General features: G+C 47.9%; 1 protein-coding gene, 1 long non-coding RNA gene and 1 pseudogene across 2 annotated transcripts; 2 read left to right on the top strand and 1 right to left on the bottom strand.

The window, feature by feature from the left end:
• Positions 1 to 23,601: 23,601 nt before the first annotated feature.
• LOC112208418 (forkhead box protein D4-like 1) lies at positions 23,602 to 42,499 on the bottom strand (annotated as a pseudogene).
• Positions 42,500 to 46,399: 3,900 nt separating this feature from the next.
• Positions 46,400 to 82,002, top strand: LOC129138593 (uncharacterized). The gene is made up of 4 exons (XR_008541905.1): positions 46,400 to 46,529; positions 69,107 to 69,329; positions 81,404 to 81,629; positions 81,923 to 82,002. It is a non-coding gene; the product is annotated as an uncharacterized LOC129138593 (long non-coding RNA).
• A 21,878-nt stretch (positions 82,003 to 103,880) lies between these two features.
• On the top strand, positions 103,881 to 109,285 carry LOC129138592 (nascent polypeptide-associated complex subunit alpha, muscle-specific form-like). Its single transcript, XM_063804298.1, has 2 exons — positions 103,881 to 104,089; positions 104,523 to 109,285. Exon 2 carries the CDS (start codon positions 107,299 to 107,301, stop codon positions 108,637 to 108,639), a length of 1,341 nt encoding a protein of 446 aa, XP_063660368.1. The 5' UTR covers positions 103,881 to 104,089; positions 104,523 to 107,298; the 3' UTR covers positions 108,640 to 109,285.
• The last annotated feature ends 2,703 nt before the right edge of the window (positions 109,286 to 111,988 follow it).

Below are 111,988 nucleotides of genomic sequence, written 5' to 3'. Positions count from 1 at the left end.
TCCTCTCCCCCTCTTTCTCCCCTGGCTCTTAGGATGCCCATCTCAGCGGAGCCAGCCACCCCCCGCGAGGCGGGGACTGAGCCAGCCCCTCTTCCCCCCTGGCTCTTAGGACCCCCATCGCAGTGGGGGGATGCACCCCTGGCGAGGCGCGGACTTAGAGCCAGCCGCTCTTCCCCCCCTGGCTCTTGGGACCCCCATCGCAGGGGGGGAGGCACCCCCTCGTGGCGGGGACTGAGAGCCAGCCCCTCTTCCCTCCATTTCTCTTAGGACCCCCATCGCAGGGGGGGAGGCACCCCCCGCGAGGCGGGGACTGAGAGCCAGCCGCTCTTTCCCCCCTGGCTCTTAGGACCCCCATCGCAGGGAGGGGAGGCACCCCCCGCGAGGCGGTGACTGAGAGCCAGCCCTTCTTCCTCGCCCAACTCTGAGGATCCCCATCACACGGGGGAGGCACACCGCGCGAGGCGGGGACTGAGAGCCAGTCCCTCTTGCCCCCCTGGCTTATGACCCCCATCGAGGATTCTAAGACCCTTAGGACCGACCTGGAGGGCTGTGGGTACTAGGTGTCCAAGAAGAAAACTCAGATCTGCCGACGACCGCAGGTAGCTTACTTGGGATTTACTATTCGACAGGTGTCCGAAAGCAGCCCGGGATCCGAAAGAAAGCAGGTCATTTGCAATCTTCCGGAGCCTAAGGGCAGAAGGCTGGTGAGAGAATTCCTAGGAGCTGTGGGGTTTTGTAGACTGCGGAGCCCAACTTTGCAGTATTAGCCACGCCTTTGTATGACGTCACAAAGGGGGCGGGGACCGGGAACATTTGGAATGGGGATTCCAACAACAGCAAGTCTTTCATGACTTAAAGGAAAAACTTCTGAAAGCCCCAGCCCAGGGGCTAGCGGATCTCACAAAGCCTTTTCCACTGTATGCGTCAGAGAAAAGATGGCAGCTGGACTTTAAACCCAAACTGTGGGGCCATGGCTGAGGCCGGTGGCCTACCTCTCTAAACAGCTAGACAGGGTTTCTAAAGGATGGCCCCCCTGTTTGAGGGCCTTGGCAGCAACTGCCCTGCTAGTACAAGAAGCAAATCAGCTGACTCTTGGGAAAAACCAGAACATAAAGGCCCCCCAAGGTGTGGTGACTGAAAGCCAGCCCCTCTTCCCCTCCTGGCTCTTAGGACCCCCATCGCAGGAAGGGGAGGCACTCCCCGAGAGGCGGGCACTGAGAGCCAGCCCCTCATCCCCCCCCCGGCTCTTAGGACCCACATCGCAGGGGGAGGAGGCACCTCCAGTGAGGCGGGGTCTCAGAGCCAGCCCCTCTTCCCCCACTGGCCCTTAGGACCCCCATCGCAGGGGGGGAGGCACCCCCCACGAGGCGGAGACTGAGAGCCAGCCCCTCTAAGCCTTCTGGCTCTTAGGACCCCCATCACGGGGGGGAGGCACCCCCCGCGAGGTGGGTACAGAGAGCCAGCCCCTCTAAGCCTTCTGGCTCTTAGGAACCCCATCACGGGGGGAGGGAGGCACCCCCCGCGAGGCGGGTACAGAGAGCCAGCCCCTCTAAGCCTTCTGGCTCTTAGGAACCCCATCACGGGGGGGGGGGAGGCACCCCCCGCGAGGCGGGTATAGAGAGCCAGCCCCTCTTCTGCTCCTGGCTCTTAGGACCCCCATCACAGGGGGGGAGGCACCCCCCGCAAGGCGGGTACAGTGAGCCAGCCCCTCTTCCCCCACTGGCCCTTAGGAACCCCATCACAGTGGGGGGAGGCACCCCCCGTGAGGCAGGTTCTCAGAGCCAGCCCCTCTTCCCCCACTGGCCCTTAGGACCCCCATCGCAGGGGGGGGGAGGCACCCCCTGCGAGGCGGGGTCTCAGAGGCAGCCCCTCTTCCCCCACTGGCCCTTAGGACCCCCATCGCAGGGGGGGGAGGCACCCCCAGCGAGGCGGGGTCTCAGAGCCAGCCCCTCTTCCCCCACTGGCTCTTAGGACCCCCATCGCAGTGAGGGGAGGCACCCCCAGCGAGGCGGGGTCTCAGAGCCAGCCCCTCTTCCCCCGCTGGCTCTGAGGATCCTCCGTGGACTCACAGCCTCTTTACCATATTGTGAGTAATATCATCTCCCCCTCTGGAGATTACGAACTCTTTCACAGACGGGTGTACACCCTTGGTGTACAGAGGGTGTACACCCGTCTGTATTGGGAGTAATATCATCCTCTTCCTCCCTGAATATGAAGAACAGTATCACAGGGGTGTTTCTGCTCCCTGCGATATCGCGTGTCATATCCTCCTCTCCCACGTTGCAATTAGAAGGAATATCAGTGGGGGCGTGTCCACCTGTAGGGAAAAGAGAGAGAGATCAGACTGTCACTGTGTCCATGTAGAAAGGAAAGACATAAGAGACTCCATTTTGAAAAAGACCTGTCCTTTAAACAATTGCTTTGCTGAGATGTTGTTAATTTGTAGCTTTGCCCTAGCCGCTTGGCCCCAGCCACTTTGACCCAACCTGGAGCTCACAAAAACATGTGTTGTATAAAATCAAAGTTTAAGGGATGTAGGGCTGTGCAGGACGTGCCTTGTTAACAAAATGTTTACCAGCAGTATACTTGGTAAAAGTCATCGCCATTCTCTAGTCTCAATAAACCGGGGACACAATGCACTGTGGAAAGCCGCAGGGACCTCTGCCCTTGAAAGCAGGGTATTGTCCAAGCTTTCTCCCCATGTGATAGTCTGAAATATAGCCTCATGGGATGAGAAAGACCTGACCGTCCCCCAGCCCGACACCCGTAATGGGTCCGTGCTGAGGTGGATTAGTAAAAGAGGAAAGCCTCTTGCAGCTGAGATGGAGGAAGGCCACTATCTCCTGCTGGCCCCTGGGAACTGAATGTCTCGGTGTAAAACCCGATTGTACATTCGTTCAACTCTGAGATAGGAGAAAAGCTGCCCTGTGGCGGGAGGCCAGACATGTTTGCAGTAACACTGCCTTGTTCTTCTTTACTCCACTGAGATGTTTGGGTGGAGAGAAACAAATCTGGCTTACGTGCACGTCCAGTCATAGTACCTTCCCTTGAACCTAATTATGACATGGATTCTTTTGCTCACATGTCTTCTGCTGACTCTCTCCTTATCATCACCCTGCTCTCCTACTACATTCCTTTCTGCTAAAATCATGAAAATCATAATCAATAAAAACTGAGGGAACTCAGAGGCTGGTGCCGGTGCAGGTCCTTGGTGTGCTGAGCGCCGGTCCCCTGGACCCACTGTTGTATCTTTACACTTTCTCTCTGTGTCTTATTTCTTTTCTCAGTCTCTCGTCCCACCCAACTAGAAATACTCACAGGTGTGGAGGGGCAGTCCACCACTTCATCCACCTTCTGTCATATTGAAAGTAACATCATCTTCTTCCCTCCAGGATCGTGGGAATAATATCCCTGGGGGGTTTCCACTTTCTGCCATGTATGTAGTCATATCACCCCCTCCGCCGTGGAATATCATTAAGGAACATCTCACATGGGGCTGTATACTTCCTCCGATATTGGGAGTGACATCAACCTCTCGGTCTCTGAATATGAGGAAGAAAATCACAGGGCGGGTGTACACCTCGTGCTCTACGATGGGGAGTCATATCTGTCTGTTATGGGGAGTAATATCATCCTCTCCCTTTCAGGATACTAATAACAATTTAACAGGCTGGGTGAACACAGCCTGCGATGCTGAAATTATCATCCTCTCCCCCTCTTTCTCCCCTGGCTCTTAGGATGCCCATCTCAGCGGAGCGAGCCACCCCCCGCGAGGCGGGGACTGAGCCAGCCCCTGTTCCCCCCCCCGGCTCTTAGGATCCGTATCGCGAGGGGGGGAGGCACCCCCCGCGCGGCGGGGACTGAAAGCCAGCCCCTCTTCCCCCCATGGCTCTTAGGACCCCCATCTCTGTGGGGGCGATGTACCCCCGGCGCGGCGGGGACTGGGAGCCAACTCCTCTTCCCTGCCTGGCTCTTAAGACCCCCATCGCAGGGTAGCATGGCACTCCCCGCGAGGCGGGGACTGAGATCCAGACCCTCTTACCCCCGAGACTCTTAGGACCCCCATCGCAGGAGGGGGAGGCACCCCCCGCGAGGCGTGTACTGAGAGCCAGCCGCTCTTTTGCCTCTGGCTCTCAGGACCCCCATCGCAGGGGGGCGAGGCACCCCCCGCGAGGAGGGGACTGAGAGCCAGCCGCTCTTTCCCCCCTGGCTCTTAGGAGCCCCATCGCAGGGAGGGGAGGCACCCCCCACAAGCGGGGGACTGAAAAACAGCCCCTCTTCCTCCTGGGCCCTTAGGACCCCCATCGCAGGGGGGGGAGGCACCCCCGGCGAGGCGGGGACTGAGAGCCAACCCCTCTTCCCCCTCTGGCTGTGAGGACCCCCATCGCAGGGGGGGAAGGCACCCCCCGCGAGGCGGGGACTGAGAGCCAGCCCCTCTAAGCCTTCTGGCTCTTAGGACCCCCATCACAGGGCAGGGAGGCACCCCGCGCGAGGCGGGTACAGAAAGCCAGCCCCTCTTCCGCTCCTGGCTCTTAGGACCCCCATCGAAAGTGGGGGAGGCACCCCCCGCGAGGCGGGGACTGAGAGCCAGCCCCTCTTCCCCCCCTGGCTCTTAGGACCCCCATCGCAGGGGGAGGAGGCACCCCCAGTGAGGCGGGGTCTCCAAGCCAGCCCCTCTTCCCCCACTGGCCCTTAGGTCCCCCATCGCAGTGGGGGGAGGCACCCCCAGTGAGGCGTGGTCTCAGAGCCAGCCCCTCTTCCCCCACTGGCCTTTAGGACCCCCGTCGCAGGGGCAGGAGGCACCCCCCGCGAGGCGGTGACTGAGAGCCAGCCCTTCTTCCTCGCCCACCTCTGAGGATCCCCATCACACGGGGGAGGCACACCCTGCGAGGCGGGGACTGAGAGCCAGTCCCTCTTCCTCCCGTGGCTTAGGACCCCCATCGCGGATTGTAAGATCCTTAGGACCGACCTGGAGGGCTGTGGGTATTAGGTGTCCAAGAAGAAAACTCAGATCTGCCGACGACCGCAGGTAGCTTACTTGGGATTTACTATTCGACAGGTGTCCGAAAGCAGCCCGGGATCCGAAAGAAAGCAGGTCATTTGCAATCTACCGGAACCTAAGGGCAGAAGGCTGGTGAGAGAATTCCTAGGAGCTGTGGGGTTTTGTAGACTGCGGAGCCCAACTTTGCAGTATTAGCCACGCCTTTGTATGACATCACAAAGGGGGCGGGGACCGGGAACTTTTGGAATGGGGATTCCAACAACAGCAAGTCTTTCATGACTTAAAGGAAAAACTTCTGAAAGCCCCAGCCGACGGGGTACCCGATCTCACAAAGCCTTTTCCACTGTATGCGTCAGAGAGAAGATGGCAGCTGGACTTTAAACCCAAACTGTGGGGCCCTGGCTGAGACCGGTGGCCTACCTCTCTAAACAGCTAGACAGGGTTTCTAAAGGATGGCCCCCCTTTTTGCGGGCCTTCGCAGCAACTGCCCTGCTAGAACCAGATGCAAATAAGCTTACTCTTGGGCAAAACCAGAACAGAAAGGCCCCCCATGCTGTGGTGACTGAGAGCCAGCCCCGCTTCCCCCCCTGGCTCTTAGGACCCCCATCGCAAGGGTGCGAGGCACTCCCCGCGAGGCGGGGACAGAGAGCCAGCCCCACTTCCCCCCCTTGCTCTTAGGACCCCCATCGCAGCGGGGGGAAGGACCACCCGTGAGGCAGGGACTGAGAGCCAGCCCCTCTTCACCCCCTGGCTTTTAGGACCCCCATTGCAGCACGGGGAGGCATCCCCCGCGAGCCGGGGACTGAGAGCCAGCCCCTCTTCCCCCCCTGGCTATTAGGACACCTATCGCAGGCGGGGAGAGGCACCCCTGGCGAGGTGGGGACTGAGAGCCAGCCCCTCTTCCCTTCCTTGCTCTAAGGACCCCCATCGCAGGGGAGGTAGCCACCCCCCGCGAGGCGGGGAATGAGAGCCTGCCCCTCTTACCCCCCTGGCTCTTTGGATCCCCATCGCCTGGGGGGAAGGCACCCCTGCGAGGCTGGGACTGAGAACCAGCCCCTCATCCCCCACTGGCTCTTAGGACCCCCATCCCGGAGCGGGGAGGCACCCCCGCGAGACAGGGACTGACAGCCAGCTCCTTTCCCCCCCTGGCTCTTAGGACCCCCATCGCAGGGGGAGGAGGCACCCCCTACAAGGCGGGGACTGAGAGGCAGCCCCTCTTCCCCCGTGGCTCTTAGGACCCCCATCGCCGGGACCCCCCTTGATGCGGGGTGTAAGAGCCAGCCCCTCTTCCCCCCCTGGCTCTTAGGACCCCCATCGCAGCGGGGGGAAGGACCACCCGCAAGGCAGTGACTGAGAGCCAGCCCCTCATCCCCCACTGGCTCTTAGGACCCCCATCGCAAGGGGGTGAGACACCCCCCGCGATGCGGGGAGTAATTGCCAGGCCCTCTTCCCTCCCTGGTTTTTAGGATCCGCGGTGGACTCACAGCCTGTTTACGGTATTCGGAGTGATATCATCTCCCCCTCTGGAAATTATAAACTATTTCACAGATGGGGGTACACCCTCGGTGTGCAGAGGGTGTACAGCCGTCTGTTTTGGGAGTAATATCATTGTCTTCCTCCCTGAATATTAAGAACAGTATCATAGCTGTGTTTCTACTGCAGGTGTGATTGGGCGTCACATCCTCCTCTCCCACACTGAAATTAGAACCGATATCAGTGGGGGCGTGCACACCTTCTGTGATATTTAAAGTGACATCATCCTCTTCCATCCAGGATCATGAGAACAATATCCCTGGGGGGGTACACTTTCTGCGATATTGGGAGTAATATCTCCCCCTCCGCCTTGGAATATTATTAAGGACCATCTCACACGGGGGTGTACACTTCCTGCCATATTGGGAGTAATATCGACCTCTCGGCCTCTGAATATTAGGAACAATATCACAGGGTGGGTGTACACCTCCTGCTCTGTTATGGGGAGTAATATCTATCTATTACGGGGAGTAATATCATCCTCTCCCTTTCAGGATGTTAATAACAATATCACAGGGTGGGTGATCACAGCCTGCGATACTGGAATTATTATCATCCTCTCCCCCTCGGGATACCAGGAACAATGTCACAGAAGAGGTGTACACTCCCTGCGATTTTGGAAGTAATATCCTACCTTCTTCCGTGAATATTAGGAGCAATATCACCGGGTGGCTGTACATTCATTGCTATGTTGGGAGTCATGTCATACTCTACTCCCTGGATATTAGGATCAGTGTCACAGGGTGAGTGTACACCTACTGAGATATTAAAACTAATATCATGCTCTCCATCCCTGGATATTAGGAACAATATCTCGGGTAGGTGTACACCCCCTGCGGTATTAGGAGAAATAATATGATTAATTATTAAGCATCAATCTTAATAATATTAATTGTTAAACATCAGTCTTAATAATTATCAATGGTAATATTAATTAATAGTATAACGTTATTAATCATTAATGATTATTTTAAATGTACGATTGCATGATTAAAATTATCTGTATTAATGTCATTTTTCAATATTAGTTATTAATCTTAATATTGTTTTATTACCAACATCACTTATGACTGATTTATGTAACATTGATTAATATCATTATTTTATTATTAATAGTGATATTGTTATTATTAATAGTAATTGTTAATATTTTTAATCCATATTAACTTTTACTATCTCTATTGCAATTATTAATATCGATGATTACTATTAATTAATATATTTATTAATATTAATAATTAATATAACTGTTCCCGATATCTGTGGGGGAGAGGATATTACTCCCGATGTCGCTGAAAGTGTACACCCCTCTATGATGTTTCTCCTAATTGCCAGGGCGTAGAGGATGACATGATTGAAAATATCGCTGCGGGTGTACCTCCGTTCAGTCATCTTGTTCCTAATGTCCTGGGTGGGAGCGGATGATATGACTCCCAATATCGCAGGGGGCGTAGACCTCCCCCGTGATACTGTCCCTAACGTCCAAAGGTGGAGAGGATGATATTTCTTCCAATTTCGCAGGGGGTGTACACCACCCCTATGATATTGATCCTAATATCCAGGGGGCGAGAGGATGATCTTAGTCTCACTATTGCAGGAGGTGTACACTCCCTAGGGATATTGTTCCTAATATTCAGGGATGGAGAGGAAGATCTCACTCCCAATATAGCAGGGAGTGGACACCCCTTCTGTGACATTGTTCCTAATAGCCAGCGGGGCAGAGGAAGATATTACCCCCAATATCGCAGGGGGTGTGCGCCCCCTTGTGACATTGTTCCTTATATCCTGGGAGGGAGAGGATGATACTGGTGGCAACGTCGCAGCGGCTGTACGCACCCACTGTGATATTGTTTCTTATATTCAGGGGGAGAAGATGATATGACTCCCAATATCGCAGGGGTTGTGCACACCTCCTGCGACATTGTTCCTAATAACCCGAAGGGGAGAGCCAAATATTACTGTCAATATCGCAGGGGGTGTACACCTCTTTGGTAATATTGTTCTTAATATCCATGATGGGAGAGGATGATATTACTCCCAATATCGTAAGAAGTGTACAGCCGCCTGTGATATAGTTCCTAATATCTAGGTGGAGAGAGGATGATATTACTGCCCACATCGCATGAGCTGTAAAACCCCTTCCATATTTTGCCTACAATCCCGAGGGGAGAGGATGATACTACTCCCAATATCGAAGAAGGTGTACACCCCCCTGGGACATTATTCCCAATATCCACGTTGGGAGATGATGACATTATGCCCAGTATCGCAGGGAATGTACACCCACCCCGGGATATTGTTCCTTATATAGAGAGGGGGAGGGGATGACATTACTCCCAATATCTCAGGGGCTGTACACCCCTCCTGTGATATTGTTCTTAATATCCTAGGAAAGAGAGTGTGATACTACACGCAATATCTCAGGGGGTGTACACCCACCTCCTTCAGATATTGTTCTTAATGTACTCCACCTCCCCCGACCAGGGATATTGTTCCTCATATCCAGGGGAAGAGAGGCTAACATTATGCCCAATATCGCAGGGGGTGTACACACCCTCTGTGATGTTGTTCCTAGTATCCAAAGGTAGAGACGATGATATTACTGGCCATATCGCAGAGGGTGTACGCCCTTCTGTGATATTGTTTTTGATATTCAATGGGGGGAGAGGATTACATTAATCCCAACATGGCAGAAGGTGTACAGACCCCGTGATATAGTTCCTAACGTACAGGGAGAAGAGAATAACATTACTCTCAATATCGCAGGGAGCATAACCCCCACGCCCCCCGTATATTGTTCCTAATATGCAGCGGGGTAGAGGCTGATATTACTCCCAATATCGCAGAAGGTGCACACACACCTGTGATATACTTCCTAATATCCAGCGGGAAAAGGCTGATATTACTCTGGATCTCGCAGTGGGTGTACACCCCCAAGCCCCCCGGGGTATTGTTCCTAATATCTAGGTGGGAAGACGGTGATATTGCTGACAATATCGAAGGGGTGTACAACTCTTCTGTGATGTGGCTCCTGATATCCAGGGGGTGAGTGGATGATATTACTCTCAATAAAGTAGGAACTGTACACCACCCTGTGATTTTGTCCTCAATAACCACATGGGGAGAGGTGATATTACTCCCAATATTACAAGGGGTGTACACCTCGTCTGTGATATTTTTTCTTGTATCCAGGAAAGGACAAGATGATATTACGACCAGTATCGAAGACATGTACAGCCCCATGGGATATTGTTCTAAATATACAGCTTGAAAAAGGATCCGATGACTCCCAATATAAGAAGGGGTGCACACCCCGCCTGTGATATGAATCGTAAAATCTAGAAGAAGAGTGAATGACATTGCTTTCAAAAACACACGGGGTGTACACCCCGTCTCTGATGTTGTTCCTATCATGTAAAGGAAGAGATGATGATATTACTCCCAATACCGCAGAAGGTATATACCCCCTGTGATACTGTGCGTCACAACTAGTGGGGGAGAGCATGATATTACTTCAAATATGACAGCGGCTTTACACCCCATCTGTGACATTACTCCTAATTTCCAGTAGCAAAAGTAGGATGTGCCTCCGAATAGGCCTGTGATATTTCCCCGACTATTTAGGGAAACACAGGATGATATGACCCCAAATCCCGCAAGAAGTGTACACCCAGTGTGTGATATGGTCCGTACATGCGGAGGTGCAGAGGATATTAGTTTTCATATCGCAGGCTGTGTACACACACTCTGTGAAGTTGTTCCTAATAGCAGGAAAAAAGAGAATGCTCACAATGGACACAGGTCACATCGCAGGGGGTGAGGCACCTCCCGCGGTATGGGGAGTAAGGGCCACCCCCTTTCCCCCCCAGCTATTTATTATGATCCACATTGCAGGGGTGTGAGGCACCCCCTGAGATATGGGGAGTAAGAGCCACCCCCTTTCCCCCCCCCGGCTATTTATTACGATCCACATGTCAGGGGGGTGAGGCACCCTCCGCAATATGGGGAGTAACAGCCACCCCTTCTCCCCCCCCTCGCTATTATGATCCACCTCGCAGTGGGGTGAGGCACCCCCCGCGATATGGGGAGTAAGAGCCACCTCCTCTCCCCCCCGAGTTATTACGATCCACGGTGGACTCACAGCCTGTTTACTATATTGGGGGTAATATCTCCCCCTCTGGAAATTATGTGCTGTTTGACAGATGGGTGTACACCCTCGGTGTGCAGAGGTTGTACACCCGTCTGTATTGGGAGTAATATCCTCTTCCACCCTGAATATTAAGAACCGTATCACAGCTGTGTTTCTACTCCCTGTGATATTGGGTGTCATATCCTCCTCTCCCACACTGAAATTAGAAACAATATCAGTGAGGGCGTGTACACCTTCTGTCATATTTAAACTAATATCATCCTCTTCTCTCCAGGATCATGGGAACAACATCCCTGGGGGGGTGTACACTTTCTGCGATAAATGTAGTAATATCAACCCCTCTGCCTTGGAATATTATTAAGGACCATCTCACACGGGGGTGTACACTTCCTGCGATATTGAGAGTAATATCGACCTCTCTGCCTCTGAATATTAGGAACAGTATCACACGGTGGGTGTACACCTCCTGCTCTGTTATGGGGAGTAATATCTATCTATTACGGGGAGTAATATCATCCTCTCCCTTTCAGGATATTTATAACAATATCACAGGGTGAGTGAACACAGCCTGCGATACTTTCATTATCATCATCCTCTCCCCCGCGGGATACCAGGAACAATGTCACAGAAGAGGTGTACACTCCCTGCGATATTGGGAGTAATATCCTACGCTTCTTCCGTGAATATTAGGAGCAATATCACCGGGTGGCTGTACATTCATTGCTATGTTGGGAGTCATGTCATACTCTATCCCCTGGATATTAGGATCAGTGTCACAGGGTGAGTGTACACCTACTGAGATATTAAAACTAATATCATGCTCTCCATCCCTGGACATTAGGAACAATATCTCGGGTAGGTGTACACCCCCTGCGGTATTAGGAGAAATAATACGATTAATTATTAAGCATCAATCTTAATAATATTATTGTTAAACATGTCTTAATAATTATCAATGGTAATATTAATTAATAGTATAACGTTATTAATCATTAATGATTATTTTAAATATGTTTATGCATGATTAAAATTAATTATTAGTATTGTCATTTTTCAATATTAGTTATTAATCTTAATTGTTTTATTACCAACATCACGTATTGATTTAATTAAGTAACATTAATTACCGATATCATTATGTTATTATTGTGAGGTTGCTATTAATTATTAATAGTAACCATTAATATTTTTAATCCGTATTAACTTTTACTATCTTTATAGTAATTATTTATATCGATGATTTCTATTAATTGTTATATTTATGAATATTAATACTTAATATAATTGTTCCCGATATCCGAGGGGTAGAGGATGTTACTCCCAATATCACAGAAAGTGTACACCCCTCTATGATGTTATTCCTAATTGCCAGGGAGTAGAGGATGACATTATGAAAAATATCGCGGTGGGTATACATCCCTTCGGTCATCTTTTTTCCTAATATCCTGGGTGGGAGAGGATGATATGACTCCCAATACCGCAGGGGGCGTAGACTTCCCCCGTGATATTGTCCCTATCATCCAAAGGTGGAGAGGATGATATTTCTTCCAGTTTCGCAGGGGATGTACACCACCCCTGTGATATTGATCCTAATATCCAGGGGGCGAGAGGATGATGTTAGTCTCAATATTGCAGGAGGTGTACACTCCCTAGGGATATTGTTCCTAATATCCAGGGACAGAGAGGATGATCTCACTCCCAATATAGCAGGGAGTGGACACCCCTTCTGTGACACTGTTCCTAATAGCCAGCGGGGGAGGGGAAGATATTACCCCCAATATCGCAGGGGGTGTACACCCCTTGTGACATTGTTCCTTATATCCTGTGAGGGAGAGGATGATACCCGTGGCAATGTCGCAGCGGCTGTACACACCCACTGTGATATTGTTCCGAATATCTCGAGGGGGAGAAAATGATATTACTCCCAATATCCCAGGGGGTGTACATCCTCCTGTGACATTGTTCCTTATATTCAGGGGGAGAAGACGATATTACTCCCAATATCACAGGGGTTGTACACACCTCCTGCGATATTGTTCCTAATATCCCGAAGGGGAGAGCCAAATATTACTGTCAGTATCGCAGGGGGTGTACACCTCCTTTGGAATATTGTTCTTAATATCCATGATGGGAGAGGATGATATTACTCCCAATATCGTAACAAGTGTACAGCCGCCTGTGATATAGTTCCTAATATCTAGGTGGAGAGAGGATGATATTACTGCCCATATCGCATGAGTTGTAAAACCCCTTCCATATTTTGCCTACAATCCCGAGGGGAGAGGACGATACTACTCCCAATATCGAAGAAGGTGTACACCCCCCTGTGACATTATTCCCAATATCCACGTTGGGAGATGATGACATTACGCCCAATATCGCAGGGGATGTACACCCTCCCCGGGATATTGTTCCTTATATCGAGAGGGGGGTAGGGTGATATTATTCACAATATCGCAGGGGCTGTACACCCCTCCTGTGATATTGTTCTTAATATCCTAGGAAAGAGAGGATGATACTACACCCAATATCTCACGGGGTGTACACCCACCTCCTTCAGATATTGTTCTTAATGTACTCCACCTCCCCCGACCAGGGATATTGTTCCTCATATCCAGGGGAAGAGAGGCTAACATTATGCCCAATATCGCAGGGGGTGTACACACCCTCTGTGATGTTGTTCCTAGTATCCAAAGGTAGAGACGATGATATTACTGGCCATATCGCAGGGGGTGTACACCCCTCTTGTGATACTGTTCTTAATATTTAGAGAGGGAGACAATGATAGCACTGTCCATATTGCTGGGGTCACAACACCCCCGTGACGTTGTTTTTAATATTCAGTTTGGGAGAGGATGATAATAATTTCAATATAACAGGGGACACCCCCCGCCCCGTGATGTTGTCCCTAACGTCCAAGGGAAGATAAATGATATGACTCACAATATGTCAAGGGGTGTACATCCCCTGTATAATATTCTTCCTAATATCCAGGGGGGATTAGAATGATATTACTCCCAATATCACAGGGGGTGTACGTGACCCCTTTTATATTGTTTCTAATAACTAGGGAGGGAGAAGATGATATTACTCCCAATATTGTAGGGGTGTACACCCCTCCCGTGACATTGTTTTTAATATTTAGGTAGGGAGTGGATGATATTACTCTCAATATCTCAGAGGGTTTACACTCTTCCTGGGATACGGTTTCTAATATTAAGTGGGAGAGAGGATGATATTATTCCCAGTATCGCAGGGGGTGTACATGTCCTGTTATTTTGTTCCTAATATCCAGGTTGGGAGAGGATGATATTACTGCCTATATCGTAGGAGTTGTACACCCCATCAGTGATATTATTCCTCATATTCAGGGGAAAAGAGAATGACATTACTCCCAATAGCGCAGGAGGTGTACACACCCCTTTTGATATTGTTCCTAATACGCAGTGGAGGAGACGATGATATTACTGGCCATATCGCGAGGGGTGTACACCTCCTCTGTGATATTGTTTTTCATATCCAGGGGTTAGAGGATGACGTTACTCCCATGATCGTAGTGGGTGTACACCAATTCTGTGGTATTGTTCTTAATATCCAGGGAGGGAGAGGATGATATTACTGTCACTATCGCAAGGGGTAGACACTCCTTCTTTGATATGGTTCCTAATATCCAGGGGGGAGAGTATATTAATCCCAAAATCGCTGTGGGTATACACCCCTTTTTGATATTGTTCCTAGTATGCCGGGGGAGAGTCTATGATATTACTGCCCATATCTCAGGGTGTGTACACCAGAACTGCTATATTGTTTCTTATTTCCAGCAATGAAGAAGTTGATATTACTCCCAAAATGGAATGGGCTGTAAACCCCCCATAAGATATTGTTCCTAATATCCAGGGGGAAAAGGATGATATTACTTTCAATGTTGCAGCAGGTGTATAATCTGCCTGTTATATTGTTCCTAATATCTGGGGTGGGGGCGGCGGGGTGAGAACGATATTACTCGCAATATCTCAGAGGGTGTACACTGCCCCTGTGATATTGTTCTAAATATCCACTGGGGTAGAAAATTATATTATTCCCAATATCGCAGGTGGTGTAAATGCCCCCCGATATTTTTTCTAATATCCAGGTGAGGTAGGATGATATTACTCCCAATATCACAAGCGGTGTACACACCTTTGATATTTTTCCTACTATTTACTTGTGGAGAGGATGATATTACTCCCAGTATCGAAAGAAGTGTCCAAGCCCCCTGTGATATTGTTCCTAATATCCAGATTAAAAGAGGATGACATTACCCCCAATATCACAGGGGGTTGGCTGTACACTCCGCCTGTGATATTATTTCTAATATCCAGGGGAAGAGAGAATAATATTACTCCCAATATCGCAGGGGCTGTACACACCTTGTGATATCGTTCCTAATATCAATGAGGGGAGGAGATGATATTACCACAAATATCAGAAGAGGTGTACACCTTTCCTGTGATATTGTTCCTAATCTCCATTTTGGGAGAGGATGATATTACTCCCAATATCTGCTGGGGGTATACACCCCTTCTGTGATATTGTTCCTAATATCCAAGTTGGGAGAGGATGATCTTACTCCCAATATCGCTGGGGGTATACACCCCTTCTGTGATATTGTTCCTAACATCCACAGGGGAAGAGATTAATATTACTCCCAATATCCCAGGGGGTACACGTCCCCACTGTTATATTGTACCTAATATCAAGGGGTGGAGAAAATGATATTACTCCCAATAGCGCCGTGTGTATACACCCCTCCTGTGATATTGTCCCTAGTATCCAGGGGCTAAAAATAGATATTACTCCCAATATCCAGGGGATAGAAGTTGATATTAAACCGAATATCACAGTGGGTGTACACAACTCCTATCATATTGTTCCAAATATCCAGGCAGAGAGAGGATAATATTACTCAAAACATTCCTGGGGGTGTACACAGCCCTCTGTGATATTGTTTCTAATATACAGAAAGGGAGAGGATGATATTACTCTCAATAAACAGAAGGGTACAATTCCCATGTCATGTTGTTCTGAATATCTAGGGTGAGAGAGGATGATATTACTCCCAACATTGCAAAAGTTGTAAACACCTTCTGTGATATTGTTCCTAATATCCGGGGGAAAGAGGATGATGTTACTCCCAGGATCGCAGGGGGGTGTACACCCCACTGTGATATTGTTTCTAACATCCAGAGGGGGAGAAGTTGATATTACTTCACACATCGCCGGGGGTGTACACCCCACCTGTGATATTGTACTTAATATTTAGCAGGAGAGAGGGGGGTGATATTACCAATAACGTAGGGGAAAGTCAACCCCCTCTCCCCCGCTGGATATTACGAGCCATATGACAGGGAGGTGTCCACCCCCCACCATATGGAGAGTAATATCACCCTGCTCTCCCCCCACCTCCAGCTTCTTTCTGCTAAGGTCCCCTTGCCCCTCCAGGTGGCTTTCTTGGGCAGGGCATAAAAGAAATTACGTGGTTTTCTTGCTCAGATTTGTTCGCAAGTCCACGAGAAATACTCAAGGAGTCTTGCAAAAATCCGGTGTTACAGCAGCTAAGTCAGCCAGCTAGCCGTGCCCTACAGTTGAGATGGCATGTCATGATTCCCCTCTCTTTTACTTGCTGACTCCTCCTCAGCCTTCCGGACTCTGCTTAGGTGCCTCTTCCTCCAGGTTGTCCGCTCCCGTCCCCACCCTTCCTTACCTGCTCTCCTAATACCATGGGCTGATCCAGCGCAGCATTTGTCACACATCTTACAGCTGACTGCCTCCAGTCTGTATCCGGACTCCACAACCTGAAGGTAAGGGCTGCATCTGCCTTGATCATCATTGTATCCCTTGCTCCTACAACAGCACCTAACACAGAGTAATTCCTCAGTCAACATTTTCTGGATGGGTGAACAAAAAATAAATCTACACATCAAGTGAAAATTAGGCTGAGCAGAAATGAAGCAAGTGATAAAGTACAAGAGAAGCTTCTACCTGTTATTCTAGGCATGCTAATTCTAATTTTAGAATTGCTGTGGTTACTTCATGTTACTCTGCCAGGCTTCAGTGTTAGGCAAGGGCAATTCTCTGTGTAAGCAGGGATAGCTTTCCTCAAAGGTCCTGTTGGTCCTGGGAAGTGATGGTACATGTGACTCATCCCTCAAACCAGAAGGCTAAGCTAAACTAGCAGGAGAGCTGCAGCAGGAACCTTCTGGCAGGAAAGAAACAGCATGCTCTGTGTACCACCCCTGTGTGACCAGAAATAAAGGATGCCCACCATGTGAAGACTGACCAGGACGCAGAGAAAGGACGTCAGGCAAGATCCCGCCCGTGCTTCGGAACATAACATGTCTATTAGCATCATTAAGTACTAGCTGACATGCATAGAGCATTGAGTATGTGCCAGGCACTGTGCTAAGCACTTCACATTCACTATTTCATGGAATCCCCACCATGGCCCTATAAGGCGAAACTTATAAATATCACCATTAGATAGATGGGGAAATTGAGGCTTGGAGAGGTTAAGTTGTTTGCCTGAGGTCACAAAGCTGGTAAGCAGCAGAGCTGGAATCCAAACCAACAGAAATTCCATCTAGATACCCAACTCCTCACTGCCGTCTATCCTTGGAAACTAGACTAGTCTCCAAGGAAACATGAATCTACATTTTCTTTCAACTAATAAGAGCTCTTTCCTTACGGTAATTATTTAAATAGTTTTAATAAAAATTTAAAATCTATTTCAAGATTAAAGTTTCAAAGCCATCAAACATCAAATATATATGAAAATACATTTGTATACATTATAAACAGATATATGACGTGACATGAAGTGCTGGATCCAGTGCATCAGAAAATACACGCAAATATAAAATACCCGACAGCATTATGTAAAACATCAGCTGCTTGCCAAATCGGCATTAAATACTTAAGCACTGTGACCTGTTGCTTAAAGTATTACAAATCCAGCCTTATCTAAAAATCTCTATTTGTCCTAGGAAACTAATACTTTTTAAAAACAATAATTTGGTAATTTTAATAATATTTAGATCTATCTAAACTTAAAGCCTATATATTTACCACCCTTTTACATGCTTACCAGTATTACAGACACAATAAATTTTATCAGGTATTTTTGATAATGTGCTAGGAATTGTTTGAAATATAAAGAAGAATAAGATTTCGTTTTCACCATCTCAGAGATTCCAGATAGTGGTGGACACAGAAACCCGTGAAAATAACTGCAGGATGAAATAGATGAAATTATAGAAGCCCTATGTACCATGGAAAAATGGACATGGACATGGAAATTTTATTTCATATGCATACTCGTTAAAGAAAGAAGAAGCCTAAAAAAAGTTAGCTACCTTTGGTTTTTATTACTTATGTCTTACACTCAAGTGAACTTTTTTCTGTCTAATCTAATATCATTCAAATCCTGAGTCCTTTTAATTAAGTTATCCTAAAATGAATTTTCATGAACACAGAATTTGTGCTATTACTCTATCTGCACCTCATGGATATTACCACATTTTAGATTTTATGTTTTAAAACACAAAACAATATAAAACCTAAAGTTTTAACATAAAATGTCTTTGGATCTTCAACTAAAATACTAAAGATATAAAAAACTTTATTCTCCTCAAGATAAAACTAGATTTAAAATTGTCAATGAAATAGTTGATTGATCATTTATATTTCTATAAATATATGGAAAATAATCTATTTTTTAATTGTAAGACATTACAATTTTAGATTGTATTTGCATTTAGGAAAATTTCACATAATCTTTACCAGATCCATGCTTACTCTGATAAAAATTTGTTTTTTCAATAGTTGATTCTTCAAAATATCTTGACTAATCCTTCTCCCTCTACAAACAATATTATTATTTGCCAATATTCAAAAGTCTGAATAAACGACCTTATCCCTGGGAATATCTTGCCAAAAAACTATTACCTGCAGCTACAAAGTCCAGAATGTCAACTTCTTCAGAACAAACAGTTCAGCTTCTCCCATAAAAAATGCAAGGGAAACAAAAAAAAGAGGATTGAGGAAATCTAAAAGAGATATAATAGCCCATATCAACCAAACACAATACGTAACCCTTATTAGCATTCTAATTCAAACCGATCAACTAAACAAAAAGTTTTTAGACAATTGAAGATATTTAAATATTGCCTGGATAAACCGATGCTATTAATGGATTATTTAGGTGTGATAATGGTATTGTGGTTACATTGATGGGAATCTTCTTTTTTATAAATGGGGTCTTGCTATGTTGCTCAGGGTGGTCTTGAACTCCTGGCCTAAAGTGATCCTCCAACCTCTGCCTCCCAAAGAGCTGGGATTACAGGGAGGAGCCACTGCACCCAGTCTCATTGATGGAATTATTATCTTTTAGAGAAATATTCAAAAATACAATACAATGATAGACTATCTGGGATTTGATTCAAAATAATTCAGTGGGGAGGGGACTGTCAGCAGATAAAGAAGACACAAGGTTGGCCCAGAGGAGAAGTACATACAGGTTAATTATACTAATCTCTTTATAAACATTGTTTGAAATATGACATAATGTATCCTATACAACTGATACCTTGAGTAACACAATAATAGTCCCCTTAATTTTAGGAACTACTGGTCATAAATATGCCCTTACATATAGACATCTCCTCTATACATAGCAAAATCACATTATTTGACAAAAAGGAAATCTCTTAGGCTACGTTTAATCTTATTGTTCTCTTTGCCTGGATTTGGGAATAGAAACTGCTTCACTGGCTAAGTAAATCATAACTGTCCCAAAATATTCTTAATTACTGATTTCAATAAACATATCCCTTTGTTCTAAGAAGAATTAAGAAAATGAAGTTTATGTTCAGGTAAACCTGACAATGTTAAGGTAGTTGAGTAACAGGGAAGTAATGATTGACTGAATTTCATACTGGATTCTCAAATCCTTTTTCTTTTTCTACTCTAATGTTTCCTTTGGATGGGGCGAATTCTAGTATTGTTAGCGATCACCTATGTAACTTTTTTGCAGGTGGTGTATATGGAATCAATGAATGCTTAAAACCAATTAAAAATAATTTCAGTGATTACATGAAAACACAGCTAGAAAAACTAAAGTATTTTTGTAGAGATTACGAGAAGGTTACATTAACAATCAGAATAAGGTTACTATTTAGACTGTAATCAGGTGTCAATGTGGAAAGAAATTTCTGAGCGTTTTTCCGGAAGGCTGGGGAGGAATGAGAATCATGACTCTCCACACTTCCAACAAAACGTGGTGAAGCACTGGTGCAAACTCTCAGAAGCCACCATTTGCTAAATCTCCCCGCCAGCCTTGTCAGTCCTTACCGCCGTTGGATTCCATTATTTTTCTCGTGGTTTCTGCTGTTTCTCTCAATTGTCTAACGACCGTTATTAAGTAAAAATGAATGAAACGGGGCCGTGTGATCTAGGCAGCCTGGAGATGAGATTTTGGAATCATAAGCTACCTTCCAATGTATAAACAGACTTTATTCATTCTGGATACTCAATGTACACAGAATCGGCACTGTAGGATGTGACTGCCCTGCCAGAAGGCATCTGCTCGGGACTTGCTGGCAACCGACAGTCCCCTCTGCTTGCGACCCTCGGCCGGCCGCCGGGGACCCCTAGTCCACCGGTTCCCGGACGTTCTCTCTACTCTCCAGCGGCCACCGCCTCCACTCCCACCCCGATAGTCCCGAGCCTGCCGGCCCGAGGGTTCGCAGAGGGCCAGTCGTTGCGACAGCCCCGCGTCCCGGCCCCCTCGTCTCTTGGACCTTCCCCCCAGGCCAGCGCAGCCCAGCGTCCCGGGCAAGGTTCACGCTACCAGGATCCAGTGCGGGGCGACGAAGTGGAGAGCTGCAGCGAGACTCCGAAGAGAGATTCCGGCTTCGCGGGGCGGCGCGGAGCCCGGAGCTGCCCACCTCCGCCGCCTTGGGAAGGCGGCTGGGATTAGAAGGTGGCTTCGGGCCCGCAGGGAGTCCGGGGGAGGGATTCCCGGTACCGCCGGCACCGACGTTGAGGGGTGCCTGGGTTCTTGGGGACCACGAGAGGAAAAAGAACGAAAATCACACCAGGGAGGAAGGACGCGCGGAACGCCCCCCTGTGAAGCAGGGTGCTCTGGTCAGGCGTGGGCCGGAGCGCGGTCTGGGGGAGTCTGGCGGCGCCGTTGCCCGCACTCGGCAGAGGCTGGCAAGAAACGCACAGCCCAGGGCGTGGGGCGGGGAACGGACCGCGCGACAAGAACACGCACAGCCCAGGGCGTGGGGCGGGGAACTGACCGCGCGACAAGAACACGCACAGCCCAGGGCGTGGGGCGGGGAACGGACCGCGCGACAAGAAAACGCACAGCCCAGGGCGTGGGGCGGGGAACTGACCGCGCGACAAGAACACGCACAGCCCAGGGCGTGGGGCGGGGAACGGACCGCGCGACAAGAAAACGCACAGCCCAGGGCGTGGGGCGGGGAACTGACCGCGCGAGTCTTTCGGCGCGTCTGGGTCTCGGGGAGAGAAAAGCGCTTCCTGGCACCGGGGGCGGTGGCACAGAGGCCAGGAGGAAGAAATCCGGGCCCTGGCCCAGGTCAGGCTTCCACCCCTGCGACCCGCAAGAGGCCCAGGCAGGAAAGGTGGCGCGCGCGAGTGGAGTTAGTGGTTCAGAAAGCAAACCTGGCCAGGTGCTACTGCCTGAGGGTCGTCGGGCGAGTTTCTTCATTTCCCCGAGTTCCTTATTTCTAGTCTGGAAAACGGAGAATTCCATAGTGTCTTCTTCAGGGAGTGCTGGGAGTGCTGAAGGAGGATCCGGTGCCTGGCAGACCAGGAGCAGGGGGGAAACAGTTGGCCGATACTGTTACTATTATCAGCGTTATTAGCGGGCAGGACAGTGTGTGTGTGGGGGGGTCGGGGGTAAGGGGCCTCCCCGCGCCTCCCAGCCCTTCGCGCTCGGCTCCAGCTCTTTGGCTTCCTTCCCTGGGCAGCTCTAGGCTTAGCTCTCAGCCATTTCTCAAGAAGACGATCCCGAGGGTCGAAGACCACCCTTGACCCTTGACCATGGACTCTTCGTGTAACTTGGAAGAGCCGTGATTTTAAAACCCAGCCTCAGGGTTACGGAAGCCCGAGATCTGGGAGGCGTCCGGGACCTCCCTCCCAGAACCGCAGGGACCCGGCCTGGGATCCAGAGTGTGGCCTCTCGCTCTGTGCAGTCAGGAAGGCGGCCAGGTCTGGTCACCGCGCCAAGCACTACGCACCTCTGGGACGCGTCGTTGCGGGGGGGTGGGGGGGCTGGGGCGCCTCCACGACGCCTGGTCTGCCCGGCAAGTGCTTGGTGTCGTTGGTGGGTTCGTAGCTGCGACAGGTAAACGTCCGTTCCGCGAGCCGGGCAAGGCAACCCCTGCGGGTCGCACCCGAAGGCCGGACCTCTCCAAGCCGCCTGGGTGCTTCCAAACAGGTGGACCCGAAGCTCCTGTTTGATCGGAGAATAACGTTTAATTTACTCCGCCACTGAATTGATGGTTTAAATATTCATCTTTGGATATGGTTTAACATTAGGCAAAAATTAGGAGCTTGGAGGCAGTTCCGGGAAGGGGTCTGACCCTCAGTCACCCATGTTTGTAGCTGTGTTGGTCTGCCCTCGGGCAAGAGAAGGAAGATAATTGGGAGGGTGCCAAGAAAGCCTAGAGAAAGTCCCTTCTGGGTTCAGCGGCCGGCTGTAGCCGCTCTCCCAGGACGTTTGTTGACAATAAATGAAGGAAGGTCGGCCTGGAGACGTTTTCGCACAACGGACAGAGGGGAGTTGGAACGTAAACCAGCGAGAACCTGGCATGAAATAGGACCCCTCTATTCTCAGTTTGTTTCCAAACTCTTAGACTGCCCCAGCCCTGCCGGATTTGCTAAAAGTGGTCTATTTTGGACGCTGGTGGTGCTATGGGGCTGACGGCTACCCATGCAAAGAAGAGGGAAGAATTGGAAGCTGGGGTCTGGGCAGCTACCAAAGGTGGGGCTTGGGAACTTTTCAGAACGTCCTGAGAACCGCAGGAGCCAAGAGGAAATCTCCCGTAGGGGATCTCAGGTAGGGCATGCCAAGAAATTCCAAGAGACGGGATGGAGAAGAGAAGCTGGAGAAAAATCGGCCAATTAGACTACTGTAAAAATGTGTGTCTCCATGTTTGTCCTCCCTCCTGAAATAAGAAATTCATAGCTGGGGGTGGGGAGTAGATGGGGGCTGGGGGAAAAACTTTCTCACATTCACAGAGCAGCTTCCCTCAAAGCGGCACGGAATCGGGAACCCCACTCAGGACAGGGGAAAACGGCCAAGTTCCTAGAAATTTGTTTTCTTTGTGGGGAGCAATTCATGATGGGCGTTCTTGTCTGGTTTCCCCCCACTCCGTCCCCTGACGCCGAGTAACACTTAAACCTTTCTAGTTGCAAAGTCTTTTCAGAGTTTTTTTTTTTTTTTTAAGAAATAAGTTTTGAAAATTCTAGTGCTTAAAAAATATATATATATATTTATAGCCTTTTATTTTCCCTGAGTACATGTTGGCCACTACATTCCAAATTGATCTCAAATGGTTTTCCAGCTTGTTGGGGGGTGATGAAAAATAAATGGAGAATATATTTACATGCCCTCCTATTCTTTTCTTTTAGAAGTCTCATAAATAGTAAATTTCCTATTTTAAAAGCCAGGACATTTTCAACCTCAAATATTTGGAATTTTTAAAGGCCATATTAAAATGGATTACTTCTGCTATCTATAATAAATATGAATTGTGAAAATAAATTGTTTGAGGGAAAATAATGTAGGTTTTAAAAAGTTCCATTTAGAAAGGGAAGAATGAGACGTAATAGAAAATAAACGATGTAGTGTAGTGACTTAGCATTTTATTTCGTCTATATAACTAGGCTTAATTTTAACACCTTAATTTTAACATTAAAGATGGCACGTCAGACACACAGATAAGAAATCAATGTTCTGAAATTAATATCCTACTTACATTAAACATCCCTATCAGGAAGACACAGAGAGTAGAAGCATTTTGCACTAGACTTAGGAATAATACTTCCAGTTCCAAGGAAGTGAAGAAGGGGGAACATGTTTGGCATCGGAGGCTGTGTTTTTGTTTGCTTGCTTGTTTTTCTTTTAATGCCAGAACAAAATACCCCACTCACGTTCATAGTACCCCAGGAAATGTGCAAATCGGGAAAGCCATAGAAGCCACAACCGAAGGCAAGAAAAGATGACTTGACGCCCTGCGAAGGTTACGTTCAGGTGGTTTTTAGAGGAACGTAATCCAGCTGTTTCTTTCTAACCATTTTGCAGCGAACAGAAGTTCGTGTTTGCTCTCCAGCGGGATTCAGATGCACACGCCCAGTATGGGCCGCGCAAGGTGGAGTGAGCAGCTGCGGGTCGCTCCCCACTCCCACCTGGCTCTAGGAGGGCCCTGCGGAGTTGGCCAGGGAACTGGGCGTGGGCGATACTAAAAAAACTGGTAAGGTCCCCTCTCCGCCCAAAGGGGCAGCCAGCGATGTCAGCCTAGAGCCCTCTGCCACTGCCTGATACCTCAGCAGCGCCGACGCGGCCGACAGGTGCCCGCCCAGCACCGCGCCCTTGGTGGGAGCGCAGCCGTTGGCGCAGTCCTCCTCCTGATGCTGCTGCTATTGCTGCAAAATTGTCCGAGCAGCGGCGGCGGCGGACACTTGCAGCAAAGGGGCAGCGGTTTGGGGATGCAACAGGCTTGATGGTCGCTGGAGCAGGTGGCAGTAGCTCCACGCGGTCGGGGACAAACTCTGCGCAGCCCCTGTACCCGCTCCCCTGACCCCTTGCATAATACTCTCAATGCTGAAAGAGATGCATCCGCCTCCCGGTGGCGACGCCAGACCCTTGCCCTCCTCCCAAGGCTGAGGACCAAGTGAGGGCTGCAGCACGGGAAGGGTGCCGGGGTCGCCAGGTCCGCGCCTTCTGCTTTCTTCGGTGCCCCGGCATAGACGGGGGCCGAGAGCAGTAGGTAGCGAAGAGGATGCGGGTGCAGCAGAGCTTAAGGGCGTCTCCCGGGGGCGGTGTTGGGGTAGGCCCCCGGGACTGGCTGCGGCGGGCCAGGGGCCCCAAGCAGAGGGCCTGGGCGGGGGTTGTGCAGGGCGGCGTGTGCAGCAGATAGAGGGAAGGGGTGGGGCAGGTGGGCTCCCGGGGTCAGTTGGTGGCGCTTGAAACGCTTCCTACGCCGGAGAAAGCTGCCATTGTCGAACATGTCCTGCGAGGCGGGGTCCAGGCTCCAGTAGTTGCCCTTGCCTGGGTGGCCCGGCTCGCGGGGGATCTTAACGAAGCAGTCGTTCAGCGAGAGGTTGTGGCGGATGCTGTTCTGCCAGGCGGGGAACTTGCGGCGGTAGTAGGGGAAGCGGCCACTAATGAAGGCGCAGATGCCGCTGAGCGTGAGGCGCTTGTGCGGGTTTTGCAGGATGGCCATGGTGATGAGCGCGATGTACGAGTAGGGAGCCTTTGCCGGCTGCCGGGCATCTTCAGAGGCCGCCGCAGACCTTGGGGGTGCCCTGAACTTGGTGCCAAACTCTGAGGGGTCGCTCGGGCCGCCGCCGCCCTCGATGTGCTCTCGGGGAAGCGCAACCCCGCCCCACCGGGCCACCTGCAGCCCCGGCTGGAGCCACTGCTCTAGGAACTGCTGGCTCGCCTCCTCCTCCTCGTCTTCCACCTCGTCTTCATCTTCCTCCTCTCCCAGGACATCGATTTTACCGTCTCCCCCATCGGAGTCTCGGAGGCTGCGCTGCGGTGTGGCAAGTTCATGGAGGAGCAGGTGCTTCAGTCGCAGGGGATGACACACTTCCATGGCCCCCCATGCCAGAAGAGTTTGTAGTCTCCTCTCATCACCTTGAAGAGTACTGGTCAATTATTTTGTAGAATGTCCTTCAAATTGGGTTTGTCTGCTGTTTTCTCCTGATTCAGCTTAGGGAAAACCACCACAGATGATGTGCCACTCACACAGCACCACATCACAGGTACCTGCTGCCAATATGATGCCACCTTTGAGTTCTTGGTTGGGGCTGTGTCTGCCAGGTTTCTCCACTGTAAAGTATTGTTCCCTTTGTAATGAATAGCTATTTGGGGGGAGACTTGGCAGATATTCTATTTCTCCTAATTCTTTCACCTGTTAGATTTCACCTTGCTGCATCTGTCAAGGGACTGTGCTTATAACAATTATCATGGTGATTTTCTATTTCCCTTATTCCTTCTACATTTATTAACTGGAATTTTACAAGGAAGAACTGTTCCTTATCCCTCACTTATGCATTCATTTATGTATTGATATCAGCCTAAATGGATGGCTATTTCTTTTCTTTTTTAGGTTGTAATCCATTACTACTGTTGTCTATCCTGTGGCTCGAACTGCTCCAGCTTTGGCCAATGCAACACTTTTTGACGGACATCTACCCTTCTGATATCTGACAGGCTGCCATCACTCACCTTTCGTTTGCCCTACCCCAACCCTGGAACCAACCCCTTCCCTGAGGAGCCCTTAGGATCCACCATCTCAGGCTGGCTCTGGTCACTGATGCAGGTGTCACTGCTCTAAGGCCCTCTGTCGACAGACTTAGAAAACAGATGTGTTACACTAACTCACACATGCATAGACCCACATTTCTCTCTCTCTGAAAAAACCAACAGCCCTAGTTCATGCTGACACCTCCAACCCTGATCCAGAACCACAGGATAACTCTAGCACCATCCTTCCTTATTTGTAACTTCTTCCTAGAATACGTACAGTTTTGAGATTGCTAACCCATGCCCCTATGAGAAACAAGTGCACTAACCAGAGGTTTTATCTTTAGCCTTACAGCATCCTGTCAAAACACTGTTTTCCAAAGTTACTGATAGGTCAGCTAATTCTACATCCATTTCACTATGGTTATGGCAGCATTCCCTAACCGTTTTGGCACCAAGGACCAATTTCTTAGAAGACAGTTTTTCCACAGACTGGGGCGAGGAGGGGGGATGGTTTCAGGATGAAACTGTGCCACCTCAGATCATCACTCTAACATCATAGTTAGAGTCTCAAAAGGAGTGAGTGAGCAACCTAGATCATTCACATGCACAGTTCACAACAGGGTTCATGCTCCTATGAGAATCTAATGCTGCTGCTGACCTGACAGGAGGCAGAGCTCAGGCAGTAATGCTTGCCTGCCCTCTGCTCACCTCCTGCTCTGTGGCCCAGGTCCTAACAGGCTACGGACAGGTACCGATCCGTGGCCTAGGGGTTGGGGACCCCGGATTATGGGATAAGTTTGTAATACCATTTGATTCATCTGTCACAGTTTGTATCACTTGGGCACTCCCCCCAGTAACACACACACAAACATCTTTGTTGATTTTAGTGAAATTTTGTGGTGCACAGTTCCATGGGTTTTGACAGGTGCACAGTCAAATCTAACACAGTCCCATCACTCCCCAAACTGCCTCTCACTCTCTTTGTAATCAACTCCTTTTCCCCAACTCTTAACCCCTGGCAACCACTGATTTGTTCTTCTTCCTTATGGTTGTGCTTTTTCTAGAGCATCCTTTAAATAGAATCATACAATATGGAGGCCTTTTAGGTTTGGTTTCTTTCACTAAACAAAATGAATTTAAGATTCATCCATGTTGTGGGAATTAATAGTTTGTTCCTTTTGACTTTTGAGTGGTATTCTGCTGTAGAGATGTTACCACAATTTGTTTATTCATTCACCAGTTGAAGGATATCTGATTTTGAGTGTTGGCAATTACTGAATAAAACTCTATTAACAGTCACATGCAGGTTTTGTGTGAGCATGAATTTTCACTTACCTTGGGTAAGCACCTAGGAGTGAGACTGCCAGGTCCTAAGGCAGTGTAACACAGTAAGAAGCTGCCACACTGTTTTCCAGAGTGGCTGTGCCATTCTGCATTCCCAGTAGCAGGGTTGGAGAGCATATTCCTGCCAGCACTTGGCACTGTCCTTGCCAGCACTGGGATGCTTCGTGATTGTTCTTTCATCTTAGCTACTGATGTAGGCCTGTGCTGGTACCTTATGAAGAAGGTGCACAGCCTTCCAAATCACCTAGGCCCACTGTGGCAGTCTCATTCCCCAGAACATACTGTTATATCTCTAGCTGGTCAGCTGCTTGCCCCAAATGGTACTGTGGCCTTAGGCTAGGTGCAGTGTTTACCTTCCGGATTGCTTGCATTTGTTTCCCTAACAATAAATTATGTTGGGCATCACATGCTTATTTTTCTCTGCTTATTTGCATGGGCTTCTCTGCAATCCATGCAAGTTGTTTGGTGAAGTACAGGTTCACCAAAACTATTCCCCAATTTTTTACTGGGTTGTTTTCTTATTGTTGAGTTTTAAGTGTTCTTTATTATTCTGGATACTAACCCTTTGTCAGATATGTGACTTACAAATGTGTTCTCTGAGAGTAGAATTTTAAAATTTTGATAAAATGCAAATTATAGATTTTTTTCTTTTATGGATTGTGCTTTTGGTATCATATCTAAAAACTCTGCCCAAGATCATGCAGACTTTCCTTTGGGTTTCTTCCATAAGTTCTACAGTTTTACATTCTACATTTAGGTATATGATCCATTTTGAGTTCATTTTTGTATAAAATGTGAGCTGTACAGGTTATTTATTTATTTATTTTTGCATATACACTCTAGTTTTCTAGTCCATTTGTTGACAAGATTACACTTTCTCCATGGAATATATTAAGAGGTGCCTTTACACCACTGTCAAAAATAAACCAACCATATCTGTATGGACTTATCTGGGGTCCTCTGTTCTGTTCCACTGACCTGTGTATCTATCTTTTCACCAATACCACATACCACTCTCTTGATTGTGGTGATTTTACATTTTATAGTAAATCTTGTTCTTTTTTCTTTTTCAGATGGAGTTTTGCTCTTGTTGCCCAGGCTAGAGTGCAATGACAGGATCTCTGCTCACCGCAACCTCCACCTCCCAGGTTCAAGTGATTCTCCTGACTCAGCTTCCTGAGTAGCTGGGATTACAGGCACCTGTCACCATGCCCGGCTAATTTTTTTTTTTTTTTTTGTATTTTTAGTAGAGACAGGTTTTCACCATGTTGGCCGGGCTGGTCTTGAACTCCTGACCTCAGGTGATCTGCCCGCCTTGGCCTCCCAAAGTGTTGGGATTACAGGCCTGAGCCACCACGCCCAGCCGTTGCTCTGCCTTTCTAATGATGACTTTAGGTATCAGTTTTTAATATAAAGTTTATCTTTTTTTTCTTTCACAGCTTGTGGTTTTTGTGTGGTAAGCAATCTGCCTACTTTACATTGTGAAAATATTGTTTTCTTCTTAAAACTTTACAGTTTTAGCCTTTTACAGTTCATTCTACAATCCATCTAAAATTAATGCTATGTCCACAGTAAGAGTGAGTAGTAGAGTTTCATTTTTCCTTGCATGTTTATCCAGTTGAAAAAATCTTTCCCTTCCCAATTGAACTATGTTGGTTGAAAAAACTTTGATTTCTCCTGTTGTTGCACTGTGCATCCTAGTGTTTTGTAAATTAACTATTCTTATCTTCTTAGTTTTTTATAAGTGTAAACAGGGGAAATATAATTATAATTTCTTTTAAAAGAGCTCTCTTACTTAATAAAGAAACAGGCTGGGCATGGTGGCTCACGCATGTAATCCCAGCACTTTGGGAGGCTGAGGCGGGTGCATCACCTGAGGTCAGGAGATCAAGACCATTCTGGTCAATATGCCAAAACCCTGTTTCTACTAAAAATACAAAAATTAGCCAGGTGTGGTGGTGGGTGCCTGTAGTCCCAGCTGCTCAGGAGGCTGAGGCAGGAGAATTGCTTGAACCCAGGAGGCACAGGTTGCAGTGAGCCGAGATCACGCCACTGCACTCCAGCCTGGGTGACAGAGCAAGACTCCATCTTGAAAAAAAAGAACAAACGAACGAACAAAAGAAAGGACAGGAAAGGGAAAGGAAAAGAAATAAAATGTCTAATGTTTTTTGCCCACCAAACTAGTTAAAGTAATTACAAAGACAAGGCTGCTGTAAACACCTTGTGCACTGTCCCCAAAACGCAGATGGCATGGGAGCAGACAGCACCTTTAGATGAAGACACACATGCAGCCTACACAAGGCACACAGATGCATTTCAGCCATTATTCCCTCATGATGAAACCCTCCCCTTGTGCAGTGTGTAACCTGAACTGACACACACACATCTTGGGTGAAGTGTGAAGTAATGGGAATCTGTGTACACTACTATTCAGAGTATAAACTGGTGCAAAATTACAGAAGGTAATGCGGCAATACTACAATTTTAAATATATAATTCTATTAGGAACTTAGATTTCATAAATATTCACACAAGTATGCAAAGAGATATTCACAGATGACCCATGCTATACTACCAGAAATAATGAAAAGTGGGAAATAGCCAAAATGATGTCAGTGGAAGCTTGGACAAATAAGTTATGGTATACCTAAACAATGAAATGCCATCATTAAAATGAATGAGGAACTCAATGCACACTGACATGGAACAACTTCCAGGAAATACAAGTGGAGGAAAAGGATGAACATGCAATGCATTAGGAGAACATGCTGACACCACCTCACTGGAAAGGGAAAGAGGTGCATGACCTGTGACACTGTGGTTCTGTTCCTAGGCACAGACCCAAGGACCCTGTGCAAGGCAATGCAGATTTAGATGCTATTTCAGTTAATGGAACTCTACCTTCCAGCTGCTCAGGCCAAAGTCTTAGTCTCACCCCTCGACCCTCTTACTGCACCATACACATTCCATGTGTCAGTTCCACCTGCAGAATACACCCAGGATTTGAGCCCTTCCTCATCCACCACCTCCTTTCTCTCCAAGCCATGATCATTTCCCATGGGCGTTAACCCAAGCCTCTTAAGAACTGGTCCACTTGCTTCTGTCCTGCCTCTTGGAAGTCTGTTCTTAACACAGTAGCCAGAATAATCCTGTTAAAGCATAGGCCTGGACAAATCACTCCTCTGCTCAAAACCCTGACTCCCTACTTCACTCAGAAAAGCCCAAGTCCTTACTATGACAACAGGTACTTCACAGCTGGGACCCAGTCAGGCTGGGATCTTGTCTCCTACCGGCCCCGCTTCTGGGCTCCCCTTATCCATGCTGGAACCCTGCTGTCCCTGAATATGCCAGATGATGTACTCCTGCCTTGAGGTCTTTGCACTTTTTCTTTCCCTGCCGGGGAGGCCCTGCCCTCAGACATCCATTCATCCTGCTCTCATTGCCTAAGGTTTGCTTCCACAGATGGCTTCTTAGAGGCCACTCTCTGTAGATCTTCCTCTAACACCACCCATCCTTAGCATTTCTTATCTCCCACATACTATCACAATTACTACACTGCGGAACTCATCTTGTCCACTGCCTATCTGTTTCACCAGAATGCAAGCTCCATCAGACATGGGTTTTCATGTTTCATTTATTGCTGTATCCTGACACCATAGCACATAGTAAATCCTTAATATATTGTGGACTAAACAGGTGTAACAATATGTGTAATAATAAGACGAGAGACATCTCTAAGTCTGGCTCCTGGGTAGATTTTATCTACCCAACAAAGGAGTAGAGGTAGGACTCCGGCCCATGCCATTTCCAAGGAAACCCTTTCTGGAGGGGTGGGGAAAGCTGTGTCCTTCCCATCAAGAGCAAAGAAAAGCCACTACCACTTATGTAGGAAAAATCCCTATGACTCTACCCCTGGGGGTAATCAACAGGCAAAGGGCAACACACTTACTGTTCCCTGTGAGATAATTAACAAAAATAAGCCTCTGTTCAGAATATCTCAGGTGTTCTGGACAAAAAATAAAGATTCAGGATAAAGTTAATGAAGATGAAAATTTTAAATCAACTTAAGGTTCTGAGAAAAAGTCTGATGGCTCTGGATTTCCTGGTGACACAAGAGATCCGGTTGTTTTGAAAAGATGGAGAAGGAGTATGTAGGGAGCCGAACATCAGAGGAGAGTGAAGGAGTTTGAAATATTGATAACACAAAGAGGAGTAGAGCAGGCCAACCAAGCAAACACAGTGGGGCTGTGGGCCGCATGGGGGCCCTACAGGCACATAGCAGATGACCAAGAAACATCAGTTTACAGAATGAGTGGAAGAATAAATGAGTGAGCAAGTGAAAAGAGCAAATAAATGAGTGGGTGAACAAGGAGGAGCAAGCAATGGGAGAATAAATTCAGAAGAAAGCAAGTGAGTGAATTGATGATGTCCCCACTGTGTTCCCTGGTGTGAATCTTCTTTCTTATATTTCTTAGCTGCTCATGTGTTGGTTCATTTAGGGTTGGGAATATGCCATTTGAGTGTGTTTTTTAAAAAAAGACTGGGATGGAGTTTAGGGTAACGGCAAGAGTGTTACTGAAACAATGGATCATGGAATATAAGCTGGACAAAAGGAGACATGATAAAAAGAAGGTTGATAGGATAGAAAAAATAAGGCAACGGTTGAGGTGGTAGTCAGGAAATCTGGAAGGTGAGAAGATTATGCTTAAGGACTGGGATGCCCGAATTCATGAGTCTGGACCATGGGAGTTGGTGGCTGAGACAGAGAAGAGAAGAGGAGAGGAGAGAAGGAGATCCTAGGAACAAAGAGGACAGTACTAAGGCCAGAGGCTGTGAGTCCCACAGGTGGACACTGAAACCACCAGGCAACAGCAGGGACTGGGGTGGAGAAAATGACCACGATTCTTTGCAGACTCTGACATCTGGTGAGCGTGACTATGCAGGAGGTGACTGTGCAGAAAAGGATCTGAGCTAGAAAAGGGGAACTTCACCCTTCATGTTCTATGCTTCAGGACTGCATGAATTTTCTGTTGTTTTTCATTTACAAAGAGCACATGTTGCTTTATAATTGACAAAACCCACAAATTTGGGGAAGAGATAATATTAAAGTCAGAGAAAAGAGTTTACAATCCAGAGAAAATCATTAATTTAAGAAGCACTAACAAATACTGCTTGAAACAGTGCTGAGTCCGACACTGAAATTAATTTTCTTTTTCTTTCCAGTCACTAAAGAAAGGGTATCAGGAAGGCCATCTGGATTTTTGCTGAAACCTGTAACAATACTCTAAAGATCCTAAGGGGAAAATGCCAATGTGCTAACAAGGATATTTACTTAAATGGATACAGGATGTCTCCTCTCCAAGGTACAGTGGCTTTCGAGCCCAGTACACACTTCAAGGGCTAGAAGGATCCCCTGAATTCTCTATCCCTCATGGTAACCAGAGACTATGTTCACATTCTCATAAGGGAACCAAAAATGTAGCTTCTTCTATCTTGTTTCCTTGGGGGATGCACAATTTAAAAATGCTTTTTATAGAATTCCATTATCTTGGGATATCCTGGGAACTACTAGAGTTGAAGATAATTTTGGTAGAACCTTAAAATACGATGGCCCCCATTGCTAAGCCCACTGAGAACCAAATTACCAAAGTAAGTGTTAAGACATTCAAATTTGAATAGAAAATATAATGTTTTATGAGGTATAAAAAAATGCAATAAAAAAGATTTAGAAAATTCAATGCAAAGAACCCAGAAGCATCTCTGCCAAGACTGAGCTGAATGCGTTGTTTGACTACACACTCCCTTGTCAAATGTCAACTTCATAAAAGACAAGGAACAACTTCTTATATATCCTCAACAGTGCCTATACTTATACTGAAATAACTATAGGCAATTACAGTGCCCATAATAACACTGAAATCCGATGGAAAAAGTTAGAAATTCTTAAAGATATATAGTATCTAGACACTCTTCTTCAATATCTTTCCTTTATAGGAATCACACAATTTCTGTCGTCAAACATAAAACTGAGTGGCAGAAACACTATGCTGGAGAGAAGACCCAGCCAGATTATTTACTTACACCATTTCCCCAGCTGAACCCTCAGAGTCCTTCTCAGGGCCACCCTTTTGGCTAGTCCAATCAATCTGTGACTCAGTCTTTTACTGATCCTGACCCTCTGTCCAGCTGTGCAGACATCACCATAGGCAGCACTCAACATTTCTCACCTGTCTACTGAAACCCTTAACTGGCTGTCCTCTCTTCAATCTGGACCCCAGCTGATCTACCTTCTATTCTGAATCAACAGCCTAATAAAAGGCTTCCTTAGGTCAGGGTTAAGATGAATCCTCTGTCCATCAAACTATGTTTAAACCTCAGTAATATCATGAATGTTGCTTGAAAGAGCAGCTTAATCAAGGATTCAGAGTATGAACTGGCTGGCTTCCCCCAGATCAACCACGTTGAATTGCTTAATTTCTTCCCTATGTTCTCTAAACTTTGAATACTAAAATGAGTTGAAAAGTAAGCAGAAGGATACTAAAGGCCTATTTTCCCGCACGTTCACAAAAAAGAAAATTAACAAAGTTACGTAGAATCTTGATTACCTAAATTATTTTTACTATAGTTCTTTTTCTAAGCTTTGAAAGCCCACCTTAAATCAAAGAATTAGGGTTACTGTGTTTCTCAAAGACATGTGGGGGAAAGAGAAGGTCATTTATATAGTGATTTTAAATGGTGATTACATATGGTCTTATCTTTTTAAAATCAATTTTAGGTTCAAAGTTAAGTGGTTTTTCCTTCCAGAGAAAGGATATATTAAACATCTGCTGCAGTTTCAGGTCACCAACAGCCTCTACCCACAGGTTTGGATTTGCATTTTTGTAGGAACGGACAGAAGTCCGAGGAAGATGAACGAAAGATGAACGAAATGGCAGAGTAGGAAGCCGGGGCAGTCCCAGTACTGCAAAGCAACTAGGTGGGGTAAAAGGTGGTGCTGACTAGTTCTCGCTCACCGTGCCCCACAGAAGGTAGCCAGGGTTGCTGTCATAAAACCTTTTTGTGCAGGGATGCTTGTGTTAGCAGCCATTGATTCAAAGGGGCGGATCTGTAGGTAAGTTTGGGGGAAGGGGAAAGGGAGACAGAAGGGTAGCCAGTTATGCAAAGAAAACATATCTCGACTGTATTCTCTAATTTTATGTGTGCAGTGCAAAAAAAACCAATTCTCAGACATTTAAAATGTGTTTGAGATGATGGGAAAAAGAATACATGAGGGAAAAAAACAAATTCCCACAAATTCCTCACCGCAGATGCAGCAGTAACACTGTACTTCAAGCATTACAGCTTTTTTTAAATTGACATTCTGTAATATATCTCCCCATCCTAAAATCCACATTTAATAGTGGCTATTGGGAGTAAATGTGAGACACCTAACATTTCTAGATACAGCCAACCAACTTTAAATTTTAAAAAAATTGCCATAAAAAATAGTAAAAATGACCTAGAGAATTCATAACTGTATAACATTATGCAATACCAACAGCATAATTACAAGCTTTAAATAAGTTTTACAGCTATCAACATTAAATACATCTTAGTGTGACAGAGAACTGCTACAATATAAGTTTAACAAATATTATGTGTTATCCTCACTGTAACTAAAATAGAAAATTAATTTCTGCTTCAAATACTGCAAAAACCAGTCTCTGGTCTAAAGTTACTAAACTTCTGTCAGAAAAACATATGGCCCATCAAGCACACAGTTGATAATTACACAAATGTAAAATAATATACAATAAATGACTAGACCCATGACATTCTAGAGGAGGCTATCTCAAGACCTTCCTAGCCCTCCAAATTCTCAAACACCACTGTGGTAGACACTGTAGTCATCATACGATAGCCACCTACCCTGGTTCTGTGCTCATGCAGTCTCTGGTTTTTATCTGGACACACGGCTGGGCCACAACCCCCAGCCTCCCTTGCACTAGTGCTCTAGCCAACAAGGTGTGGGCAACGTGATGCATGTAACTTTTGGGCTGTGCCACTGAAACACAGGTTGTATCCCACCAACCCCACCTACCCTTCGGCCTGAGTGCAAATGTGGCAGGTAATACACCGTTTTGGACCATGCAGGTAAGGCTGCACTCTCGGGATGGCAGAGCAACAAGACAGACTGTGCTTGGCCCCTTGACAATGTTACAAGCAAAGTCATCATGCCAACTCAGGCTTTCAAGGGAGAAAAACTGATTTGTCTTGTGTAAGCCACTATTATTACATTTCTGATACATGCCACCAAAACTGTGTATTTTAATTTCCTCAGGTTCCTCAGCTATAATGTGGGATTAATAATAATACCTCTCTCCCAATTATTGTGAGGATTAAATGTTTTAAATTAAAAAAAAAGAAAAAAGCATCTGTGTATGAATATTAGGCAATCTACTAGCCTCATTTTTTAGCTAAATAACTTGTTTCTTCACACCAGCCTTCTGGGTGGGCAAGTCTCAAAAGTTATGGAGCTTTGCAGGGACTTGAAAAATAGGTAAGGCCATACATGCTAAACTGGCAAATGGCATGGTTCTGCTCAGCTGTAACTTACATGCTGTGACTGATGTTACAATGGTTATTCTCTCTTTCAAGTTTCTGACTACAAGATTCACAACTCTTCCAGCCATCTTCTGTCTTAATCCAACTCCATCCAGGAGATCTCCAGTCCTGACCCAAAAATGGCATAGTTCTCCTATGAAAAAGTTAATTTATGTTAAAAAGTATATATAATTCATAAAAGTTTCTTTTCACTTAGAACATTTATTCATTAATTTTAAAGATTAAAGTTCTTAACATTTAAATGTCTGCTCATTAATTAAATGTTGGCTGGACATTGGTGACAGTGACAATAACACAGTACTTTGATTGTACTAAAGTGATAAAATGGGGTAAGTAAACGTGGTTTTACTGGCCTAATACTGCATATCCCACGAAAGGTTTACCAGAGGTGACATTCAAGCTCATACCTGAAAAACAAGCAGGGGTCAGGGAGTGTGGAATAGGGAATATTATCCCAAACAAGTATTCTCTCTTTACCAGAAGTTAGGAGCAACCAAAAATGAAATGTATTCATGTTCAGCAACTCTAAGTAGTTCAGTTTGGTTGAAGCTTACAATAGATGAGAGGGAGTGGGCCAGAATTAAGGATGGAGAAGTCATTTAAGGCTGGATCAAGTCAGAGGAGTTGGATGCTATTCTGAGGGCAATGAGGGGCCAAAAAAGGGAAGTAAGCAGGTAAGTGATTCAATTAGATTTGTGGTTTACAAAGAACTCAGTATCACACTGGGAGAAGGTATGGGGTGAGGATCACCTACAGGAAAGTAGTTGGGACTGGAGGCTTCTGAATGTTGATCTTTAAAAGGTGAGAGTGTACAGTGGCAAAAGAAACAGAAGAGCAGAGACTACAGAAACATTTAGGAAACAGAGTCAAACAGTACTTGAAGACTGGCTGGAAACATGAGGAGGAAATCAAGGAAGTTATCTAGATTTTGTTTTGTAGCCCCTGGTTCTGGGATAAGACATACAGAAGGAACAGCAGGGTTTTATTAGGAAAGGAGAGATAAGGGATATTAATTTCAGCTTTGGACATGCCTGTTCAGTTTGAAATACTAGACTCCAGGTATAAAAATTATGACTTAAAAAATGATGCAACTTCATGATTAACTTCATGAAGCTCACAATTTGATAAGAGTGAGACTTCAAATGCTAGTTCTTCCCATTAACTTGATTTCTGCTCCTCTTGATCAGTGATTTTCAACTACTGCTGTGCATTAACATCACAGGAAGGTTTTTAAACATTCAAGTGCTTAGTCCCATTTTAGTTCAGTTAAATATGAATATTTGGGGGTGAAGGCTAAGTTTAAATAGTTTTTAAAGGTCCACAGGTGATTCTCATACACAGTGAGACTGTGCATGAGGCTAAAAACCACCTCAGATGTTCACACTGCTGATTCAAAATGTCACATCCCAGAAAGGCTCCCTGACTCCCTGTCCAAACAGTGCCGTTATGCTGCCTCAACCCCATCCCTACCAGTCTAAGCCATTATCTAGTGCCTTCATAGTTGTAAGGGCTGTCTGAAATGATTAGCGTGTTTATCATCTGTTTTCCTCCAAGAAAATGCAATGTCTTGTTCAGGTCCGTATTCCATTACCTTGAACAATGCCAGGAAAACAACAGGAGCTCTATAAGTATTTATTTACTGAATGAATAAATATATAGATCCATGGTTCAGAAGAGAGTTGGACTAGAGAGAAAGAGGAAAATCATGAGCATTTAGATACTAATCAAGACCACACAAATAATATCACAGAATATGTCGAGAGGGAAATCAAGAGAGCCAAGAAAAAAACCCTAAGAAACATCACCATTTAAGGGACCAGCAGATATAAGCCAAGAAGAAAAACTGAAAAGGAAGAGCCAAAAAGGTAGAGGGAGAAGTAGGAAGTCAGGAGAAAAATGTATTTCAAGAAAGAAATGATCGACAGAGATGAAAATGTTATAAAAACGCCAAGCATGGCAAGAGTTGAAAATATACGTTGAATTTAGCTACAGAAAGGCAGCTGAATTACTCAAGCAAAAGTGGTTTCTGTAATGTGTTACTTTAATTTCACGTCCCGAACAGACTTGAGTATTTTATAATGTAGAATATTTATATCGTAGAGAATAATGTAGAATATTTACATCATGGAGAATAAATGAGAGATGAACATCTCCAAACACCACCTCCCAACTATATTTAGTATAATTAACAAAAAACAAGTTATTAAATGGGCACTTATACAATCCTAGAAGATACAGGAAAAAAAAGGAAGGAAATTACATAGACTTCAACAATATTCCTGGATCAACCACAAATGCTTAACTCTTGACTGGTGTAGGAAATGTATGATGAAGTAATTATTCTTTACACGAAGAAAATCTCAAACCTTGCTAAACTGACTTATAGTCAGAACATGTCTTTTTCAGTCACATAATGATTAATTTAAATTCTTGCTTTAGAAAATACTTTATTCCTTAAATTTCAGCACAATTTTGATAAACTTTGTCTCACAGAACTGCTTCACAACTACTGAACATCTTAAAATGCAAAACTCAATGCCCATGTTCAGTCGATCTAGAGTTATCTAAAACTGTCTCTAATAGCATAGAGCTGATTTTATGATTTTCAAGAACATTCCCACCAAAGGCAGAAAAGACCATGAAGTAGCAGATGACTGTTTAAGTGGCACCTTGAGTCTCATAAAACACATTCAACAGAAAATGGCTGCTAGGAACATCTCTGATAATTATCAAATTATCTCTCAATATCAACTTGAAACTGTGGATTCAGAAATATATATTTTTAAAAAAAATCAAGTGGATAATCCTGAAAAATACTGCTAACAGATTTTGTTACTGCTAACAAATACAGGATTACTTCAACGACAAACATTTGAGCACCAACTACATGTTATTATGCTAGGTGTTCCTGCCCTCAAAAGTGTGCAATTTAGCTAAGGAACTAAAAAAGAACAATAGCAAAACACACACAAATTCCATACAAGTGTACTATAATAAAGTGTGTTTACATGTAGATATGTGAGTGTGCATGTATACATACATACACATATGTCCACAATCTTGTAACTTGTGGTAAAGAGAGAATAAAGTTAATTTGAGCAGAAAGCAAATCAGCTGGGAAAGCTCTGACGAGAAACTAGGACTTGATCTTGGCCCTAAAGCATGGTTAGATCTTAAATGAATGGAGAGGCAAGGCAAAAAATATCAATCATGGGAATGGTGGGTGCATAAGTATAAAGGTCAAAATGTGTGCCACAGTTTGAGAAAAATAAGCAGAAAAGATTGGATAAAATGGAGAAAGTTTATCAGAGGACTGGTACATAAGCTGGAAAAGTGACTAGAAGCCAGGTCATAGAAGAATATCAAAGAATATCAAAGGTGTTTAGACTTTATTCTGTCAGTAATTAAACGTTTTTCAGCAACAGATCAGTGTGAGCAGTGGTGTTTTGAGAATAATAATTTTCTAGGGCTTGTAGGATAGATCAAATGAAATACATGGAGACAGAAAAAAACAACTAGGCAACAAATATCTTGCCAACAGAACCTTATCTGGATGACTGTCCTATGTACATCCCGGTATCCTCAGCTGACAAAATATTTTAAAACGTGATGACACACAAATATTGTACTTACCTATTTAGACACTATGCCCACTCATCATTTAATACACTTATCTTCTAGTTTCACAAACAATCTTTATAACATTTACATAAAGAGCCTGCCTACTGTTTCCATTAATATAACCAATTCTTTTACAACTACCTAAACTCTACAGTTAATTCATTTTGGCAACTCAGTGAGAAATGAATAGTTTGGTCTGAATTTCTCAGCTGCTAAGTTTGATTTTTTTAAGGGTTGAAAGGAGTGAAATGCAGCCATGGAAATAAAAAAATAGTCCATGCCCAAAGGCTTATTTTCAACACAGAGGAAAAGATTTGTTTCTCTGAAGATGTGTGTGCTTCACAGATTTGTTATGGTATGCTCTTTGGATCACAATGAAGTTTTTCTTAAAGCATAATCTATACAGCTCATGAACTAAAGCACAAACTCTGGATGCAGATGAAAAACAACAACAACAACAAAAAAAGACAAGTTGCAATGTAAAAGGTCTGGGGTCTGGATCTCAAGTTTTCAAAAATACTCCCAAACTGAGGCTTCTGAGTTTGTAAATCAGAAAACAGTGCTACTAAAGTTTTATAGAATGATGACAACCCACGGCTTTTAATGAGAATGTATTTGTTCAGCTAAAAAAATGTGAATTGTTAGAGCTTTGTATGCTTATTTTAATTAAAATTACCTTTATTTTGGGATTTGCAAATACAAAAAAAACTAGAAATTACTCCTGAAAATTATTAAACTTTTAAGAGCAAGCACTCAAAGGGTGTAGCTTGTATAATTTGCAAATTTTAAGCACATTTTATGCCAACTTATTTCAGACAGCCTACAATGATTAACTATTTTAAATCTTCCCTTAATTTCTATTTCATGTGGTAGGACATGTGGGTGGGGTACTTCAGTAGAAAAGGACTTCATGAAGTTCATTTGCTGGTGGAAACTCTTGGCATGAGAGACTCAGAACAAAAAAAAAGTCTTTCCTTCAACAAGCATATTTTTTCTTTACAATAATAATGGCAAACATTTATTAGAGCTTACTATAGGCTATGCATTACTCTAAACAATCTACATATGTTGTCTCATTTAATCCTCATGCTGTCCTCCAAGATAGAAAACATTATTCTTGTTTTACAAGTTTCATTATCTATTTTATAGATGAAGACACTGAGGCAAAAGTTCAGTGGAGCTGGGATTCAAAATGATGGAGTCTCACTCCGGGATCCATGCTCCTAACCACTATGTTTATAATAGCAGTTTCTGAAACCCCTATTAAAACAGATGCCATTAAATTATAAGCCTTTTAACTTTTTTTTTACCGTCTATTACAGATCACTAATATGATTTCAAGTAATGATGAATCTAAATATAAAGGCACTAAAACAAGGAAAACAAGACAGGAAAGAAAACTCTAATCCATTTTAAAAGACCACATGTGTTTCCCTATTTGTTTTGCTTAAAAGTGTGGACAAATTTGATCCAGAAAGGACATTTAAAAAAATGGCACACTGAGGGCTGAGAGTCAGAAATAAGATTTACTGTAAGGACTTGCAGATAATCACAGATTCCTCATGGGAAAGGTAAACATGTAAAGACGAGGAGAAAACAGAATATGAAAGAGTAAACGTCTTTTTTGATTAGGGCTGGATGGTAAGGATTTGGAGGCAGCAAGAGACAGCTTCATAAGGGAAGAAATGGTTCTCTAGATTCTTTAGTCTTTCACAATGAGTTTGAATAGACCCAAGGACAGAGGTGGAATCTAATTGAGAAAAAGGTCAAATTGAGCTTACTGTGAGGAGAAGGATGCAAAATTAGTGTCTGCTGCAAGAAAAATAAGCATGGAAAGAAATTAAGGGAGGAGACAGAGACAGAGACAGAGCCACAGACCAGGAGTAGGAAAAAAAGGTAAGCAGCAGACGGGGCAGAGTGGCCTGGAGGAATGAGGGATCACACCTAGCAGGTGTCCACCGGCGAAGAGGCAAGGGCCGAGCCCGGAGGGCAAACGCCGGCAGGAGTCGTCCCCGAAACACCTTGCCCAGCGAGGCGGACACAAGCTCGGGCCTGCAAGACGGCCCAGGAGGGTGGGGGCGGGAAGGGGTCGCAGAAGGTGGGCAGGGGAAGCGGCTGAGGACACGCGATGCACCTGTGGGCGGCCCCCGTTCCCACCTGACTCGCCCGTAGCTCCCTGAATGAACCCTCCACACCCGCCGGCCGCCCCCAGACCCCACCTGACGCGCCCGCGGCCCATCGTCCCTACCTGACGCGCCCGCGGACCCAGACCTCAGCAGACGCGCACGCGGCAATCCCGTCCCCATCTGACGCGCCGGCGACAACCCCGTCCCCACCTGACGCGCCCGAGACCCCCGGTCCCCACCTGACCCTCCCACAGGCCCCGTCCCCACCTGACGCGCCCGCGACCCCATGTCTTCCCCTGACGCGCCCGCCGTCCCCGGTCTTCACCTGACTCGCCCGTGGCCCATCGTCCCCACCTGACGCGCCCGCGATCCCCAATCTTCACCTAAGGCGCCTGCAGCCCCCAGTCTTCACCTGACGCGCCCGCGTCCCCCAGTGCCCAACGGGCGCGCCTGCCACCTGGGCCGGCACCTGACGGCGACCAGGCGATTATTGCCGGAAGTGGGCCACCGCCTCTCGGCGCGCCTCAGGGAAGCCCCGCCCCTGGCCATGCTGATTGGCCGGCGCGGATTCGCGTGGCAGTGTTGCTGCCCGGTCCTGACGCCCGCAGCGTGCGCCTGCGTAGTAGGCACTGCCCCGCCGTCCGCGCGCGCCCAGAGTGCCGGGCGCGGGGGCGCGGGGGCGCGGGGGCGCGGGGGCGCGGGGGCGCGGGGGCGCGGGGGCGCGGGGGCGCGGGGGCGCGGGGGCGCGGGGGCGCGGGGGCGCGGGGGCGCGGGGGCGCGGGGGCGCGGGGGCGCGGGGGCGCGGTCAGTGCCCGAGATCCCTGCGATCGCTGGGAGATGACGGTGAAGACCTGAGATTTAGGCCTGCGCGGCGGGTGACGACGCCGGTCCGGGTCTTCACGGGAGGACGCTGGCCGGGGCCTTCAGGTGCTCTCGTGGCCTGAGGACGCGCGTCCCTGAGAATGTGCGTGCCCGCGCCGCGCGGGTCCCACAGGAGCCTGGGCAGCCCCCCCCCCCCCCGCATTTCCACCCTGCGGCCGTATTTCCACCCGCTGGGCGCCAAACCCGGAATGCCTGCACTCTAGGGCATCACTGCGCGCTGACACTCAGCATTCAGGCACAAGCACGTTCTCTTTATAAACAGTTTCGAATCTTGTCGGATCTTTCTAGAAGGTTGAAATGCCCTGGAGGAGCAGCGTGAATAGTTTTTTCCAATTAGGAAAAAAGAATGTGGGGCGGCTGGAGGGAGAGAGGCAGGCCGAGAAGGCCAGGTGCGTCCAGGAGCCGCAGCCCCCGTGCCTCAGTTTCCTCCTAGAAACATGGAGGTGGCGGTGCACGCTACAGGATTTCTGTAAGAACAAATGAGTTAACGTGTGCAAAACATTTAAAACAGTGTCTGGTGTGTAGCAAGCAAATATGAGTATTAGTCTTTTCCTTGTTAAAATGTGTGCATCTACATTTGGTGCACATTACAGGAAGTGTATAGTATGGATTCATATTTTGGAAAAGTAATTTTAGAAGTTATTTCTGATGTGCTTATTGTAATAGTGTTTCTTGACCACATGCTTTTAGATAATGTGAAGGCAATGAAGTAGGCAATATTGCTTGCACATCCCCAATTTAAACACCTGTCTGTCCCTCCTTCCCTCTCTCCTTTCTTTTCTTCCTTTCCCTCTCTCTTTATTCCTTCCTTCATTCCCTTCAAGGTTGCGGATTATTCCATTATATAAATGTATCAATTTATTAGAATAGTTTCTATGATGTCTATGATGGGCTTTAGATTGTTTGCAATAGTTTGCCATTATAAATAATGCCCAGTAGCGCTGTGGTTTGATTTAACTTGTGAAGGTATATTTCCAAATAAATCGCTATGATTGGATTGTTGTGTAAACCAAAAAGTGTCTGAGGCAGATCACAACTGATATAGAGGTTTATTTTGCCAAAATTGTGGATTTGCCTGGGGAAAAAGAAACACAGGTTACAGTAGGATTTTTGGCCTGTACTTTTTTCCAAATATTTAAGGGAAAAGCGCCGGTGGGAGGGGAAAGAGGGGAGAGTAGGCTATGAGGCAAGTGGTCACATTTTTGTGAGGCTCTGATTAGAGTACAGCAAATCTACATTTCACATGTGAAAAGAAAGGTATGGGGGAGGGTTATACATCTGTCTCATACTCAGTAGATCTACATTTCACATAAGATAAAGTAAGCTTTTGGGAACAAAAAGAAGGCTGTGTGTGTGTGTGTGTGTGTGTTGCCAATATTAACTTTTCCCTTTGGCATAGTAAGTTTGGAGGCCTGAGATTTTATTTTTCTTTCACTGATGTGTCAAGATTAACTGCATATGGAATACTAGTAGAAATTGCCAAGCCAAGACCGCACCACCACAATAGGGGACATAGTAATATTAAATTTAGCCCAATTGGCCAGCATCCACACAATTCCTAGTGAAAGAATTCCTGGCTGGATGGTAAAGAGGTAAACTAACTGCAGAAACTCACAAAGTAACAAAAGAAGTCCACAGAATAAGAGCAGGAATTCAGAGAGTAACCACAGAGAGCTCCACAGAGTAACAGCAGGAATTCACAGAGTAACAGCAGAACCCACAGTGTAACATCAGAGCCCACAGAGTAACAGCAGAGCCCACAAAGTAACGTCAGAACCCACAGAGTAACAGCAGAGCCCACAGAGTAATGTCAGAACCCACAGAGTAACACAAGAGCCCAGAGAGTAACAGCAGGACACACAGAGAAATAGCAGGAACCCACAGAGTAACATCAGAGTCCATAGAGTAATATCAGAACCCACAGAGTAAAAACAGGACCCACAGTGTAACATCAGAGCCCACAGAGTAACAGCAGGAATTCACAGAGTAACATCAGAACCCATAGTGTAATAGCAGAGCCTACAGAGTAACAGCAGGAACCCACAGAGTAATAGCAGGAACTCAGAGTAACAGCAGAAACCTACAGAACAGGATCAGAAACCCATGGAGTAACAGCAGGAAGCCATGAAGCAGTTCTGTCCAACTTAGGTCAGCATATTCATGGTCTTGGGTCTTCTTTGTGTGTGCTTTCTACCAGGACTGGGCTTAGCTCTGTGCTTGTGAAGAGTAACCCACTCAATGCCCTCTGGAATTTCGCCACTGGAGGAGGAGAAAAACCCCAGAGGGGCGGGGAGAAACGTTTTTCAAAACACATGGTGCAGCTGGAGATTGTGGTGCAGTTGCCCGGGCAGAAGGCTCGGCAGGGGGAAGTAGTGACCAGGAGGGAGGTGCCTCCTTGACCACAAAGATTTTTTGGCAACCAACTTATTGAAAAATCATGTTTTAAAATTTTCTTTAAGTCAAACCCTACAGTATCTAAGGAGCTGGGGAAATTTAAGCCCATTGTTACAGCCACTGTCCAGTCAGAGCTCCTCCTGGCAGGAAGCTGGGAGAGTGCTGGTCACAGTGCACCAGGTGCCCCCTGCCTCACAGGGGCTTAGGGTGGTGGTGAGCACAGGGGCCCCACACTTCTCCAATGCACACCACACAGTCGTCTCCTCTGACCTTCCCAAATGCTGCACAGACAGGTGTATGTAGTTCCTAACTCTCAGGACAATGTAGACTTGGTATACCTTCGGGCACGGGGAATCCCATCCTTCTTCCTGTTCCTGCCGCTCTGAAGCATGTGGCATATGTTTAATGGGGTCTTTACACAATATGGGAAGACCACTTCTGCTTTCTATGCAGTGATAATACTGCAATAAGAAAAAATGAACCAAGCCACCAAAACAAAACAGTACCACCTGATGCGGAACTGGGAGGGAAACACAGCAGTGTCTCAGAGCTAATGCAGCAGCCAGGCACCACGACGGTGTCATGGGTACAAGGAGGAGGTGTCTCAGAGCTAATGCTATGTGCTGACAGCAACCAAGCACCACGACAGTGCCATGGGTACAAGGAGGAGGTGCCTGGTTTTCGGGAGATTGCCATCTGAACAGACCCAAGGTGGCAAATACACAGTGAGAAAATGGGGCCATGAGTGCTGTATTTACCTACAGAATGTTTAGGGGGACTGGGAGCAAAAACAATCCCCTCTTTCAGAAACCAATCCTGGAAGGTGCTGGAAGGTTGTACTAGCTGTGAAAATCAGATGCCAGCAGGCAGCTATCGTGAGGCCAAAGGCAGTACTCAGCTCAGGCAAGCCGGTTTGTTTATTTGTGTCAAATTCCTCAGTCTTGGGTCTCCTTATCTTTTAAATAAGGAGTTAGAATAGAATTTGAGGGCTGTTCACTCAGGCATCCATGGTGGCTGCAGCATAAGGAGTGTGTGGTGTCAGGATGGGAAGGGCAACATGGAGACTGCATGGCCATTGACGTCTGAAAGTCTCTGGTTGCCAAAAAGAATCTATCTACAACAGCATTCATCCTGACAGCAGCCAACAGGCAGCCTAGACCTGGCATGCCACAGCTCCTCTAGGCTCTGAACCCCTCTCAGCTGAGCCTGGTAGATGCCAGCTGACTGGCTGCAGCCCCTGAGTAGAGGTTGGCTGTCCTAGCAATAGAGTAGGGCGGGGGCACAGCAGACATGGGACCATCATCTGGATTCCTAGACGTGCAACTTCAAGTGAGTACATAACCTCCTGAGCCCCAGCTCTCACCTGAAAGCTGAGTTAGGTGCACACACAGGAAGGCAGAGATGGGTCCAGGGCTGGGCTTCTGGTTCCTCTACTCAAACTCTGCTGCTCCCTGCCCCTCTGCCATCCCTGCAAGCTCCTCACTGACCATGCTTGTCTCAAGCGTTCTCTCTTCCTCCTGACCTCCTGGGGACTTCATAAACCCAGTATCTTTTTTAAAAAATCTATTATTTTAGGCTCAGGGCTACATGTACAAGTTTGCTATATAGGTAAACTCATGTCTTGGGGGTTTGTTGTACAGATTATTTCATCACCCAGGTATTAGCCTAGTACCCAATAGATATTCTTTCTGATCCTCTCCCTCCTCCCACCCTCCAGCCTCAAGTAGGCCCCAGTATGTGTTGTTCCCCTCTGTGTGTCCATGTGTTCTCATAATTCAGGATATGAGGATAATGGCCTCCAGTCCCATCTATGTTCCTGCAGAAAACAGGATCTCATTATTTTTTATGGCTGCATAGTATTCCATGGTGTATACGTACCACTTATTTTTTTTGTATCCAGTCTATCATTTTTGGGCAATAGATTGATTCCTTGCCTTTGCTATTATGAACAGAGTAGTGTGGGCTTATAGTCCCAGCTACTCAGGAGGCTGAGGTGGGAGGGTTGCTTGAGCCCATGAGGTGGAGGGTGAAGTGAGCTGCGGATTGCAATGAAAAAACACGTGCATGCATCTTTACCGTAGAACAATTTCTATTCCTCTGTGTATGTACCCAGTAATGGGATTGCTGAGTGGAATGGTAATTCTTTTAGCTCTTTGAGGAATCACGATACTGCTTTCCACAATGGTTGAACTAATTTACGCTCCTATCATCAGCGTATAAGTGTTCCCTTTTCTCTGCAACCTTGCCAGCATCTGTTATTATTTGACTTTTTAGTAATAGCTATTCCGACTGGTGTGAGATGGTATCTCATGATGGTTTCAATTTGCATTTCTCTAATGATCAGTGATATTGAACTTTTTAAAATGTGCTTGTTAGCCACATGTATGTCTTCTTTTGAAAAGCGTATGTTCATGTCCTTTGCTCACTTTTTAATGGGGTTGTTTGTTTTTTTTCTTGTAAATTTAGTTCCCTAAGGATGCTGGATATTAGACCTTTGTCAGATACATACTTTGCAAATATTTTCTCCCATTCCATAGATGATCTGTTTTCTCTGCTGATAGTTTCTTTTGCTGTGCAGAAGCTCTTAACTTTAATCGGATCCCGTATGTCAATTTTTGCTTTTGTTGCTATTGCTTTTGGTGTGTTCTTCATGAAATATTTGCCCTTTCCAGTGTCCAGGATGGTATTGCCTAGGTTGTCTTCCAGGAAATCAGCACCTTATGACTTGTTTCAGTTATTTAAATCTTAGCCCAGCCCTGCTCTCTACTTAAAACAAAACAAAATGAAACAAACAAACAAACAAAAAACTCAGTTCCCCATGGAGACTGAAAGCCCTCTGAAGGCTGAGATGAAAGTCTTATACTTTTTGGAGCCTTGAGTATCTACCTCTAACTGTGGAGAAGGAATGGAAAGAGAGGTGCAACACACGGGCTGCACATCTAGCTGGAAATGTGCAATCCAAAGGGCACGACTTTTGCTGAAACCCCGGGAGGGGGCCAAGGCCGCAAAGTCAGTCAGATGTGGTATCAGTGTTTGCCCATTGTGTTAATGATTATTTCCATGGTGACATGGCTTTTTTGTTTCTCTGTTGCCTTACATGAGATCCAAGCAATGAGATGCACACAGCCCAAGCAGGGATGGCAGAACTCAGACCCGGACCAAACTCCTGGCTGCAATTTGTTCATACAACAGGTGGTGTCTGTCTCTGTTGTCATTTGAGCCTGGAATTCCTACAGCCTTCTCCCTATGTCCACCAAATATGAGGCCACTAGTGGCTGGGTGTCCAGGCAGCAGGACCTCTTAGCACTGGCAGGGCTGGCCCTCAGACAGCCTCTGACTTCACTCACCCTGATCTCCTGTCCACCGTGACTGGAGGGGAGAGGCAGCTCTCTGGGGTCTCCTTCTAAGGGCACTAATCCCATTTACAAGAGCTCCCCTCCGTGACCTCATCACCTCCCAAAGACCCTGCCTCCTAACACCGTCACACGGGGATTAGGATTTCAGCACAGGAATCTTGTGGGGGAACCAAACATTCATACCCTGGCCATGGCCTAGGTAGCCAAGTGCATTATGTCCGGGGTGAGCTGAAAACCCAGCTCTTCCAAAGAGGGGCAGGAGTGTGAGGAAGCCCTTACTTGTAGCATTTGCTAATTTCTGTTATGTATAGACTCCAACCATGGCTAATTTCACACTGCCCATGAGACAACACTGAATGAGGAGCCAGGAAGGGGTGCACTTGGTCCACTCCCCCAAGCCGATTCCAGCCACCTCCAGCACCCCACTGGGCCTATGCATATTGTAAACTATGAGAGCTGTTGGTGTTTTCTGTTCGTTAATGAGTCTTAATTCTAGCACATCTTGAGAAGAATGTTTCTATGTGCCAGATTGTCCAGGAGTGGGAATTTTCCAAGTTTCCAGTTAGGGCCACTGGTTGTACAAATGATGACAACTTGCCACAGATGGTTGGTCACCAGGGTTTCAGCAAAGAAGCTAGTAAACTGAAGATAGTAAAAGTGCATGTTAAACAGCATGGGTTTTTCCAAGCAGTTTTGTCAGCAGAAGTTTATTCCTTTTTGATTGAATTTAAAAATACAGAAAAAATAGAAAGGCAATATTTTCTAATGCAACTGGTCATAGCAAATCATTACGGTGATATGCTGCATGTTCTGGAAAATTAATTTGGGTTATAGAAATAATATGATGAAATGGTTAATGGGCATTCTTCCAATAACTTCTGGGAGCAAAAGAAATTAAAGCCAATTTAACTAGCAGAAATCCTTACTAAGTTAGAAGAGAAAGTGGAATTGAATAAGTGAAGATGTCAACACAAATGATTCTTATCTTTTGGAGAAAGTGCCTGATGCACACATGGAAAAGGTAAAATCAGAAGGTAGAAATTTAGCTTCTCTATTTAGGTGAGAACCTCCGCTCCACCGGGAGGGCTGAAGATGGCAAGATGGAAAGGGGGATGGATTCATGCCAGCTGGGGTCTAAGGGGGATGGATTCATGCCAGCTGGGGTCTGGATCTTCAGAACCAAGTTGGTGAAACAACTTGGCTTGAGGAATAAGTCTGTATAAAGGCCAAGGTTTATTTCGGTATATCCCAGGACCCAAGCTTGCCTGGACAGCCAAGTTCAGTGTCTCTGGCTAGTCGTAAATGAGGGAGGCACTTCCCAGCCTAGTAGCAGCCTCTTCTCTATTTGCTAGCCCACATTTTCCCCTTCCCAGATGTCTTTATCCACCTCCGTGGATAGCTGAAGCAAAGAATAGCAAAAATACCCACACTTCTGCCTGTTTTCCTAAAAATTCTCTATACTTTTACTCCAACATAACCAGGGCACTGATGGTGCAGTCCACATGTGCATAAGTTTGTTGTCTAAACTTCTAGGAGGGAGCCCTGCTGAGCAATTAGAACACAATGTAGGGTCTTCTAAAGATGACCTTAAAGGGATGAATAACAGTTAATACTAATGTCTCCACGTGAATCTAAGAGAATTATCAGTGAATTTACACAACAATTTCAAAAGGCAGAGACATTTGGGCACCAACATTGGGGTTTTTGTCTTCAATTAAACTCCAGATGAGCACTTCCTGGTGTCAGGAGTGGGCTCCATTTTCTAGTCCCACCAAAGCACTGGTGGGGATATTTCCTCCTGAGTCACCAGGTTCTTAATCCAATGCCCCTCCCTCTCATATGGGAAGGCGCTTCACATGTTCTGGGCCATGGTCAATACAGGGCTCCCTGTGTAGCTACCTAGGTGGGACTTGGCAATGTCTGGTGTCTTTCTGCTCTCTGATCCATGAGTAATGCATAGGCAGCTACTGATGAAAATTCCAAAGCTCATTGATGGGAGAAGAGCAACTAACGGGGCCACTAGGCGTGAGTGACTTGGTCAAGCTGCTCAAGTGGTGTTGCAAAGACTGAAGACATTAGCTTAATTTCTGTGCATTGATTCTGCTTCCTCATGTTGTACTGTTCCTGTTTGGGAAGAAAAAAAAGGAAAATTTACTCTTTCTTCCACTTTTCATTTCAGCTAAAAAAAAAATCCTACTTCTTTTCAGGGCAATGTGGATGCTGTAGTCAACTAGTGAGTGCAAAGTCATGCAGAAGGAAGTAGAGGAAAGAAACGTAAGAATATTATTATTTTGAGATTTTTTTGCCCTACTGGGAGCAAATTACACTAATAGAAAAGATTCTGCTAACATTATGAGCCAGACAGCCTTAGAGGTCCATGACAAATGGCAGGTATTTTAAAGAAAGAGCCTGAGAAGAAAATAAATGACATACTTTGTGTAGATGTTTCTCCTTCCACTGAAGGACAACTGTACAGTCTACAATACTTGTTGAGCTATCAAACTTTAAAAGAGCACTTATAAGAAGGAAACACAGATTTACTGTGATTCTGGCTATGATGTGTGAAGTGCCCTCTGGTTTTACCTTTTATTATCCTGAGATGGAAGGAAAATTGCCCAGTAAGACAGTATCTGTGCAGTATCATACAAAAACTGTATCTTTTAAGTTGAAAAGTTGGCATGAGATGAGGCACTTCTCAACCTGAGGACACCTTGACCTGCAGGTGTCTTTTACAGTGTGAGTGGTTCCTCACCTTGTCAAGGCTTTGCTCAAAAGCCACTTCTTATTAGCTCTACCCTTACTATTTCAGTTAGAGCTGCCACTCCGCACACTCAGGGACCCCTCACATGGGCTTATTTCTCCACCTTTTAACATACTGTGTCTTCTACCTATTTATTCTCTCTGTCTCTACCCGCAGGACATAAGCTTCACCAGGGCAGAAATTTTTGTCTCTTTTGTCACTGCTGCATCCAAGGTCCAGGCACATAGCAGACACTAAACAAATACTTGGTGAATAAATGAATGAATGGACAAATTACAGAACACATTTCTCATATAAGCAGTCTTATCTGTGGATGTTATTGTTCTAGGCCAGAAGAGTCTATTCATTACACGGTGTAACTGAAAGAATGCACAAAGAAGGTTGGTAAATGGAGATGTGCAGATTCTGTTGCTGTTTTACTTACTAAAGTTTGACAGTCTCCTTGCTTGTTTAATACAGCTGTAGAACATTAAGATACTGATTTGCTACCATTGTCAGTACTTTGTATGAAGCTTTTCCTATATTAACTAGAGATTCAAAGCAGGGAAGATGACTAATAAGAGAAATGTGGTTATGAACAATATAAGAGGTTGCAGAAAATAAAAAGATACAGGAAAGGAACCTGAAGAAGAGGAAGCCTCACCCCACACATTTATAAAATAGATGGGTCAACTCAAAGGGAGCAAATAAAATATGTCAGCTTGCTATTGATTAAATAGGCTTTGACAAGCCCCTGGGAAGTGTATATAATGTGATTTCTATGAATGAGGAGGCCAAGAACCAAACTATGGAGGATAAAAATGCCTCTCTAAAATTATTGCTTAGAAAGCAGACAGATTTCTTAGTTGCACTCCTATATTAATTAGTATATTATTACATTATTAATTACTATCATTTTGCTGAAACAATATAGTAGGTGGCATATACTATATGCTTAAGATTTATTGCATCAATAAATGGATAAAGATAGAAAAAAACCCAGAAAGTTCAGACAAACATAAGGAAGACACATTTAGAAACCACTCATCATTCCACCACTCAGAAATATCCACTGTTCTTTTTAAGTGAAGCCCTATTTTTAAGCCTCAAATTGTTATAAGGGAAACCACCATCTGTGGAGCTGAAGCCATCATTTGCAGAACTCCAGCACGGCAGATGTGCTGGTGCTGTGTTCCTGTATTTCAGGGTCCTCTGCACCATGCTTCTCCACCTGTGGTCCCCAGCTGCTTGCACTAGAGTCACCTGCAGTATTGTACTATTTATGTCAAATATGGATGCTCAAGCCCCGTCGTGCCTACACAGATTTTCTGGGGTGGGGTCTGGGCATAAACAAGCAGCTTGTTGCCCTAATGCACAGCACAGCCTTCACCCTGGGTCTAGACACACGGCTCCCAAGTCTGCCAGGCTGTGCACCCAGGCTCACCTGCAGAGCTTGCTAAAGCTCTGGAATGTACCTCCACCAGGTGTCGTTCATTTTAATGGTGGTAAAACCTGTGCCCTCCATTATCAAACATCTTTCCAGCTGATCCTGGGTAGACAGGCTTGGAACCCTGCTACAGATCAGTGCATTCCTACCTGACTTTGAAACGCTCAAACTCTTTGTTCCAGTGACTGACTGGGCTTTCAGTTAACATGTAAAGCAAATAAAGTGTTATTGCTCTATTCAAATCAGAGAATCTGGGCAGACTCAGGCTCCCCAAATCTCCACACTAGTCCTGAGGGGCTCTGGGTGAGAGGCGGTCTTGATGGTGGCCTCACGTGGCTGGGCTGAACTGCAGCCTCTGAAGACAGCACCAAGTCATTTTCATGTATTTGACCTCCCACAGGGGACGTAACAGAGGGTCTGGGTGTGGTCAATATATCATAAACATTTGTGGAATGAATACAGCACAGGAGGAGGAAAGCGTAACGTACTCGGATGTCTGCCAACCTCCAGGCGTGGCCCAGCTGGATGCCAATATTCAATTCACCCTTTGCTCCTCCTGTGCTGAATGGCCAGGTACTGTGTGGCCCAGGCGGGTGCCGGTAAGAAGGACAAATGAAATGCTCCTGGCTCTACCATATAAACCCTGTGTGCCTGGAAAACATTGCTTGATGTCCTATTAAGAATGTTGGATTCCAAGAGCAAATAAGCATTTCCCGCAGATGCTATAAATAACAGAACGACCACAATTTCTGAGGTAAAACTAAATATTAACTATTTCTGTATGCTTGACCCAATGTCAGTTTCCAAGAGCACTTTTCATAGTGGGTACAGGGAAGTGATGAAAATATATTAGACAGCATTTTGGTTGAGAAAATAGGGGGTAGGAAGGATTCTTGGCAGAGCTGTGCCCAGAATTCCCTGTGGTCCTGCAGACGCTTGGGTCCTCATTGTGGTTTGCTGTGGCCTCAACATTCCTCTGGCCTTCTCCCAGGAGGAGGTGAGGGAGAGATCAGTGAAGTTGCAAGTACTTACACCACCCAAATTAAGACAGAGAACAGCAACCACGTGACATGTGTATCTGCCAAAGGGGATGGAAAGAGGTCTATGTTACATTGCTGATCCTCCTGTCCCTTCTCAGGGGTGTCAGTCAGAGTCCCACTAGAGAAGAAACAAAGAAACATTCAAGATGGGATCATTTAAGGAGTGTTTAATAAAAGGACAGTGTACAAAATTGTGAGGAGGGTTTAAGAAAACCACAAGGGGTGGTGCAGACACCAGGCTGGTAACAGTGAGGCCTGATCCCCAAGTTGGCACTTGGAGCAGAAACAATGCCAGGGAGACGTCACCAGGGCACAGGAGAGGCCATTGCACATACACAGGTGTGCAAGGCAAGACTCCCTGAGAACCCTCAACAGCAGGTTTATGAATATTACGGGACAATGGCTGCTTCTCCTTGAGGAGGAGTAGAGAAGCAAGCTTGCTTACTGTTTCTTTTTCTTTTCTTTTTTTTTTTTTTTTTGAGACAGGGTTTTACTCCCGCGGCCCACATTGGAGTGGATCGGGGCAATCTCGGCTTACTGCAGCCTTCACCTCTCAGACTCAAGTGATTCTTCTGCCTCAGCCTCCCAAGTAGTCGGGACTGCAGGGATGCACCATCATGCCCAGCTAATTTTTGTAGTTTTTGTGTGGGAGGGCTCTCGCCACGTTGCCCAGGCAGGTCTCGAACTCCTAGGCTCAAGCAATCAGCCCGCCTCCGGCCTCCCAAAGTGCTGGGATTACAGGCGTGAGCCACGGCGCCAGCCTGTTTACTGTTTCTGTGCATGTGAACGTGCGTCCTTTCTGAACTCTCACGGGGTGATGGCTAAATGTGCCACTAAATGATTTAACCCAGGGTTTAGAAGCCAGCCCTCTGACACCTTAACATCAGAAAGGCAGTTCTCCTAGAGTCAGGCCTGAAACAAGCATTCTTCTTGGGAATCACCCGTTATTGCAGAGGGGCCTGTAGACAGGGAACTGTGGTGGTTGGAAGGTGTGCGCACGGCCCTATGATTTAGGACCAGAGTTTCCAGAGCCTGTGCCCTGTGCCATGACCTCACAAAGTGCTGCTGAGTTTGTATCTCCCCTTCCCCCTTAGGTGGGACTGGAAGGCCAGAGGGGGCTGGAGTTGGGGTTTGCTTTTCCCCAAGTAGGTTAGACTGATGAAAAACTTGGGTCTGTTAGACTCTGGTGAAATAATTCCCCCTAAAGCAGCCCTCATGAGAACAGGGTGTATTTCAAAATAATCCTTTTCCCCTGGCTGTAAGTAAGAGGAGATATTTCCTCCCTCCCCTTTTTTTTTTTTTTTTTTTTTTTTTTTGAGACAAGGTCACCCTCTGTCACCCAGGCTGGAGTGCAGTGGCGCGATCTTGGCTCACTGCAACCTCTGCCTTTGGGTTCAAGCGATTCTCCTGCCTCAGCCTCCTGAGTAGCTGGGACTATAGGCGCGCGCCACCACGCCCGGCTAATTTTTTGTATTTTAGTAGAGATGAGGTTTCACCATGTTGCCCAGAGTGGACTCGAACTCCTGAGCTCAGGCAATTGGCCTGCCTCGGCCTCTCAAAGTGAGCTGGGATTCCAGGCGTGAGCCACCGCGCCCGGCCGATTTTTCCTCTCTAATGTGGGAACCTGGTCGAGCTCTCGGAGGTAAAATTCACCAAGCGCAGGTCCCCCATGACTGGGTTCCCCTGGAGTTTTTCTCTCACTTGTCCAGGTGGCATCTCCAGAAATTCATGAGGGGCAGCTCAAGTCCCTGGCACTGGCCCCGCAGAGGTTCTGCTCCTGTCAGCTGAGGTTCTTGGAACCCGCTTGTCTGTGTCTCCAGATTTGGGGGCCGTGCTTTGCCTGGTGACTCAGTTCTCTGACGGGTGAAGAAGAGTTGTTGATTTTCAGTTTGTTCATCCTTTTCCTTCCGTGTGGATGGGAGCTGGACTGGACCCTGGAGCCCGGAGCCGAGAAGTCAGGAAGATGATTCCACAGGAGCTCAGGTGTGTCTGTCGCCTGCACCCATGGTCCCTCCCCGAGAAAGCAGACCCGCGGCCCCTTCGAGTCCCTCCCTCCACGCTGCCCACCCTGCAGCAGGGCCTTCCTCATTCCCCTTCACCAGTGCTCACTGCAGGTAACAGAGGGGCTGGGTGTGGTCATTGTGCTGGACCCTGGAGCATCTGGGCATGCTCATGCTGATCTGGGCATACACCGCTGCAGTGTCCCTGAGAGAAGGAAAATAATCCAATAGAGACAAAATATATGTTTTTTTAAAAAAGAGGATCACGTGAAGGATGTTATCAGCAGCTTCTTAGCAGTGCTCATTTCACCTGCAGAAGCAGCTCTCTGTGTTTTCATTAATTCATTACTGGCTCTGAGATAAGGCTAGGACAGTCTGTATAGCCTGCTTAGAGATTAGGAAAAAACATTTCTTTTGCTGCAAACTCCTTCCTGCTAATCTTCCTTCTGATCTACCGTGGGCAGGGTGCACGGGTGGGAAATGCATGCAGCCATTCCACCCGTGAAGATGAACTAATAGAAATCCAGGCTTCTGAAGAAGGTGCCTCGGGGGCAACAACCCACCTTGCAGCAGGGTTCTTAGTGAATCCCACAACATACAACTGAATTGTGTAGCACAGATTTACAGGCACAATGAGGGTCAATGACAGGGAAGCATGTCGACACCAGCTTAAAAACAATCAGGGGTTTTTGCACAGCAGGACAACACCTGGCTGCTGGGGAGGCTCAGAGTTGGGGTGCTCAAGGGGGTATGGGGCCGTTCTAAATGAGCTCCCATCTTGGAGGCTGCTCTAGAAGCTAAGAACTTGCAGACCTGACTAAGGGCTGTAAACCTCATTTTGGAGTGCAGAGTCCCAGGCTGTGGTCTTGGAACCCCTGGGAACATGTTGAGTTGTCATAAGGGCCCTTCAAGCAACTGTGGTCTGAGACTGACATGTCTCCAGGTGTGGTTTTGGGTCCACCAAGGTGCTTAGATGCTTTTGTGATGAATTAAATACAAATTCAGTAAAATGTTACTAAACAAAGTGCCTTTTTGTCCTTATGCCCTTTCCCAGTAAATATTCTGAGAACAATATCAAGTATGTGTTCGTGAGAAATTTTGAGATAAATGTGTTTCATGCTGGCAGAGTCAGGAGCCACAGCAAAAACAATGTGAAGACGCATTCCGCCAGCTCCTGGGTGGGGAGGTGGTATGGGAGTCAGGCTCTAGCCCACCTGACTTGGCAGCTGGCCCCCAGCAGCCCGCTCAGCCATCGTGCCCCGCTGGGCACTGCCCCGTCATGGTCCTCAGTGTCTTCCCTTGGGACACTGGTGTCTTAGAGATGCTGGGGCACACATGGTGTTCACAGCCTCACATTTCAGGAATCAGAATGTATCTTAGTTACATGGCTTGTCATAGTTTAATTGGAAGTGTTTTTCCTCTCTCGGTTCCATGAACGCAATGGTGTGTCTACAGTCTAGAGCATCTTCGTGTAAGTGGAGCACAGTTGATGCTGCTGGAGTCACTGGAGTGCTGGAGCTCAAAGGGTGGCCCAGTCTCAAAGGGCGCACCAGACCCTGTCCTAGGTCCAGGGACAAATGCTCACAGCTCCCTCAGCCACCCCCACATTGCTACGAGAGGAGGACTGCCTTGTCCCTGTTTTACAAAATAGGAAACTGAGGCACAGGTGGGTGAGGACTGGCCTGCAGGAGAGCCAGGCCTGCTCGCTGCACATCTGCACCGTGAGCCATCTCTACAGAGGGACAGACCGAAGCTGCCCAATTGACCCCCACACACAGTCAGCCGCCGGTCAGCTGCTGCACTGGTGACGTCACTGACAGGGAGAATCTGCTCCCACGGCTGCATCTCCTGCTGTCACCATCTCCTCTAAGCCTCCACTTCACTCAGCTTCATTTAATGGGGGACGTGTTCGTCTGTTCACAAACTCAACAAATGTCAAGTATTTCCTAAGCGTAGGCCCTGGGTTGAAGCCTCAGTGTGGGAATAAACAGGTTCGTGTCCCCATAGGGGTCGTGATCTAATGAGAAGAGAGACCAATCTCATCACTTGGCTAATAAATAACAGGTTCTGAGATAGCTGCTGAGAGCGACAAGTATGGGGGCTATGAGAGTCTGTAAACCCGCTCCGGAGCGACAATTATGGGGGCTATGAGAATCTGCAAACCTGCTCCAGATGGAGAGGCCTGGGCTTTTTGTTCACCTCAAGCGTTGCATGAACTCTGAGGTTGAGAGGCACTTGACAGAAATGGCCGTGCTTACAGGAGCAGGGCAGACAGTGGAGAGAAGCAGAGAATGCGACGATCTTTTCCGTGGGAGCCAGGCAGAAACCAGGGAGCAGAAACGAGATTCACAGCAGGCGGGAAGGCGGCGAACTGCTGCCTTCAGGCAGATGCCCATGGTGACAGCCAGGCAGAAACCAGGGAGCAGAAACAAGATTCACAGCAGGCGGGAAGGCGGCGAACTGCTGCCATCAGGCAGATGCCCATGGTGACAGCCAGGCAGAAACCAGGGAGCAGAAACGAGATTCACAGCAGGCGGGAAGGCAGGGAACTGCTGCCTTCAGGCAGATGCCCATGGTGACAGCCAGGCAGAAACCAGGGAGCAGAAACGAGATTCACAGCAGGCGGGAAGGCGGGGAACTGCTGCCTTCAGGCAGATGCCCATGGTGACAGCCAGGCAGAAACCAGGGAGCAGAAACAAGATTCACAGCAGGCGGGAAGGCGGCGAACTGCTGCCTTCAGGCAGATGCCCATGGTGACAGCCAGGCAGATGCTGGCACGGGACCCACGTGCCCACGGCGCCCTGCTGGGGCTGGTGGAGCAGCCACCCAGAGATGCACAAACCCTGATCCCCAGAGACTGAGTGTGTTGGGCATGGAGGAAAGGACACCCAGCTGCAGGTGGACTCAGGCTCCAAGCAGCGCCCTTGGGTGGGAGTTACCCAGGGTTACCCTTGGGGTCCTCATGTGGGAAGGACGAGGCCATCACTGCTGTGACCATGGAGGGGCCTAGCCAGGACCAAGGGCCTTGGAGCCTCTGGCAGCTGAAAGAGTGAGAAGCAGGTATATCAATTTTATATGATGCCACTTAATCTTTTTAGAAAGAATATACCTACATGAAGTAAGGAGAGAAAGGAGAAGGGGAATTCATGACCAAATCTGTGACCTGGTGGGGCCCAGGCCTCTGGTCCTCTCCCGACCCCGTGGGATGCAGCTGTGGTCGGTACAGCATCCTCTCTTCACAGTGACCATTAGGTAGCAATTTAGGAATTCTTGACCCCAGTGTGAGGTCCACTTCAGTAACAATACCAAATTGTCACGAACACACAAGCTGTCACTTTAAGAGGAGCAACGGTAAACTTGCTCAATGAAAGTGAACTTATTAAGTCATTGACCTCTGGAAAAGAATGATCCGGAGAGGGGTGTGTGTGTGGCTGATCTTCCCGGGCTTTGTGGCACATCACGGGGCCCTTAGGAGGGAGGGGTCAGAAACCTCAGAACAGTGTCTCCATTTCATCGGAATGGCATGAAATGATTCCAGTTAGAAAAGAACGCTGAAGGTCAAATATGATGCAAGGCACTGGATGTATTTGCTAATTAGCATGTTAAAGAATGAGTCAGCTACGGGAGCAGGAGTGATCGCTAACCCGTAATAATAATCTGACTCTAATTGGAGAGCCGCCCTTTGGAAGCAGAGCTTAGAGAAGCAATTTGCAGAACACATCAAAAGAGAGATTTAATCACATGTCTTTCTATTTGAAAATGTTAGCCTGTCGCTGTGTTGACATACAATCATTAGTCTACCAGGTGAAAGATAAGAAGCTCAGCCCGCCCACTAATTCTTTTCAAAACATATTTTCTCTGATTGCTTGTTTTCTAACCAGGACACTGACTGTGTATGTGGCAGTTATCTTCCTGCTGCTAAACCGTTAATTGTTTAAATGTCCTGAGGTGATAACACGGAAAATCAGATGGCTGGGAGCGTCTCAACATAAATTATGCAGACAGATGGAAAACAGAGCCCACATTTTCAGCCTTGAAAGGCAGCTCAGTGCCAGGCGCAGGGCAGAGAGGAGATATGGTGTGACCCAAGCAGGCTCCCTAAGACCCCAGGGTCACAGGCCCCCCCACACCCAAGCTCTCTGTCCCTGGCGCATCTCATGTCCACAGACTCAGCAACGAGCTGGGCAGGGAAGGGAAAGAGCAGATGGACAGAAACAGGCCCAGCCAGGGCAGAGTCCTGCCGCCGATCCCTGCCAGGCCCAACCTTTGTGGGATTCCCAGGAGACCCCCTACCAGAGGTGAAGTTTGGGGCAAACCCGTGTGTCACTCTGCCTGAATGCCCCACCCCATTGACCTACTCTGTGGAGTACTTGTTGCCCCAAAGCCAGGTTCTGCCCCAGTGTTGGGTGCAGATGGGCACCGCAGCTGAGGGGCACTGGGAAGGAGGAATGGAGATGCGGGAGGCGAGAATGCGCCTGAGTCCATAAACAGTTTCCATTGTTCATGATCAGGGTTTCGGCCTGTGACGAGGTGGACAGGAGCGAGAGGCCGCCTCCACCCATTGGTGACCCAGGAAAGCTGAGAAGAGGAGAATGAAGTGAAAGAGGAGGGTAAGAGTGTTGAAGGTGTTCAGGGGAGCAAGCCCAGGTCGATGTGTTCTTTCCACAGCTCACTCCCTCGCCCTGCCTCCTGCCGGGCCTAGGGATGTAGCTGGTTCAGCAGAGCTGCCTCCTTCCCCAGAGGAATGACACCAGCCAGGAACTGCACAGGGCTACGCAGAGACACCAGGAAACAGAGGAACGGCACCAGCCAGGAACCGCACAGGGCTACACAGAGACACCAGGAAACAGAGGAACGACACCAGCCAGGAACCGCACAGGGCTACGCAGAGACACCAGGAAACAGAGGAACGGCACCAGCCAGGAACCGCACAGGGCTACGCAGAGACACCAGGAAAAATCAAACACTTAGGCAGGAAAAAGACGTTAGGCAGATGGAAAGCATACACTGCCCATAAATATCAAGAACACGAAAATGCTGCCAATTATCACTGCTCTTATTCAGCAACACATTGAAATCCCAAGCCATTGCAATACAATTCAAAATTACAAACAAACAAACAAAAAAACCCGAATAACTAGAAGAATAAAAAAGTAAAGCAAAAGATTGACTTTCTTGCAGATGCTATGATTCTATACATATAGAATTCAAGAGAATCTTTGAATAAATTACAGACATCAATACAAGAGTTCGGCAAGAGTGCAGAGAACAAGAGCTGTACTGGGAGTTCTTAGCATTTACTCTGGCAGTCACCAGATGGGGAATAGAACCCTAAATGTGGGCCATTCATGGCCACAGTAAAATCTATGACAGTCAGAGTTGAGCAAAATCCAAAAATATGTGCAAGACCTTCCTGGAGAGAACTACAAACATGTTATTGAAAGGCCCGAAGGAAGAATTTGAGGAGGAGAAGCACCAGTGTTTCGGACAGGAGTATTTGGATAACAGTAAATTCTCCAACATCTTAGCATTCAGTGAACATTCCATCAAGATTCATCAAAATATATGGGGACTTTAACAAACTGATTCCAGAGCACATATGGAAGAATACATGTGAATAAATATCTTCAGAAATGCTCACAGATGACATGGTGTAGTGCCTGTAATTGGTTTTAAAAGAGTCTGGGGGAGGAGGAGAGGCTGGTGGGGGAGCAGAGGCAATGAAATTGGGCCTGATTTGGTGATTTTTTGATGCTGAGGACAGACACATAGGAGCTCACTCTCCTATCCCATCTACTTTTGTTTTTTAACATTTTTAAAAATAACATAACGTTTAAAAGGTTTGAGGAGAAAAAACAGTTAAAACATTTTTTTTGGAAAAAAAAAAAAAGCCAAATTGGAAGAGAAAGCAAATACATACAAAGGTATGGTAATGAAAACAGTGTGGCGTTAATAGGTTGGCAGAAAAGTGCAGAGCTCAGAGACAGACACTCGTGGGAGTCTGTGACCCGATGGAGACAGCTTCCTAAGTTTGGGAACAAGGCACTCAGCACACAGCCCAGGGACTGGGCTTTCATCTGGGGAACAGGGTTCCTGCCTCATTCCACCCTCAAAAGGATACTTTAGATAAATAGAAGCCTAGGTGTGAACAGCCAAAAACTAGTAGAATGAAATAGACCAGATGGATTTTGGGATAACCAGCACTGTGAGAAGAGGAAGGAGCAGAGTCATCAATGCAGGTCAGTGCCCGTCACGTCAGTAACATGCTCAAAAGACAGGTTTATGTCACGGATAAATGCAAATATACGGGTATGTGAAACTTAAAAAACAGTCATATAAAAATACAAACCAAATACCTCAAACTGGCTGCCCCGGGTGGGAGAGGCTGCAACTGTGTTGCTGTAAGGATCCTTCTGCCTTGCCAGAGTCCTTTCCAAAGGACTAGAAACCAACGTGGCAAAATATTTTGTTAATTCTGGTTGTGGGAATATGACTGTTCTATAAAATTATTTGTACTTTTTTTTGTCTTTAAAATGTTTCAAGACTGGGCGCAGTGGCTCACACCTGTAATCCCAGCACTCTGGAAGGCTGAGGCAGGTGGATCACAAGGTCAGGAGATCGAGACCATCCTGGCTAACATGGTGAAACCCCATCTCTACTAAAAATACAAATAATTAGCTGGACGTGGTGGCACACACCTGTAGCCCCAGCTACTCAAGAGGCAGAGGTGGGAGAATCACCTGAACCCGGAAGGCGGAGGTTGCAGTGAGCCGAGATTGTGCCACTACGCTCCAGCCTGGTGACAGACTGAGACTCCATCTCAAAAAACAAACAAACAAACAAAAATCAAAACTGAAAAGGGCAAAGAAGGAAGAAATCCAAAGAAACAACAAAATCGCTCCAAAGTAAGAGTCCAGTTAAGCCCTTCTAGGGAAAAGAACTGAAGGGTGTAAGGGCCCAGGGGCAGGTTGCGGAGTGAGGGAAGAATGCGCTCTGATGGCTCAGGAAATAAATGCAAGAGGAAAACCTTCCAGATGTAAACATGTTAGCTGACAGAGAAGCTCAAACAAGTAGAATAAATTGACGGGAAACAGTCCTTGACGCGTGGAACAGATCTGAGGAAGTCACACAGGATGACACGAAAAATAGCAATGCGACTGCAGTGACCTCAGAGAAGATGGTAGCTGTAGAGATGACGGGAAATAGCATGGGTGCAGTTGGTGCTCTTAAAGAAGACTGAAGAAATAAAAAAAATGAAAGAGCTGAGAACACAAAGCGTCTTTTAAAAAATGAAATATTTGTACCTGTTTATCTTCTGTTCCAAGAAAAAAAGTGATAAAGATCGATATCGTAAAATACCTTGACTTGTAACCAGACCTCAAGGACAAAGGCATCTTTTGGTAGCTCGAGGAAAAGAAAATCTATAAAGGCAGGAGAGGTATGGGCCCTGAAAAAGCTTTCTCTTCAGAAAACTCCAACTTAATGTTTCAACTTCATAACATTTACATTCTCTTTATTTATAATGCTCACATTGGTTGAGTCTTAGTTTCTCTGTTGAAGTGAAATTTTTTTTTTTTTTTGAGACGGAGTTTCGCTCGTTGCCCAGGCTGGAGTGCAATGGCTTGATCTCAGCTCACCGCAACCTCTGCCTCTCGGGTTCAAGCGATTCTCCTGCTTCAGCCTCCCGAGTAGCTGGGACTACAGGCATGGGCCACCATGCCCGGCTAATTTTATATTTTTAGTAGAGACGGGGTTTCTCCATGTTGGTCAGGCTGGTCTCAAACTCCCGCCCTCAGGTGATCCGCCTGTCTTGGCCTCCCAAAGTGCTAGGATTACAGGTGTGAGCCACTGCGCCCAGCCTGTTGAAGTAAATTTTAACTTTGCCACCCGTATTCTTGGCTTATTTCTTTGGTTGATTTTTGTCGTTATTGTTTGGATGGATTTTCCTTGAGTTTTTGATGACTTGAGAAAGATTGTCAGTTGCCTTTTTACTTAAAGGAAAATGTGGCTAGCTAGAAGAGGCCCACATCCGCTTCCCTCGGGACCTCACGGAAGTGGACGTCTCAGGCTCCAGGGACGCTGAGTCCGAGGCTGGCCCGGCTCTCCTCCACACCCCTCTGCTTATTCTTTCTCAAAGGACGTTGATACGTTTGCTTTTCTGCTAAGTTTCACTTTCAGTGTTCTGTTTCAAATGCAAGAATCTGTGTTTATGGTAGATAAACACGTACCATAGGTGGATCATTGGAACCGCAACCTGAACCCAGCATGTGCCATTTTAAAACGTCTTCAATATTTGATAAAATTAACTATGCTTGCGGCCCAATAAACAGTTCTTGAAATTTGAATGCATTTTTATTTAATAACTCACAAGATAAAACTTTCTATAAGCATCAGCCTCATGAATATATTTCCTATGGAAGAGTCTACAGAATTGTTTGGTTTTAATTAGAGAGTTATTTAAAAAACAACAATAGGGGCTGCTTTTGACTTTCAGCAGAACAAGATGATCTTTACCTGAAAACAAGATAAAAATTCCAAAGTCAGGGATATTGTGATTTACAACAGTGATTTGTGTAATCATTTGAGAGCACGCCTAACAGTCTCAGTTAACCCTTCCAGGCCCCCAGAGAAGCTCCCTCCTATACCTCAGCGCTGCTTCCCGGCTGTGGGAGGCTTCCTGGCAATGTCCCCAGGGATCGCTCTCACCAGCCACATGCAGATTCTGCAGGCTGGAAGCACAGCCCCATGCCAAAGGGGATGTCAGGAACACACGCGTGAACACACACTTGATCGGTGAGAAGAAGACCTGAAGGGCTGGGGGGAGCCGTTGTATTTAAAATGCAGGATGCCGCCTGGCTGGGTCATAGGTGAGGGAGGGCGCACCTGACGCCATGTGCTTCTTGGCTGCTGCTCGCGTGGCTTGTGTTGTGTGCATGAGTGTGAGCGCGAGTGTGCATGTGTGTCTGAGAGTGTCAGTGAGAGTGTATGTGCATGTGTGGGACAGCTTGTGAATGCCTGTGAGTGTGTGCATGTGTGAAGCTCTCTGCATGCAACTGTATGTATGCAAATGTGTGTGCATATGTGTGTACTTGTAAGTATGCATGCATTGTGTGTATGCATGTGTGGGTGTGTTTCAGCATGTGTGTCAGTGTGTGTATGGGTGAATATGGGTGTGTATGTGTGTGTGAACATGTGTGTGTATGCGTGTGAGTGTGAATGCATGTGTGATTATGTGCATTGTGAATGTGAACATTGTGCGTGTGTGAACATTGTGCGTATGAGTGTGAATGTGTATATGCGTGTGAGTGTGCATGCATGTGTGTGAGTGTGCATGTGTGTGAGTGTGCATGAGTATGTTTGTGTTTCTCTGTGTGGAAAGGGTAGGGTGTCAATGTGTTCCCCGCAAATCCGTCCACAGCAGTGCTTTGCTCACAGGTGTTTAACTACACTTGTGCCCCCCGTCCCCACCTAGATTTTCATCTTGGGAGGCCAGGGCAGGGCGTTTTCTGTGTTAAACTCTCCCAGAGGCTGGGCTCAAAGAGCAAGGGCCTGGGTTAAACAGCGCTGTGCACAGCTGGGGACCTGCCCTGGCCTCTGGGCACTGGGAAGAGTGGGGTTTTCAGGGTGGAGGCTCCAGCAGCTGTGTCCTGATCCTGCGCACTGTGCAGGAAGTGGCTCACAGCAATGCTGTGGGTGTCCTCAGGACCTGCCTGTGGGCCATGAGGCTGGGTCCAGGCCGGGGTTTGTGTAGACGGTGTGCCTCAGGGTAGGGGCTGGGCTATGCGGCCTCCATGTGTGGGTCCTCAGGGCTGCCCAGGAGGTGCTCATTGTTGGTGTCCTCCAAGCTGAGCCTTGGGAGGGGCGGCAGCTCAGGGAGAAAAATTGTTCTGAGATGACTAATTACAGAAAACTGGCTGGCACAACATCCAGTTCCTGAAGACCCTGTAGGAAAGCAAAATATTTCACTCCAAACTGTATTTTTTTGACCTATGTTGATACGGCCCTGCAAAGCCATCTTTTGTGGGGGAAATTTGCATCTGTAGAGAATCTCCATTAATGCAGCCAGGCCTTCCTTTCTAGTCCTTTCCCGGATCTAAGGGAGATTAAATGAGAGTCTGACACTTTCAAAGTCTGAAAAGAGACATTCACCTTCTATTCTCTCTGAAGACTGTGACCTGGGAGGCTTCATCTGCATAACAAGAACCGTGGTCTCCACAACCCCCTTATCTTAACCCAAGCCTTTCTTTCTAGTGACTTCAAGTCTTCAAAAAATGTTTAGCTCTTTCACCCAATTGTCAATCAGAAAATCTTTGAATCCACCTGTGACCTGTAAGCACCCCAAGTTGGAGATGTCCCACCTCTTTAGGCAGAACCAATTTACACCTTCCACGTATTGATCTATGTCTTTGCCTGTAACGTCTGTCTCCCTAAAATGTATAAAACCGAGCGGTGACCCGACTCCCTGGGCACACTTTCTCAGGACCTCTTGAGACTGTTCCCCGGGCCATGGTCACTCATATTGGCTTAGAAGAAACTTCTTTACATATTTTACAGAGTTTGGGGGGTTTTTCGGTCAACAATAGTATCAATTTGTGAACAGAAAATAAATTTGGGGGCCGGAAGATCACTAAGCTAAAGGGAAAAGTCAAGTTGGGAATTGCTCAGAGCAAACCTGCCTCCCACTCTAGACAATGTCATCTTTCTGCTCACTGAGACAAAAGCATATCTGATTGCTTCCTTTGCAAAGGCTCATCAGAAACTCAAAAGAATACAACCATTTGTCTCTTACGTTCCTGTGACCTGGAAGCCCCCTCCCTGCTTCGAGTTGTCCCCACCTTTCTGGATGGATCCAATGTACATCTTACATATATGAATTGATGTCTCCTGTCTCCCTAAAATGTACAAAACCAAGCTGTGCCCCGACCACCTTGTGCACACGTCGTCAGGACCTCCTGATGCTGGGTCACAGGCACGTGTCCTCAATCTCGGCAAAATCAACTTTCTAAATGGACTGAGACCTGTCTCAGACATTCGAGGTTCACAAATTGCAAGATACTATTTCCTAGAAGATGTTTAGTGAAATAAATATTGACCATTCCTGATATTTTTACTTTATCATTGTGAATCTACTTATTCTGAAATATAGTAAAACATTTTACTACATTTTCCAATCAATAAATTATCAGGTGCACATTGCCTTAGGACATCATATGAGGCTGAATGTGTTAGAAAAATCATAACTGAAAAATTTAAGAAATGAGGCCAGGTGCAGTGGCTCACACCTGTGTAATCCCAGCACTTTGGGAGGCCAAGGTGGGTGGATCATCTGAGGTCAGGAGTTTGAGATGAGCATGGTGAAACCCTGTCTCTACTAAAATTACAAAATAAAAATTAGTTGGGTGTGGTGGTGCATGCCTGTAATCTCAGCTACTCAGGAGGCTGGGGCAGGAGAATTGCTTGAACCCAGGAGGCAGAGGTTGCAGAATCGCACCATTGCACTGCAGCCTGGGTGACAGAGTGAGACTCCATCACACACAGTGGAGTGATCTCGGGTCACTACAACCTCCACCTCCCAGCCGCCTGCCTTGGCGTCCCAAAGTGCCAAGATTGCAGCCTCTGCCGGGCCGCCACCCCGTCTGGGAGGTGAGGAGCGCCTCTGCCCGGCCACCCCGTCTGGGAAGTGAGGAGCCCGTCTGCCTGGCCGCTGTGCAATCTTCCAAGTGTGAAGTGACAGCCTTTCTGCAGGTGTACCCAACAGCTCCGAAGAGACAGCGACCATCGAGAACTGGCCATGATGACGATGGCAGTTTTGTCAAAAACAAAAGGGGGAAATGTGGGGAAAAGAAAGAGAGATCAGATTGTTGCTGTGTCTGTGTAGAAAGAAGTAGACATAGGAGACTCCATTTTGTTCTGTACTAAGAAAAATTCTTCTGCCTTGGGATGCTGTTGATCTATGACCTTACCCCCAACCCGGTGCTCTCTGAAACATGTAATGTGTCCACTCAGAGTTAAATGGATTAAGGGCGGTGCAAGATGTGCTTTGTTAAACAGATGCTTGAAGGCAGCATGCTCCTTAAGAGTCATCACCACTCCCTAATCTCAAGTACCCAGGGACACAAACACTGCAAAAGGCCACAGGGTCCTCTGCCTAGGAAAACCAGAGACTTCTGTTCACTTGTTTGTCTGCTGACCTTCCCTCCACTATTGTCCTATGACCCTGCCACATCCCCCTCTCCAAGAAACACCCAAGAATAATCAATAAATACTAAAAAATAAAAAATAAAAAAATGAGCCATGCACCCTGGTACTGCACCCCCCATCTGGGTGCCTCTGGGGAGGGTCCTCGTGGCACCCTGGTACTGCACCACCCACCTGGGTGTGTCTGGGGAGGGTCCTTGTGGCACCCTGGTACTGCACCACCCACCTGGGTGTGTCTGGGGAGGGTCCTCGTGGCACCCTGGTACTGCACCACCCACCTGGGTGTGTCTGGGGAGGGTCCTCGTGGCACCCTCATACTGCACCCCCCCACCTCGGTGTGTCTGGGGAGGGTCCTCCTGTTTCTTGTTAATGCATATCACACCCTTCATCCCAGGTAAGAAAAGGAAGATGGGGATGCCGAGAGGAGCCCTCTTCTTTTGTTTTATTATGTTTTCAACTCAAATATTCAAGGCCACTGAGACACAGGATCCATTTCCACGCCTAATCTTCCTTCACCAGTCTCTTGTTGAAGCATCTAAGAAGAGCAGGCCTCCCTTCATGCCATGGAGATCGGGAAATGACGGGCTCACTGGCAATTTGGGTGCACAGAAGAATCTGTCAGCCTCAAACACATCTCCTGGGGTCTTTTTTAAATTATGTTTGGCAGGCTTGATTTTGCCCCGCCTTCCTGTGCAGCTTTACTGCAAGGCTATTAACATTTAAATGAAGCACCCAGGTGAGGGTGTTAATTGTTGAGATTCTAGTAGCTGATCTCCTGTCTGGGATTCTTTGAACTTGTTAATCATTGAAATGAGTCCATCTGGGGCTACTGAGAGGTCGCAGGCCTGACACCAACTCTCTGCTCTGACACAGGTTTGGGATGTGTTGGAGAACGAGCTGCACAAGTCTCTGGGCTCCTGTAAAAGGATTGGTTGCAGAAATGTCCTCAGAGTTGTTGGGAGGATTCAATAGAAGATGCATGCAAAGCGCCTGGCTGAATGTCCAGAGCCCTGCAGACACTCAGGAATGAGTAACCATGCAGATTTTCTACACCTTTAGACCAGATATTCTAAGAAACTTCCTGCTATAGATTAACTAGATCCTGATTGTGTTTTTCATTTCCAGGCTTAGAAGAAATAAAGGAAATATCCCAGGAGCAAAAACAAAACACACACATGCTCCTCTCAAGAGTCACTAGCATCCCAGCTGAAAAGTCAGCTCTACACCTATGGGACCTATGGGCCTGTTTCTGAGCTCTGTTCTGTCTCTTTGGTCTGAGTGTCTATCTGAGGCCAATACCACAGTACCAAATGCAGTTGCTTTAGAGGAAGTCTTGAAATCAGATGAGGTAAGCCTTCCAGTTTTGTTCAGCCTGTTGGCTATTTTCTATGAATTTAAGAAGCAGCTGAAAATTGATGTTAATTACAAAAAAAAAAACCTACTGAGATTTTATTGGGATTGCTTTGAACAGATTAATTTAAGGAGAGAGACACCATCCAAATATCCAGTCATCTGGTCCATGAACATGGTTTTCCTCTCTGTTTATTTAGGTCTTTTAAAACTTATCTTAGCAATATTTTCTAGTTTTCATTTTACAAGTCTTAAAAATATTTGTCAAAAATTTCTCAAAATGTTCCATATTTTGATGACTTTATAAATGATATTTAAATGTAAATTCCCAATTGTTCATTGCAAGTTTATAGAAACAGTTGTTCTGCGTATCCTCAGCCTTGGTAACTTCCCTCTTAGTTCTAGGCATTTTTTTGTGTCAATGAAAAGAGTCAAACTCTGTAAAGTATTTGGAGAGATTTATTCTGAGCCAAAAGAGAGTGGCCAATGTCCTGTGACGCAGCCTCAGGAGATGCCGAGAACATGTGCCTCAGGTGGTCGGGGGCAGCTCAGTTTTCTACCTTTTAGGGAGACATGAGGCATCAATCAAACACATGTAAGATGTACGTTGGTTTCATCTCGAAGGGTGGGACAACTCTAAGTAGGGGACTTCCAGGTCATTTAAGATTTAAAGATTTTCTGATTGGCAATTGGTTATTATCAATAGAAGGGAGTGTCTGGGTTATGATAGGGGATTGTAGAGACCAAGGTTTTATCATGCAAATGAAGCCTCCAGGTATAGACTGTAAATGTTTCTTCCCAGACTTAAGAGATCTGTGTTGATATTAATGCTAGTCAGCTTTTCCTGAATTCCAAATGGGAGAGGGAATAACGAGGCTCGTCAACCCCATTCCCATCATGGGCTGAGCTATTTTTTCAGGTTAACTCTGGAATGCCCTCGGCCAAGGGGAGGGGTCTGTTTAGATTGTTGGGGGGCTTAGAATTTATTTTTGGTTTACATGTTATGCAGAATTTTCTACAGATGATGATGCCCTCTGTGAGTAATGATAATCTCACTCTTTTCTTTCCAAACATGATGTGTTTTTTGCTTGTCTGAGTAAGCCGACTAGGATTCCTGGCACCATCGTGAATGGCTCTGGTGAGCACAGGCAGCCCTCTGCTGCTTCCGATCTTAGGTGGGAAACTGCCATATTTCACCACTAATAAAATTTTAAAAGACAATTCTGGCAAAGATCAGAAATGGCAAAGACAGTGGAGGGTGACAGAGGGGTTTGCCTGCAACAGTTCATGTTTTTTATTTTGTTAAAAGAGAGTTACAATTATTACAGAATATTATCGGGTAGAAAACAAATGGTATTTGTCTTATATTATTCTTTCTACTTTGCTTTTTGTTTTTAAAAATATACCAGAGAAATGAAAATAAAGTCAGCCTCTATAAAATTATGAAGAAGAAAGGCAGTATCATAATGATTATGCAGGAACCAAGGACTGGCCTGGAAGATGGGCCCCAAGCTCACAGGGACACCAGCAGGCACTGCTTCTAGACATGGAGCCTCAGTTCCAGAATGTCCCGTGACATGACCAGGAGTAGGGAACCAGCCCTCCCGACCTCCATGTCTTATTTGCCAGGCAGGGGTAACTGCAGGCTGGCCCTGACCAGGATGACCACTGGCTCCCACTGTGCATGCATTTCATGCGTGGCCTGCACTGGACATCGGCTCACCCACGTGCTGGGGTGTCCAGGGTCCAGGGGAAGCTCCAGGACACATTTGAGGATCAGGAGAGCAACCTGCATAGTGCAGGACTCTTGTCAGGGAGACCACGACCCGGGAGCCTTTCCTAGAAGACACAGAGTCCCCACAAATACCTGTGACAAGGGTCTCATCACAGCACTGTCTGAGAGTGCTTGGAGAGAGGGAACCTGCCTGCAGCTGTTCCCAGAGCAGTGGGGCGGGGGACACTCCCCTACTGAAGAAGGCATTTCCTTTTGGCGCCTCCAGTTCCTCCTGCCAGGACGTCAGCACCCAGGCTCTGATGTGGGCTGCTGGGGGCCACTGGCAGCAGCACTGCAGTGTGGACTCGGGGCCACGGCACTGCAATGCTGCCCTGGATTGAATGGGGCGGGGGCTATAGATGTATAATACAAGTTGGATTTTACAGACTTGGTATGTGGCATAGAGTCTCAAATGTCCAAAGATGTGTCGCATTGATTTCAGGGTGAGTGGATAGTTGTTCTGATATACTGAGTTCAGTAAAATACATCGGCAGCAGGAATTTTACCGGTTACTGTTTCGTTTTTGTAAATATGGCTACCACAAAATGTAAGGGCACGCAGGTTCACGCCCTCACCCAGCACTGGCCTCCCCTTCCCAGACAATCAGCCGCATCTTCGCCCGCCAGCATGGCCCCTTGTTCTCAGGGCTCCTGCCCTCATGCTCCTGTGTCCTCCAGTCCCCCTGCCCTCTAGGAAGCCTCGTGGCCGATGGGGCTTTGCTCAACCTGGTCTCGCGCTCACCTCCACCTTTGGCTCTAAGGCTTGTCATCCCTAAATGAGTGCCACCGTCACGGAAGCTTCAGGTCCACAGAGCTGGATGCCCCGGCCAGGCCTGCCAGCCTCATTCCTCGTCCAGAGCACAGTAGCTCCTGCAGGTTCCCCTCCTATTTGACCAAAATAACCCTCCCGATCCCCTAAATTTAAAACTTCAGTGTGGACCCTGCCTGGCGTTCCGGGACCCCAGCCCCTCTGCTTCGCTCTCCACAGCGTTTATCACTCCACCCGTACCAGGCTCCTTACCCGTTTCTCCTATTTCTCTCTCCCTTTAGGAGGGCAAGACTATTGCTCACTGCTATTTCCCCACAGCTAGAACGGTGCTTAGAGGTACGCAGGTGTGCACACCCAGGTGCACACACACAGGAATGCACACAGATACACATATACTCACAAATACACACACATCTTGTATGTGTGAAAATAAGTAAATCAAACATCTTCATATTGTTTCAGTACTTTAATATTTTAGCTCTTTAAAAGATTCCACGTTTACATGGTAGTGTTTCCTATTCAGCATTTTTCCCTTGATCACTCTGTCCTATTCGAAAATATTCTAAAACAATTTCTGAAGCCAAACCATCGAACTCTTCAAGACTAGGTCTCTAAGCAAATATGCCAAACAGACCCGATTCAAAGTCAGGCAAACCACAAGGCTGTCAGCCCAGCATGTTCCGTTGAAAGGCGAGTCTGAAGCAACGTCCCAGACCCCTGAGGTGGGCTCCGTCCCAGCAGCTCCCCTGGGTCTGTGCAGGGCCCCCCACGCCTCCGAGTCGGAGCCAGCTCTCAACTGGCCAAAAAGAAGATGTGATGACTGTGAGAGCCTCTCCAGGTCCTTCGGGTCGGACCTGTCACCTAATTGGGTGAATTACGGCTGAATAGGTGAGGACTGTTTAACTGCCTTCAGGCATCTTTCAGATTGTGTGGTTAGCTAAGCCAGCTGCTGCAAGAAATGGAAACAAACTCATTCCAGGGTTGCCTCTGGAAGACACAGATGCCCACGGCCCTCCAGTCCCCCTGAATCCTCATCTTAAAATAAAATAGGTTGGCCCTTTTTCATTACTAAACTTATTCAAATACAGGTGTCCAGCTTGCACGGAATTACCCTCCATTTTCCATTTTTATGCACTAAATGCATACGCATATTTCTAGACTATTAGTTTCTTCATTTTTTTCTTTACAAAAGAGGACTCTTTCTGCTTTTATTAATTTTGACTATTTTCTCTAATATACTGTAAGATTTAATGCATGTTATTTTCTAATTGCTGTATTTAATCCTGGATTAAAGTAACCTCAAAAAATAATCATCAAGAAGAGATGGAAAGAAGAGGGGAATGAGAAAAAAAATGAACTTTACCTTTCAACAAATTTATAAAAAGATGTGTTTTTTATTCTTTACAAAAACTAAATTATTGTTCATAGGCTGAAGGCTGTTGAATTATGAGAAAGCGTCATTTGAAGAGATGGATGCCTCTGACCCCGCCAGGCTCTGCAGACCTGGAGGCGGCTCCAGATCTGGGGTGTGCGGCAGCATTGTGTGTCCAACAGGTGATTAACTCTGCTGGTGATATGTGTTTTTAGATATGTGTGTCTTTTCTATGAGAGTAAATCATAAAGCCCACAGGATGTGCGAGCAGCCATTCTCGCTGGCCAGGCGGTGTTAGCGCTTGCAACGCACATAGATTATATCCAGGAGGATGCAGTCAATACTTTCTGGGTCCTTTTTAGGTTTTGGGGGCTTTGCAACACGCTTTACACTGCCCCTCATAAACCCGTCCTAACTGTGCGTTCCAGAAAATGTGCAGTTTCTTAAGTTTAGGAAATTTTTTTACCGCTTTTATTTTGAATGCTTGGATTCTTAACTTCTGGTCCCAGTGCAGGTTCATAAACAGACATGGGGACAGAGGTCTGCCTGGCCAGAGCTTAGTTCTGAGGGACACGCTTCGGCCATCCGGAGAGAGGGCCTGCTCCCCAGGCTGAGGAGACAACGGCCACACCGGGGAGCACCATTCCCAGTCAGGGCCTAAAGGGTGGAGCCTGGGAAGAGGGGGCTTGCTCCTCCGCCTGCTCCTGGCAGCACACCCCAGGTCCCCCCGTTACCTAGGGAATGGTGCTGAGCAGGGCAGGTCCCAGGGCGCCATGGAGAGAAGGATGTCAGCCGCAAAGCCCTTGGGCGACCAGGCCCAGAGCCGCCCACTTGGGACAAGCCGCCAGGAGCAAGGGCACAGCTTTCTTCTGGGTCTCGCAGGCCCCTGGCTCTGCACAAATGGTGGGAGGGACCGATCCTACCCTGGAACCGTAGAACCTCGTCCAGCTCTGAGTCAGGAGCCATGGGGGCCATGGCCTCCCGGGCCTGCTGACCTGAGTAAGGGTCCCAGCACCGCTTCCAAGGCCGGGACAAACACCTGCTCCCAGTGGGTCCCGCGTTGTTCCCGCTTGTTATCTAAGAGATGCGGCCAGCCCTTCGGAAGCCCTCCGACCCCGCCCAACCCCCACACTTCTCCGGCCGCTGCTCCTCTTCCCCCATTCAAGCCAGTCTGGCCTCCGGCTCTGTTCAGAGCAAGCCCAGCCTCCTTGTCATGGACTGGAAGGACCCCTGGCTCCAGGCTCCCGTCCTGCTCACACCCAGGAGTGTGGGCCATGCAGTCCCGGAACCTAACTGTGGGTGAATGCTGGCCCTGGCTCCAGGCTCCCGTCCTGCTCACACCCAGGAGTGTGGGCTGTGCACTCCCGGAACCTAACTGGGGCTGGAGCTCGTCCTTGTCTCCTCTGACATCAGCTGGACGCACCATTTCTCTCCAAACCACAAACTCCCCTGAGCTGCCCTTTCTCTGGGAATGCATAGCTGTCGGGAACCCCACGGGCTATCACCTGCCAGGTTGAGGTCTGGCAGGAGTCTTCCTACCTCATGACAAAGCTTCAACCCTCTCCAGCCAGGAGACACTTAACTCTGCTCATTGCCCCTTTGAAGCTTGTGATGTGAACAGACCCACATCCAGTACCATCTCTGCATCAAAAAGCTTTGGTTACGAGTGAGGGAAATCAGCCAAAATGCACTTATGCAAAAAAGGGACAAAATGAACTCTCATTAACTGGACAGTTCAAAAAGGGGAGGCTTCAGGCATGGCTCGATCCAGAGGTCAAACTCCTGCTGGTTGCTCTTGGTCTCCATCTTACTCTCAGTTGGTGTTCAGGGCCATGCATGTTGCCTCCACATTTTGGCAAACATGTACTCTGGGCCCTGGGGGCTGAAGTCATCCACAGCTCTAGTGACTGCACACCTCAGCGACCTCTGCTTCCTCTGAGGTGAGCCTGGCAGGAGCACGTCCACAGGCAGTCACCAGGAATGAAGCCACTCAGGACTGTCACAGAGCCACATCAAGTGTCCAAGCCAAAAAGTCAAAGTGTAAAAAGGAAGAGGGAGCCCCCTCCACCCCTGCCTGAGGTGTTTAAACATGGCGAGCATGGATAACTAAATGCCATTCAATCAAACCTTACTTTCTATTCCTTCTCTGTCATCGAGGGGCGCAGCTCTGAGGGTAGAACATTTAGCATCTCATTAACAATGGCCTTGTGCTGCTGAAAATCCGAGTGGGCAGCCAAAGTTTGCAGAGAAGCTTCGTGTGTGCTCCAGCCCATCGAGTGCTTGTTTACGGAGCAGGTGACAGGATTGAGGCTTCACCCGCTGCCTCCACATGTACAGCCATCGTGCAGGGCTCCTGCCGCGTTCAAAGGCATTACGTTATCTCTCAAGGGAAAGTCATAGTTTTAAAATATAAAATTCTCTTTTATGCAGCAAAATTGCTGTCATACATATTTCAATGGAAAATTAAGTGTTGTAATAAAATATAACAAGGATGATAAAGGCATGTAGTATTTTATGCCATCGAATGCCATTATACCATCCCATACAATAAATTGGTACTGCTCTAAGTAATCTTCAAAACAATTTAGTGCTAAGTAAATAACTACACTTAGCTGTAAGTGGCAATACGGTATGAATTATAATTGTCAAATGACATCAATTGATCAGTCATAAGTCAATGACAGCATATAATTTTTCAGCAATACTTTTTCAACTAGGGAGTAGTCTCTATAAAAAGGACTTGTAATTAATTTCTAAGGAGAGTAAATATTCTTTGGAAAGACTGAGATGTGAGAAAATTACACCCTAACATAACTTAAGGAACAAAAGTTTTGCAGGATGCGTGACAACTATTTTATAGTTTAAGAGGATGGCTTAGCTCATTGCAAAAGAAGAAGAGGGAACAAAGAGTTGGGGGAAGAACCAGCCCCTCTGTCCCCTGTCCCCTCTCCTTCTGTCCCCTGTCCTTCTATCTTGTCTGTGTGTCTGTATATCTGTCTCTCTGTGTCTCCGTCCCTCTGTCCACTTTGTCCTTTATTTTCTCCAAACACCTCCTGTCTTCACAGAGCCATCTACACTCTGTGGCCCATATCTGTCCCTCGAAGCTCCACAGAGGGCCCCATCCCATCCCTGCTGCTGGAGGTCTATTTGGGCCTCCAAATAGTCAAAGGCTGCTCATGTCTCCAAGTGGGCTCAGGTTGTGTTTTCAGGGGCACCTGTTTCTTAAGCTGTATCTAAATATGCTGGTTTCCCAAGGATACATCTCTCGGCTCCACTGAAGCCACAATTCTCCTTGGGAGAAATTATGTATCAGTAACTTCAGCTTCCTTGCACATAGCAATGAAACATACATTAGCATTCCCTTTATTGTAAATAATTTTCTCAGCTAAGGAAACACACTTTATGCTTATTGGAAATTGTCAACTTCATGGCTCACAGACCCCCAGATTTTAATGTGACATGCATCAAAACAGACACACACTATCATCATCATCATCCTTATATTTAAAAAGATCATTTATGTTTAAATGTGGTTCTTCCCTCCAATTCCAGATCTTAGTTAACCACGCCCCCAGTTTTGGAGTCACCCAGGCGAGAATCCCAGTGACCACCTTTCCATTCTCCTTGTCTCCTGGTCATGAGAGCCCTGGATGCTGCCTGCTTTGCCCTCTCCTGCTCCTGCCAGTGGTGGGTACCCCCTTGTGACTGCAGCAGTGCCCATCTGTGACGCTGCAAGGTGTCTGGGGCAGTGCTGTCCACACTGAGGGTCTCCCTCCATCAGTCCTACACCTTGGCAGCAGTCATTTTGTTCAAATACAAGAGCGACCATCACAGTCCTCGGCGACCTCTCTCATCTCAAGTCAATACCAAACTCCCTAAAATGTCAAAATCTGACCCTCCCTACTGCCCCAGGCCCCTGAGTGTCAGGCACTGCCCCCGACCAGTCTGTAAATGACTAGCCCCTCATTAACCCATGGAGGAAGCACAAGTTCCCGGCAAATCCCCATCACACCCTTGCGTCCAAAAGAGACACGGCAGAGAATTGCCACCCGATGTTCAGTATCTATCATTGGCTACCCTTGAGTCCAGAAGAGACACGGTGGAGAATCACCACTGGATGTTCAGTATGTCATTGGCTGCCAAAATATAATGGAGCTTAGAACTCAGGCTGCAGGCTCTGTATTTCATTCTTTTTTTTTTAAATTTTATTATGATTATACTTTAAGTTTTAGGGTACATGTGCACAACGTGCAGGTTTGTTACATATGTATACATGTGCCATGCTGGTATGCTGCACCCATTAACTCGTCATTTAGCATTAGGTATATCTCCTAATGCTATCCCTCCCCGCTCCCCCAACCCCACAACAGGCCCCGGTGTGTGATGTTCCCCTTCCTGTGTCCATGTGTTCTCGTCGTTCATTCTTTGTTCCAGATTCATATTCATAACACAGTTTATTGAAGCTTATTCATTATTCTTCTCTATGTTATGATTCCAATAATAGTGACTACCTGCAAATTTCTGTTAAATTATAGGCTTGTTAAGATGTAATTCACAGACCACGATCGTCATCACTTTCAACTATACACTTCAACATTTTTAGTGTATTCATAGAGATGTCCAACCATCACTGCTATATAATTTTACAACATTTAAATCATCCTAAAATGAACCTTGGACTCAATAGCAGTCATTCCCCTTCCTCCCTCTCCCCCAAGCCCTGGCGACCACAAATCTACTTTCTGCCTCTGTGGATTTGCTGATTATAGACATTTCATGCAAATGGAATCTTAACATTTCATGTAAATAGAATCTTTGGTTTATTTCATTTAAAGTGATGTTTTGATGGTGCAACTATTTTACAACATTTTTTCATTTCTTTTTATTGCTGATAATAATCTGTTGTATGAATATACCACATTTTGGTTCTCCATTTATCAGTTGTTGAACATTTGATGTGTTTCCTTTTTTTGGTATTATGATCAATACCAAATGTTGCTATGAACATTTGTGTACCAGCTTTTGTGTGTGAATATTACCACAGTTCTCCTGAGTATACATTCAGGAATGAAATAGCTGAATTATATGGTAACTCTGTTGCAGTTTTGAGGATCTGCCAAACTGTTTTCCAAAGTGGCTGCATTTTCCATTTCCATTAGCAATGATTGAAGCTTCTGATATTTTCACCTCTCTCTCTCTCTCTCTCTCTCGTGTCAATGTAGTTGTTGTGAAGTGATGTTTTATTGTGGTTTAATTTGCATTTTCCTAATTAATAATTTTGAGCATTTTCAAAGGCTTATGGGTCATCTGTATATCTTTTTAGGAGAACTATCTAGTTTTTGTTCATTTAATTTGCTTGTATTTCTTTTTATCACTGGTTATTAGCATTCTTTATATATTTTTATACCAATGCTTTATCAGATTTGTGATTTGCAAATATTTTCTCCCATTCTGTGTGTTGTCTTTACACATACTTGAGGGTGTCTTTTGAAACTGCAAAATAATCTTTAAATTTATTTTGAATATTTACATAATTGTGATAAAGTCCAAATTATCTGATGTGTCTTTTGTTGCTTGTGCTTTTGGTGTCAGTTCTAATAAATCATCGCCAAATCCAAGGTCACATAGAATGTACTCCTATGTTTTCTGCTAAAAGTTTTATAGTTTTAACCTTACTTTTAGACCTATGATTCATTTTGAATTAAAATTGTATATGGTGTGAAGTAGAAATCAAATTACATTCTTTTGCAGGTGGATATCCAGTTGTCCTAGTACCATTTGTTGTAAAGACCATTCTTTCCTCCTTGAATTACATTGGCACACTTGTCAAAAATCAATTGGCCATAAATATAAGGGCTTATTTCTAGACTTTCAGTTCAATTTCATTGATGTATGTATCTATCTTTATGCCTCTGTCATACTGTTTTTACTACTGTAGCTTGGCCGTGCCACTTTGAAATCATGAAGCACGAATCCAACAACTTTGTTTAAAATTTTCTTTAAGATTGTTTTTGGTGTTTGTAGCTCCTTATATTTCCATATGAATTTTAGGATTAACTAGTCAATTTCTAGAAGTAAAGCAGCTGAATTGAAATTTTTGAAAGGGATTTTGTTGAATCTGCAGATCAATCTGACCTTAACAGTGTTAAGTTTTCCAATCCATAAGCATAAAATATCATTCTATGTATCTAATTTTTTAAACAGTGTTTTGTAGTTTACAGTAACAAGTCATAACTTTTTTGTTATATTTCTTCCTATTTGATTCATCGATGCTATTGTAAATGAAATTGTTTTAATTTGATTTTTGAATTTTTTATTGCCATCATATAGGTCTACAATTGATTTTTGTATATTGTTCATGTACCCAGCAACATTTCTGAAGTCATTTATTCATTAAAATTGTGTGTGTGTTTCTAGAGATTTCCATATACAAGTTCATGTCATCCATAATAGAGTTTGACTTCTTTTTTTTTTTTAATTATACTTTAAGTTTTAGGGTACATGTGCACAATGTGCAGGTTTGTTACATATGTATACATGTGCCATGTTGGTGTGCTGCACCCATTAACTCGTCGTTTAGCATTAGGTATATCTCCTAATGCTATAAAGACACATGCACACGTATGTTTATTGTGGCACTATTCACAATAGCAAAGACTTGGAACCAACCCAAACATCCAACAATGATAGACTGGATTAAGAAAATGCGGCACATATACACCATGGAATACTATGCGGCCATAAAAAATGATGAGTTCATGTCCTTTGCAGGGACATGGATGCAGCTGGAAACCATCATTCTCAGCAAACTATCGCAGGAGTTTGACTTCTTTCTTCCAATCCGGATGACTTGCATTTCATTGCCTTGCCTGATTGCCTCACAGGAACATCGATGACAATGTTCAATAGAAGTTGAGAGTGTGAACGTCCTTGTACTGTTCCTGATCTTAAGAGGAAAGCATTTGGTCTTTCAAATTTAAGTGTGCTGTGGGCTTTTCTTAGAAGGATTTTATCAGATTGAGGAAGTTTCCTTCTATGTTTAGCTCATTCATCTTTTATCCTTAAAAAGATGTTGGATTTTGTCAAATGAATTTTTTTGCATCTTTTGAGATCATTATGGTTTTTAAAATTCTTTTAATACAGTGTATTTCTTTCATTTGTTTCCTTATGTTAAATCAACTGTGCATTCCTGAAGTTAATCCCAGTCATTCATGGTGTATAATTCCTTCTTATATACTGCTGGATTCAATTTGCTAATATTTTTGCCAATATTTGTATCTCTGTTCATAAGGGATATCGATTATTATCTTGTGAGTTCTCTGTGCAGTTTTGGTACCAGGGTAATCCTGGGACTATGGAATGAATGAGTTGAGAATATTCTCTCTTCTTCTGTTTTGGTTTTGGCCTTTTGACATGTTTTGAGTGACTGGTATTAATTCTTCTTTAAATATTTAGTAGAATTCATGCATGAAGCTATCTGGGGCTGGCCTTTTCTTTGTGGAAAGTTTATTGATTACTAATCCAATCTCTTTGCTGTTATTGCTCTATTTAGATTTTCTATTTCTTTTGGAGATTTTCCAGAAATTTGTCAACTTCTTTTAGTTTATCTAATTTTTAGCATACAATTATTTATTATATTTGCTTATAATCCTTCTCATTTCCTAAGGTCAGTAGTAATGCCCTTTATTTCATTGCTGATTTTAGTAATTTTAATCTTTATTATTCCTCGGTCAGCCTATCTAAAGGTTTGTTAAATTTGCTGAGGTTTTCAAAAACTAACTTTTGGTTTCAAGAATTGTTGCTACTGTTGTTTAATTCTCTATTTAATTTACCCCCCATTGTATCTTTATTTCCTTCCTTGTGTCTGCTGCACATGAGTTGTGTTTATTCTTCTCATTTCTTAAGATTGAAGATTACGTTATTGACTTGAAATATTTCTTTTTAAATACAGGCATTTTTACCTTTAAATTTTCTCCTAAGTACTATTTCCCATAAATTTTAGTATCTTGTGTTTGCCTTTTAATTAGTATTCAGTTATTTTATAATTTTATTAAATTGTGTTCTTGAATTCTTTGGTTATTTGCATTGTTTCACCTGTTTTTGAATTTCCCAAGTTCCTTCCTGGTATTGATTCCTCCTATCATTCCGTTTTGTTCAGGGAGCATAACTTTCGCATCTCAGTCCTTCTCCATTTCCTGAGGCTTCTTCAGGCTCTGGTATGTGGTCCACCCTGGAGAATGTCTCGCTCTCCTCTCGAGAGGAACGTGGCTGCGGCTGTGCGTGGACCGTTTGGCAGAGGCTCATATGCTGGATCCACTGGTTGGTTCACGGGGTTCATTCCTGTCTGTTGATCTTCTACCTAGTGGCTCCATCACTCATTCAAGGTGGAACCAGTGAAGTCACCAACGTTCACTGTCAGATTGTCTATTTCTCCCTTTAATTCTGTCGTTTTTTACGTTGTGTATTTTGGGGCTCTGGTGTTAGGTGATGTGTGTCCATATATTTCTCCCTTTAATTCTGTCCGTTTTTACTTTGCATACTTTGGGCTCTGGTGTTGGGTGATATGTGTCCATATTTGTTATGTCTTGGGAGAGATTGACTTTTTGTTTTTATAAAATGTCCTTTTGGTGTCTCAAACAACGACTTTTGGCTTAAAGTCTATTTTGTCTGCATTCAGCCACCCGATGTCCCTTTTGATTATTGTTTACACGGTTCGTCTTTTTCCACCTTTCCCCGTTGGACTCTGACGCGTCTCTGCTGTGGGAAGCCCATCGCCGCCCCGGCGTCTCTCTCTGCTGTGGGAAGCCCATCGCGGCCCCCGCGTCTCTCTCTGCTGTGGGAAGCCCGTCGCGGCCCCGGCGTCTCTCTCTGCTGTGGGAAGCCCGTCGCCGCCCTGGCGTCTCTGCTGTGGGAAGCCCGTCGCGGCCCCGGCGTCTCTCTCTGCTGTGGGAAGCCCGTCGCGGCCCCGGCGTCTCTCTCTGCTGTGGGAAGCCCGTCGGGGCCCCGGCGTCTCTCTCTGCTGTGGGAAGCCCGTCGCGGCCCCGGCGTCTCTCTCTGCTGTGGGAAGCCCGTCGCGGCCCCGGCGTCTCTCTCTGCTGTGGGAAGCCCGTCGCGGCCCCGGCGTCTCTCTCTGCTGTGGGAAGCCCGTCGCGGCCCCGGCGTCTCTCTCTGCTGTGGGAAGCCCGTCGCGGCCCCGGCGTCTCTCTCTGCTGTGGGAAGCCCGTCGCCGCCCCGGCGTCTCTCTCTGCTGTGGGAAGCCCGTCGCCGCCCCGGCGTCTCTCTCTGCTGTGGGAAGCCCGTCGCCGCCCCGGCGTCTCTCTCTGCTGTGGGAAGCCCGTCGCCGCCCCGGCGTCTCTCTCTGCTGTGGGAAGCCCGTCGCCGCCCCGGCGTCTCTCTCTGCTGTGGGAAGCCCGTCGCCGCCCTGGCGTCTCTGCTGTGGGAAGCCCGTCGCCGCCCCGGCGTCTCTCTCTGCTGTGGGAAGCCCGTCGCGGCCCCGGCGTCTCTCTCTGCTGTGGGAAGCCCGTCGCGGCCCCGGCGTCTCTCTCTGCTGTGGGAAGCCCGTCGCGGCCCCGGCGTCTCTCTCTGCTGTGGGAAGCCCGTCGCGGCCCCGGCGTCTCTCTCTGCTGTGGGAAGCCCGTCGCGGCCCCGGCGTCTCTCTCTGCTGTGGGAAGCCCGTCGCGGCCCCGGCGTCTCTCTCTGCTGTGGGAAGCCCGTCGCGGCCCCGGCGTCTCTCTCTGCTGTGGGAAGCCCGTCGCGGCCCCGGCGTCTCTCTCTGCTGTGGGAAGCCCGTCGCGGCCCCGGCGTCTCTCTCTGCTGTGGGAAGCCCGTCGCGGCCCCGGCGTCTCTCTCTGCTGTGGGAAGCCCGTCGCGGCCCCGGCGTCTCTCTCTGCTGTGGGAAGCCCGTCGCCGCCCCGGCGTCTCTCTCTGCTGTGGGAAGCCCGTCGCCGCCCCGGCGTCTCTCTCTGCTGTGGGAAGCCCGTCGCCGCCCCGGCGTCTCTCTCTGCTGTGGGAAGCCCGTCGCCGCCCCGGCGTCTCTCTCTGCTGTGGGAAGCCCGTCGCCGCCCCGGCGTCTCTCTCTGCTGTGGGAAGCCCGTCGCCGCCCTGGCGTCTCTGCTGTGGGAAGCCCGTCGCCGCCCCGGCGTCTCTCTCTGCTGTGGGAAGCCCGTCGCCGCCCCGGCGTCTCTCTCTGCTGTGGGAAGCCCGTCGGGGCCCCGGCGTCTCTCTCTGCTGTGGGAAGCCCGTCGCCGCCCCGGCGTCTCTGCTGTGGGAAGCCCGTCGGGGCCCCGGCGTCTCTCTCTGCTGTGGGAAGCCCGTCGCCGCCCTGGCGTCTCTCTCTGCTGTGGGAAGCCCATCTCTGGGCTGCGCTGCTTCCTGTTCTGCCGCCCTTTGCTTTCTGGCCGCGATTCCACTGAATGTGATCACTGAAAAGGTGGGATTTGCGTCCACTGTTTTACCAGTTGTTTTCTCTATGGCTTGTATCTGTTTTGTTTCTTTACTCTTCTTTTACTGCCTACTTTTATGTTAAATAGATATTTCATTTATACAATTTTAATTATTTTGATGTTCCTTTTACTCCTTTTTAATTTACTTGCTCAGTGGTTGTTCTGGAGAATGTAATTAAAATCTTATCTTAAAGCAAACTACTGCAAATTAATACCAAATTAATCTCCATAGTATGCAATAATGCGGTTATTAAACAAAATTGGTTAACAACTTTGGACCAGCCTTTGAATAGTGTCCTGGTCTAGGCCCAGCAGAACCGACCAAGCCAGAATGGAGTCCCCCGTGCTAAGGCCCACATCACCAAACTGACGGTGGAAATGGGCAGTTTTCAAAAAATCTCAGGCCATTGAAATCAACCTGAGTCCACCTAACACAGAAGCCCTCTATTTTTTAACCCTTGAAGGAAAGTAGCCTGGAAACGACCCACCTGCCTTCTGTGTTTCATTCCTGCTCTCCAGAGGCTCTTCTATCTGCAGAGCCTCAGTTCACGGGACACCCCCGCTCAGCTCGCGGGACACCCCCGCTCAGCTCACGGGACACCCCCGCTCAGTTCACGGGACACCCCCGCTCAGTTCATGGGACACCATCGCTCAGTTCACGGGACACCCCCACTGAGTTCACGGGACACCCCCGCTCAGTTAATGGGACACCCCCACTCAGTTCACGGGACACCATCGCTCAGTTCACGGGACACCCCCACTCAGTTCACAGGACACCCCACCCAGTTCACAGGACAACCCCGCTGAGTTCGCAGGACACCCCCACTCAGTTCACGAAACACCATTGCTCAGTTAACAGGACACCATCGCTCAGTTCGTGGGACACCCCCGCTCAGTTCATGGGACACCATCGCTCAGTTCACTGCACCCATCCTGCTTCCAAGGCCAGGTGTTCCCAAGTCTAGAATCACAAATAGAAGCCAATTCAGTCTTTAAACTAGATTTGTTGTAATTTTGCCTCTGACACCATAACAGCCTGGGGACTTGTCCACAAGGCTGGACTGAGGGCCCCTGTGTGGTCTGTGTGGAGGTGACGCTGGGTGTGGAGAGTTCAGATGACTGTCTACCTGATTTTGCATATTCAAGGGGTGCAAAAAAGGTTGCAGCTATTTTTGACACCAAGCCAGTTCTGTGTTAGCGACCCCTTGACATGGAGTGTGTGTCAGGAAAGAAGATCCCAAGGGAAGCCCAGCTCCTGTTAGGGATGAACTCAGGTTTCCACAGCTGGGCTTGGGGGGCCACAGGTGACCCCGCACCCCCCAGTGCTGCATCCTGCAGGAAGGTCCAGGCTCACTGCATCCCCACGCCCCTTCACTGATGGCTAAGGAGGCTCAGAGTGAAGCCTCAGCCAGATGTCTATGGAGGCCCCTCCCCAACTTCTGGCGGCTCTGAGGGGCCCCTGCTTCTAGGAGGAACAAGGTCGCCAGATGAGGGAGACCTTGGCGAGTGTGTCTGATGAGCACATTCATTTGGCCAGGCTGCCTTCTCCTTTCCAGATGTTCATTTCAGATTCCCCGGAATTGCACATTTATCAGCCCTTGCCTTGTGAAGGACGTCTGTAATTGTTACAGCGTGATATGAAAATGCATTCTGGGATGTGCAAGCTGAGAACAAACGTGGGCAGCTCTGAACCGGCGTGCCCACCCCAGTTCCCTGTGTGCCCACTCCAGTTCCCCGTGTACTCACCCCAGTTTCTTACGGGCCCACTCCAGTTCCCTGTGTGCCCGCCCCAGTTCTGCTAGCAGAGGCTCTCTGTCTTAAAGTCCCACAGAATAGCATCAAATTACTGGATATAGAAACCGCTTCAAAGCAATGGTTCCCACAAAATCAGATCTTCTTGTATTAAGCAATGTTTTATATAAGATGTGTGTGCCTTTTAGAAACAGTTTTTCTTCCTTGATGAATGTTGTTCTTTAAAATTAATGATGAGTAAGGAAATTTGCATAAAATCACTCTCTCCATCAGGAGGCAAGCTGAGTGTTTCGATGATATTTATGGGAAAGGAAAGCCAAGGAACCAGGTGGAATTTGATCAGAGGCGGCACTGGGGTTGGGAGGGCATTGCCGACCAAAATGCCCCATGTCAGGGTGTGAAAGGAGCCAGAGCCATAAATTTGGGAAAGGTGATGAATATCTTAAATTTGTGTGAGCACCTTGGGTTTCTCAGATGTCAGTATCGGGGAGGGAGGAGACCTCTTTTAGGGGAGCTTTAAGGAAGTCTGATTAAACAGTGTCCTGAGAAGCTCCGTGGGAGGGCAAAACCGATTATGCTATGATAGATTGCCTTCATCCAAAGCAATAAAACCTACACAAGTGTCAGCAAAGTGTGTCTAATTTGGCAAATGAAATTGTGACTATAGAAGGTATGTTTCTAAATGTGAAGTATGTCAATTCAAGCACTGCTGTATTCACTGTGTTCTCTTCTCTGATGTGGAGCTGCATTTAGTTCATGGGTAACAGCCACACCTGCTCCATCCTTAGGTAACAGCCACTACCTGCTCCATCCTTAGGTAACAGCCGCACCTGCTCCATCCTTAGGTAACAGCCACTACCTGCTCCATCCTTAGGTAACAGCCGCACCTGCTCCATCCTTAGGTAACAGCCGCACCTGCTCCATCCTTAGGTGACAGCCGCACCTGCTCCATCCTTAGGTGACAGCCGCACCTGCTCCATCCTTAGGTGACAGCCGCACCTGCTCCATCCTTAGGTGACAGCGGCACCTGCTCCATCCTTAGGTGACAGCCACACCTGCTCCATCCTTAGGTGACAGCCACTACCTGCTCCATCCTTAGGTGACAGCCACTACCTGCTCCATCCTTAGGTGACAGCCGCACCTGCTCCATCCTTAGGTGACAGCCGCACCTGCTCCGTCCTTAGGTGACAGCCGCACCTGCTCCGTCCTTAGGTGACAGCCGCACCTGCTCCGTCCTTAGGTGACAGCCGCACCTGCTCCGTCCTTAGGTGACAGCCGCACCTGCTCCGTCCTTAGGTGACAGCCGCACCTGCTCCGTCCTTAGGTGACAGCCGCACCTGCTCCGTCCTTAGGTGACAGCCGCACCTGCACCGTCCTTAGGTGACAGCCGCACCTGCTCCGTCCTTAGGTGACAGCCGCACCTGCTCCGTCCTTAGGTGACAGCCGCACCTGCTCCGTCCTTAGGTGACAGCCGCACCTGCTCCGTCCTTAGGTGACAGCCGCACCTGCTCCATCCTGGGTTTCTTTGTCCATGGCTCCTCATTTGGTTTTCTGTTATTTTTCTCCTTTTCTATTTCTGTTGCTCTGTTGCCTACCAGGATGTTTGAACTTCCATCAGGGCTGCATTTTGGGGCCTTCCTTGCCTTCCTATCAAGTGGCTCCATGTTCCAAACACCACATCGGAGATTTCAGTTCTCTCACAAAAAAATTAGCATTTACTTTTTATGGGGCACACAGTGATGGCTTCTTGGCTACTTTCTTAATATAAATGTGTGTATTTCTAACTCTATGATCAAAAGCCCATCAATCATCTCTCAGGCCAGAACTGGAATTGGAAACACCACTGAGTCTGCGGCAGCGAACCCAGGTTTCCACAGCGGCTGAGCAGCCACAACTGGCCCTCACCAGAGGGAGTTTGTATTAGTCCATTTTCATGCCGCTGAGAAAGACACACCCGAGACTGGGCAATTTACAAAAGAAAGAGGCTTATTGGACTTACAGTTCCACTTGACTGGGGAGGCTTCACAATCCTGGCAGAAGGTGAAAGACACGTCTCACATGGTGGCAGGCAAGAGAAGAGAGCTTGTGCAGGAAAACTCCTCCTTAGAAAGCCAGGAGATCTCATGAGACCATCATGAGAACAGTACAGGAAAGACCTGCCCGCATGATTCAATCACCTCCCACCAGGTCCCTCCCACAACACATGGGAATTGTGGGAGCTACAGTTCAAGATAAGACTTGGGTGGTGAAACAGACAAACCATATCAGGGTTTAAATGGGACCCGGGTTTCTGCAGCAGCAGGGGTGGCAACAGCAGCTAGGGCCTGGAATGACCCAGGAATGCAGCATGGTGGGGGCCAGGGGACCTCAGGGGTGGGGTTCCTGATGTGGCCATTCTCTTAATCCCCAAATCACTCCTGGAGCTCAGCCGAGAACCCACCCTCTCATATTGTGGGTTCTCAGCCCCTTGTGTGACTCTCTGCCTAGGTACCTGGAGGGGTCACTGCCCCGGTTGCCCCACCGGACAGGATGCTGTCTCCACCAAGGTAACCCATTGTTCCAGGTGGGTTTCTTTGTCCTTTCCCTTCATCCCCATTCTCTGTGTCCCTTGCTGTCACCGCTCTGGCCCTGTAGAAGGTTCTGATGTGATTTAGGGGTGTCTCTACCTGGGAGGGCGGACACGTGCATGTGTGCACATCTGTTATTCTCGTTTATGTTAATCACACTCTTAGGTGCCATTTCGTTTACCTTTATTTTTAAATTTTGTAGGTGTTGCTTTTTTCATCCTTCATTTCTTAGTGTCGAGTGGATGCTTCTTTGGTGACCCCAAAACTCTCTCTGTGCACACCCTGGTGACGGATGCAGGTGGGCCTCAGGACCCCGTCTCCACCCACAGGGTGTGGATGACCACCCCAATGCACAGTCTCTTATGAGAACAAGTAATTGGAGTGACAAAAATTGTATCAGACGGTTTTAAACAAGCAAGAAAGGCTTTATTCAAGACCATGCGGTAAGGGAGAGCACCCAGCTCCTCTGCAGCACATGGCAGGAGGGCTGAGGAGCCTGAGGGGCCACCGAGCAGGTGGGAGAGCCCTGGAGGCCTCAGCAGGGGGCCAGCCCCCTAACCCTCGTCAGAGGCCCCCTAACCCTCCACAGGGCTTGGGGGGCTGGGCCATTTCTTTCTCGATGCCTCATTTTCCAAGGCAGCTCCCAGGCCTGAAGAAGCACATTTCCTGGGCTGTGGAACTGGCCAGTGGCTGGAAGAAGATTTACACCTGGAAGAGGCAGAGAGAGTTTACAATTTTATGTTTTCCAAAGGCAGTCCTCTGGAGAGGGGAGGTTGACACCCGAGTCAGGAAGAAATCTGTCTGGAGTGAGCGAAGCCTGGGGGAGGGAAGGCCGCCTCGGCCGGGGTGTGGCCGGCAGCCAAGCTGTTGGCGCAGAGGTGTCCTGACCATGGTGCTCCAGGATCGCTGCTCTGGGCCCACCGGCAGGGTCCAGGGTTCCTGTGTCACCAGCCAGGGTCCCGACAGCTGGCTGAAGCCCTCACTTTCCTCCACATGCCTGGCTTGGCTGGGAGGCCCCTGTTTGAGCCCCTCATCCATGCTGTCCTCACTGAGCAGCGGACTCTCAGTGGCTGTGCCTAGGAGTGTGTACTGCCCAGTGACCCTCGTGATGCTCCACGCATGCACACGCGCATCTGCAGGGCAGCTGGGCCCTCCACAGGCATGTGATCGGCAGGAGCCAACACCTCCGCTCTGCCCAGGTGCACCCAGGGCAATGCTCTTCATCCTGACGGCAGTGCGCCCAGCCTGCTGCTGACACGACATAAGGAAGCTTCAGTGCAGAGGCTGAAGGACCCGTACCAGGGCTCCAGCAGCTCACAGTGGGTGGACAGGTCACTGCTGCAGCACCTGAGATTGGGCAGGTAAACCTGGGGCATGCTTGGTAGTAAGACTCCGCTGGACAGGCGTGGGGCGGACACCACCTGCCTGTGTCCCCCAGCATGGGCGGAGAGCGGCCGTCACATGGTCAGCCAGGTCTGGGCCACAGGGAGCTGAGTCCTCCTCTCCATCAATTCCCGCTGAGCTCTCCCTCCTGTGGGCTCTGCACCTCTCTCCTCCTCACATTAGGTCACGTGTGTGTGTGTGTCTAACTGTACGTGGGGTGCATGGACACAGATGACCCTTCAGCCAGGGCCACTATCTGGGGTGCAAACCGCTGGCTGCCGTCCAAGTGGGGAACGGCCTCTTGGGTCCATCCTCCCCGGGAAGAAAACTCAACAGTGGCGTCTCAAGTTTTGCTACATCTGAGCAGCCTCAGCCCTGCAGGCTGGATTCACTTTCTGCAGACTCAGCGGCCCCAGGTGTCTGTGGCCCCTCTGTCCTCTGTGGGTCTCAATTTTCTGTGTGGGATGTTCCTCGTTCGCACTCTCTCTGCTTCAGTTGGCTGGTGGAATGAACCCCATTGACTTTTATTCTCTAAAAGGTTGGATTCATCTTTGCTGAGTCAACAACTGAGGAGAACAAAACTCCAGAGAGAAACCGGAATTAGAGCTGGGAGTTTAGCCGGGCACGGTGGCTCACACCTTTAATCTCAGCACTTTGGGAGGCTGAGGCAAAAATTAGCTGGGTGTGGTGACACCCACCTGCAGTCCTAGCTACTCTGCAGGCTAAGGCAGGAGAATCGCTTGAACCCGGAAAGTGGAGGTTGCAGTGAGATTGCACCACTGCACTCCAGCCTGGGCAACAGAGTGAGACTCTGTCTCGAAACAAACAAACAAGAGCTGGGAGTGCATTGTCCCAGCGCCTCCAGGCTGTAATTAGGATGCCTGGCAGGGGTCAAGGTTGTCATTCTCCAAAGCTCCAGCCAGTGTGTCTGTCCTTCAAAAGCACTGGTCCCAGTGCCACAGTGACCATCTGAAGTGGTGACAGTGGCCAGGCTGTGGCCAACGGGACTCCCCACCCCCACCATAAACTTTTGCCTTTTCCTTCCCTTTTCAAGTGGGCCTTAAAGCACTTCTGGAAATTAAAGGTTGATTTAGGATATCGACTCTCAGCCCTGATTTCCATACCTGATCAAAGGCTTCCCTGTAGGGTGCCGTGAGCTTGGGCTGTCTGGGCACCTGCAGGCCCTGGGGGTCACATGTCACGGGGAGGAGGGAGGCCTCAGTCCCCGGGGTGAAGGGACACACCCACCCACCCTGGTCTCCGAAGTTCTTCCCTCTCCCCATCTCCAGGGTGGAGAGGCAGTGAGTCGGGGATACGGTGGCGGAAGGTGGAGGCAACCTCCCTCTGGGATTCGAATCCAGCCCTCCCACCTGGCAGTCATGGGACCTCCCTAAGCGGTTTAACTGCCAAGTCCCAGATCCCATCTGTGAAGCCAGGTGATAAAAGCTGTGGGTCACTGGGTCTCCTGGGTTCCCAGAGGTGCCCATGGCCTTCTCTAGAACAGCAGCTCCCCATGGGTGGCACCTGTGTTCCCAGGCACAGTCCCGCCTGGATGCCTCCAGCTCACCTGGAGCTGTGAATGAACCAGCACCTTTCCCGCCTCCTTCCAGCCCTCCGACCATGGCCTCTCGCAGGACCCCTGGGAATCACCCCCATCTGTCACTGTTTCCTCACCGGGACCCGCCACCGAGGCTACCAGGGAAAAGCCACAGGATTTGTTTGCATCTGGGGAGGCAGCTCCACCTTCCTGGCATGAATGGTCACTAATGATTGGACTTTGTCAGCCTGCAAGGCAGGAAGGAGATTTACTCTCCACAGACTGGTCAGTCCTTAGCTTTGTGCTTGCCACATAAATGGCATTTAATACATGCTCCCTGGACTCAGCACCACTCCTGAAGGCCTGTATTGTGGTCAGCAGTTATCATTTCCTCCACAAATGAGCTCATTCTTCTCCTCTCAGGATCAACCCTTTCGCCTTCACTGAGGCATCAGACACCAGCATTCGGAGGGACACCCACTCCATCCTCTTCTCTCAGCTGCCTGTGGAAATTCCCGTCTCAAACACGTGACTCCCCACAGAGTGGCACTCACTGATCACGGATCTTAACTTAAAAAGGTGAAAAATAAGTCAAGGCTTAAGGTAAAGTAACGGGAGGCGTGGATGTCTGAGCAATGCGGTGAACCGAGTCACGGGGCCGCGGAGATGTTCACAGCTGGGACTTTCCAGGCCTCCTGAAAGCAGAGCGCCCGAAGCCATCAGTGGCCACAGAGTGTGTTTCAGGTGTGATTTGGGGTCATTTATGCCAATTTTATTCTTCTTTTATTTCCATCTGGTTTTCTTTCTATAAATTGCATACGTCATGCATGCTACGTTTTATAGTCATCCGTGTGACATCCGTCTCGCAGAGTGAGTTAAGCAGGACGTTCCGCTACAGCTGTACTTTTTACTCAGCAAAATAAAAAAGAATAAAGATGAGCTTGAAACTCCTTTGGAATCACTATATTATCTGTTGCTTAGCAAAAGCAATCCATGAATAACACACATGTACACACATGATACACATTCATACACACAAACACGTCTGCACATATGTGTATACATACACATAGAGACATAGGCACACATGCTCTGAAGGTCTGCATGGTGGAAAATTCTAGACATGTTCATTTCTACTTCCTGCCAAGCGCTGAAAACTTGGTGTGCCTGAAAAATCACTTGGCTTCTGTAACCAGATTTACCAAATTAAAAAATTAAAACTGTCCAAGTGTAGAGGCACTAGAGTTTTGTGTCATCATTATTTTTTGAACCACCAAACTTTTATGATGTTGTTGCATTTTTAACAATGCTTGAGTCAAATATCTCACGTAAAAAGAAAACTTCCTAAAAAGAAAAAACAATCTAAAATCATGAAAGTTTTTGAAAGCATAACCTGCAGTCTCTCCCTCCCCAAAATTGTGTGAATTTGTATGTCATGCATTGATTTCTTACAGTAGTCAGAATGTCAGCCAAATACCACAAAACACGTGTGTTTAGAGAGACTCCCCCGAAGTTGGGAGTGGTGAGAAATGGCGGGAGCTTGTCCCGAACAGACTCCTGGTGCTGACAATACCAGTGAGGAAGGTTCATCTCGAAAAACAAAAGCACTGAAGAGAAGCTGCATGAAACGAGGGGAACTTCACTTTTATCCTTAGATAAATGATTTTTTTAAATTTTGTGGCCACATAGGTGTATGTATTTATGCAGTATGTGAGATGTTTGGATACAGGCATGCAGTGTGAAGTAAGCACATCACAGAAAACGGGGCGTCTGTCCCCTCAAGCACTTATCTACTGAGTTACAAACAACCCAACTACACTCCCTAAGTTATTTTAAAATGCACAGTCAAGTTCTTACTGACTGTAGCCCCCCTGTTGTGCTATCGAACACCAGGTCTTACTCATTTTTCTATTTTTGCACCCATTAACCATCCCACCTCTCCCGGCCCCGCTACCCCTTCCAGCCTCTGGCAACCGTCCTTCCCCACCCCATGTCCATGAATTCAATTGTTTCAATTTTTAAATCTGACAAATTAGTGAGAGAGAGAGAGCAATGTTTGCCTTTCTGTGCCTGGCTTAGAGAAATCATTTAAAAATTTCTGGTGTGCTTGATGGTGACAACTAACAGCCTGTGAGTTGGGGCTGCTCCAGTGAGGGGTGTGATGACGGGGAGGCTTCAGCCAGGTGGGCAACCAGGCCCTGACAATGGCCCAGCGGTGATGGGAGCCTGATGAATGTGCTGCAGGAGGTCAAGGCTGCACATCGATGTCCTCACGGCTGTGTGAATGGGTGTGAGACAGAGTCGTGCAAGTTCCAGCTGTGACTGATGAGAAAAATCACAGATATCACAATTTTCCCAGCCACAAAATGGGGGAGCAGCAGAGTGAGGGCCCAGTGCAGAGGAGAGACAGACACACCTGCACACGCACGGCGGGACGGGCAGCCGCATGCTCACCCCAGGACCTGGTGTGGAGGAGTAGACACACCTGCACACTCACGGTGGGACAGACAGCCACACACTCACCTCAGGACCTGGTGCGGAGGTGGAGACAGACACACCTGCACACACACCCCAAGACCCAGCACGGAGGAGTACAGACACACCTGCACCCTCACGGTGGGATGGACAGCCACACACCCCTGCGTCCTCACATCCTCCCCTGAAACACAAGGATTTTGCATCTATCATGTAAGTGTGCATGAGTGTGAATGAGTAGGTGTGACTTGTGCAGCAGCCTGTGTGTGCGTGTGTGTGCAATGATCATGGCTGTGTGTGCAAACTGGCATGAGAGTGTGGGTGTGTGTTGCTGTCCAGCTGAGAGGACTGTGGGGGGAGTGAGTGGATGTCAGCCTCGGCCATGGCTTTCCATACCCGACCTCTGAGCCAGCCCGGTCCCGCCTCCCACCTGCAGGCTGAGTGGGTCGCACCTGCAGTCTGCCCAGTGAGGCGCAGGTGTTTCTCACAAGTAGGGGCTGCTTTCCTCACAGCTTTGCTCACACCCATCCATCTCAGGGACTGCAGGCTGAGGTAAAATAGGTTTTTAAAGTAAGAAAATTGACTGAGAGCATGAGCCTGGCTGGCTGTGTTGATGGATTGTGGCCTTGAAGTGAGCCCTTGTACGTTTGTAGACTAAGAAACTCGATCCATGCCAGGCAAAATGAAAACCGTGTGAGAAAGGCTCTGTGACCCGGATTCCAAGGGCGTCGGCTGGGATCCGGGAATCTGGTTTGGCTGCCGTGGCCACTTGTGTCTGGTCCGCAGCGGCTCTGCTCAGGCCCAGATCCAGGCCTCTCCCGGAGAGCCATCCCTGCCCGCTCCTTCTTTCACCCACACCACGGCTTGGATCTCAGCTCTCAGCTCTGACCCTCCCCTCTGAGGTCCTGTGGACGTGTCCAGCTGTGGAAACCACCACTTTCAGGGTGAGGCCTCTGCCGTCCCAAATGCCCCTACTGGCCTTAAGATGTCCTTGAGATGGAGCCGTTCCCGGGGCTGCTGGCCATGACCTCAGGCACCGCAGGCCCCACCTGCCAGGTCCACAGCTGCCCTTTTGCTCAACGGCATTTATTTGAACACGGTTTTCAGGTTTTCTTTATGGGGTGTTCATAAAATCACATGCTGTCTTCTCGATCGTAGTAAGACAGGAACAAGCCTCATGGACATCATGGGGCAGTCGAGGTGACCTGCTCTGCGAGGTGCTGCCTCGAGAGTGTGGATTCCCTCAGCGAGAGGCAGCAGCCGCCCAGCCCCGGGAGCCCCAGCCCAGGTTCAAAGCCCTGCGTTTCTTTTCAGTGTCTTCTGGATCTGAAGGAGGGGGTCCCGTGAAGTACAGACAGCTCTGTGTCTCCATAGCAGGGAGAAGCCCTCTCAATTGTCCCTTCCTGCAAATCCCCTTTCCTGATCCCAAAGCCGCAACAGTGGAACCTTCTGGAAGGTGGATTTCCAAGGATTGTCCTTATCCTAAAACTGCATTCAGGAAAGACACATTGACATGACTGGGGGCAGAGATGTGTAATGCAAATAAAGGTGTCGCTTTCATGTAACCTGAAAACTGAATTATTCATTAAAGGTTATTAAATTAAATATTTTCACCTGCATCAACTATGATTTTGCCTCAGCTTTCAAGCAAAACTCCCCTGAGTACCCCTTAGTAATCCATTTCTACACCTTTTGAATGGGATGAGTGTTACATGTATTTTACAACATTTCAAACCCGACACTCAGTGAAACCACAGGGCTTCATTACAGGGAATATCAGTTTTCAAAAAGCATAGACTATTGAATTCATGAATAAAAGAAAAAGGAATTGCAATTAGGTGGAAATGCTGAAAAGAATGTATTGTTCATTTAATTTTGAAAACAGCTCTATTTATTTAACGCCTGTTCATAGCTGAAAGCACTGGTAAATCATGGGTGGAATCACAGGCTCTGTCCTCAGGCCAAGCCTGCTGCTGGCTGCTGGCTCCCGGGAGTGTTCACACCTCACTCCTGCAGGGGAGGCTGCCCCTTAGTGTGCACCTCACTTTGTCTTCACCTTTCAAAACCGTGTTATGCATTATAAGTCTGGTTAAATGAAAACTTTATGTATCAGAAAGAATAGAAAGACCACAAAACATGTAGCCACATCTGAATTCCAGTGCCGTTGACTCTGCCAGATATTGGCTGGGCAAACTTGAGCAATTTGTTTAACCTTTCTGCACTGAATTTTTAAACTGCAAATTTACCATAATAACACTGGTTTCATGAAGTTTCCTAGGGATGCTGAAGACAAATGAGCCCATTTAGACCCAGATGAAAGGAAGAAAGAGAAAAAGAGAGAGAGAGAGAATGAGGGCAGGGGAGAGGGAAAGGGCAGAGATGCAGCCTCGTTCTCACCCCCAAACGAGCTCAGTTATTCTGTGGCCTCTCAGTAATGTGGTTGCTTTCTCCTCTGTGGTGCCCCCAAGGTGGGCTTTGCAGTCTGTGTTATTTCCACCTCGCCGAGGAATAAGCTCCTTCTCAGACCTCAGGCCCTGGGCCACACTCCCTTTAACCAACACCATGAGATCTTTGCTCCCTCCATCGGCGCAACCGATGATGGTATTACCAAAGGCATTCACATAAAATGCAAAATAAAGAAGACAAGGTTGTGAGTTAAACCTTGGAGCATTTTGATTCCGAAGATCTGGAATCCATATCATTGTAACAGACTAGACTCACACTTAGTTTTAAATCATAGGCAGGAGTTTGGGGAACAATAAATAAGCACAGAAAATGGGCTAGGAAGAGGGTGGATGAAACTGATGGGCTGATCATGGTTCCAGGATGGTCTCACTGTGGAGGTGACGGGATGCGTGCTGCAGTGAAGGGCTGGGGTGCCACAGGAATGGGTGCCCCAGGTAGGGCGTCATCCAGGAAGGATGAGAAACACTGAGAACAGCTGGGTGGGAGCAGGGTCTGCCGGCTGCATGGGGGGTGGGGAGAGGAGCCCATGAGGGCCTGAGAGCAGCGAGGCTAGGCAGGAACCCTAATCCCTCATCTGCACATGACATGGGGCCTGCCGGAGCCCCGTGGAGCTTGGAATGGAACTGGGGAGGAGCATTTGCCAGGCCTCCCATCCCCTCCTTCTGCCCACTGGGATTGCTCCTGAGGGAAGAAGAACCCATCGAGTCCCTTGTAAATGTGCTGGGGAGAGAACCCCTGACAGTGCCTGGTGCTCACTCCTGGGGAGCCACTGTCTACCCTCTGTCCTCTCTCGGGTGACCCCGGCTCTCAGCTCACTCCTGGGGGTGACCCCGGCTCTCGGCTCACTCTTGGGGAGCCGCTGTCTACCCTCTGCCCTCTCTTGGGTGACCCCGGCTCTCAGCTCACTCCTGGGGGTGACCCCTGCTCTCAGCTCACTCCTGGGGAGCCACCGTCTACCCTCTGCCCTCTCTCGGGTGACCCTGGGTCTCGGCTCACTCCTGGGGAGCCACTGTCTACCCGCTGCCCTCTCTCGGGTGACCCCGGCTCTCAGCTCACTCCTGGGGAGCCACCGCCTACCCTCTGCCCTCTCTCGGGTTACCCCGGCTCTCGGGTTGTTCTGGTACCGTGGTTTCTGGGCTCGGGTCCATGGCACCTGGAAAATGTTGCATAAATGAAATGATCTTCAAAGACCAAGAGGAGAGATGTTCCAGGCACCCCTCAGAGGCCCTGTGAGGCAGGAAGGACAGTGGGGCTACAAGGGTCCCCAGCTTCTCCAGCTCAACCTGCGCCTGAAAATGACTCCCTGAAATCGTGAGCAGAGCTGGATGCTGGGTCAGTTCTGTGATCTGTGGGACTCTACCATTAATGGCTTCATTTATTTACACGGATCTAACCTTATATTTATCTACGTAAAGAAATAAATTTGTTATTTGTTAGATTCACCTGCACGTATCTTTTTAAGAATATTTTCCTAGCCAGTAAAGAACATAAGTCAATTTTCTTTTTTCATTTCCCTATTGCTATGTGACGAAAGGTAATATTCTATACTTTTTGTATTAAAGGACTTCAAATTACTGATACTTTAGATAACTTCTAAAGTCTTTGCCGTATTCTGGATGAAGAATGTGAATGCCAGGTTAAAAGATCAACAATTAAATTACAGGTGTGTGTTCACCAGGAGGCCTGGTGTTATTTTCTTATTGGCTGTTTGCGACTGGCTGAGAGGGAAGATCTCGTGCTGTGTCCTCACCACGGGCACAGGCACAAGGAAGCCTCCAGGAGGTGCAGAATTCCTCGATTGCTTTGATTTGGTGATGGTTTCACAGGTGTTTGCTCAGGTCAAGCCTCACCAAAGTGTACACATGAAATGTGTGCAGCTCTCTGAGTATCAATTATACCTCAAAAAAGCTGAAACACTTTTACACTTGAAATAATCGAAGTGACATTTCAATCTAAAGGTTTACAAAGCTATCACCTACATAGCTGATTTTTCCATGAGAGTCTCATTTACAAGAGAAACACAATTATGAAGTCAGTACCCTGTAATTTTAAAGGGTAACGGAAGAAGCGTGAGGTTGTTAGGGCGGTGCTTACACTCTCCCCCATGTTTATTCCGTGGTTAACCACATGGCAGATCAGCAGTGATTCAGGAAGACGAATTATCTTCAACACGCAGAAGTTCAGTCCTCTGGCATGTACGAATCCTGGTGTGGTTTTTACACAACGTTCTGCTGAGGATGCTTGGGGAGAAGTTGTGGTAACAGGATCGGGATTCGTTCATGCTTCATTCATCCAGGAGGCCTGCTACTGTCCGGCACAGTGTGGGCTGAGCCTCCAGTGCCGAGCACCAGACACTCCACCCTCCTGAGGCACTTGTGCGGATGCAGGTGAGACGCCCAGACCAGGAGGGTGTGCGTGGGGGGTCGGGCTCCAGAGAACTTAAGATGAGATTCAACTGTGTGGACGGGGCTGGTAGAGGTGGTGGCTCCCGGGCTGGGGAGGTGTAAAGACAAATCCCGGTGACCCTGGCCCTGAAAAGCTGCCATGTACATTTTGTAGAAGACTGTCCATGAAAACAGACTCTCAGAAGCAAAGAGGTGCCTCGACGGGCCCCCCGTCCCATGTGCAATGCCAGGTCTTACTCTCTCCGCCCCCGAAGGGAGCGTCCTCCTCACCTCTCTAGTCCTCCTTTCCTTGCCTTGTTTGCAATTGTCCACTCAATTCCTGCAGCCCCAAACAGTCTTTCTGATGTGGACTATTTTGAGCTCAACATAAACGAATTAACTAGCAGCATGTGTTTTTCCTGCTTCGTCCACTCACACACTGTCTGAGACCCATTCATGTCTCCGGAGGTCCCTCACTCGCCTTGTGCTGGCTGACTCCACTGAGGGACTTGCTGGGACGTCCTCATCCATCTGTGGTGAACGAGAATTTGGATCTCTTCCCACTTGGGTTTGTGCGAACAGTGACACCAGGTGCATCTGAAATACACCACGTGCCCAGGTGCACGTGGGGCGTGTGCAGCTCCCTGACCCCTCTGCAGTGGGAGAGCACTGAGGCCCAGGGTGAAGTGGGGGGGTGTGGGTGTGGGGCCAGGCTGGGGTTGGGGAGAGGACACTGGACTCTGGGCTTTATCTGAGGGCCGAGCAGCCGGTGTCGTGGCAGATCAGATCTGGTGTTGAACTGGCCCGATTGTCCCATAGAACTGATGTTCATGGTTTCTCTGAATAACATAGAAATGGATCCTTGTGGTCTTGAAACTTGAGAACTTGACATTTGTCTTGAGTTCCTTTCTCAGGAAACTGACCATCAGGGCTCCCGGGTAGTGTGAAGGAAGAGAGACTCACCAGATCACGGCATCTGGACAGTGAGATGCCAAACCCCTCACCCATCATGAGTGCCTGACCAGCCACCTGCCTCCTCCTGACCAACTCCTCTTCCTCACTCTCCCTAATTCCTGTTTTCCTTACACACAGTCACACTTCTTCCCTGCTATATAGTCAGTCAGGAAGATGGATTTGAAGCTGACCTCCCATCTCCAGGCCTGCAGCTCCTGATGCATGCCTTCCTCATTGGCAGTAAGCGTCGTTTCAGTGACAGGCTTTCTGTGTGGTGAGCAGCGGGATCTGGACCAAACCCCTGTGTTTCGGGAACAGGGAGAGCAGCCTCAGCAGGCCCCCGGCCCTGAGTGCAGTCATGACCACCAGGGACCCATACCAGCCCCTGGAGGTGAGTGTGGACAAGAAGAAACGGCTCCTGAGGACCCAGCCAGGAGAATTCCTGCAACGTCACGGAGAATCACAGGTACCTGGCCCACACCCCCCTTGAAGGGCAGCTGCAACATGCATCTCATTTGTCTTTCTTTCCTGGACATCTTCAAATCTCCTTCACCACAACCTTGTGATCGTGAGTTTCCATCAAGATGTGCATTGTTTTACTATATTGCTTTAATTTACTCTGCCGGCTATCTGGAGAAATGCAGCCTCATCAGCAGAAATTATTTCCTCCCTGCCGCTTTTTAAATCTGTTATTTCCTATAGCCAGGTACTGAGCCCTTCAATTGAGGTCTAAACCCTCCACTCTCTCCCTCCGGGATTGCCAAGCCTGTGGTTTCAGTTCCATGCTCCCAGGTCGATTATGTCAACTCAAAGTCCAACGCGCTTATAAAATACTTGTTGTGGTTTTTTCTTAATTTTAGGATTTTAAAATATATTTTTGTTTCATGGAGGTGACACCCTCTGTCTTTGAGTTGTGGGAGCCTTCCTCCTTCAGTCTGTGTGTACTGAAGCCAGTGTCTGCTGTACAGCCTCTCAACTGCAGCAGCCCACAGTGAGGTTCAGGTGCTCACGCCATCTCCCCAGAGAGCTCCTCCATTTGCCCCTCCACCCGTAGCCTCTCGAAACCACTGCCCTCCTCCCCGACAAGGTACACTGTCTTCTCTAAGATGTCACGTGGTGGCATCCTTCGGCCTGTGCCCACCGAAACTAGCTTCCTTCACCAGGCATGTGGCCTGGGAGACCTGGGGCATTGTGGGTGCATCTTTCCACTGCAGGTTGGTGCTCCCTATGTGGAAGCATCCGCGTTGGTTCACACCTTCTCCTGCCAGTGGACATTTTGTTTTCTTCCAGTTATTGGCAATGAGGAATGAGGCCTAAACACTTGTGTGCAGCTTTGTGTGTGCACATTTAAGTTTTCTCTTGGGGGAAATTTCAGGAGTGGGGTTGCTGGATGACGTGGTAAGGATGTGCTTAACTTAATAAGAAACTCCTGGACCACTTTCCAGCATGGTGGGGCCCCTCCCATTCCCATGCAGCTTATGAGGGTCCCAGTTCCTTTGCATCATCATTAGAACCTGGGTTGGCCCATGGTTTTTGTCTGTTTTTAGCCCTTTTAATAGATTTGTAGAGGTTCTGTTGATTGGCATTTCTCCAGCATCTCTATGACGTTGAGCCTCTTTCTCGGGCAATATGCCCTCCTTATACCTTCTTTGATGAGGCCTCCATTCAAATATTTGCCCTCTCTGTAATACTGGGGTTTTTACTTTCTTATGGTTAAGTTTTGATGGTTCTTCATATATTCTGCGTGCCAGTACGTTGTGAGACGTGTGATTCACAAATATTTTTTTCTAGACCATAGTTTGTGTTTCATTCTCTTTAGATTTTTATATTGCTTTATAGAATTATAATTTTAAATTTATGATCAAGTTTAATTTGTCAATCTTTTATGAATCATGCTTTTGGTATCATGTCTAAGAACTTTTCGCCTAACCCCAGGCCATACAAATTTTCCCCTGTGTTTTTACCTAAGGGTTTTATAGCGTTATGTTCTCCATTTAGGCCTGTGATAAATGTTGAGTAACATTTTGTGTCAGCCATGGCCATACCTTTCTCCATCTCTCACAGTATCGTGGGCATTTGCAGCTGCCAGTGCCCCGTGCTGTTCCCGTCTTCTTGGTCCACTCCTCCTGTCATACCTTTCTCCATCTCTCACAGTATCATGGGCGTTTGCAGCTGCCAGTGCCCCGTGCTGTTCCCGTCTTCTTGGTCTGCTCCTCCTGTCATACCTTTCTCCATCTCTCACGGTATCGTGGGCGTTTGCAGCTCCCAGTGTGCCGTGCTGCTCCCGTCTTCTTGGTCTGCTCCTCCTGTCATACCTTTCTCCATCTCTCACGGTATCGTGGGCGTTTGCAGCTGCCAGTGCCCCGTGCTGCTCCCGTCTTCTTGGTCTGCTCCTCCTGTCATACCTTTCTCCGTCTCTCACAGTATCGTGGGCGTTTGCAGCTGCCAGTGCCCCGTGCTGCTCCCGTCTTCTTGGTCCGCTCCTCCTGTCATACCTTTCTCCGTCTCTCACAGTATCGTGGGCATTTGCAGCTCCCAGTGCCCCGTGCTGTTCCTGTCTTCTTGGTCCGCTCTTCCTGTGAGTCTCAGGGCATGTCTTAGTGCTGGCGCTGTCCTGGTCCATCGGGGGGTCCCGTGAGCTTGTCCGTGTGGGAAGGTCGGGACTGTGATGTTGACGGGATGCCTTGTGAGTTGGGGGAGGTGCTGATGGGGGTTTCCATGTGGGAGAGAGAGGTGTTTGGTTTTCCGGAGGGAGCAGACTTGAGAGGGGACAAACTTGAGAAATGCCACCAATGAAAGGCCCAGGCAGAGCAGGTCTTGGGGCCGCCCAGCCCTGTGGGAGCCAAACGTGGATGTGTCAGTGGCCATGCCAGGAGGTAAACCCTCAACCAAGGGCCTCTGGGTGTCCAAGGCCAAGTCTTGTTCAAGAGGTGCATTCAGCTGAGCCAACCATGGCAGAAATGCATAAGGGAGATCCCACAGTTCCTCCGTTTAAATCCCCTGCTAATCCCACCTGCCTCAGAGAAGGAGCCAAGTCCTCACAGCAGCCTGCAACCCCCGCCTGACTCGGCCTCCTCTTGGCTCTGATTCTCTGTACCTGTCTACACCTCTCTGTCTCTTCTCCCACCAGAGAGGATATCCTGCACGTTCATCCTGGTGGATTCAAACCCATCTTTGCCACACACATAGTCACCAGAATGAGCACGCATAATCTATAAAGAGTCCTCTTGAAAAAGAAAAATGCAGGCCAGGCATGGTGGCTCATGCCTGTAATCCCAGCACTTTGGGAGGCTGAGATGGGAGGATCACCTGAGGTCAGGAGTTTGAGACCAGCCTGGACAACATGGTGAAACCCCATCTCTAGTAAAAATATAAAAATTAGCTAGGCGTGGTGGTGGGCGCCTGTAATCCCAGCTACTCAGGAGGCTGAGGCAGGAAAATCACTTGAACCCAGAAGGTGGAGGCTGCAGTGAGCTGAGATTGTGCCACTGTACTCCAGCCTGGGCAACAGAGTGAGACTGTGTCTCAAACACATAACAATAGGAATAATAAAAGAAAAGTGCAAAAATTCAAACAACTTAACAGAAACTGGGCAAAAGAGCTGAACCGGCCCTCCACAAAAGAGGAAATATGGAGGAATGACTAATGAAAACATGAAGAGGGGCTCAGCCTAACGGGGAGATATCACGTGACACCCACCAGATGGGCAAAAATCCCACCACCCAATCCATGCAGGTGTTGGGGAGAATGGAGAGAAGCAGGAACACCAGGCACTGCTAAGAATGGTTGTGAAGTATATTTTTGTTATGCTTGTATATGAAAGGATGTGTGTTGTGGGTTATGAGGAAAATTACATTTTTTACCTGGGATGAAATTTTAAAACTTGAAAGCTACTGACCAGAAGCAACCTGCACTTGTGGACAAAAGAAATGCCCAAGAATGTTCCCAGCAAAACGCAGTCCTCAGGGCCCCAACCTGGCCAAACAGTCATCCACGGGAAGATGAAGACATTTCCCATGCTCCTCTCAGACGACGAGAGACCATGCAGCAATGAAAATGGACCATGTCAGTGTGGGTGGGTCTCAGGGAGAGAATGGAGACAGGAGATCACGCAGCAATGAAAATGAACCATGTCAGTGTGGGTGGGTCTCAAGGAGAGAATGGAGGACAGAAATAGACATAGAGCAGATGCTCAGAGCCATGCAGTGCAGGAGCAGCCACGCAGGAGAATTTCCTCACATCAAAGTTCAAAACTACAGCCAAGGCAACAGAGCAAGACCCTGCCTCAAAAAGAAAACAAAGTTCAAAAACTAAATGGCTTATTGTTTAGGGATGTACACATACGCGGTGAAAGAAACGTACTATGAAGAAAAGTGTGGGAATAATAAAGACTAAAGCAGGAAGTGGTTCCCTCTGTAGGAGAAGAGAAGGGACTGGGACTCAGGCAGGGCCTCCAGGGAGCATCCAAAGTTATGTCTCTTCAGATTCTATTCCCTAAACCTGGTGGAGGTCCTCTGTGTCCAATGTGTCAATATTCTTTATACCTTACCCATATTGTACAAATACTTTATTTCTATTCAATGTTTAGAAGACAGTTATTAACAAGATGCATTCAATAGCAAGATGGCCAATGAACATCAGGAAGGGAACATCCATGAGCTTCCATCCACGGAACCTCACCATGGATACGCTTGTGATCAAGGGCCTGGTCTCCCCTCAAGACACAGTCAGAGATCAGAGGCCACACCATCCTAGCAGTGGAGCAGGACCAGCTGGGACAGGGTCCTTCTGTGACACCTGCTGCATCACCAGGCTGTGTGAATGGATTCAGCTGTCAGAACTCACAGAGTATCAGTATCACACCGAAACCTCACAGGAAAAATGGTAAGTTCTAAGTTTCTCCATTAACAGTAACTCTCAGATTAATCTCTGTCATCCATCACTTCTCCATGAAATAACTTTTTACAGCTCTTCATGGGTCTATGTTTCAATTTATATATTATTTTACTAACTGATTGAAAATATATATTGTGTGTGGTGTGTGATTTTGTCTGTCAGTCAGGATAATCATAGTTTAATTTCTATTATTATTATTCCAATATCATTTAGTTTTTTTAAGCTTTTCAATTCCTGAGGGTATTAATCAGGGTCTTTCTGTCTCATGAGACAGAAAACAAATCCAAACTGTGTAAGAGAAAAAGGAATGCATTAATCCCGAGGACTGAGAAGCTCCCAGGCTTAACTTGCTTGGGATTCAGCTACATGTACAGTTTCCACGGCGTCCTGAAACTCTCTCTCTCTACTTCCCCAACATCAGCTCCACGTTTAGCTCCATGAACTTCAGACTTAAACAGCATCACTGGCTCCTGACCAGGTTTCCAGCTCCACAAACCTCAAACTAGAACAGCAGCCCGGCTTCTCCACAGGTCTCCAGCTCCAAAACCTAAGACATCAGTGGCAGTACCTACTCCTCCCAGGGGGCTCCAGCTCTGAGACCCTCAGACTTGAACTGCAGCACCAGCTGTTCCCCAGATCTCCAGCTCCATGACCCTCAGACTTAAACAACAGCAGCACCAGCTCATCCGTGGGTCTATATCTCCATGACCCTCAAGCTAGGAAAACATCAGCTCCTCCCCGGGTCTCCAACCGCACGACCCTCCAACTAGAAACACACCAGCTCCTCCCTCAGTCTCCAGCTCCACAAGCCTCCCACTAGAACAGCAACACCAGCTCCTCCGCGGGTCTCCAGCTTTACAACCTAAGACATTAGTGGCAGCACCAGCTCCTCCTGGGGGCTCAAGCTCCAAGACCCTCAGACTTGAACCGCAGCACTGGCTCTTCCCTGGATCTCCAACTCGACGATCTTCAGACTTAAACAACAGAAGAACCAGCTCCTCCCTGGGTTTCCAGCTCCACGACCCTCAACTGGAACATCAGCTCCTTCATGGGTCTCCACCACAACAACCCTCAACTAGAAACACAGCAGCTCCTCCCCGGGTCTCCAGCACCACGACCCTCAACTAGAAACACATCAGCTCCTCCCCAGGTCTCCAGCTCCACGACCCTCAACTAGAAACACGCCAGCTCCTCCCTGGGTCTCCAGCTCCACGACCCTCAACTAGAACAACACCGCTCCATGCTGTATCTCCAGATCCACGACCCTCAACTAGAAAGACACCAGCTCCTCCCCTGGTCTCCAGCTCCACGACCCTCAACTAGAAACACAGCAGCTCCTCCCCAGGTCTCCAGCTCCACGACCCTCAACTAGAAACAGCAGCTCCCCTCCGGGTCTCTAGCTCCATGACCCTCAACTAGAACAACACCACTCCATTCTGTATCTCCAGATCCACGACCCTCAACTACAAACACCAACACCGGCTCCTCTGCAGGTCTCTAACTTCTCCCGTAGATTCCAGCTCCAGGACCCTCAGATTTGAACCACAGGACAACCTCCTCCCTGGATCTCCAGCTGCACGACTGTCAAACTAGAACATCAGCTCCTCCCAGGGTCTCCAGCCGCACGACTCTCAGACTAGAACATCAGCTCCTCCCAGGGTCTCCAGCTGCACAATCCTCCAACTAGAAAAAACACCAGCTCCTCCCCTGGTCTCCAGCTCCACGACCCTCAATCTGGAACATCACCTCCTCCTCGGGTCTCCAACTGCATGACCTTCAAACTAGAAAAACAGCAGCAAACTAAAAAACCTCCCCAGGTTTTTCTAGTTTGATGGTCGTGCAGCTGGACACCTGGGAAGGAGCTGATTTTAATCTAGTTTGAGCATCGTGGAGCTGGACACCCAGGGAGGAGCTGGTGTTTTTCTAGTTTGAGGGTCGTGGAGCTGGACACCCAGGGAAGAGCGGGTGTTTTTCTAGTTTGAGCGTCATGGAGCTGGACACCCAGGGAGGAGCTGGTGTTTTTCTAGTTTGAGCGTCGTGGAGCTGGACACCCAGGGAGGAGCTGGTGGTTTTCTAGTTTGAGGGTCGTGGAGCTGGACACCCTTGGGGGTCAGTGTTTTTCTAGTTTGAGGTCATTTGAGGGTCAGCTGCACGACCCTCAAACTAGAAAAACACTAGCTCCTTCCCTGGGTATCCAGCTCCACAAACCTCACATGAGAAAAACACCAGCTCCTCCCCGGATCTCCGGCTCCACAACCCACAAACTAGAACACCAGCAGCTCCTCCCCGGGTTTCCAGCGACACGACCCTCAAACTAGGAAAACATCAGCTCCTCCCCACGTCTCCAGCTCCATGACCCTCTGATCAGAAAAACATGAACTCCTACCTGGGTCTCCAGCTGCAGGAGCCTCAAACTAGAACATCAGCTTATCCCCGGGTCTCCAGCTCCACGACCCTCAGACTTAAACAAGAGCAGCACCAGCTCCTCCCTGTGTCTCCAGCTCCAGGACCTTTTGATCAGAAAACATGAGCTGCTACCTGAGTCTCCAGATGCAGGAGCCTCAAACTAGAACAACATCAGCTCCTCTCCAGGTCTCCAGTTGCAAAACCCTCAAACTACAGCATCAGCTCCTCCCCGGGTCTCCAGCTGCATGACCCTCAAACAGGAACACCAGCTCCTCCCCGGGTGTCCAGCTGCACAACTCGCAAACTAGAACATCAGCCCCACTCCAGGTCTCCAGCTGTATGACACTCATACTAGAAAGAGGCAAGCTCCTCCCAGGTTCTACAGAATGACCCCCCAATTAAAAAACACCTGCTCCCCCTGGGATATCCAGCTGCATGACCAGGAAACTGTAACATCAGCTCCCCCCCAGGTCTCCAGCTGCACCACCCTCTAACTGCAATATCAGCTCCCCCCCAGGTCTCCAGCTGCACAGCCCTCAAACTGGAACATCAGGTCCTCCCTGGGTCTCCAGGTGCAGGGCCCTCAAACTGGAACATCGGCTCCCCCCAGGGTCTCCAGCTGCACGGCTCTAAAACCAAAACATCAGCTACCCCCGGGTCTACAGCTGCAGGGCCCTCAAACTGCAACATCAGCTCCCCCCCAGGTCTCCAGCTGAACGGCCCTCAAACTGGAATACCAGCTCCCCAGCTGTCAAACTAGAACATCAGCTCCCCCCAGTGTCTCCAGCTGCATGACCCTCAAACTAGAACATCAGCTCCCCTCAGGGTCTCCAGCTGCACCGCCCTCAAACTGGATCATCAGCTTCCTGGCCCTCAAACTAGAACATCAGCTCCCTGCCAGGTCTCCAGCTGCACAGCCCTCAAACTGCAACATCAGCTCCCCACCGGGTTTCCAGCTGCACGGCCCTCAAACTGGAACATCAGCTTCCCCGGTCCTCAAACTGGAAAATCAGCTCCCCAGCCCTCAAACTGGAACATCAGTTCACCCACAGGTCTCCAGCTGCATGACCCTCAAACTGGAACATCAGCTCCCACTTTGGTCTCCAGCTGCAGGGCCCTCAAACTGGAATATCAGCTCCCTGCCAGGTCTCCAGCTGCACGGCCCTCAAACAGGAACATCAGCTCCCCAGCCCTCAAGCTGGAACATCAGCTCCCCCGAGGTCTCCAGCTGCATGACCCTCAAACTAGAACATCAGCTCCCCCCAGAGTCTCCAGCTGCAAGGCCCTCAAACTGGAACATCAGCTCCCTGCTGGGTCTCCAGCTGGAAGGCCCTCAAACTGGATCATCAGCTCCCCCCAGGGTCTCCAGTTGCACGGCCCTCGAACTGGAACATCAGCTCCCTGCCGGGTCTCCAGCTGGAAGGCCCTCAAACTGCATAATTAGCTCCAGATCCCTCAAACTGGAACATCAGCTCCCTCCAGGGTCTCCAGCTGCACGGCCCTCAAACTGGATCATCAGCTCCCCCCGGGTCTCCAGCTTCACAGCCCTAAAACCGAAACATCAGCTCCCCCCGGGTCTCCAGCTGCACGGCCCTCAAACTGGAACATCAGCTCCCCAGCCCTCAAACTGGAACATCAGCTCCCCCCAGGGTCTCCAGCTGCATGACCCCCAAACTAGAACATCAGCTCCCTCCAGGTCTCCAGCTGCAAGGCCCTCAAACCGGAACATCAGCTCCCCCCAGGGTCTCCAGCTGCACGGCCCTCAAGCTGCAACATCAGCTCCCCGCCAGTCTCCAGCTGCACTGCCCTCATACTGGATCATCAGCTTCCGGGCCCTCAAACTGGAACATCAGCTCCCCAACCCTCAAACTGGAATATCAGCTCCCCCCAGGGTCTCCAGCTGCATGACCCTCAAACTAGAACATCAGCTCCTCCCAGGGTCTCCAGCTGCACGGCCCTCAAACTGGAATATCGGCTCCTCCCAGGGTCTCCAGCTGCATGACCCTCAAACTGGAACATCAGCTCCCCTGAGGGTCTCCAGCTGCACGGCCCTCAAACCAGATCATCAGCTTCCCAGCCCTCAAACAGGAACATCAGCTCCCCCGAGGGTCTCCAGCTGCACGGCCCTCTAACTGGAACATCAGCTCCCCACCGCGTCTCCAGCTGCACGGCCCTCAAACTGGAACATCAGCTTCCTGGAACATCAGCTCCCCCCCCGGGTCTCCAGCTGCACGGCCCTCTAACTGGAACATCAGCTTCCTGGAACATCAGCTCCTCTCCAGTGGCAGGACACTAATACTAGAAAAACGCCAGCTCCTCCCGGGTTCTACAGCTGTGCGACCCTCAAACAAAAGAAACGCCAGCTCCTCTCTGGGTCTGCAGCTGCAGGAACCTCAAACTAGGACACCTCTCCCCCTGGATCTCCAGCTCCACAACCCTCACAGAGGAACAGCCACACCAGCTCCTTCATTGCCTTCAGCTCCACAATCTAAGACATCAGTGGCAGCACTGGCTCCTCCGTGGAGGATGAGACATCCAAATCGATGTCTCTTACATTCATGAGTTAACTTTTCTACTTTCCATTAACCTTGCAATCTACTTATGACCAATGTGAGATAGAAACACACCATTTGAAATGACGTTTAAAAACTTAGTAATATTTTTAATATAATCATCACACAGCTGTAGACACGATCTATTTCTCTCTGCCTGTGCAGAAGCCTTATGAAAATTCAAACTATGAATTTACTTTGTTGAGATTCCCAGAATACACATTAATCCCAACTGTTATTCCCCTCCTTAAAATCTTTTAACACATTCCCATCACCCGAGCATAAATGGCAGCTCCCATCCACAGCCCACAGTGCCCAGCACGGCCCTGCCCTCTGCCCCGGTCTATGGTCTCCCCTCTTAAATGCCAGCTCCATCCACAGCCCACAGCGCTCTCATGGCCCTGCCCTCTGCCCCGGTCTATGGTCTCCCCTCTTAAATGCCAGCTCCATCCACAGCCCACAGCGCTCTCATGGCCCTGCCCTCTGCCCCGGTCTATGGTCTCCCCTCTTAAATGCCAGCTCCATCCACAGCCCACAGTGCCCTCATGGCCCTGCCCTCTACTCTGGCCTAAGGTCTCTCCCCTCTGCCGGACAGGCCTCTGTCAGTTCTTCAAACCACACAGGCTCAGGCCTGACTCCAGCCTTTCCCCTGCTGTGCCGTCTGCCTGGGGTGCCTTTCCCGGGCTCCACATCCTCAGCTCGCTCAGCTCCAGCCTGCTGGTCGCCCCTCAGGTGGAAGAGCACCCGGTGTCCTCTCGCCCCGCCGGCCTTTGCACAGGCTCTTCTCTGTGCCGGACACACACCCCCTCTCACCACTGGGGTTTACTCTCTAAATACCATTCATCCTTGGAGTCTCCACTGACATATCGCTCCCTGCCCACCCCCCTCCCTTGGACTTAACCTTGGTCAGGTTGCCAACCCCCGTCTCCTGACTCCGGGAAGCTAGATGCTCTCCTACCACTCGGAACTTCCCAGGAAGCTAGATGCTCTCCTAGCTCTCGGAACTTGCCCATCGCCACATTCACACACCCGTGGTTACCGTGTTAGGTTGGTGCAGAAGTCATCGCGGTTTTTGCCGTTACTATTAATGAACCGCAGCAGCGGCTCCTCCCCGTTTCTTTTTTTGCCATTACTTTTCATGACTGCTGCACCAACCTATTAGAATCATTTATATTTATCCATCCAACATCTGCCTTTCCCTCTAGAAAGGAAGCTCCATGAGAGTAGAGGCCAGATCTACTCAAATCACTCCACCTTCCCACACATTGTCAATAATCATTTACCAACTGACTGATAGAGAAATGCCTTCCCTGTTGCTGGGATGAGGCACATGACACGCCCCTTTGAAAGTCACTGTCATGGACCGTTGGCATTTGCTCTTCACTCCTGCACCCGTGGCGTGGCTGGGCTCAGGCTGATCTAGTCTGGCCTTGACTCCAGGCTGAGGATGGGAACCATGCCTGCTCCACACGCCTCTCATCCCACAGCCAGAGTCACCCTCCCCTGGGGCTCACACATCTCGTGGGGAAAATCAAGAGCCTTAGAGGGCAGGCCTGGCAGTGCCCACACATTCCAGGCTTCTGCTTGTGCCATGTCTGTGAAAATCTCATTGGCAGAAGCAAGTCACCCAGTCTCGAGCAGCACCTATGGGATGGATAAGTCCATCCACCCTCCCTCGGGCCCTAGGAAGGCTGGGGCTGTGTCATACTCTTACGGGGGAAGTGAAAAATTGAGGCCCAACATTAAATCACCCACGGCAAGAAATGTCAACCTCTGTGTCTCCACGCTGGAATCCTTTGCCAGCGGGTTCACCTGAGCTGACTTTGCAATGGTGTCTGCAGGTTTAGGCCAATGCTGTTCCCCGTGGAGGACAGAGAAGCCTCAATCGGCCTCCGTCTGTTGGGAAGAACAAGATATTAGCTTGGCGCAAAACAACCGCAAGCCCCAGGGGTCCCACGCCCCGCGAGACAGGAGAGGAGCAGAGAACTGTGGAAGCTCAGGGAAGCTTGCATCCCCAGCCCCTCCCCTGCGTCCCCAGCCCCTCCCCTGCATGCCCCCATCTCTGCTTGCTTGCTTTCTCTCTCTTTCTTTTTTTCTTTCTTTCTTTTTTCTTTCTTCTTTTTTTTCTTCTCTTTCTTTTTTTTTTGAGACAGGGTCTGGCTCTGTCACCCAGGCTGGAGTGCAATGGTGTAATCTTGGCTCACTTCAACCTTCACCTTCTGGGATCCAGCAATCCTTCCTCCTCAGCCTCCCCAGCGGCTGGGACTACAGGCACACGCCACCACACCCAGCTAAACTTTTTTTTTTTTTTTTTTGGAGACAGGATTTTGCCATGTTGCCCTGGCTGGTCTCAAGCAATCCTCCCACCTCAGCCTCCCAAAGTGTTGGGACGACAGGCATAAGCCACCAAGTCCAGTCTGCTTCATTTTTCTTCATAGTACTTGGAATCTCCTTTTTTTTTTTTTTTTTTTTTTGTGGACGGATTCTCACTCTGTTGCCCAGGCTGGAGTGCAGTGGTGTGATCTCGGCTCACTGCAACCTCCACCACCTCCCAGGTTCAAGCGATTCTCCTGCCTCAGCCTCCTGAGTACCTGGAACTATAGGCACCTGCCACCACCTCCGACTAACCTTGATCTCAGAGACTTCTGGCCTCCAGAACTGTGAGACAATAGGTTTCTGTTGTTGAAGCCCCAGTCTCTGGAGCACTGTTAAGTAGCCCCGGGAAGCTGGCACAGAACCCGGCCACCCCTCCTGGGCGAGCTGCTTTCTACCAGGCTCTGGGGGTGGCGGGTGGCCTTTCACTGGCCTCCTCCAGCGCTTGCCCCTGTTCTGACTTGTATTTTGGGAGTGTCTTTCTTCTTCCTAGTGTTGACAGCCTCACACACGTGGCGTTGTACTGGCACCCAAGAACCAGCACTCACGTATGCAG

Source organism: Pan troglodytes, chromosome X, assembly GCF_028858775.2.
Source record: "Pan troglodytes isolate AG18354 chromosome X, NHGRI_mPanTro3-v2.0_pri, whole genome shotgun sequence".
Classification (NCBI taxonomy): domain Eukaryota; kingdom Metazoa; phylum Chordata; class Mammalia; order Primates; family Hominidae; genus Pan; species Pan troglodytes.
Note: the sequence above shows the minus strand (reverse complement) of the source record. Positions and strands in the feature narration are given on the sequence as shown.

Excerpts from the sequence above, each read along its gene's own strand:
- LOC129138592 (XM_063804298.1), top strand. The coding sequence starts at position 107,299 with ATGACCCTCAAACTAGAACATCAGCTCCCCTCAGGGTCTCCAGCTGCA.